Genomic DNA, 144,179 nt, shown 5'->3' with positions numbered 1-144,179 from the left:
CGCAAGGTTTTGCATTCTGAGCCGAGGAAAGCTATAGATATTTTACATGCTTGGCATTTGTGTCATTACGCTATAGAAATGTTTGGTCAGAAAGAGGATTAGAGGATTCTGTTTCTTTCTTATCACCCCCCCCTCTCAACATTCTTCTATTTTGATCTTTCCTCCGTTGTCTGAAAAAGAAATTTCGTTTTTTGATCTTAAGTCTAAGGCTGAAATAACACCTTCTGCTTCTTCTCACATTGTGTTAAAGCCTCTTCCTCCCCCCTCCTATCCCCCCTCCTCTTTCTCTTTCTCCTTTCCCCCTCCTTCTGCTAATATTCTTCCAAAGTCTGCTTTTCAGAAAATGGTAGAAAGTTGTAAATCGGATGTTACTATTTCTGGAGAAGAGTTAGCTGAATTGTTGTGTGTATGTCCAGTGCAGTATCAACCATAGGCTGGACAGCAAATTGCAGAGTAGGCTGGTTTGCCATTTCAGATTTTAAGGGAGCTAAAGAAGGCTATTTCTGATTATGGAATTACTGGAAATTTTACTAGAGGTCTTTTGGAAGGAATTAAGAATGGTTATTCTGTGATACCTCAAGATTGGAAGCAATTCAGAATGGAAAAGAAAGCCTTTAGGGAATTGTTTTTAGGGAATTGTTTCAAATATGGAAAATCAGGTCATTGTCAGAAAGATTGTCGTTCAACGCCATCTAGTGGTATTTGACTACCATTATACAGAATTTCCTAAGTGCAGCCTGTTCTTTCTTATTAAACAGGATGTGTTTGTTTTAATTTTCCTTTACAGTCACAGGATAAAGAAAAAAGAGGTAACATGGTTTCGCTTACTGTTTTGCAAAAGGAATGTCTCCAGGACATTCTAAATAAACTTAAATTGAGATATGTTGATAGAATTGTTTCTATAGCTAAGAAGTTATGGTTAGCAATTCTTCCTACTTCACCTTTACGTACTGGTTGTCTTTATTCTATTTTGGATGAAAAAGTGATTCATATTCATGAATGGTTGAATTTGTCTGCTTCTCCTCCTAGAAATATTTTTCATTATTAACAGGCTTTAGAAGAATTGATTATGAATTGATCACCTACTAGTAGAGTTGTGGTTTGAACGGATGGTCAACAATGGTTTTCTAAATTCACTTCTGTTCAGACATCTGCCCAACGTTCTGAGTTGGCAGCTGTTATCTTGGCTCTGAGATTATTTTCTGATCAATCTATTAACTTGATTGTTGATACCAAATATGTTTTTCTTGCAATGCAATTTCTTCCTTATGCTTATTGTGCTGTTTCTCTTGACGTTAATCTTTTGTCTTTATTTTTATCTTGAAAACATGTTTTGGAAGAATGTGTCTTTCCTTTATATGTTGAGCACATTAGGAGCCATTCTCCTTTTCAAAATCCTTTGACGGAAGGAAATAGACGAGCTGATGAGACTCTCAAAGAAGTCACATCTCTTTTTTCAGATCCTGTTGCTAGTCATTCATATTTTCATCAAAATGCTAAATCTTTGGCTAAACAGTTTTCTGTTCCTATGTCTCATCCTCGTGACATTGTTCGAGGATGTACTTCTTGTCAACAATTTGCTGTTCCTTTTCCTATGGGAGTAAATCCTCGAGGAACAAAAGCTAATCAAATTTGGCAAATGGATGTCACTCAATTTGCTACCTTTAAACCATACACTTATTTACATGCATCCATTGATACATATTCTCACTTTTTATGGGTCACTGCTGCTAGACATAGCACACTTTTGATGCAATGTCTCATTGTCTTTCTGCTTTTTCCGTAATGGGCCAACCAATTCAATTAAAAACTGACAATGGTCCTGCGTATACTAGCAAGGACTTTAATTTTTTTTTTGTCAACAATGGAACATTCAATTGATACATGGAATTCCTTACAATTCTCAAGGGCAAGCTATAATTGAGCGAGCTCATCGTACATTCAAAGCTACATTAACTAAATTAGTAAAAACTGAATCTGGTCCCTTCAATTTGAGAAAGATTTACAATTTGATCTCTAATGCTCTTTATGCATGGAATTACTTAACTTCTTTAGATTCCTTTTCAGACATTCCAGTCAAATTTCATTTTCAGACGTCCCCAGGTTATAAGTTGGTCGTGGTTATAAATTGGACGTGGTTATGCTGCAATTGCAGATTTGCAAACAAAGCAAGCTGTGTTTGTCCTTATCATGGAAAAACAAATGAAAGATCCAAGGATGCAATGTCCTCCAATCTTGCCTTGGAATCACATTGAAGATCAACCTCAATTGAAAAAATCCTTTTTTCTCATGTGTTGTTTTTTCTTTTGCCTTTTCTCTTCGGTTTCTACTAACTCGGAGACAACTCCTGCTTTTCCTCTTAGTCCTAATCTTTGGATTCGTCATGCTCAATATATGTTTTTGATTCATGGTCGTAATATAACTTTATATTATGAACCTCCTATGGCTCTTGGTCAAGTGCTTTTATTCCGAATCTAATTAATTCTTCTGCTTTCATTGTTTCGCAACTTCAACATATTTCTTCTTCTTGGTTATTTTCTACTCCTCCACATGAATTAAATTTAGTTAGATGGAATTATATTCGGATTAACCAATTTACTAGAGGCTTATGTTTTTGTTGTTATGCTCGTCATAATTGGCTTAATCAATGGTCTGATTACCCAAAAGCTAAATGTATATTAGATAAAGTAGGGAATTATAGTTATTGTACTCAGAAATATTGGTTATGGGGTACTATTAAAACATCACAAGGTTATAACACCATACCTGATATGTATCCTGAAAATTTTCCTATTTTTCAAACTGACTCTTCTAATATTGGAACAGCTGGATGGCAATTGAAAGATCCTGCAATGTGGTTTTTCTTTGACAAATATGCAACTAACGTTCACCCTTAGAACTCTCAATGTGCTGCCATTGGATATTTGTCTTTACCTGTATAAGTGGGTGTTTCCGGAAGTTTATCAATTCGAAAAAGACGTGCAGCCTTGGGATCAAAATGTTCTGATGAAGTTATTATTGATACTCAAATTTTATTCATTGCCTACTTTTGGATGTGCATTAGTTGGAGCCATAACTGGAACTATTGGGATCATACCCAGGAATAATAGTTCAAGAAAATAGACATTCTATTCTAGGTCTCACATGTCGATTGGAGAAATCTATTAATGCTACTGCTGCAATTATTAGAGATTTGCAAAATGAAATTGAAGAACTTAATCAAGATTTAATTCAACAACGCTTTGCTATAGACTATTTGCTAGCTCGTCAAGGTGGATTTTGCAGCTTAGTTGGTCAATATGCTTGCGCTGTGCATTTTCATTCACTTAATAAAACTATTGAAGATGAATTAGCTAATTTACAAGCTTCTATAAAAAATAATGTACATGATGAATTTTCTCCTTGTGCTTGGTTAACTAATTGGTTACCTGATATTTCTTGGTTAAAACAATTGTTTTTCTATGGTGTGAACATAATCGCATTACTTATACTTTGCTGTTGCTGTATGCAGTGTGTTCCTTCATTTTTTGCCATGTTTCGTAAGTCTCCTGCACCTACTTTGAATGTGGTTCAAATGCATGCTCTTGAAAAATCTCTTTTTTCATCATTAAAAACAAAAAGCGAGGAAATGTAGGGTTTTTACAGTGAATCATCTGAATGGTCCTTAGAACTGAGGTTACACGTGTAAGTAAAAACTGCAGCAATCTGCAGAAAATATTTGCCTGTCAGCTATTCTTTGCTTGCAGTGTGTTCCCAGGCATGAAGGGCACGGGATGATGAAACAAAGTATAATATACAATTATTCACTCATTTGATAACACTTGATTCATTCAGCTGCAACAACATGCACATTCTCACGAACTCCAATGATGTAAGGACTAACCAATTATTGTGCCTTGGAGACTTGTTAACCAATAATGATATTACATGTAAAGTAGGTAGAGCTAAGAAAGCTGCAAACACTATAAGAATGACGTTTCATGATTAATAATTTTGCTGTTGATTCTGCCATCCATGGCATGATTCTGCTTCATGCTGTTGATTCTGCTATCTATGGAATGCTTTGTTCAATAAACTTTGGTTGGTTTAGCTATCCATGGGTGGATTACTTTCTTTCATCTTGAGAGACTGCCTGCTGCCAATTACCTCCAATTACCTCCAATAGACCGATTAGATCCCACAGATTAGGCCTCCTCCGAATTCCATCCGCCAGCCAATGCCGACTGGCGACTACCCTGAGTCCCCTTCGGGGAAAAGGGCGGCATATAAATGCAATAAATTCAATTCAATTCAATCTTCAGCCTCAGGACCCTAAATGCTACACACTTGAGCTGAACAACTGTCACTCTTTGCCTTCCTTCAATAAACATTATTGCTTTCCAGCAGCTGGCCTCCCAAGATTCTTTTCAGCGTCTGCATAGGGTTTTTTCCCACCCAGAAATGAACCAGGAATTTTCTTCCAACAAACCCAAGTGAGAGGAGACAAAGGCATCAAGCAATTTGAAATAATTAATCATATGAAAGCTGGAGATTTTATCATAGTTCTGTTTTCTTTTTCTCCTTTCAAAAGGTATGTTTGTACCAACTCAGAGAACTGAAGGCATCTCAACTTCAGATATTATCACTAGAATTGTACGTGATTATGATGTTTATGCCCGTCGCAACTTGCAAAGAGGATATACTGCTAAAGAGCTAAATGTCAGCTTTATAAATGTAAGTGCACCAATTATTCCAATTACATTGTACTTGAAAAAATGTGAATTTGATTATGTAATGATTGTGGTATGGTTAGGAATACAGTGAAGTTTGTTTTGCTGTATTTCTCTGAGCATATTTTAAAACATACATTAACATAATCTCTTTACCATAATTAAATTTGAGATTTTTTTTAAATCCTTCAGTTTATGATTATTTCATGTTTGTTGTTTGGAGGTGCACAAATAAGTTTTTATTATTCTTAAGATAATAAAGATGACAAAAATATCTGTAGTTATTTCACATGCAAGATACATATGCAGCCTTTACTACCAAATATTGTTAAGATAATTTGCACATTTCCTTTTTTTAACTTACTTTTATTGAAGTTTTATCTAGCTTTCATTTTAGACTCATATCATAGATCTGATGATTTCTTAGTATGCAAATTTTGAATGGTGAATATTATCTTACCACACCACCCACGAACCCAAATAATTCATTAGATTTTTTAAAATAGTAATGCCTTATCCAACTTCCAAACCTAAGTCAGATGCAAGCAATCAGAACCACTAATAAATAGTTAAAATCACCAACTTTATTGTCTATCACCTGTTCTCACCAGACCACTTACTTTTCCCTGAGAATGACCAGAATGTCAGATCCCTAAAAGTGATACTGCCATTCAATTGGGAGGAGGGGAGCCTCGGAGTACAATCACTAATGTATCTGTAACAACTGAGTTTTACAACTTTACAACTGGTTTCCTGTCACCGGAAGACTGAAGGTCCCGGAGGGATGTTTATGAGAGCCATGTGGGATAACTTACTTTAATCTCTAACTAAAGATAGCCATGGGAACATGTGTTTTATTGATGCTCGGGGCAGAAGAGTTAAGGAAACATCTTCACACTTGTGTATTGGTTAGAATCTGCATTTGGACAAAGGGGAGGGGTCATTATCAGTTTAATCCCATTTGCATTGCCTAAAGGGTTTCAGATGCTGCTTTGCTTCTAATAGTTTCCATCCTGACTGATTAAAGGTTCCTTTTGAAATAATCCGTTTCAAGAGTATTTACTTTCTCAAGTTAGGAGAGGAGCCATTACATAAAGCAGCATCTCTCTGCAAAGTGGTCAACCAGGAGAAAAACATTTTTACTCTACCGAGGGGACCCAGCAAACCATGTCTGAGCATAACAGCAAACAAGGGGGAACTGGCTGCTGGCAGGAGATGGAAACCACAACCAGAGACCTGCTCCTTGTACCCTGGCGGAGAGAATGGGGTGAGCTTGGAGGACCCCAAAAAGCCCCATTGGTCAATCGGAATCAGGATGAAAGACGGCTGGGAAGGGAGAACCAGGGGAGTCACTCTTACTTGAGAAGCCCCCTCTGACCAGGAGGAGCTAAATGAAACCTCGCTGAGAGAGGATCCTCTGAAGAGGCATGTAACCCAGTTGGTGATGGAAATTTTGGAAAATCTCAACATCCAGGAGGAGCCAGACTGGCAACTGAGAACCGTTGGAAGGGCGACAAACAGGGATTATGCCAGGGGAACTAACCCCCCTCTGGTCCTTGCTGATCAAGCTGACAGCACAGAAGCAACAGCTGGGAACCCAGAAAACCCTCACCCCAGTTGGCGCATGGGTTGGGGCCCACTCCTAACCAACCCCGAAACCTGCAGTTAGAAAGGAAAACTCCTTCTCTTGGGGTAAAATTTGATGGGAACCTGAAAAAATTGGAATTTTTTGTGGCACACATGCTCACCTACATGCAAGAATATGAGCGTGATTTTCGAACCCAAGGAGCTAGAGTGTGAGTGGTTACCCTAGCCCTGGAAGGAGCTGCCACCAGATGGATGGTGACTTTACATGTTGCCGATGCACCAGAACTGCAGGACTTTGACCGTTTCATGATGGCTCTGTGACGACGGTTCAAGGACCCCCTCACAGACCGCAAAGCACGTAACCACTTTAAAGTTGTGAAGCAGGGACGCCGGCCAGTGGCAGAGTATACCGAAGAATTCAGAGACATGGCATGTCATGTGAACTAGCCAGATGATGTCCTGGTAAGCTGGTTCAAGGATGGGATGAGTGATTACCTCTACAATGCCTGTGTGGCCCGAGGTGCCCCAAACCACCTACATGAGTGGTATCTCATTGCCGAAGAGGCAGAGATTGACATGGCCAGAAATCAGAACCAAGCAGGACGAATGTGGAAGAAATCCCCACCCCAATGGAAACAAGAACCTTTTAAACCGCAAATGACACCTTCTCCGAAATCCTTAGCCTGTTTCAAAGAAACCAGACTGCGCATTCGGGGGAAAGCCTACCAAACCTGGCCAACACGGAAAGGAGATGGCCCTGAGGAGTAGGGAGACTGTAGTATCTCCACCCCCCTCCTCTTTGAGGAGGAAACCCCGGCTTCGCAGCAGGAGGAACCATACTCATCCGGAAGCGATCCAGAGGTTGAACCACTGTTAAGCAAACCAATTAAACCACTTACCCTTTCCCTAAAACTGTTTATCCCCAACTGGGAGAGGGGGGTGAAAATCTCAGCTTTAGTGGACTCGGGGTACACCCACTGTTTAATCAGCCCAACCCTGGTAAGGATGTTGAGGATTAATATAAGGAAGCTGAAAAGCCCCATATCTTTTTGCCAACTAGATGGGTCAATAGCAAGGGGGGAGCCAGCTTCATTTGCCACTGAGCCTCTACAGATAGGCATCGGAAGCCACGAGGAAATGCTCACATTTATAGTGGCGCCTGGCCACTAGTTCTGGTCTTGCATGGCTGAAAAAATGAAACCACAAAATTAATTTGAAGCAAGGCACCATAGGAGTGCCGATGCACATGACTTTTGCTGAGAATCCAGACAAAGAAACTGAGAGGGCAGCAATGCCTGCTTACACTATGCCAACCCAGGGCATACCCAAAGAATATAAGGACTTGGCTGAGGTTTTTAGCGAAAAAGCATCTGATGAGCTTCCACCTCACCGCTCCACTGACTGTGCGATAGAAATTCTACCCAGAGCCAAACTCCCTAAACCCAAGATGTATAGCATGTCTCCAAAGGAGCTGGAAGAACTGAGGGCATTCATTGAGAAAAACCTAGCAAGGGGTTTCATTGAACCAGCCCGGCCAAAAGTTGCAGCCCCAGTGTTGTTTAGAAAGAAAAAAGATGGCTCTAAACATCTATGTGTCAATTTTTGAAATTTGAATTCTATCAGTATGGAAAATATATATTCCCCTCCCACTCATGAAGGATATGCTAGCACACCTCGCTAAAGGGAGAATTTTTTCAAAGCTGGATTTAAGGGAGGCTTACTACCATATCAGAATTAAGGAGGGAGATGAATGGAAAACGGCATTTAACACCCCTCTTGGATGCTATCAATTCATAGTGCTACCATTTGGGTTACAAGGGGCCCCTGCAGTATTTATGCAATTAATAAATGAAGTATTGCAGGAGCATTTATATAAGGGCTGCATAGTCTATATTGATGACATTTCACTATATTCTGAGACCATGGCAGAACATGTAAAACTAGTCCAGGTGGTTCTGAACAAACTTCGCTCTGCAAAGTTTTATGCTAAACTCTCCAAATGTGAATTCCACTAAGAAAAAAAAAATGATTACTTAGGATACCGGAGAGGGGCCTCAGAGTTAAATCACTAGCTGTACCTGTAACAACTGAGTTTTACAACTTTACAACTGGTTTCCTGTCACTGGAAGACTGAAGGTCCCCAGGGGGAGAGATCAGTTGAGGAGCGAGAGTCTTTGGTGAGGGCTTTTTCTGAGCCTGACAGGGGGTTGGCATGCGAGGTTTGGCAGGGCCAACTCCCTTTTCCTGCTGCCCTGAACATTTTAAAGCTGCAGCTGGGTGCTGCTGGCCCATCCCCCTTTCCAACATTCCCTCTTCCTGGATTCCATTCCATTCCCACCCCACCAGCCCTTGTTGGCATCAGTCCCAGCTGGGCCAGGCCAGTGTCTCTGGGTGGAGAGCACGCTGCATGTAAGGCTCCTCTCCTAACTTAAGAAAGTGAAGACTCTTGAAACGGATTATTTCAAAAGGAACCTTTAATCAAGCAGGATGGAAACCATTAGAGGCAAAGCAGCATCTGAAACCCTTTAGGCAATGCAAGTGAGATTAAACTGATAATGACCCCTCCCCTTTGTCAGAATGCAGATTCTGACCAATACACAAGTGTAAAGATGTTTCCTTAACTCTTATGCCCTGAGAGTCGAATAAAGCACACATTCCCAACAGTCTTAGGGGAAGAGTAAGCAGTTTAATTGGTTTGCTTAACAGTGGTTCAACCTCTGGATCGCTTCCGGATGAGTATGGTTCCCAGCTGTTGCTTCTGTGCCATCAGCTTGATAAGCAAGGACCAGAGGGGGGGTTAGTTCCCCTGGCGTAATCCCCGTTTGCCGCCCTTCCAACGCTTCTCGGTTGCCGGTCTGGCTCCCCCTGGATGTTGAGATTTTCCAAAAATTTCCATCACCAATTGGGTTACATGCCTCTTCAGAGGATCCTCTCTCAGTGAGGCTTCATTTAGCTCCTCCTGGTCAGAGGGGGCTTCTAACTCCAATTTCCACCCTGGTTTTCAACTACCTCGAGTAAGAGTGACTCCCATGGTTCTCCCTTCCCAGCCGTCTTTCGTCCCCATTCCGATTGACCAATGGGGCTTTTGGGGGTCCTCCAGGCTCACCTCATTCTCTCCACTAGGGTACAAGGAGCAGGTCTCTGGTTATGGTTTCCATCTCCTGCCAGCAGTCAGTTCCCCCTTGTTCGCTGTTATGCTCAGACATGGTTTGCTGGGTCCCCTTGGTAGAGTAAAATGTTGTCTCTCCTGGTTGACCACTTTGCAGAGAGATGCTGCTTTATGTAATGGTTCCTCTCCTAATTTAAGAAAGTAGACTCTTGAAACAGATTATTTCAAAAGGAACCTTTAATCAAGCAGAATAGAAACCATTAGAGGCAAAGCAGCATCTGAAACCCTTTAGGCAATGCAAGTGGGATTAAACTGATAATGACCCCTCCCCTTTGTCCAAATGCAGATTCTGACCAATACACAAGTGTGAAGATGTTTCCTTAACTCTTCTGCCCTGAGAGTTGAATAAAACACGTTCCCATGGCTATCTCTAGTTAGACATTAAAGTAAGATATCCCACATGGCCATCATAAACATCCCTCCAGAGGTGCTGGCACCTTCAGTCTTTTGGTGACAGGAAACCAGTTTTAAAGTTATAAAACTCAATTGTTACAGGTACAGCTAGTGTTTTAACTCCGAGGCCCCCCTCCTTCCAATTGAATGGCGGTATCACTTTTAGGGATCTGACACTGCATGTCTTCCCAAATGACCGAGGCATGCCCAGCACAAACAAGGGGCAGAAGAAGCTCCACAAAAGTGAGGCACTGGAGAATCAGCCCTGCCACTTCTCCATCCCCACCGTTGCCTTTACCTTTTCAGGCCGGGCAAGGGAGGGGCGGGGTCAGTCAGTGATGGGATAGGGAGCAGCAGCAGAGGGCCCAAAGAGCCATGGGTTGCTGACACACACCCCCCCCAGCCTAAACATTGGTATCTGAATATAGATCTGTTTAACATTCATATTTTACTGTTTTTTCATGTTAGGTGACACATTAATATACATTAATGTTCATGTATATTATGTCATACACTAAATAAGTAAATAAATGCAGAGAACAATGGCAGGTACCATAAAAACCAGCAGGAGTCTGGTAGCATTTTTTCTCATTAATACAATTTATTAACAGTCATAGGTTTGTGCCTTTTAATAAAATTTGGTTGTCAGAAAAGATGCTAACAGACTCCTCCTGGGGGTCTTTGCCCACCATAGACTAATACAGCTCTCCTTCTACAATGTCTAGAGCAGCTAATATTTTTTTCAAGTGGTCACCTGTATATTCACATGATCTCTAATTCTTCTTTGCTATACATGCCATATTACCAGTGACACAATGGTGGTCTGGGAACTAAGGAATTTAGTGAGTGTGATTGGTATCTTCAGAAGGTAGCCTTTCTGCCCAAAAGCTCAATTTGAGAGGTTCTAGAACTATGATCACACAGATCAATATTCTACTAAATGTCTTGCTTTTTCGGTTGGATGTACATTATAATTCCTTTTACATTAAATACCAAATTAGCAAATCTATTTCGCAATTGGTTTGATCCACAAGAAAAGAAGAAAAGGCACATGCACATATATCAATGATGCAATTCAGCTGGTTCTATCCGGTTCGGGCAAACTGGTAGCGGTGATGGCAAGAGGCTCCGCCCACCCGCCCAGATATCATCACGTCCCATTTTTTACAGTCTGCACATATGTGGACGTTCCTGCGTATTGTAAGTTGATTTCATCTCTGAGAGAGATCCTTTAGTCTGGAGAAAGCATTGCATTTCTCAGACTCCTGAAAAAAGCAGGTTATGTCACACTTAAAGTATCTTGCATGTCCTAAAAATATTCCTTTCAGCAAGTACCTTTATCAGGTACCATCTTTCTGTATAAGTTATGAGCTCCCTGTCTGTCATCCAGTGGTGGGATTCTACCAGTTTGCACCTATTTGTTAGAATCTGTTGTTAACTTTCTAAGCAGTTTAGAAAACCAGTTGTTGGAAGAAATCTTCTTTTGTTTTTTTCCACTTTACAGGGATAAGCTTATAAGGAAGGCAGGAAGGAAGCATTCTGGTGTTGTTTCTAGCCTAATGTTTATTGCCCTGCTTACATAAACTGCCTCTTTATTGACCCTTATTACATTCTTGACAATACACCTAGATTTACTGTCGCTTCTGGAGCTTCTCTAGAGTTTTTTTTCCATTGCTGGTACTTAGCTGGGGCTTGACTTTCTTAAAGGACAAGGCTTGTTTTAGTTTTAAAAGGATTTAATTTTAAACTGTTGTGGTTTAATTATTTGTATTGTTTTTGAATTTTTCTGCTTCATGGTTTCTTTTTCTATCTGGGGAGGGGGTCTACCTTCACTGCTTTAGTGGTTCCTGGCACTGTCCTTTTGGGGTGTACTTCCAAGAGGCAGGATGCAAGCTTGGCACTGATTTTTTATTGTCTTTCTGGATGGGGGGCATGTGATATTTCCTTTAATCTGGATGATCTCCTTAGGATATCTTGTGAGGTGAGTGAGACCAGTTGGTATTTTTAAGTGGTGCAAATGGATCTAAGGATTGCTTCTCCTGGGTGTGCTCTTTCTGGAGAGCTTAAATTACCTCTCTGCTAAAGGGATTCACTATGAGCAAGAGTTGGCTGCTGATAGTTATTGCATTTTAACTATTTTAATTCCTCAAGGTGCTCTGGCACCCTGTCTGATGTGTAACTCTTGCAGGTTTTTTAATCTAATGATTGGTATTTAGGGCAGCTTTTTGCAAGCAAACAAGCTTTTTGTATTTTTGTACAAGTAATCCTTGACTTACAACAGTTCACTTAGTGACCAAAGTTTCAAAGGCACTGAAAAAAGTGATTTATGATCGTTTTTCACACTTATGATTGTTGCAGCATCCCCACAGCCAGAAGAGGCCAGGCAAGGAGAAGCACCCCTCAACATGAGTGATGTTGAGTTGGCCATGCCCACACAGTCACATGACCACCCAATTGGTCATTAGGGCAGAGAACCGGTTGTTAAATTATTTGAATCCCACTGCTGCTGTCATTCCAAAAACCATAAACTATATTGATTTCATCTATTCAATGCTTTTTTCACAAAAACTACATTTTATTTCTATTTCCTAAGCTGTGATTTTTGTTATCTTTAATACTCAAAGATGTTTATGTAAATATTTAATATAACGTTACTTATATGAATGTCAATATATAGTGACCAAATTTCTTCATGTCTCATGTTACCTTTATTTTTTTATTAGGAGAAGAAATACCGTTTTCAAAATCAGGTAGACAAGATGAAAGAAAAAGTGAAGAACGTGGAAGAAAGATCTAAAGAATTTGTCAATAGAGTTGAAGAAAAAAGCCATGATCTCATTCAGAAATGGGAAGAAAAGTCTAGGGAGTTTATTGGCAACTTCTTAGAACTATTTGGACCAGATGGAGCTTGGGTATTTATTTTTTTCACACATACATATAATTTATAAGTTATTAATGAGTCATTTTGTATACCCCCAAATATCTTGAAGAAATAAAGCATGCTTTATCAAAGCAATTAATATAACAAAAATACAATAACATTCAACATTCAAAATCAGGTTGAACAAAGTCTCTTAAACTGCCAGGGACTAAATCTGAGGCCATTCTCATGCAAGATATATTATTAAGTAGTAATGTAAATTTTCTTACCTCAGTTTATAATGAAAAGTATGATACATTCTTTAAAAAAGCACTCTATTATATACAGTAGTAATCAGTAATATTGATTTTAATGCATATAATAGATAATGCATATAATGGATTTGATTTTATAATAACTGTATTAGTAAACCATCCTCAGTGAAAAGATCTTTTGGTTTTTTTCTACAATTCAGAATGACAGTACCTACGGAAATTTAATATTTGCATGAAAGCCTTTGTAGTTAGAGGCCCCATAAAACAATCAGTTTAAGAGTACAACTTGAGATAGCATTGTTCTAGAAAAAGAAATGATATTGCTCTGGGGCAAATTAAATCTATCAATTTTATTAATTTTTCTTTTCAAACATTGCTTTCAATGCTGACATTAAATATAGAAGAGTAATTCATGTCTTAATTCATACATGTGCATGTATTAATATGCTATTATCATAAGTAGATAAAATAATATATTTGAACTCTTATTCACTTTCAAGCAGATAGAAATAGGAATATATAACATATTAAAAATGGAGAAATCAATCCATTAGTTTAATTTTATTTCTTTTCTTAAGGAGTCAAACGTTCAATTGCTCTGCAAAACAGTAATTGGTGCTGGCATGAAAAACATTATGTATCTTCTGTATAAAACAGGCAATGCTCTATGTTGCATTACTTTGGTTGGGTTTATACTTTTTAATTTTTTTAAGTGTTTGAACTTGCATAGGAAGTATGCATAAAATGAACCTTAATTGTGCTTATTCACAATTATGATTCATAAATGTTTGATTAGTTTTTTTACTTTTTTCATTATATTTTTATTTTTAAAAAATCACTGTTTTCCTAACTAAAAATCTTCATTTCCGCAATAATTTAGTAGCATCTAGAAATAATATAAGAGTTAACCTTTGTTAAGCCTCATCACATTGTGATGAAGGAAAATTTTTGCTTGATGTTTTATTTTTCCCCTTCTCAGAAACACTGTAAGGCATTCAAATAATGTAGGAAGAGTGCTCCAAGCTCACTTGTGACCTTTTCTTTCTCCCTGCCACTTCATTGCCCTTTAAAATCCCTCCTACCTTGCATGTACTTTGGCAATATTTTGGGGAAAGACATCTCACTCACCCATAAAAACAGACCTAAAGATAAAAAGATTATTGGGAAAAAACAGAATTAAGAATGTGAGCTGAGGATATATCTATTACTGTATCCATACATGTCCACATTTCTTTGTTTCCAGAAGCAGATGTTTCAAGAGAGGAGTGGGCGCATGCTTCAAGCCTTATCTCCAAGGCAAAGTCCCACAAGCAGTCCAACACGGGGACGTTCCCCATCACGTTCCCCATCTCCTCCTTCCCCTTGGCTCTTCAGAAAAGCTTCACCGCCTTCTTCCCCAAAGGTTGCCTCAGCATCCATTAGCAGTATGAGTGAAGGTGATGAGGATGAGAAGTAAAAAAGAAAAAAAATGTAGTAAAACAAAGAAGAAACATACCAATGGCTCACCATTCAGTTCAAACTAGAAGAAAGAAAATGATGCATGAGATGTTTCTGAAAAAGAAAGTTATTGAGATTATTGGAGCACTGAAGATATCAACTATAAAGTAGTATTTGCCAAAGGACAGCCTGTCAAAAAAGAAACATATGATGACAGAATATGTAACAACTTGACATTATTTCCCAACAGTTATGAATACTTTTTATGCTATTGCAGCTTTTGCTGCCTTAAGCTAATGGACTGTTTTGAGGATTGTTTACTGAAAGGTTAATTTGGCAAATGATGTTATTTTTGGATTCTTTTTGGTTAGAGAAGGCACATTTAAATTTGAATAACACTGCACTCTACTAAAAAGTTGGATCTAACACGAATAAATTGAAGTACTGCCTAGAAACAGCAAAAGCTCCTACGGTGCCAGGAAACACTCAAATAAAATCATGCTATTAGAATTAAGCTCTGTTTTTCACAGTGGACACAATATAGTTCTACTGAATTTAATTAATATTGCCTATTGAGCAGGCTTTTGTACACACCAGAGAAAGTTATTTAATGTGAAAAATTGGTGGGTTCAGTTTTATTACTATATGTCCTCTAAAGCTATTTTTTTTCTTTTTACAATTATTATTCAACATGATTTTATATCTGGTGAATTTGGTAAATTGACTCACAGAGCATGGTTCAATGTTTATATCATACACTATCATTTAAAACAATTTTTCCATATAACGGAGAAGAACCCAAGTGGATAATACATACCATTTATTATTTCAGATAAATAAACCTGGAAGAAGTCAAGGGTAGCATGAGTGCTGTCCCATTTTGATAAAATGTTTGGTAATGAGCATGTAATTCCATTGAGAATCTATGTGTAATTTTTCTATAGAAGCAAAGCATTATATTACAACTGACTTTTTATTGTCAAAATATCATATTAGATTTCAGTGGCCAACTTTTCAGCAATTACAAGAGCAGTTTGTTTTCTGCATATGGACTTAATAAAACATATTTTTTGTTTTATATGCTGTTATGTACTCTAGAACAGAGTTCCCCAACATTTCCAACTTTGTGAACTGATGGGAGGGGGAAGGGATGGCTCCACCCAAGTGGCCGGCAAGCATGTGCAGCTCCATTTGCACAAGCAAGGTGTCAGGGTTCCAAATAGCATCCAAAATTAAATCAGAGTTCAAGGCAAAGTATTGCTCAAAGTTCCAATTTATTAAGAGAACCACGTTGGCACATCTGTGAAAACCTGAATCTGAAGCTTTTTGGTTTTCCCCACCCAGTTGAAAGTTCAAGATCTTGCCTCCACACCCACAAGTCCATCACGTGGTCCAATCTTCCCCTGCCATGCTGGCAATTCCACCCATCCAGTTCCGGTCAAGTGCAGAGGTACCAAGACAAAAGATTACCTTGGCAATCTAAAAGGAATTTTATTTTAGTTATATCACATCCTACTCCTTACTACCCCCTCCCATTTCCCTACTATGGAAACAGCCTCATAGATAGAAGTGTGGCAGGCCAAAGATCTAAAAGGAACCTGACTGCAGGTCTGACAGACATCCTCTCCTCAGAAGAAAAATGTTTCCTGAAAAGAGAATAATGTAGGGGTTAACATAACAGAATTAACCACCTCTTCCCTCCCCCTTAGGGAGACCCTTTGACTTATCAGGAAACTTATCATGGAATTATTTTACTAACTTATCCGCTTTTAGGTTCCAGCTTTTCACCCAAGTAGCTTCGGGCAAAGGGTACCCCTTCCAATGCACTAAATATTGTAAGTGACCCCTATACAGCCTGGGAGTCCGATTTTTTTTCACCTCAGAATGTGTTTCCCCTTCTATCACTACAGGAGGAGGGGGAGGCTGGGTGGATGGTCTTATGCTGGACCCAATTACTGGCTTCATCAAGCTACAATGAAATACTGGGCAAATTTTCCCTAGGATTCTGCATAGACTGAGTTGAACTGTAACTGGGTTAATTATCTTCACTATTGGGAATGAACCTAGAAATTTTGGGCCAAATTTCTTGCTAGGCATTCTTTTATTTTCCTTTTTTTTTTTTTTGACAAATTTTTTTATTGTTTTAGTTAAGCAAAAAAAGATAAGAAAAAAAATCATCTTTCGTTACATCTTGTTGAAAGCGTATCGATTGGTTACAAATATATTCCGTGCGTTTCTTCCACAGTCCTTACATATACTTCATTCAAATCATGTTGTACATTTTAAGTCAAGAAAAAAAAGTTATGTATTTTACTATCCCTATACCATAATTTTCATTAGGTTACCATTGTTTAAACATGTTTTTATCTAGAATCATTTATATTAGAAGACACAACCACCTACTGGCATTCATTTACAATTTCAATAGATCTCCAATACCATTACACCTTTATGACATGTTCTAAAATTAATTCGGTTAAGTAAGATATCTAAGCATCCCCCCCCCCCCCCCGGTAACACACCTGTATGTATCATTGTTATTATTGTAGTTAACTAAAGGTTATTTACTGATTATCTCACCTCTCCTCTCCAGGCCCATACAATATTATAACTTTATAACCATCTTTAAACAATGATTTATTAATAAGATTTATAGGACTTTTCCCTCAATCCCAAATTAGTTAATTACGTGCTAAGAAAATAAACATTAGACATCTAAGACAATCTAAGAAATATTAACATTTCTACTTGACAATCACCCAGAATGTATATTAGCATTTCTACGGCCTGGTTATTGATCCTAACTAGGGTTATCATTTCTCTATTAGTATCATAGTAAATTTATGTTAATGGATAAACATTCAGTGGTAATTTAAAACAGTCTATAAGGTACTAAAATCTCTACTTAATAATCATAAAAAATTAACTAGCTTTTTTCCATCAATTGGCATTATTAACCAGTATCTTTCCAGTAACAAAATGGTCTTTCATCTCTCGCCAGCTGTTGTGTCAATTCTATATCCAGAACTTTTCCAGGGTTTAACCCTGAGCCAAGGTGGCGCAGTGGTTAAATGCAGCACTGCAGGCTACTGCTAGATCAGCAGGTCAGCGGTTCAAATCTCAACGGCTCAGGGTTGACTCAGCCTTCCATCCTTCCGAGGTGGGTAAAATGAGGACCCAGATTGTTGGGGGCAATATGCTGACTCTCTGTAAACTGCTTAGAGAGGCCTGAAAGGCCTATGAAGTGGTATATAAGTCTACTGCTATTTAAGACTTCTCTTCACACATTGAAGCTTAAACTATCTTTTATGTAGTTTTGTTGCCCTTGAGCTGTTATTAATGTAAGCTTAACTTCAGTTGTCAGGTTTGTTTCTGAATAGATTTGTCTTATTAACTCCATCTTTTTCACTCTTTCTTTTTCTCCTACATCTTGGAGTTTGGGGTGGAACACCAAATTATCAAAGTCACTTTTGTGACCTTGGGTCTTTATCAGGTTTTAAAGAGATGTTCCAAACCCTTTTGTTGCACAGTCAGTATAGTCAGATAAGAGTGAACAAAGAAAACATTGCTACAGCAGCAAAGGAAAAAAAGCTTCAGACTTGGGCTTCCAAGTGGCAGATTCGATTCTTTTAAAACCTCTTTCCTTAAGTATCTCCAATATAATATTGCAACAAGTAGAAGAAGAAATTTATTAAAGTAAAAAGAGTTTTAATTTAAGCCAAAAAAGTTAAAGTAGTAAAGGGAAATAGGAAAAAAAAGATCCCTTCACCTCCAGCGGGAAAAAACCAAAGCATTGCAATCACTCAATCTACAAAAGATTACAAGTAAGAGCAAAAAACTTTCTAAGGCAGTCCAATGGGGATTAAATACGCTGCTTTGTTCTTGCTTAATGGACTAATTAAGCTTAAGAAAAGAGTTTCTTAGGGCAATCTTCTAAAAGAAAAGAAAAAAAAATCTCACCAGGTAGAAACACTTTCATTCTCTCTTCCTGGAGCCATCTCCAACTATGTCAGCTGGGGGGGGGGCTGCCTGTTTGCCGCCAGTTGGAAGCACTCCCCTTGGGTCGATCAGGGACTTTGCGATGTCCCTGCGACCAGCAAGGTCTTGTCTTCCCAGTCATTGTCTCTTCGGGACTGTTTAGGTCCTGCCGGACAGTCCAGGGGCAAAAGTGTCATTGGCGGATTCGGACAGCCGAATCCGCACAATGTATTATTGCGACATTGGCTCCTCCCCTCTAGGCATTCTTAATCGTATGTATTTGGTAGATACGAAAACTTTGTCCCCCACATGAAAGCGGGGTTGGAACGAGCAGTGTTTATCAGCTTGCTTCTTGTAGGCTTCTGCTGCTTCTAGAGCTTTTTTCGTATTTTCCCATCCTTTCAGTCAGAGACATGGAGGAGGGAGGTTCTGTAAACAGCTCAGGCATGGGAACACATTCCATGCTGCTGGTAATTTGGAAAGGAGTTAATCCAGTGCTGCTGTGGACTGCGTTGTTGTATGCCACTTCGACAAAGGGTAGCAAGTCCAACCAGTTGTCTTGCTGATAGTCCACATAACACCAGATGTATTGTTCCACCATCGCATTATCCCTCTCCGCTGCTCTGTTTGTGCTTGGATGAAACACTGAACTCAGTCCTTGTGTGGACTCAATGGACCTCAGGAACTCTCTCCAGAACTTGGCAGTGAACTGGATTCCGCGGTCTGAAATGATCCTCCTGGGCACTCCATGCAGGTGATAAATGTGTTTCACAAATATTTTCTCTAATTTCTTTGCAGACAGCAATCCCGAAGAAGCGATGAAATGCGCCTGCTTGGAAAACAAATCAATAACTATCCAGATTACTCTATTCCCGCTGCTGTCTGGGAGCTCAATGATGAAGTCCATTGCAATCTCTTCCCATGGTCAGCTAGGGCTGGAGATCCATTGTAGTAGTTCAGGGGGCTTCCCAGGCCGTATTTTCATCATCGTACAAGTAGCACAGCTTTTTATGTAATCTTCCACTTCCGATTTCATCTTTGGTCACCAAAATTGGCGGCTGGCAAGGAGGAGCATTTTTAGGAATCCAAAGTGGCCTTCTAATTTCACATTACAGCTTTGTTGTAGAACTTTCAGCCTCAACCCCAAAGGGATGTAAAGTTTGGATCCCTTCCAGGCTAAGCCATCTTTCATTGTTAGGATGTCCTTGTTATTGTTGAGCCACTGGTCTGCTGGGAGCACCAATTTCATCACTGTCATCAGCTTATCCTGGCTTTGGGTGGTGACTTCGGCTGCCTTTTGGTGGAAGGAAGAAAGGATGTGTTGAACCACTTCTTCCTTCTTACTGTCATACTGCGGTTTTCTTGACAAGGCATCACCAACAAATTCTTCCCTGCAGGGATGTGTTTCAGTTCGAATATGAATCTTTGGAAGTATTGTGCCCAGCAAACTTGCTTTGGGAACAGTCTTCGATGGGCTTTGAGAGCTTCGAGGTTTTTATGCTCAGTCCAGACCTTGAACAGCACATTCCCCCCTTCCAGGAAGTGTCTCCAAGTGAGCAGGGACCATCTGATCACATACACCTCTTTCTCCCAAATGGCCCACCTCCTTTCAGCAGTGGTGAGTTTTTTGGAGGTGTAAGAGCACAGAAAGAGGTGCTCTTCTTTATTGTTTTACAGTAGCATTGCTGCTACCGCTACATCATTGGCATCTGTCTGGATTATGAATTGTCGTTCTGGGTTGGGGTGTTGCAGTATGGGCTCTTGGGCAAAGAGCCATTTTAATTTCTCAAAGGCTTTTTGACAGTCCATTGTCCACTTTAGGGGTTGGTTTGCTTTTGGCTTTGTCAGGGAAGGCCCCATTTTTAATAGTTCAGTCAATGAAAGCCAGAATAAATTGCATGTGGAAATTGGCAAATCCAAGAAAGCTCTGTAATTGTCTGAGAGTATTTGGAGGTTTCCAGTCTAACACAGCTTTCACTTTTCCTGGATCCATTTCTACCCCCTCATTGGAGATGCAATAACCAAGGTAATCTAGTGACATTTTGTGGAACTCACACTTTGATAATTTTGCGTATAGCTTGGTGGCTAGAAGTTTTTCCAGGACTTGCTGTACCAGCTTCATGTATTCTTCCAGCGTTTCAGAAAAGATCAAGATGTCATTGAGATAAACAAGCACTCTGCAGTACAGGTGCTCATATAGCACCTCATTTATGTACTGCATGAAGGCTGTGGGTGCTCCTTGTAGCCCAAATGGCATGACTTTGAATTGAAAGCTGCCAAAGGGGCAGTTAAAAGCGGTCTTTCATTCATCTCCCTCTCTGATTCATATGTGGTAATACGCTTCTCTCGTCCAGCTTGGTGAACATGTTGCTTTTAATCAAGTGGTTCAACATATCTTTCATGAGGAGGAGGGGATAGGTGTTCTTCACGCATACACCATTCAACCCCCACATATCAATACAAAGACAAACACCACCATCTTTCTTTTCTCTGAAGAGCACTGGGACACTACTTTCGACTTTGCTGGTTCCATAAAGCCCTGCTTCAAATTGATGTCAATGTACTTCCTCAATTCAACCATCTCCTTGGGAGTCATGGAGTACATTTTCAGCTTTGGTAGGGTAGCTCCAGGTTTGAATTCTATTGCGCAATCTATGGGTCGGTGAGGGGGAAGATAGTTGCAATCTTCCACATTGAACACCCCCACCAAGTCCCAGTAGTCTTTTGGTACTTGTTGGATCCCTGGGAATTTTGCGTCTGCAGCAGGTGCTGCAGGTTCTGGGCGGTCTGGGCTATTGGGTCTAATCATCCTTGAGTGGCCCTTTGGCTCCACCGGTGGTAACGGCCCAAAGCCGATAATCAATTTCCTAACATCCTCCCACTTTATTGTAGGTGTCCACTTGTCCAGCCATGCAAGCCCCAAGATAATTAATTCTGGCATCTTTGGAGCCACAATGAATCTGAGGAACTCATAGTGGTGGCTTATCTGTAATTTTACCAGTTCAGTCATTAACATGGCTGGAGTCCCCCAAATTAGCATTCCATCTACCTGCTCAAAACAAATGGGATGGGCTAGAGGTCTTGTGCGTATGCCTAGTTACTCTACAATCAACATGCTGATTAAGCATCGGGTGCAGCCTGTGTCTACGTCTGCTTCAACTTCCCCTTCCACCCCCATTTTGGGTACTTGGAGCTTGGCTTTGATGACGAAGGGACTGACGGGTGCACTTACCATTGGGTCGTCTACACTATTCTCCTCCTCTGAGGTGGAAGGGGTTTCCTCATCAGTTGGACTTTTCGTCACCTTAGGTTGGGGATCAGCTTTCTGAGGTTGTTGGGCCAGATGACTCTTTTCCGATGGCTTCTGGGGTCTTCTCTTTACCCCTCTGGCGGTTGGTGTGCATGTTTGTGAGATTGGGGCTGGGGTCAAGTACTCTGATGCTCTGTGGCCAGATTGACAGCAACGGTAGCATTTTATTGCCCCCCCCCCCCGAGGGAAGGAACCTGGTTGCATCTCTTAACTCAGAAGCCACCTCATCGTGGTGCTTCGCTATTCACCCTGCAGCTTCCCCCTCATTCATCCCTTCTGCCATTGTCGAGATTAATCCACTGTCAGAAAGTGGGGCAAGAGTCTGTTGGGGCATTGCAGGTGGGACTAGAATCGGGTGTGTGTGTCAATCTCTGGGTTTGCCCCTGCCCAGTTATCTGAAATGGTGCCATCTGCTGAGGGAAGGCAGGCACCTACTGGTATCTCTCCCATCCATGACCTGGGGAAAAAGCCCACCATGGTGGTGCTTGATTCAAAGGCTGCAGCCCAAACATTGGTGGCTGCCTATGGGGATATGTGGCTCAATCTCCTTTCTTCTGGCTAGATTGATTTCCCCATATTGGTGGGGGATCCGTCTGCAGCCCAGCTGTAAGGTAATGGGTCATTTCATTTGTCGCTGTGTGGAAGAAATAAAAATCTCCACTCCAGTGCATTGCAGAGCCTCTCCTAGGGAAGGAAAACATGGGCTGAGCCAGAGCCCAACTAGGTGGTCCTGAGCTAAAGCGAGGGTTCATTTCACTCACTTTCTGCTGCACAAGTTGGTCTGGGAGGCCCAAATCATCTGGTCAGCTAGTGGGTAGTTGCTTTGGTCTTCTCCAGCCATGTGTCAAAACAGCCCTTTCAACCCCTTTCGGCTCTAACAACATTTCCCCATATGCCATAAATCTCCGGGTGTCCTCCTCTGCAGCCCCCCTTACAGCTTTGGAATGTCTGCAGATTGTCTTGGCACAGAGAAGCAATCCATCATCTGCTACATTCCCCTCCATCTTCACTGATATTTTACACTGTCCCAGGTCGGATCAATGCTGGGAGTCAGCACCGTGCCCAGCGCCCCAACTGCAGGGGTAGCTGGCGAAGTATTTTAAGGGAGATTTGGGTTAATGTCAGGGTTCCAGATAGCATCCAAAATTAAATCAGAGTCCAAAGTATTGCTCAAAGTTCCAATTTATTAAGAGAGTCATGTTGGCACATCTGTGAAGATCCAAATCTGAAAGCTTCTTGGTTTTCCCCACCCAGTTGAAAGTTCAAGATCTTGCCCCAACACCCACAAGTCCATCACATGGTCCAACCTTCCACTGCCATGCTGGAAGTTCCACTCATCCAGTTCTGGTCAGGTGCAGAGGTACCAAGACAAAGAATGACCTTGGCAATCTAAAAGGAATTTTATTTTGGTTACATCACATCCTACTCCTTACTATCCCACTCCCATTTCCTCACTATAGAAACAGCATAGTAGATAGAAGTGTGGCAGGCCAAAGATCCAAAAGGAACCTGGCTGCAGGCCTGACACAAGGTGCATATGTATTTGCTGCTCACTTAAATGGACTACGCATACTGATCCACTTCTTGTGCAAGTGAGGATGCATGTGCGTGTCTGTGCATTTGCCAGCATTTCTATTGCAAACCCTTTACGGCCCACAGGTTGGGGACCCCTGCTCTAGAACAGCATTTCCCAGCTTAATGTCTTTTAAATATGTTAGACAATTTTCCCTAACCCTTAACATATCTGAGGATGAATTGGGGAAAACATGTCTAGAAACACATGTATATAGCATATAACAAAAAATTATAAGCAAACAGCCTATGTCACTGGCATTCCATCTGTTAATATTCAAAAACAGACATGAGAAATTTACTTTGCAAAAAACACTTAGGATGTGATTGGAACTTCAGAATACTCCTTATGCAGCCTATTGTCTTTTTTGCAAGGGAAGTGGATCTCTTTGATAGCCCTATTGTGTTTTACAATGTTCTTTAAACACCAGTTTTTACTGATCAACTAACAGCTGAAATGTCTCCCATCAGCCTTTCAATTTTTTAAAATGACAATAAAGATTACCAAGTGAAAGAAATGATTTGTGATATTATAGCAGACCTGCCTAATTTATGCCTATCAAGCTTAATGAAGCCCACTAGTTGTGGCTATTAAAGTGCCCTTCAAATCAAACTGATTCCCATGTGTGCATTGAAACATCTTTTTTTTTCAAACCTCTGTCCTCCCCTTCTTCTGAAATATTTGAGTTACAGATATAGATTAACAGAGTTGGAAGGGATCTTGTAAATCATCTAGTCCAGCCTCCCGCCCAGCAGACCCAACCCCATTTTTGACAGATGGCAGTCCAATCTCTTCTTGAAAGCTTCCAATGATGAAGCTGCCACAATTTTCGAAGGCAAGCTTTTCCATTGGTTGGTTATTCTCACTGTCAGAAAATTTCTCCTTATTTCTAATTGAATATATCCTTGCTCAGTTTCCATCTATTATTCCTTGTCTGGCCTTCAGGTGCTTTAGAAAATAGCTTGACCTTCCTATTTGTGGCAGCCCCTCAAATATTGGAACACTGCTATCATGTCTCCCCTGGTTCTTCTCTTCACTAGACTAGCCATGCTCAGTTCCTGTAACCATTCATTGTATGTTTTAGCCTCCAGTCCAGAGATGGGTTCTTACCAGTTCAGACTGGTTTGGCCAAGTGGGTAGTAACTCAGCCTGCCATGCCCCCAAACCAGTTCTATCTTGTTTTTCCTTCTGCGCATGCCCAGAAGCATTTTTTTTATTACTGTGCAGGCGTAGCAGGTATCAAGTGCGCACATGTACAAAGCGTGTCCCTGAGCAAACTGGCAGTAGTAGAAACTGGAAGCCACCCCTGCTCCAGTAATCATCTTGGTTGCTTCCTCTGCACTCTTTCTAGAGTCTCAACTTTTTATAGTGGGTGGCCAAAACTGGATGCAATACTCTAGGTGTGGTCTTACTAAGGCTTTATAGGGTGGTATTAGTACCTCACTTGATTTTGATTGTATCCATCTGTTAATGCAATTTACAGTGGTTATTAGGGAAAGTCTCAGATCTCAGGAGGTCACTGTGCCTCAGATAGGCGGATGTGAGTCCCTTTTTGTGAAATGGGGCCTTGGAGTTCAGGTGGGCCTTTCTGTTATGTACCTCTCTCCCTGCTACATTTCATCGGCCCTGCCGGAGCTGCTGATTATGTTAGCTGGATTGGCAGTTGATTTCCCCAGGCTTATGATCCTGGGGGATTTCAATCTGCCTTCCATTGGCGAGACATCCGAGTCAGCTCAGGAGTTCATGGCTTCCATGACGGCTATGGACCTAACTCAGACCCCACCCATAATGGGGGGACGCACGCTCGACCTGATTTTTGTCTCTGGGCAGTGGATGAATGATCTAGATTTAGGGGATATTTCTATCCAACCCTTGTCATGATCAGATCATTTCCTCCTCAGGCTTGACTTCCATACTGCTACCCCTCACTGCAGGGAGGCGGAACCGACTAGATGGTTCCACCCCAGGTGCCTGATGGACCCTGAAAGGTTCCTGATGGAGCTTGGGACTTTTCCTGAATCCCTTGCTCACAACTCGACCGAAGCCCTAGTGGAAGCCTGGGATAGGGTGGCCACTGGGGCTTTGGATTGTGTTGTGCCTTTGCGGCCTCTGACCTGGTGTCGATCCCGGGTAGCTCCCTGGTTTACCGAGGAGCTCCGGGAGATGAAACACCAGAAAAGATGCCTAGAGAATGGTTGGAGGGCCAGCCAGTCCGAATCTGATCGAACACTAGTAAGGATTCATATTAAATCCTACTTAGTGGCGATAAAAGCGGCAAAGCAGCAACATTTTTCCGCTCTTATCGCATCCGCAGATAACTATCCAGCCGCTCTGTTTAGGGTGACCCGCTCCTTACTTAACCAAAGAGCTGGGAAAGACCACTTGCAGGGTAGGGCTGAAGAATTTGTTCAGTATCTGCAGGATAAAATCGCTCAGATCCGGACGGGCTTGGACTCTGACTGGGTAGATTTGGGCGAGTCGACGGGGATGAATCTTGTGGAGACCATCTGGGATGAGTTTGATCCTGTGACCCCCCGAGGGCATGGACAGGATTATGGGGAGACTCAGTGCTGCCATTTGTATGCTGGACCCGTGTCCCTCTTGGTTAGTTTCGGTTTCCCGGGAAGTGACTCGAGGCTCGCTCCAGGCGATTACCAATGCTTCTTTGAGAGAGGGGTTCTTTCCCACAGCCTTGAAGGAGGCGGTGGTGAGGCCCCTCCTTAAGAAGCCTTCCCTGGACCCAGCTTCTTTAGCCAACTATCGTCCGGTCTCCAACCTTCGCTTTGTAGTGAAGGTTGTTGAGAATGTGGTAGCACGTCAGCTTCCCCAGTCCCTGGATGAAGCTGTCTATCTAGATCCGTTTCAGTTGGGTTTCAGGCCTGGATACAGCACAGAGACGGCATTGGTCGCGTTGGTCGATGATCTCTGGCAGGCCCGGGATAGGGGCTGTTCCTCTGTCCTGGTCCTATTAGACCTCTCAGCGGCTTTCGATACCATCAACCATGGTATCCTACTGCGACGACTCGAAGGGTTGGGAGTGGGGGGCACTGTTTTACGGTGGTTCTCCTCCTACCTGTCGGATCAGTTGCAGTTTGTGTTGACTGGAGAGCAGGGATAGACCCCGAGGCACGTCACTTGTGGGGTGCCCCAGGGGTCAGTTCTCTCACCCCTCCTGTTCAACATATATATGAAACCACTGGGTGAGATCATCCATGGTTTTGGGGTACGGTATCATCAATATGCTGATGATACCCAACTTTTCATCTCTACCCCAAACCACCCAAACAATGCCCTCGACATGATGTCCCGATGCCTGGAGGCTGTGCAGATCTGGATGGGGAGGAACAGGCTCAAACTCAATCCCTCCAAGATGGAGTGGCTGTGGTTTCCGTCATCCCGATTTGTGCATCTTGTTCCATTTTTGATGATAGGGGGAGAAATTTTAGCCCCCTCAGAGAGGGCCCGCAATCTGGGCATCCTCCTGGTTACGCGGCTTAGTCTAGAAGAACACCTGACGGTCGTGACCAGGGGGGCTTTTTACCAGGTTCACCTGGTACATCAGTTGCGCCCCTTTCTGGATCGGGATGCTCTGTGCACAGTCACCCATGCCCTCGTCCTTTCTCGCTTGGACTACTGTAACGCTCTCTACATGGGGCTGCCCTTGAAGAGCACCCGGAAGCTTCAACTGGTCCAGAATGTGGCTGCGCGGGTTGTCATGGGGGCACCCAGGTACTCCCATGTTACATCCCTTTTAGGCAGCCTGCATTGGTTGCTGGTTGTCTTCTGGGTGTGATTCAAGGTACTAATTATGACCTTTAAAGCGCTCCATGGCTTAGGCCCAAGGTACCTGCGAGACCACCTACTGCCACTGGTAGCCTCCCATCGTCCAGTGCGATCCCACAGAGTTGGCCTCTTCAGGGTGCCGTCGGCCAGACAGTGTTGACTGGTGACCCCCAGGGGGAGAGCCTTCTCTGTGGGAGCGCCTTCCTTCTGGAATGAGCTGCCCCCGGAGCTTCGTATAATCCCCGACCTCCGGTCCTTCCAACGCGCCCTAAGAAGTTGGCTTTTCCAGCAAGCCAGCCTGGCCTGAACAAAACAAATCAAAGTATTGATTATTGTTAATTTTAATTTGAATTCTTTTAAAAAAATGTGTCATTGTTAATTTTAATTGGGTTTGGGGATATCCTATTTAATTTCTTTTTTAACTTTTGTAGTATGTGTTTCTTTTAATGTTGTACGCCGCCCTGAGTCCTTGGGAGAAGGGCGGCATATAAATCGAATAAACCTCAAACCTCAATTTAGGATTCCATTGGCTTTTTTGGCTGCCGCCACACACTGTTGGCTTTAATTGGTTGTCCACTAAGACTCCAAGATCCTTCTCACAATTACTGCTATAAGCCTGGTTTCAGTCAGTTTTTTGGTTTTTCTTGCCTATGTAAAACTTTACTTTCTCTTTATTGAATTTCATTTTGTTAGATAGGGCATAGTGTTCAGGTCTGTCAAGATCCATTTGGATCTTGAGCCTATCATCTAGGGAGTTCGCTATTCCTGCCAGTTTAGTATTATCCAATCATCCATGCACCCACACTACAAGCACTGGCATCTCATTGATTATGTCATTGTGTGGAGGAAAGACAGACAGGATGTAAGGGTGACCAAGGCCATGCCGAGTGCTGACTGTTGGACTGACCATAGACTCACCATCTCCAAATTAAGCTTTCACATCAAGCCTAAGAGATGTCTGCATGGAAACAAAGCTGTGATAAAACTGATCAACATCAGTAAACTGAGGAACTCCAACACAGCATCTTCACTAGCAGACAATCTTGACAACCAACTCTCAGAGCTGCAATCAGAGGGAAATGCTGAGAAGGACTGGGAATGCTTTCAGGATATTGTGCACTCTTCTGCACTAAAAGTTATTGAGTCCTCACACAGGAAACAGCAGGACTGGTTTGATGAAAACAATGAAGAGATCAAGGCCCCACTTGCTGAAAAGCATTGCCTTCACCGAGCTTATCAGAATGACCCATCATCAACAGCTAAGAAAAATGCTTTCAACAACACTTGCAGGACCATACAGAGCAAGTTTAGTAAGATGCAGGACTCCTGGTTGAGTACCAAAGTAGATGAAATACAGAAGTTTGTTGATAGAAACTGTCAAAGTTTGTTCCAGCAATCACATCCAGAAAGCAAACACAGGTAACTGATTCAGCAAGATTCATTAACTTCTCTTTATATAACATAACACATGAAATAAGTATACAATACCAAAAGTAGGTTTTCCAATGTGTTAGTAAATGCAAGCAAACTCAGGCAGAAGAGAGAACAGTTTCAGTTTCCGTTCAGAGCAGCAGACTAAATGTCAGCGTTCCAAGTATCATGTAGAATTAAATCAGAGACCAAGGCAAAACTATCCTTAAAGTTCCAATTTAATAAAGCAGACATCTTAGGCACATCTGTGTTAATCCCAATACTGGAAATGACATCAGAATTCCACAGTTAAAAGTTCATGATTTTGTCCCCACACCCACAATCCATCACATGGTCCAATCTTCTTCTTCCATGCTGGCATCCACACCCAGCTTCTTCCAGTCAGGTGTATTGGTGCGGAGACAAAGAATGACCTTGGCTTCTAGTAAAGAATGAAAATAATACATTCCACAATCTCACTCCTGTCTATTTCCCCCTCCCATCAACTATACTAATAAAACAGCACAATGAAATAAGAGAAAGTGTGGCAGGCCAAAATTCTAAAAGGAATAAAATTGCAGATCTGACACTAGTTTAGAGCTCAGCACAGATTCAGAGCTACAGAGCTAAGCCACACCCAGGCTCCTTGTTGTCTCCTTGTTGCTCACACAGCAAATACTATTTCAGTTTCCAAACAGTCCCCATTCCCTGACTTGTTGCCTATTCCAGTCTATGAATATTCATATTCTGACAGAAACAATGCTAAATGGCTCTATAAAGCTCTCATATCCTTGTATAGACCTCAGCCCTCAGGGAGCTCCTCCCTACTGGACTCAGTTGGTGCAACTCATCACTGAGAAGACTCTGATTCTACAGCGATGGGGTGAACACTTCCAATCTGTACTGAACCGCCCATCTTCCATCACTGATGAGATGATTGACAGAAGTAACACACTAGCAAAAAGGCATGGAAATACTTGCATTCTCCTACCACCCCCAATTTCCATTTGATAATAGGAATATTGTTAAATACTTGAAGAGTCTTAATTTATATCATGGATTGTTGAGTAATATTGGCTACTTCACTCAGTAAACACATTCTAAGTTTGCCTTTAAATCAGTGGTCCCCAACCTTTGCAACTTAGCGATGGGGAGGGAGAGGGGCACAGGGCCATGTGAGCAATGGCCCAGTGTGTGCACACACAAGTACAGCTCCACTTACGCAAGATAGAAGAGAAGCCTTTGGGGCGTTGTCTCAGCTCCTTCAGGCTTCTCCACGCCAAAAACTTTTGCAAAGGGACAGAAGGCCTGAAGCACCGTGAGAACGCTCCCCCGAAGCCTTTCTTCCATTTGCAAAAGCTTTTGGTGCAAAGAAGCCTTCTTGTGCTCCTTCAGACTCAACTAGTCTGCAAAAGCAGATTGAGTGATCTGCGCAGGCAGCCTCATTGAGTCAGCAAAGCTGAGCAGGATGTACTTGTGCCAATCAGCCTCTGCTCTCACCGTTCCGTTTTTGTAGTATTGGGAGCAGGCAGCTTGGTGGTCTGGCAGGTGGTGGGGGGAACGGAGATGAGTAAGCAGTAGACCAGCATACACACTCATGCAGCTCCACTCATGCAAGATACAGTAGTGGCCAAAATTGTGGAAACCTTTTGGGAAAAGTGTACAGTATTTTTTAAGTTTGATGGCTAATAACATCACTTTTTTTGGAGTAATACCAAAAAAATTATATATCTTCTGTCCAGATAACATGGATTTTAGCCCAGTTTAGTCTTTTCAACCTTTGTTTGAGAGATAAAAGTGGCTTTTTTGTGGAATATTAGATTTTAGGCCAAATTCCTGCAGTCTGCGCCAAACAGTCCTTGCACTCAACTTCACATTGCATTGAGCCATTTCATCTTGTATACACCCAGATGATTTTCTTCTGTCACATAGGCACAGTCTCTTAATTCTTCTATCATCACTTGCTGTTGTGCACCTTCTCCTGCCTTTATCAGTGTGGTTTTGTAGTGACTGAATCTCCTTATACCTCTTCAAAAACTTAGAAATGCCACCTTTGGTTAAGTTTCCACCAATTTTTCTTCTAATTTCTTTATAATTGTAGCCTTGTTCACTTAATAATACTATTTTACATTGCTTTCTGGGTGACCAGTCAACTCTTTGCACCATTACTTTAATTTTATTACCTTTTACAAGCTCACTAAATGAAAGAACACAAAAAACCCTAACCAACCTGATAGCGATCACATAACACACTGACAAATGTCCTCCTCTCAGCTTCAATAGATGACATCAATAAATTAATCCTACTGTGATCTGATTGGCTCATTACCAAAACAAGATGATGCCTGATTGGCTGTCTAAACACTCATGTTCATTGACTACAATCAGATGAAGGAACGCTACCTGATATCAACCTAGGCAAGTTCTGCTTCCTTTTTCTGGTTATTTGGCTATAAATTTTCATAGAATACAGATAATTGAACAAACTTTGTTGTATTACATTCTTGATTAAATTATCTTTTCATTGATATATAATTTTATGGTACTACTTGGAAAAAAAGTGGTGTTATTAGCCATCAAACCTCAAAAATACATATTTTCCAAAGGTTTCCACAATTTCAGCCACTACTATAGAAGTCTTTGGGGGAGTGAAGCTATGATGTGTAGTAACCATGTTTTAAATAACGTGGTGAATACAACAACAGGTGAATTGCCATTCACTAGGTGGCATGGCAGAAAACCAGATTTGAGTTACCTACATACATTCGGAGCCCCAGCATAGGTGCATATACCATCACAAGTGAGACTGAAAGGGCAGCATAGAGCTCGACAGTTATTTTTTGTAGGCTATGAGGCTAACCATAGATCATTTAGGTTTTGGGAGAAAGGCACAGCTAAGGTTTACTGTAGCGCTAGTACTAGGTTTATGGAACACGTGGGGTGGAATAAATTAGAAACAAATGATAATGTAATTATCGACACCCAAGTAGTCCCTAATGATGAGGTAGTAAAACTAGTAATTAAAGAAATTAAGGAAGAAGTTCAGTTACAGAACGAACCAGAAGAACAAGAGCAGGTTATACAGGAGAATCCACTGGTGAGACCTGAAATACCTAGATGTTCAACCCGTATAACGAGACCACCTGACAGGTATCAGGCGTCTATAGCATGTTAGGCAAATAACGTTCCTGCTAATTACCAAAAATTGACTCTATATCCAACTGAGGAACAGAAAGCTTGGAAAGATGCAATGGAAAAGGAATTGAAATCATTGCAAAAGTTAGAAGTATATGAAAATGTAAAGTTACCACCAGGTAAACATGCCATTGGTTGTAAATGGATTTTCAAAATTAAAAATAAAGCCAGATTAGTTGCATAAGGGTTTGCTCAGTCAGCCAATGACTATGATGAGGACTTTGCACCTAGTTTAAAGGCTACAACATTATGTGCAGCATTAGTGTAGGCAGCTAAGAATGAATATATAGTTAATCATTTAGATGTAGAGATAGCATATCTTCATGGACCGTTGCAACATACTATATATTTACAGAAGCCTGCTGGATACAAAACTGATAGTAAAACTGATTGTTGGAGGTTGAAAAAGAGTGTTTATGGCTTGAAGAAATCAGGATATGAATGGAATCAATGTATAGTTAAAGAGTTAACTAAGATAGGTTTTAAAGCTGGCATGGCTGATCCATGTTTGTTTAAGAAAGAAAGTGATGGTGTGATTTCATTGTTGCTATTGTTCACTTATGACATAGCATTAATCACTAAAACTGAGCAAGAAGCTATGAGGATTATAACACTGTTAAGGACGCAGTACAGTATAAAATATCTCGGTGAGATTAGGCAATATCTTGGTTTACAAATAGATAAAACTAGGGGAGGATACAAAATCTCACAAACTGAGAAGATTATCCAGCTACTCAGAACGTTTAGGATGCAACTGTATAAACCAGCAAAAACTCCAATGGGCCAAGAGTTTAGCCACAATGACGAACAAAGCCCTGTATTTGATAAAGGTGTTTATCAATCATTAATTGGTAGCTTATCGTATCTGAGTAATTGGTCAAGGCCCAACATAGCATATAGTGTAAATCAATTAGCCAGGTTTAATGCTGAACCTACTGAAAGGCACTGGCAAGTTGCTAAGAGGATATTAAGATATCTTAAGCAAATGATGCATTATGCATTGTACTTCGAACCTAAGGATGATCTGAGCTTAACTACATATGCTGATGAAAGTTTTGCTACAGATGTGTCTACACGGAAATCAATATCAGGGTTTGTTGTATTCCTGGAAAAAGCACTAATTGGATGGCAGTCTATTAGACAAAAACATTTAAGTCTATCAACTATGGAGGTTGAATTCTCATGTTTGTCATTATTATGTACAGATTTGGTTTGTTATAAACAGCTCCTACTTGATATGGGGATTGACATACAAGAGCTTATTATTGTTTATGAAGACAATCAAGCAGCAATTCAGATGGCATCCAAAACACACTGATCTAAGATATCTAAATGTAAGGCAAAGTGTGAATGGTAAATTAGTTTCACTGGAGTACTGTATGTCTGAACATAACATTGCAGATCATTTTACTAAGGCCCAAGGTAATATAAAGCATAAACGTTGTTACGAGGAATACGGATTGTAAGATTTATATATTGTCCTAGCCAAAGGGGAGAATGTTAGGAATATAACCTAATGGTTGGGTTGGCAATATATAAATCATGTAACAATGCTGTACCTGTTTCTTTAAATCATACTGTAAATGTGATTGGTTGCTGTTTTCTCAATTGGCCATAAGATGGAACCAGAATCACTGTTAGATGCTGATCTGATCTGAGTGTTTGGAATCTGGCTGTTAGAAGTGCCGTATAGTGATCAGCGTGCGCTATTGTAAGTTTTGCAACTGCTAGCAAACTTTGTGTACCAGACTGTTTGTATGATTATGGACTATGTTATTTGGATTATCCCTTAACAGAAAGACATTGATGACTGACTGTCTTAACCGTGTATAACTTGCACTGTTTGATGGACTCTGATACCTCTATTTCCACGAAAGTAAAAGCCTATTTAAACTGCAGTGTCTCTGTATGCTGGTTTGTGTGTTCTCCAACACCACTCTCACAACGCTTCTCTGAATGCACTCACTCCCCCAACGGGCAGCTTACCTAACAGCTCTGCTCAAGGTTGACTCAGCCTTCCATCCTTCCAAGGTGGGTAAAATGAGGCCTCAAATTGTAGGGGACAATATGCTATGTAAATTGCTTAGAGAGGGCTGTAAAGCACTTTAAAGCGGTATACGTCTAATTGCTATTGCTTATGCAAGTGTGGCTGCAAATGCTGGTGTCTGCCATTGCACGAGTGGGGCTGTGCACACATATGCATATGCCAGCCTGCCTCTCAGGTGGCTCACTTGCAAATAGGAAATGGCCCGATAGTGGGCTGTGGCACATAGGTTGGGGACCCGCTTTAAATTATAGGCACTGTGTTCCAGAAGAATGGAAGACTATATTGTTTTGGCTGTCAGTATGTTTTATAAATGGGGACATGGTGGCTCAGTGGCTAAGACACTGAACTTGTCGATCAGAAAGGTCGGCACTGCATAACGGAGTGAGCTCCCATTACTTCTCCCAGTTTCTGCCAACCTAGCAGTTCGAAAGCATGTAAAAATGCAAGTAGAAAAAATAGGAATCACCTTTGGTGGGAAGGTAACAGTATTCTGTGTGCCTTCAGCTTTTAGTCATGCTGGCCACATGACCACAGCGACATCTTCAGACAGTGCTGGCTCTTCGGCTTTGAAATGGAGATGAGCACCGCCCCCCAGAGTCGGGGACGACTAGCACATATGTGCAAGAGGAACCTTTACCTTTGCCTATGAGCCGAGGTGGTGCAGTGGTTAGGGTGCAGTAGTGCAGGCCACTTCAGCTGACTGTTATCTGCAGTTCAGCGGTTCTAATCTCACCAGCTCAAGGTTGACTCAGCCTTCCATCCTTCCGAAGTGGGTGAAATGAGGACCCAGACTGTGGGGGCAATATGCTGACTCTATAAACCGCTTAGAGAGGGCTGAAAGCCCTATGAAGCGGTATATAAGTCTAACTGCTATTGCTATGTTTTATAAGACCATTAAGACTATCAGACTCATTATTTCTTGCATACCTAATTTCCAATCAAGTAATGGGTTACACTAGGTGAATAGCAACACTTTTTTAAAAAAATGATTCATTATACAGCTGCATATACTTCAAAAGAATTTCTGTATTGGAAATATACTTCAAATTACCACATTAGTAAAATAATATTTATGTGATTTCATATTTTTTTTAAAATGCTTATTGCTTATAATTTGCAAATGAAATTAATTTTCTGCTATTGCCCCTGCTCTGTGGAACATCTTGTTCCCAGAGATGGAGTTGGCCACTGCTCTTCTGATCTTCCAGAAAAGCATTAAGACCCAAGTCTGGCAACTGGGTGGGGATCCAATAATGGTACCAATAGTAGTATTTCTGGTTTCGATTTGTGCATACCGTATCATACCCCTTGAAACCCATCTCTGGTACAAAAGCAGTAGATAATGATCATAGGAGTAGTGCCTGCAGCAATAGTAGTAATGGTACTAGTAGTGTTTGTAGCAGGGAGAGTAGTAATGAACTGATGAACAGTTTACTGTGACTGAGCTCAGAGCATACAGTGTTAGGTATGAACCTCAGAATTACCAGGAAACGTTTGTAATACACAATGTATGTACTATTGATGAAAGCTGTAAATGTTAATGTAATATAATAAAATTCATGAATTTTATACTTATTATAGAACATGCTTCACACCAGAGGTGGGTTGCTGATGGTTAGGCCTGGATTGGCTGAACTGGTAGTAGTGGTGGCGGGAGGCTCCACCCACCCACCTTGGCACTTCTGCACATGTGGAGAAGCTTCTCTGCACGTGCAGAAGTGTCGTGAGCATGCACAGAAGTGTGCCCAAACCGGTAGTAAAGAAATTGGCAACCCACCTCTGCTTCACACATAGAACTTGACTCCTGAACAACTATAGGCTTCTTATATTCTTAAAAAGGCAAGAAATACCACAATATCAAAAAACAGGAAACTGTTCCCATTTTACACCTAACCTTAAAAGAGTCCAATGACCAGGCTCAGGGAAGTGCCAGGTTTCCAAGGCTCATTTAAAAGTATGCAGGGCAGGGGGAGTTTGAAGCTGCTATTCCATAAGGCAGGCACTATGACAGAGAAGTCACATTTCCTGGGACACACTAAATAACCCTGCTTATCAATCTAATTGTCCAAATGACAATGTTTGGGGGAAAAAACTGAATTACCAATTTTTAGAATACATCTATTAACATAGGGATATCTCTCCATATACATTAGAGTTAGTTTGGCTTAGTAGTTAAACCACCAAACTAGAAACCAGGAGACTGTGAGTGTTAGTCCTGCCTTAAACATAAAAAGTCAGCTAGGTGACCTTGGGCCAATCACTCACTCTTAACCCACAATGTCAGGCTTGGCAACAAGCATGCAGTCAATTACTATTACAAGCAATGGATCATTTGGTTGATTCAAATAAAGCGAACCTTGCACTTGTGTGAAAAAAAGGTAACCAAAAAAACACTTTTCTCTACATATATGAATCTCTACTTCTTGAATAGGAGCACATAATTAGCTCTCTCACTAAATGGATATAACTCAATTGCAAAACATCAATTTTTCGGAAAGCAAACTAACGTTCTTATGTTCTGTATTTTTTCCCCTTGATAGATGGCCATTCTTCCAATAAACATGACTTTAGCCAGTCATCTTTTTTTTTTTTTTTAAAGAATGTCTGTGCAGTATATGTGAAAACCATTCATGGAAATACCAAATTATGTCTGAAGCTTGATCTTTGGTGCATGTTTTCTATTTTTGAGAATTGAAATATAATAGGTGAGACATGAAACATGGTACGTGCAAAGTTGTTGGTAGATAAATTAAGATAAATGTTTCACAAATGTACACCATTTAGGGGATATAGATTTTAAGGGATGTGTACAGGTAGTCCTTGAGTTGCAAATGTAATCAAGCCTACGCATTTCATTTGTAACCCAAGGATTCGTGGGAGTCTTTTACCTTGAACTTGATCACTCCCTCCTTTAACCCACACATTTGTTAATGCCATTATTAGCCTAATGGAATGCGAGTGTCATGCCTCGTCAGAGCTTGAATCTGCGGAGGATGATGAGCTGAGCTGGAGCTGCAGGGCAGCATTGTTGGCTTCAGAGGAATGTGGGGAGGAGCAGGATAAGGAAGGCCAGGGCCCCTCAGGATTGAGACGATTTATTAGCAGGGAGGAGCTGTGGCAGGATGACCCAGAGAGGGCAAGGAGTGGACATGATGAGCAATGGAGCTCAAGTGATGAACAAAGACTGCCCCCTCCTGATCCCTGAGCACGGAGAATGGAGAGAAGGTGGGAATAGTGCAGGCTGACCCGATGACTCAGGAAGAGAACACACCTGGGGCCTGAGATTTAAGGAGATGCTGTGGCGAGGGGCATTTGTCAGGAGCAAACACTGAATTTGTAGAGTTTGGGGTGCCAGTACAGACATTTGGAGTTTGCAGGACTGCTTGATTTTTCCTGACTTTCTGGATTCATTGTTTGTTGCTTCGTGAACTCATTTCCCTGTTCCTTTGCTTTGTAAAGGACTGGACTGGGCACAACCAGAGGCTGCCATGTGTGTATGTGTGCACTTTGCTCTGGGATTTGCCAAGAATGTGGGAGCATTTGGGGAGAAATTTAGAGCATTAAAGGGGAGTTTGAACTCTTAGCTGGCTGTGTGATCTTCGTGCCTTGTCCTGGACTATCACAGAGAGGCTCTTTATGTGCACATGAAGTATTTCAGGGTGGTGAAGGCTGGTGGGGGAGCTACTGATGGAAAAAGGCCACCCACTGAAATACTTCATACTCCCCACAATTGCTCCCCCCCTCCAACCTGCTGTGCTGGGTCACTTACCTTGTGAAGAACTAGCAAGCAGTGTCTGCAGTCTCTGCAGGCTTTCCCCGGTAGGTTGTTGGCTGAAATGGAGTCTACAGAGGCGGGATCTGGCTCTCTGACACTCAGTTCAGCCCTCTGTGGGTCTCCCTGGCTCATTGCAGGCCAAGTGAGATCAGCGGAGGGCAGAACAGAGTGTTGAAGGGCTGGATCCAGCCATCAGAAGCTCCACTTTGGCCTGCAATGGACTGGGGGAGGCCTGCAGAGGGCTAAATGGAGCATCGGAGGGCCGAATCCAGACCTTAGAGGCTTCATTTTGGCCTGTAGTGGGCTGGGGGAGGGCCAAACGTCACCTCGGGGAATTGGATCTGAAGCTCCATTTCAGCCTGCATTTCAGCCTGCAACGGGATGGGGGAGGCCTCAGTATGCCCAAACAGGGCTTCTGAGGGATGGATTCGCCGGTCAGAAGCTCCATTTTGGCTGGCAATGCGCAGGATGAATGTTGAAGAGCCTCTGCAGTTGTTCGCAAGGGCAAACAACTACTGTGGTGCTGCAAGATTCATAGTCTCAGGCCTTGTTTGCAAACACTAGAGGGCACCTACTGCGTAAATTTGAACGTTTGCTAAGGGAACGCTCGTAATCCAGGGATTAATTGTACATGATAATGATCCATCAGATTCATAAAATATTTGTAACAAAATGTAGCTCACTTGTTGGATTAGTTTTTAACTTAATATGACATAATGACTGTCTACAATATTTCTGTAGGAGTCTAGGAAAACACATTTCCCAACATTTTTCATTAAAAAATCAATATAACAAATTAAACATGAGCCATGAAAGCCATCAACCACTTATGAAAAGTACATTTATTATCACATCCTTTTTACAATAAAAGACAGATGGTTTGGAATACTAACAAGATAATTAACTTTAACAACTATACTGAGTTCTTATTCACCAAATATTTAACTGAGTTTTTCTTATACTTCAGGATACCTTAATATAAAGATTTTTACAAGCATTTTGTTTTTAAGAATGTTTATTGTCCTTAAACCTGTAAGTCAAGGACTTTGTTTTAAGAGACATTTCAGCAATTAAAAAATGGAATTTATGATTGTTAGTCAAGTGCTGACAAATTCTATTTATGTAAATTGACTGCAAATGTAATTTGATACTTAGATTATTTATGCTGAGTTGACTTTCCTGATTTGAGTTTCTGAATGCCTCAGGTATGCATAACATATTGACAGTACAACCAACAAAAAGGATTTTTAAAAAATATTTGTACTATATATGTGGAAAAAGAATGGCAAAAATATACAAGATGATCAGACTAATCAGGTATTTTGTGAGTCAAATAGATGCAAATCACTGTAAATTGTACTCCAAAAGTTCATGAACAGAAATAATAGCAAGGATTTAAAAGACATTTTGTAGCAGAAAAACTGGCAAAATAAGGTGCAATAAGATCACCTACATTTGATTTACAGGGAATCAAGATTAGGCATCAAGAATATAGACTACGTGCATTTGCGGACAACTTGGTTATAACTTTAATCCAACTAGAGAAATCTATCAAGGTTTTAATGAATATGATTAATCAATATGGCCAAGTATCTGGGTTTAAAATAAACCTAGGAAAAACAAAGATGCTAGTTAAAAATATGAACACTAATCAAAGGGAAGACTTAGAAAAAATAACAGGATGTGAAATAGTTAAAAAGGTTAAATATCTAGGAGTTTACATCTCAACGTCAAACAGGAAACTATATAAGTATAATTATGAGCCACTATGGCATAGTATACAGGCAGAGATAAAAAATTGGGAAAAACTACAATTATCTTTGTTGGGAAGAATAGCAGCAGTGAAAATGAATGTCTTGCCTAAGTTCCTATTTCTTTTTCAAATATACCAATACTTTAAAAAGACGCAAATTTGCTTGAATGGCAGAAGGGTATTAACAAATTTGTATGGGCAGAGAAAAAGCCGAGAATAAAACTTAAAATAATGCAAGATGTACATGAGAGAGGAGGCTTGAAAATGCCAAATTTAAAACTATACTACGAAGCAGTAGTTTTATCAATAATCAGTGACTGGATCAATTCAACAGAGGATAGAATACTTAACATCGAAGGGCATAATTTGGTATACGGTTGGCATGCTTATCTGATATATGACAAGAAGGTGGGTAAGAACTTTAAAAGTCATATTTTAAGGAATGCTCTATTGCGTGTCTGGAAAAAATATCAACATAAACTAAAGGATAAGATACCTATGTGGACAATTCCCAGACATGCAATAGAGAACATAAATATAGCACAAAAACAGGATGTAACTACATATAGACAGCTTCTTACTATAGAAAGAGGTGTATTACAGCTAAAACCCTTGAATGTACTAAAAGAGGAAAAGTTAATTCAAACATTGTTTGAGTATGGACAGTTGCAGGCTAGATGGAAAAAAGATCAGAAAATTGGTATTACGCAAAATGAGGACAATCTACTAAAACAAATTAGGGATCAAAGTCAAATGCATATAAAAAGGTTATATAATGTATTAATAGAAATGGATTCTGAAACAGAATTAGTTAAAGACTGTATGATAAAGTGGGCACAAAATTTTGAAGAACCAATAATGCTGGATACATGGGAAAAGATATGGGTAAGAAATGTAAAATTCACGCAAGCCCAAAATCTGAGAGAGAACTTTTAAATGTTATTCACACGGACAAAGGATAGATTGCTCCAACATCTCCTCTGATCTTCTGCAAGAGGGCTGTAAACCAATTCACTATAATTTGGTTGTTTACAACTTGACACTTTTATTGCTTGGCTGTATTGGTCTAAGATCTGATAAGATTGCACAGCCCCCAGCCTGCTCTTATTTGCAAAATACTTCAGAGCTCTCAAGAAAAAATACTAACTGCGTGTAAACATGGCGTCTATTCAAGCCTCTATTCAAATGATTTTTTCAGTGCTACAGAAATTATCTGCTACACAGGCTAGAATTGAGAGAAAACCTGATTATTTGGTGTTTTTAGCAACAAAATACGAGGGAAAAATTGAGAATGTTCCTCAAATACAAGCTAAGGATGTCAGAGATAAAGATTCTCAACTTGCTGATATTCGGGGCAACTGGTTTACCTTTGAGGGAGAAAAAGATGGAATGTCTGAAGGGGGAGCAGCCACACAGAAGATTTACTTCGAAAGACAGGGCGCAGGAGGAGTGAGAAGCATTAAAGAATTTATACCTTATGAAATACCATCTGCAAAACTTTTGATACCACCACTGAGAATTAAAGACAAGCTGATAAAGGAAATAAAAGGAGGGCGGCAGCATTATATGAGAGGCACCATAAGCAAAAAGGTGTGAAGATTTTTTTGGATGGACTTGATCATAAAGATGTTTGGAGAACTGGACCCACGAATGGCAACAAATTTATGGTGGTTCTGTTACTGGAGAGACACAGGCTGATAGATGGAAGAGTATAATTTAAAACTAGCTAAACCTAGTTAAACTCATTTATAATAGATATAGTTGAATAATAATTGATAATGATAGTAATGTATATAATGTTGAGTTGCTATGATAAATAATAATTGGATATGAGAAGGGAAGGTTAGAAATATCTTTGGATTATATATAAAGGTTATTAATCACAATAATAATTAAAGGAGAATGATAATAAATTATATACATTAGAAATCTTTGGTATTAAATATTATGGATGTTTAGCTAAAACAGGATATGAGGAATTAATGTTAATGGAGGAGTATAACTTAAAATTAGCTAAACTTAGTTGAATTCATTTGCAATAGGTATAGATGAATAAAAATTGATAATGATAGTAATGTATATGATGTTGAGTAATAATTGGATATGAGAAGAGAAGGTTAGAAATGTATTTGGACTATATATAAGATCATTAATAACTAATAATTATTATAAAAAATAAAATAAAACTATATAGAGTTAAATCTTAACTAATATGGGGAAAATGCTATGATATATGATATAATTAAATAAAGAAAGGAGAATGATAATAAATTATATACATGGAGGATGAAATTTTTGGTATTAAATATTATGTTTAGCTAAAACAGGACATGAGGATTTGATGTTAATGGAGGATTTTATAAACAAGTAAATGAAATGCCAGCATGTGGTTATGGATTAAATTTTTGGTATAGTTGGATGCTTAAACAACTGTAGTCAACTAAAAGTGGAGGTATGATGATGTAAATATGGTAAACATTTGAGTTAAGATATTTGAATTAATATGAATTAATGGAAGAGATGCACAAAAACTTGTTGTAACCAGCTGATATACTTTTTTATAACATATACTTGTGTTTTTTCTCTTTGTTTTGTTTTTTGTTCTTTTTGTTTTGACTCCCCCCCCCCACTGTTGTGGGTATGTGTTGTTTATGTAACAAAAAAATAGAAAAAAATTTATTTAAAAAAAGGGAAAAAAAGAACGGACATTAAAAGTAACAAACTTAGCAGAGATGGCTAAAAAAATCACCATATCTTAAGGATCACTCAGATGAGAAATATAAACTGGAGTGGAGAAGATGGATTGACTATATTCAAAATAAATACGGGACTAAGAAATTCCAGATAGTTTATGCCTGAAAAAGCGATATAATATAATATAATCTGTTTAGAGTTAGCCTAACAAAAGAGGAGTTAAAGCAGAAATGAAAGATGATACTAACTTTCTTTTAGTTTATTTTAGAATATGATTGTTAAAGATTTATACCCTGTATTTGCTCTAGGAAGTCGGGGGGGGGGGGAAGGTTGGGGGGTTTGGGTGGGGAGGGTGCGGGAGGGGAGGTAAATATTTGTAAAAGTTTTTTAAAATTTTTCAATAAAAAAGGTCACCTACGTTATTATTATTTCTTCTATGCTGTTCAGGATACAAAGTACAGACATCATAAAAGCAAATAGGAAATTGATTCCAAGTGATTTGCATATACTTTTACTTACCTTGTCTAAAGCTTGCACAGGCATATATTCAAAATGAATATTAACTAGATTAATACCCATTTTAATATGAATCTTCCCTAAAGCAATACATAAAAATTTCAAATTACAAGGTCCTGCTCATGGATGCAGACTCCATTCAGTCCTAAAATTCTTTTTCTGAAACCTGTCACTTCATGCAGATACCCTTTCAAGAAAAACACTGAAGCATTAGATCCGTGATGGCGAACCTATGGCACGCAGAGCCATATTTGCCGGCATGCGAGCGGTCATCACCAGCACTGAAGTTACCCAGTTGATTTTCAGTCTCACAGGCTTCAAGAAAGCCTCCGGAGTCTGGAGTGTGTGTGTGAAAAATAGGCCCAAAGGGCCAACCAGAACTTCGAAAATGAACTTCCAGTTGGCCCATTGGGCCTGTTTTTCACCCCCCCCCCCCCAGGCTCTGGAGGCTTTCCTGGAGCCTGGGGAGGGTGAAAACAACCTCCGCTGACCCCCCTGGAAGCCGGAAATGGAATCAGGAAAGCCTCCGGAGCCTGGGGAGGGCGAAAACTCCCTCCCCGTGCATGGAGAATGTCATGCACGCATGCACAGTTGGGCAGGAGGCATTGAATTGTGGGTGTGGGCACATGCGTGCAATAATGCACATGTGCACAATTTTGGCACACCTTTAAAAAAGGTTAGCCATCTCTGCATTAGATGAACCCATGTGAGGAAGTCCAAATGGTGGCATACAAAGGTAGGAATGCCTGGGTTTGTTGTGTATCACTATGGGAGACATGTTAAATTTAGGCTGAATGTAACTTCTCCAAAACAATCATGACTGTAGGGGGCATAAACTTGGGGCCAGGAAAATGAATCTTTTGATTTTGTAATTTGAATGTCATGCAAAGTAGAAAGTGCTTGGGGAAAGTTATGTTGATACATCAAACATATATTTTTAAAATAACCATAGGTTATCCTTAAAATGCTTTTTGATCACGAACCTGAAGTAGAAACCTATCATTCGAACCATCATTAAAAAGACACAACAAAGAATGTTCTTTCTGCGTCAATTCAGGAACTTCAGACTGCCCCAGGAGTTATTGATACGGTTTTACAAAAGAATTATTGTGTCTGTCATTTGTACTTCAATAACTGTCTGGTTTGGTACAGCAATAAAACAGGACAGGTAGACTCCCAAAGGTTAGTTAATATTGCAGAAAGAACAATTGCAACTAGCCTGCCTTCCATAGACCTGTATTTTGTATGGGTCTGAGGGCTGAGAAAATATCTACACCAGTGGTGGGTCCCGTCACAACTGGTATGCTGCGACGGGGCTGGACGTCCACCTCGGGCATGCATACTGTGCACGCATGTGCATGCAACCGCCCTGCGACGCCCCAGCTGCTTGGCGAGGTTGCGCAGGCACCATATGCTATGCGCACGTGTGCAATAGGCCCTTTTCCCTCAAAAAAACATAAGGAACATGGGTGGGTGGGTAGGCCCACCGAAACACCGTTCTACGGTGGCCACTGTTCCCAGCGGCCACCGGTACACCTGTTCCGGGCCATACCTCCCAGAACCCACCACTGATCCACACCTGTCACATCTTGACCATAAACTGTTTCAACTCCTCCCCTTGGGATAGTGCTATAGGGCACCACATGCCAAAACAACTAAACACTGGATTTTTTCCTCTGTGCCATCATTCTGTGGAACACCTAATTCTACAGTGCTGTCTAATGTTGATGTATATTTATCCAAGTAGTGTGGTTGTAATATTATTTATTATTTTCTTTCATCCACCCTTTTATTGGTATGATGATGATGATGATTCTGTTGCTTTACATGTAGACTGCGTGCTTCTGTACTGGAGACAAATTCCTCGTGTGTCAAATCACTCTTAGTCAAAATAATGTTCAATTTAATGCAAATCAATTTAAACTAAAGATATTTGGGAGGAATTACTTCTTGCCAAAACCACTTAACATCTTCCAAATTACCCATATTATCCTCCAAAATTTATTACCCTCCATGTGCTTCAAGTCTTATCTACAATATCTTGTAAAAATTTTTAATCACGTGAATAATGAGTTGTAGAAAAAAACATTTTCAGTTTTAATCCTTCTCCCACAACCCTCTTTATTGTGTTTTTAGAATGTGTAAAAAGGCAGATACTGCTTCAAGTGGTTAGAATTTGAAAAAAAGTAGCAGTCCCCAATCTACTGTATCATGACAAAACAAACTCTTCCATCTAGATTTCAACAGACCACCTATGCTACATTTCATGTATTTAATATCATGATGATATTATCCATTCAGTGTATAGGATATGAGATTTACAAGCTCAGGAATGTGCTCTGATTAATGTGCAAAATCATTCATGTATTTTTTTGTAAGAATTGACATTCTTTCTCAGATAATCCCCCCCCCCAAAAAAAACCCACACCTGCTCACACATAAGGCTCTATCCAGAGTATCAGTGTGGTATTCTAACTATTGGCAGAGAATATATACATATTTTCTTTTTATAGTAATCTATGTCCTGGGATTGGTTTTCAAGAAAGGAACTGTACCAAAATAGGAATGAATGGGGGAAAAATCCTGTTTTCCTTTGCTAGGCTTTGCTTTTGCAAAAATAAAATGCTGCTAAGGATTCTTGTGCCAGAAGGAACACATAATGCAAAAAGGGGAACATTTCTTAAATGCGAACAGAACTCTGGGAAAAATGAGCATTGCAAGGCCAAATGCAGTTAAGGATAGGGAGAAACTCCCAAGCCTTCTGGGAAAGGGAGTTGAGCTGTGCATGAGATGAGAAAGTCAATGTCTCTCCCAGTTACATGACCCAGTGTATGCAATGTACCCTGGCTTTCCAGAACAAACAGTACACACAGATGCAACATACAGAAATTACAGAAAGATATATAGATAGGTACAGCACACAACAAGGAAAAAAAGGGAGTAAAAGTATGCATCTAGTTTAATGAAACAGCTAGAAAAATCATCCAATGAAAAATAGCTTCTGCCATAGTTGTCTTGAAACATAGACAATAGATTCCATTTATTTATTTCAGAAAATTTATATGGCCCAACTCACTTTCAGTGATAGGTGGCTTATACAAATAAAAACCCAATATAAAAACAATAACAAGCAATAATCCCTCACTTTTCCAGTGACATTTTTTAAAGCAGACTAAGTAATAGAATGTTACAAATGAAACAAAAGCATACCATATGTATGGTAATGACTTCAGACTAAAGAATGCAGTCAAATTTGGGAAGTAAATTTAGCGGACCAAACTCTAGCTATTTTAAGAATACTGTACGTATATGGCTAATATATAACCCCCAAAGAATCAATAATAAACATTTTAGTAGTTTTATTGCACAGTATAAAGGGAAGAAGAGACATATGCAGCATTTACAGTGAAATAACTTTATATATGGCAACTCCAGAATTCTAGAATATGTTATACACTACTATGAAGAGTTCCATGTGTTAACAGTTACTTGAAATTTTAGGATTCTCAATAGAAGCAGCACTCTAATGGAAACCATTAATCTAATTTAAATAAAAAATAACAAAAGAAAAGTTTGTATCAGTTCTTTATCTAAATTATGGAATGGAGAACTGGAATACTCAAATTTTGAAGAATCAAAGGAGTCTAATGTTAAAAAATATAAACTATACCTCCTATGATTAAAAACAAAATTAATTCACCAGAAAGTAAGTCAAGCTTTTGTATCATTCTTAACTATTTTAAAAGGGTTAGGTATTAGATTTTTTTTGCTAATGCTGTAAAAGATTTGAAGATTCCTTAATGCATACGATCTTGTTCAGATACATCATATTGTTTTCAAATTACTACATATGTTAATAAATTCTGAGACCTCCCCTTAAATGGTTAATATTATATTGAATATGGAATCTGTTTTGGCTTTATGAAGCCTGGGCAAGGCTAAGAGATTAATTTTCTCTAAATGCAAATAAACATATCCATCTGTTTTTAAGAATTGGGTTCAGGATATGATTTTCCGTCCTTTTTAGATGTTTATGTATTTTGAAAATAAGTAAATATACTTTCATCTGACATATTTGATATATTTGTTGTTAGTTGCAAAGTCGTGTCTGACCCATTGCGACCTTAAGGACCGGATTAATTTTGTACCAATATCTATGGATATTATAGGAATCTGTTTACATTTATGTTAGTTTTTTCTTTTTTTCTTTTTAATTTAATTGTCACAATATATTTTGGTGTTTTATGTTTTCTTCATTTATAATCATTGTCATTTCTTTCTGCTGGCATTATTCTTATTTTTATTTCATTATTAAAAAATGTTTAAAAAGCATATAAAAGGAGCTATTTCCTCTCATACCAATGAGCTAATATTTGATTATATTCAATAAATATACATTAAGCAGTTTTTCCTTCTCTTAGGAAAGGAAAAGGCTTTCTAATCAAATAAAGCTCTATTCTAACAAAATAAAAATACTACTACCTAACAGTGACATATACTGTAACTTCCATTTAGATTAACAGAATTAATGAAACAGACGAATTTCTGTGGAATGAGTAAAGTACCAATGAAGCACTTGATTGAGGACAATTTCAATTTCAGGAGAGGGAGCAAAGATGCAAAGAATTTTATGCTATTAAATCCTAGGTTTTCAAATTATTTTGAGAGAAGGGAGTACAGTACACTATAAGGGTGGATACATGATGTTCTTACAGCAGGAGGATTCCAAGATAGCTGAAACTTTCCTTTTGCATCAGCCAAGAACTGTCACTGCCGTTATTGCTACCTGTATGAAAGAAATAAAACAACTTAGTGGTTTCCACACATTGTGCTACAATGTGGCTTGGTTGGTTTTGCTTAGTGTGATATGTGAGCTATCAATGGTTAAATAAACTAAAATAGTACATATATGAATCCAGTCATTTTCTTCCTAATGTCTCTACAAGTTTATACTAAAATCACTGCCATCTCTGGTTTTGCCCAAATGAGACTTTTACTGTACAATCCTTCAGCACAAATATACATTTTAAAGCAGGGATGTCAAGCCCACGGACCGGATGAGTCATGTGCTGGCCACACCCACCCCCAGTTTAGTAAAGAGGGGGAAAGTTGCAATGTTATGTGATGATGATGTGACGATGCGAGTTTGACACCTGTTTCAAAGCAACTGAAATTTTTAATATTCCATTTTATGTTTTCTTCTCAATATTTTTTTTACTTTTTTGATACTTAAAAAAGAAAAGAAGAAAACTGCACAATTCTTTTTTATTGAAAACAGTTTATTCATTAGCGAGCACTCTACATTGGTGATTTCTATTCTATATCATAACATACTGATTGCACTGGACATATTTCCCCCCCCCCTTCTCTCCCCAGTCTACCCTTCGTGAGACACTAATATATTCCAAATGTTTTAAAAAATAAATGCCTGATACATCAGTATAGGGCAGTGATGGCTAATCTTTTTGTCGTTGTGTGCTGAAAGCATGTGCCTGCGTGACAGCATGTGCGCCCACACCCATAATGCAATGTCTGTGTGTGACACCTCTCTCATGCCCTGCCCCCTGCGCATGTGTGACCCTCCACACACACACACATGCGGGACCCCCCCATGCTTCCCATGGATGTTCACGTGACCACCCGCACTCTCCCACACATGTTCAACCCCCCATGCCCTGTTTTGGGCCTAGTAGACCTCCCTACAGCCTCCTGGGAGCAAAAACAGGCCTTCCCCCACCCCCCATGCATGCAACCCCACCACGTATGCGTCTCCCACATGCGCCCCTCTCCCCATGCATGCGTGGCACAGACCCGGAAATCAGCTGGCTGGCAGGAGACACACGTGCAGTGGGGTTGAGTTGGGGCAATGGTCGCATGGCCAAAGAGAGGGCTATGCATGCCACCTGTGGCACGCATGCCATAGGTTTGCCATCACAGACCTAACAGCTAGTTGAGCAGTTTTAGCCAATCTCAGTGGGCCCTGAAAAGCACAATAGGGTCATAGCGATTTAGTATCTGGATGGGAAAATATTTCAGGAAATCCCAAGACTGCAGGCTAGCCTGAGGAATAAAAAAGAAATTCCAGAAGGCAACAGCATATCTTTAAAAATAATTCCGCATCAAAATGGCACAGTCATATCTAAGATAGAATGGGCGTTGGTTACTCATCTGATACACCCCTTCTCCAATGGTGGAAACATCATCCAGACATGGATATTCCAGCCAGTATCCAATAGGAGTGGGTCTACCAAATTGACAAGTCCCGTCCTCCGTGCTAGCCTCTCCAGCTTAGACGAAGGAAGAATAATTGTAGACTGCTGTGTCATTTACAGATTAAAATGCGATCTCTCCTTATTGACATAAAAAACAAAGATTAGTCCGAAGAAAATACTCCCCGGGTGGGGCTGGATAATGTCTCCACCATTTGGAGAAGAGGCGTATCAGGTGAGTAAACAACGCCCATTCTCCCAGTAGGTGGACACATCATCCAGACATGGGACATACCAAAGCCTAAACTGTCCCATGGGAGGGAACGGAGTGAGGACTTAAGAATCCTGCTGAGCCACCACCCGCTGCAATACTTGCCATCCGAAAGCTGCATCTGCCGACGCATATTTGTCTATCCTGTAGTGGCGGATGAATGGTGTTGGCATTGTCCACATGGCTGTCCTGCAGATCTCCTCCAAAGGGGCCTGCCACTTCAGGCAGCTGAAGTGGCAGCGCTGCGTGTTGAGTGTGCAGTGATTTGTGGTGGAACCGCAAGAGATAAGGCGATATATGCCCTGGAAATAGCTGAGCGAACCCAACATCCAATGTCTTTAGAAGAAGCCTTGGACCCCTTCTTACCTTCAGGTTGGAAATTTATAAAAAGAGATTCTGACTGTCTGAATTCCGCCGTGCGTTTGATGTACACAAGCAAAGCCCTACGCACATCCAGACTGTGCCATTTGTGTTCCATCCGATGTACTGAATTGGGACAAAAGTCCGGAAGCACCAGTTCTTGTGCCCTATGAAATACGGAATTTACCTTTGGTACGAATGTAGGGTCCAGAGGGAGGACAACCCTGTCCGGATGAAATATGCATAAGTCCTGTCTGGTAGACAATGTAGCAATATCAGAAACCCTTCTGACCGTAGTGACTGCAACAAGAAACACAACCTTGATTGTCAGATGATAGAGAGATGCTGAATGCAGAGGTTCAAACAGAGCCCGTTAATGCCTCCAAGACCTTGTCAATGTCCCAAGAAGGAAACCTATGTATTGTAGGAGGCTTGAGATTGGTAGCGCCTCTTAGAAACCTGCAAATAAGAGGTTGATGCGAAAGCAGCTTGGAAGAATCTATGGACAGGACCGAGACAATGCCACCACATGACGACGTAGCATATTTGGGGACAGTCCCTTGTCAAGTCCAATCTGAAAGAACTGAAGAACAATAGGTATGGAGGCCTGCAGGAAGAGAATTGAGTCAAAGTGGCATCGTAAATTCAATTAGTGGACGCATGCCTGGCCGCCTGTTCTTATTACATCATGGGACAAATTAGCTGCTGTCAAGGCCTCCCGCTCAATCTCCAAGTGGTGAGACGAAGCCAGGCTAGAGCTGGGTGCCGGAGGAAATCTTGTAGAAGAAGATAATGGAACTGAGGAAGCTGCCACTGAGGACCCAGTGCCAGGTTGATCAAGTTTGAGTTTGAGTTTTATTGAGCTTGTATGCCGCCCTACTCCTGGGAGACTCAGGGCGGCTAACAATAAAAAGGGAAGGGGGTACAAAATAAAAACAACAGTTAAAAAATTCAGCAACAGTCATAACAAAGGATGGGGCTGGATAATTCAACAGCCCAGGCCTGCCGGAACAGCCAGGTCTTAGTTGCTTTGCGGAAGGCTGGAAGGGTAGTAAGGGTCTGGATCTCAACGGGGAGATCGTTCCATAGGGCTGGAGCAGCTACAGAGAAGGCCCTTCCCTGGGGGGTCGCCAGCTGACATTGGCCGGCAGATGGAATCTGGAGGCGGCCTAGTCTGTGGGATCTAATAGGTCTTTGGGAGGTGACTGGCAGGAGGCGGTCTCTCAGGTAACCAGGTCCGATACCATGTAGGGCTTTAAAAGTAACGACTAGCACCTTGAAGCATGTCCGGAGACCAATGGGAAGCCAGTGCAGCTCGCGGAGGATAGGTGTAACATGGGTGTACCTAGGTGCATCCACAATTGCTCGCGCGGCTGCATTCTGGACTAGCTGAAGTCTTCGAACACTCTTCAAGGGCAGCCCCATGTAGAGCGCGTTACAGTAATCCAGTCTTGAGGTGACGAGGGCATGAGTGACTATCCGAAGGGCCTCCCGGTCCAGATAAGGTCGCAATTGGTGCACCAAGTGAACCTGGCCAAATCCGCCTTCTGGTTGCTGGTCCCGGAGATGTGGTCTGCCCTGATGGAAAGCAGATGGCGCTCCACCCACCTGCCCAGAGCCTCCACCTCCGTCATGAGTGATCTGGAGTGCGTGCCGCCTTCTCCGTTGACGTGGGCCTTTGTTGCCACATTGTTGAAACCCCCGTCCGTGTTCCGAAAGGGCTGCCTGCAAAAGAAAGAGGAAAAATATTTATTATCAGTCTTACGTGTAGCAGAAGGCAGAACCTTTCGCTTTAGACTCAACCAGCATAGGTTCAAATAGAGGCCCAAATCGACGTTCCGCAGAAAATGGTGCAGAAGCCAGTCTCCACTTAGCTCTGGCTTCTGCCTGCCAATGTTTGAGCCACAAAAGACATTGCGTGGACACCGAAGAAGCTATGGCCTTGGAGCGAAGCGTGCTGCATCCAAAGAGGCATCCGCGGAATACTCCATCACAGCCTTAAGTCTGTTTAAGTCCTTGTGGGTTCTCGTGTCAGAAGGAGGAAGTCTCTCTTGAAGTTGCTTCAGCCAACGCAAAGCTGCCCTGTTAAAGAAAGAGGCAGAAGAAGAAGCCTGCACTGCCCATGTAGAGGCCTGATGCCCCTTGGCCAAAGTCTGATCAAACCTTTTGTCCTCCGGGCGGAGGGCATCCTCAGATGCAGCTGTGGCAGCGTTAGGAGCAGACAACACCATTATCTGGAATACCTCCAGAAAAAGCTTAGGCGAAGGGACCACGTCCTTTTCCACCATAGGCCTGGAAAACAGAGGATTAGTCATGTCAGTCTTGTCCTGCTCCATTGTGACAGATGGCTTGGCTGCAGGAATGCCAGATACCTTCTTCGCCTTAAAGAGAAGGGAGCGAAATAACACAGGTTTAAACAGTCCTTCCAAGGAGGAAGGAGCAGGCATGAGATCCTCATTATCAGAAAGGTCAGAATCCCTGGAGACTTGTTCCTCCACCTCTGAAACCTGAGATAAAGAATCATTAGGTACCCCCTGTGCCCTGGAAGGTTTAGCTTTCTTAGAAGAATGAGCTGCTTGGGAGGTAGAAGGCACAGCAATGTGATGTTGCAAACCAGCAGCAATGCCTCTTTCTATGGCAGCTGCTATATCAGCCATGTCAGCCGGATAACAGAGAATCCCTCTCGGAGGAGGGGAACCACCATTCAGGTCAGGGGTGAGACTCCTTTCCCCTTCAGAATCATACTCATTAGGGACAACCACCCCATCCTCAGGCTGCAAGAGAGATGCGCGGGGAGAATGTTCACCATCTGTGTCAGTGGACAGTTCTTCAGGAGGACTCTGGGCCCTTGGAGAAGGAGTCACTGTGGCCTGAATAGGCTCCTCGCAGTGGTGAGACTTGGCCCTGACCTTGCGGGGTCCTGTGGCAGGGGTACCATCCTGGGCCTTCTTATTTTGCGCCAGAACCTTGGCAGGCTTGGGGGGGGAACCTCCCTTACAGGACCCGCCCTTTTCCTGGTTGCTGCCTCCCCAACCCCCGTAGGTGGTATAGAGGCAGGAGGGCAGCCCTGAGGGGCATCTGCATTCAAATTATCTGAGACCTTGGACGCATTCTACTTACGACTTGTACAGAGCTGTCAAAATGGCGGATGGGACCTTTGGTGGTTCAAAATGGCCACCTGCCCTTTTTCTTGCTGAAACCTCTTCCAAGATGGCCACCTGGAATCTTTGAGTCCTCTGACGGACTGTAAAGGCGAACCGACAACACCGATTATGTCGCCACGACCTCCTGGTCGTCAGAGGCTGCAATCGCTAAGGCGATCAACAACAGCCGTAGCCCTGGGAAGGGAATTCACTGCTTCACAACGACAATCCGGAGTGACACGTCGGGGTGGCGGCTGTGGACGGCTCGGGAAAGGGAGGCTGATGACCGTCAAGTCTGCAGCAGCAGCCCAGAAGCTGCAAGAATCCAAACGGTGAACGGAGCTGGGAAGCCTCTGTGTAACAACCAAGCACCGAAAAGGCAGCAAACAGGCCGGAGAGAAGAACTCATGGGCCCAATTCCCTCAGAAACCGTTAGGACTCGGGAATAAATCCCGAAACCTTTGCACCAAGCACCAAATTTGTCAATTTAAGATTTAGAGTAGCCAATAAATCGACTCACAACTTAACACCAATTAATCCTACTTTTAGCTAATAAATCTGTCGGAGAGATCACCAGACACAGCTTGTCCAATGGAAACAGACTGAATCTAAGCTGGAGGGGCTAGCACAGAGGGCGGGACTTGTCAATTTGGTAGACACAGTCCTATTGGATATTGGCCGGAATACCCATGTCTGGATGATGTCTCCACCTAATGGGAGAAATACAAGTTTTAATCCACGGCTGTAATTTGGGAAGCAGGGATGCTTTTAAGTTAATGTTAAATGTTGGAAACTGTATGAATTAATCCTTACAGTTTTCTTGACAAGATTTTTGGAAGTGGTTTACCACTGCCTTCTTCCTAGTGTCAAAAACTGTGACTGGCCCAAAGTCACCCAGTTGGCTTTGTGTCTTTGTGGGACTAGAATTTGCAATCTCCCAGTTTCTGGCGTGATCCTTTAACTACTACACCAAACTGGCACTCAATCAAATAGTATCTGTTCCAAATCTTCTGGAAGATTTGAATGTATCTTATAGTGACTAAACCATTTTTTCAATATTGTTCTTTTCATTCTTTCCATATGAAAAATAAAGAATTTACTACATCTGTTTTTTAGGTGCCAAGACACTTAACACAGTAAGATTAATAGTTCTACACACAAAATTAGGAGTTCTAAAAGTTGATATATGATAATATTCTGTTGATCACTCTATACCAGGGGTCTGCAAATTTAAATACGCAAAAGAGCCATTTGGACCCGTTTCCCACAGAAAACAAAACACCGGGAGCCACAAAACCTGGGTGGGTGTGGCCAACTCAATGTCACTCACTCCCACTGAGTCACGACACCCCCCCAGCCATGTCTGCCAAGGTTTTGTGGCTGTCTGTGCCTGATTGGATCATGTGATGGACAAGTGGGTACTACACTGGGACTTGAACTTTCTTTTGAACTTTCTTTCTTTCGGTCTTTCTCCCTCCCCATCTCTTTCTCTATCTTCCTCTCTCTCCCCCTCTTTCTGTATACCTCTATCTCCTGCTATATCTCCCACTCTCCCCCCCATCTGTATCTCTCTCTCTCTCTCTCTCTCTCTCTGTTTGTGTGTATGTGTGTGTGTGTCTCAGAAAGAGGCAGCTGGGCCAAGCCAGCAAACTCTCCTTGGGGCTCTTCACTACTCCTTTTATTTCTTCTTTTTTGAAATCTGGGCTGGCTGAGGAACGATCACCAGCTGCAGCAGAGGCTTCCCTTCGGACGACCCTCCTCCTTCTCCCCCCTCTTCCTTCTCTTCTCGTGACCCTCTAGCCAGCTGTGGTGGAGCTGGGAGGGTGTGCACTTGTGGGGAGATCCTCAAGCAAGTGCCAAAGAATAGCAAAGGTGCACGCGGGGCGGGTGCTCACTTAAGGAGGGTCTTAACAGATGCAAAATGTTGTGACTTTTCTCTTGCACTAAGGCTCCGCCCATTGCTTTACTGTGTCATCCTCAACCCTGGCAGCTCTTTGGCCAAGCGTGGAAGGTGCGAGCTCCAGCCTGAAGCACCAGGAAGTGAAGGCTACCTTATACACAAATGTTGTGCGAAGGCAGGTACAGGGCTGCTTCACTCCTGCAATAAGGCTCCGACCCTTGCCATGTCTTCCCCTCCGCAGCTCTTCGGCCGAGTGCAAAATGGCAGGACGCAAAGGCTGTTTTACCCATAAATGTGGCACAAAGGAAGGTACAAGGCTGCTCCACTCCTGCACTGAGGCTTCGGCCCTTGCTGTGTCTTTCCCCCGCAGTTCCCTGCAGCGTGCATGCGTGGGGAGATCCTCAAGCAAGCATCAAAGAGTAGCAAAGGTGCACACGGGTGGGCGGGTGCTTGCTTAAGGAGAATCTTAACAGGACGCAAAAGGTTGCAACTTCTCTCTTGCACTAAGACTCCGGCCATCGCTTTGCCATGTCATCCTCACCCCTGGCAACCTTATGCACAAATGTTGCGCGAAGGCAGATACAGGGCCGCTTCACTGCTGCACTAAGGCTCCGGCCCTTGCCCTGTCTTCTCCCCCGCAGCTCTTTGGATGAGTACGGAGGGCAAGAGCTCCAGTCAAAAATGGCAGAACGCAAAGGCTGTTCTAGTCACAAATGTGGTGCAAAGGCAGGTACAAGGGTCGCTTCACTCCTGCACTAAGGCTCCAGCAACCCTCCTCCTCCCCTTGTGACCTCCTGGCCGGCTGTAGGTGCGCATGGCAAGGCAATGGCCAGAGCCTTAATGCAGGAGATAAGCTGTATCCTGTTGGGCCCTGTTAAGACTCTCCTTAAATGAGCAGCTGCCCACCCCGCACGCACCTTTGTGTGCTTTGGCGCTCGCTTGAAGGTCTTCCCATGCATGCGCACCATCCCGGCCCCAGCACAGCCAGCCATGGGGTGGCGAGAGAAGAAGGAGGGGGGGTCACCCGAAAGAAAGTGGTTTCTCAGCCAGCTTGAATTTCCAAAAAGAAGAAACAGAAGGAGTATTGAAGCGCCCCAAGGAGAGCTTGCTGACTTGGGCCAGCCACAGCTTTCTGAGAAAGAGAAAAGAGACACAAAGACAGAGAACACGACACACATACACATGCGGGGGGATCAGTTGAGGGCATCTTTGAGGAGGGCTTTCTCCAAGCCTGACCCCCGGGGTGGGCGTGCAAGGTTCAGTGGGGCCAGCTTCCTTTTCCCACTGCCCTGAAACTCTTAAAAGCCGTGGCTGGGTGCTGCGGGCCCATCCTCCTTTCCAAAGTCCCCTCCTCCTGGATCCCATTCCCACCCCTCATGTTAACGAGGCTGGTGTCAGTTGCGGCTGGGCCAGGGCAGTGTCTCAGAGTGGAGAGCAGGTTGAGGGTCTTCCCAAGCAACCGAGGCATGCCCAGCATCAACAAGGGCTGGAGGAAGCTCCACAAGAGTGAGGCGCTGTAGAATCAGCTGCGGTCACTTCTCCACCCCCTGCCATTGCCCTTACCGTCTCAGGCCAGCCGAGGGAGGGGTGAGGCCAGCCAGTAATGGAACAGGGAGCTGCAGCTGAGGCCCCCAAGAGCTGCATGTGACTCTGGAGCCATGGGTTGCAGACACTCACTGTATACCTTATTTTCCTTTCAATTAAATTGTGAGCTACTACAAATATACATAGAGCTAATAGGGATATTTTTCAAACTGCAAAGGATTTCTGATGCTCGGAAAGAAGGCAATAGCCTTAAAATTAATAAGCATGATTAAATGCTTGTATATATCAAGACACAAATATATGTATTTAAAAAGTTTCAAAAAAAGCTATGGATGCCTCAATTGCAACTCAGGTACTTCATTTTAATTAGGAATTAAGATTCTTGCTACATCTAAATAAAGATTGCCATAGTAATTTTAACCATCTAGTCAAAAAAATTTAAACTTTCTCCTTATTTTCACTTTAGAACAAACTATATTACAAATTTGTTGATAGCTTCTTGTTGTCAAAACATAAACAAAGTTACAATCTAAAGATAACGAAGAATCTGTGCGTGTTCTGAAGCTATCCTCCCTTTAGTATTGCTTCTATGAAAAAATATTATAAGAATTCTTCCTTGATTTCTTCAAAAATCAAATTCCCTTTCTAGTCATAATATTAAAGGCAGTATCATTCAAATGTGTCCTCTGTTTCACCTTTATTCTTTGTATCCATTAAAAAAAGTTCTTAAACAATTTTTAGATATTGATGTCAGAGTGCTGTTCAATATTTAATTTAACAATATTTGACATTCCTTTTATGATGCTTTTGCTAATTATTTTCATTTTAATATAAATAGGTCTCAAATGACTAAAATATTAAAATTAATACTGTAAATTAAATATTTGATGTTATGAAGCCAACATTTGAAATTATTGTTTTATGATTAGTATAAAATACTTCAATTATAAAACATAATTGTCTTATTTATCAATAGATTTGGCCTAGCAGAAGAGGCAGTTTACACATTTACAATATTGAAGCTATAAACCAAAAGAGGAAAACTTTATCAAGACTATGCCTGCAAAATGAAAGTCTGACTATTTTCCATGAAAACGAAATCAGTATTAAATAAATTTGCTCTTCAAACTGGGAATTAGAAACAAAACATTTAAAGCCCTAAGGACTTTTTTGATAACATAAAAAATCATATACTGATATAAGATCTGACAAACTTCCATAATAATGAGCATTTTTAGATAACAGATTATATAGTGCCATATAAAAATGCAGCAATGAGTTTTCTATGAACACATTCAAGTACACAAGATTTTTTTTGTTGCATTATAATGCGATGTAAGACATTACTGTCAAATAACAAGTCAAAACATTTTGTTCAATTATTACATAGGACTAGAAAGTGATCTTAAAAATAGTACCTTTTTACTGTACAATTTTATAATCTAACTGCAGTCATAGTGCAACCCTCTCTGTAATTTATAACTTAATAATCAAGCATGTTTTGGCAAAGTAATTACAATAACTCACACCAAAAATGCATAATGTCAGTCCTTCAAGCCCTCTGTTCTTGCTATTTCAAATTTCTGAACAGATCTTGCTAAAGAAATCTATATTTAGAGGAGTTTTGAAACTGAAACAAAGCATTGTTGAATGCAAGTATGTATCAAAGTGAAAATGTTGGTAAATTATCTGTTAGCTTTATACTTGGAAGCATCTCTTGGTTCACTGCTAGGGTTACTCCAATCATCTGCTTCTGGAGTGGTTTTGTAATGTCGCCAAGCTGACTTATTAAAAACTGGTAGTCTTTCAAAAGATTCACTTGATAATGCCTAAAGAAAGAAACAGGGAGAAAACATCCAAGTGATTACAAGAAAATTTAATCAAGTGAGACAGATCATTCTAAATGAAGAAAGAGTGTACATGCTCAATACAGATTTAATGGAACATGTATTTTATTTCATATTTATATTTTCAATCTTTATTTCACCTTCTGTATTTTTTTTTACTGCAGCATGTGGATTTGTATCTTCTTACTGCAGATACATAGTCATATTTAGTTAATGAAGCCTTACAATAAAATATATTATAAGAGCCAAGGTGGCGCAGTGGTTAAATGCAGCACTGCAGGCTACTGCTAGATCAGCAGTTCAGCGGTTCAAATCTCACCGGCTCAGGGTTGACTCAGCCTTCCATCCTTCCGAGGTGGGTAAAATGAGGACCCAGATTGTTGGGGGCAATATGCTGACTCTCTGTAAACCGCTTAGAGAGGGCTGAAAGCCCTATGAAGCGGTATATAAGTCCACTGCTATTGCTATTGCTATTCCAACTCAAATTTGGAGTTTGTTTCAATAATGAAACATTCAATTGTCTGTTAGCTGGAATTATGCTTTCTATCTCAATGTTTCCACTTAGGAGCAGCTTTATTGGAAAGAATAAACAGAGAAAAGTTTAGTAATGTTACAACTGAACTTTGTTACCAATCTGGTTCCGAAGGACATTTTATTATCTATGAATGTTCAAGAAAATGTTCTCAGAATGTGGAAAAATATTATCTTCAGTAAATCAGAATGACTTCTGGTACAAATGCATAGCAATAAAGCTCTTGCCTTGACAACAAAATATAATCAGCTATACAATCTCAAGAGTTAGTAGAGTACATTCATAGTGTTCTCTTATAATAATCCATTATTACCTTCAAATAGATTACTGCATCTGTACCAACTCCTTCCATAGAATATAATTTGAGGTCACCTTGAAAATATCGAGCATAAAGACGAGATATTGGCAGACCATACCCATATCCAGCCTAAGGGGAAAAAATCATTAATAGAAAAATTAAAAAACTTGAAATGTTAACAGTGACAGAAGCAGAAATCGTCACAGAGATTCCTCTGTGTTTTATAATTAAAAATACCTTCCACTATGAGAACAAAAAGCATGCTATGCATCTATTCCTTTTTACATAAAAATGAAAATTACATGCATAAAATGGCAATTGCTTTTTTAATATATGTACCATATAGAATTCCAGGAACATTTAAGGTGCTGTATATATCAGGTCTAATAGACACTCATTTCCTCCTATAAGTCTGTTAAATTGGGGCTTTATTATGTATATGGAATTGACAAGTAATGGCTTTCAAATACCTTTTTAATTCTCAGAACATTATTAAGCTATTTTCTAGTCTCAAATTCTGAATTTCATCCATGTGTTATCTTATCTATATTAACATCATTCTTATTGTCATTACAAGAAGTGCTCTCCCATACCCAACAATCACAAAGTGGATCACTCAGATCCCAGCTAAGATTCATGATTCAGAGACATTTTGAAACTGGGACTCTTCTTTCTAAATAATACACCAATGGTTGTTCATTTTTAACACTGTAAAAGTCAGGTTTGTTTTTAGGGGGGAAAAAATATTTTATTTCTATGCCATTCAATTCCTAAAGGTTGCTAACAATCTCAACATAATATTTTTCCAAGACTTTCTAAGTAGCCTTTAAAAAAAGAAAGAAAGAAAGAAAGAAAATTGCATTTTTCTGTCATTTTCTCCAAATCACTTGTTCTACTTATTGCTGCCTGTTCTCTTTTATACTGTATGGTATGAATCGAGTGCCATCTAGAGATGCAAGAAAAACTATTTTACATGATTGTATTTTATTTTGAACCATTTCTACAAACTATTATGTAATCTATAAAATGAACATTCCTCATAGCACAGAGTCTATATTAAACTTTCAAACATATGTAGCAAAGAACAAATCTCAGCAATTTAAGTTCTGGTCCAGATTCTGTTTCTTACTGCAATTTTTCACATGAATAACCCAATCCTCTTTCATGGCTTCTGCATTAATCATTGTGCAATGTTACATCTGCATCTATTAAACCAGTGTTTTTCAACCTTTTTTGTGCAAAGGCACACTTTTTTCATGAAAAAAATCACGAGGCACACCACCATTAGAAAATGTTAAAAAAATTTAACTCTGTGCCTATATTGACTATATATAAAGTGTTTTTCCCACGGCACACCTTACACTATGTCACGGCACACTAGTGTGCCGCGGCACAGTGGTTGAAAAACACTGTATTAAACAACCTAATAGAAAAGAAATGCAGAAAGGATAGGTTCCAGTGTAATTAGATTACCATTTATTATGGTCAGTAATACTGCAGCTATGCTGATATATTTTTCCAATATTTTTCACAGCAGCTGCAAATGCAATTATATTTTAACTTCTCTCTCTAAAGTTATATCATAATTTTCTACAGGTAGTTCCCAACTTACAACCACAGAGGAGCCCAAAATTTCTGATGGTAAGCAAGCAGTTGGTTAAAGTCATGGTATGACATTTTTGCTGCAGTTATTAAGCAAATCATTGCACTTCTTAAGTGTATCATGCAGTTGTTAAGTGAAGGCTTCACTCATTATCTTTGCTTGTTGGAAGCCATCTGGGAAGTTACGAATGGTAATCAGATGACCTTGAGATAGTACAATTGTCAAACACATGCCAGTTGCAAAGCACCTAAATTTTTTTATTTTATTTTAATTGAACAAAAACACAAAAAAAGAATCATCCTTCACTACATCTTGTAGAAAGTGTGTCGATTGGTTACAGATAACTTTTGGGCATTTCTTCCACAGTCATTACTTGTAGTACATATTAGATTATACACTTTAAGTCAAAAATCTTTGTATATCTTACAAATACATTGATATATCTTTGTATATCAATGAACCACAATTCTCATTTTACTACAATTATTTGAACATGTCTTTACCTCAAATCATTCATATTTAAAAACACAACCACATAATGGCATTTATTAGCCATTTCAAAAAATCCTCCAATAACATTACACCTTTATAACATCTTTTAAGTAAAAGTCAATTAATAAAGTTTCTAAGCCTTTCCCCCCCATTTTTCCAACTCACTGATTAAAATTTACATCCAAGTTACTTTTGCCAATACCATAGCATGTGTATATTGTTAAACAATGGCCATTAACATTTCCTCGTTATTATTATAATTGGCTAAAAATCATTTACTATTTATGTCCCACCTCCTGTCAGACCCCCAAAAAAGAAAAAACCTTACGCCTTTATAACAATATCTAAATAAAAAATTGTTAAAAAATTTTTATAGGTCTTTTTCCCAAGTCACAATTTGCAATTTATATCCAATTTTTTTTTGCTAGATTAGCATACATGTATATATTAGTTTATATCCATTATCGTTTCCTTATTGTTATTGTAGTTATTTAATTGTAGCGAATAAACATTTGATAACAATCTAAAACAATCCAAGAGTTACAGAATTCCTACTTATTAATCACCAAAATCAACTGATTTTTTATTATCAACTTTCATTATCCACCTATATCTTTCCAGTAACAAAAAATCTTATCTCTCTTGCCAATTGTGGTGTAAGTCTTCTTTTTATCTCCTTTATAAGGTTTTTATAGACTTCTCCCCGCACTTTGAACTCACTGCTTAGGATTTATATCCAAGTTACTTTTGTCGATACCATAGCATGAATATATTGTTAAACAATGTCCATTAACATTTCCTTGTTGTTATTATAATTGGCTAAAAATCATTTACTATTTATGCCCCATCTCCTCTCATCACCCCCCCCCCAAAAAAACTGTACACCTTTATAACAAGATCTAAATGAAAATTTGTTAATAAAATTTATATGTCTTTTTCCCAAGTCACAATTTACAATTTATGTCCAAATTTCTTTTACTAAAATTGCCAATACATGTATATATCATTATGCTGTATCCATTATCATTTCATTATTATTATTTATGGTTAATTAATTGTTAGCGAGTAAACATTTAATAACAATCTAAAACAATCTAAGAGTTACAAAATTCCTACTTATTAATCACCAACAATAAAAAACTATTTTTTATTATCAACTTTCATTGTTAACCTATATCTTTCCAATAACAAAACAGTCTTATCTCTCTTGCCAATCGTGGAGTCAGTCTTCTTTTTATCTCCTTTATAGGGTTTTTATAGGCTTCTCTTCACACTTTGTTGCTTGAAGGGTCTCTCAGATAATCTCCTTGCCCATCAGTTGCTACTAAAGTTAACTTGTCTTTGTTTGTCAATTTTGCTTCTGAAAAAGTTTCTCTTCTTATGTCTATCATCATTAGTATTTTTTCTTCTTCTGTGTCCTGGAATCTGGGGTAGAGCTCCAATTCGTTGAATTCCCTTTTCCATATTTCCTTCTTTCCATTTCCATCCACATTTGCTCCATTAATAAATTCATCTATTGTCTTATCTTTATTTTCAATATCTTCATTCTCTCCTTTAATTTTTGGGGCTCCAACCTCATCATATTTTGCTGTGAGGAAGACTAGTCTTTCCAACTTCTTCTCAATTCTCCCATATCCTTCCAATTGATTTTGAATTCCAGTGAAGATATTTTGGAATTTTAAGGTTTCCTCATCTAAGTATTGATCCATGTTTCCAAAACAGAAGCGAGAGAAAAAAGAAAAAAAAATGAATAGTGACTGCCACTCTAGTCTTCCAGGCCTCTCTTACTTTTTAAATTGACTTGAACACAAGTTCTTTTATGCTCTTCAAAGGGGAAGGATTCTGTTTCCCCCTCCCTCCCTCCCTCCCTCCCTTCCTTTCTTTCCCTGCCAAAATAATTGTCAGAGGCACCCGTGAAAACAGTCCGTGCCCTTGGTTCTTTATCAGTTTCTCTAAACAAGTTGCAAACCCTTCAGCTGCAAAGAGTGAAGTCAAATAAGAAGAGAGATACGTTGTTTCAAAACCCCCAGCTTCTGACCTCCGAGTGGCAGTTAATTTTCACTTTCTATAGGAAACAAAGTTCTTTAGATTGCTTTTAGTGTGGTTTAATAACCAGTAGTAGGAAGAATTGTTAAAATAAAAAGGAAGGTTTTAATCCAGAAGTCAAAAAATAAAGCAACAAGAAGCAGAAGGAAAAAAACCCCAATTCGTTCACTTTAAGAGGAGAGATGAAGAACGTTACGAGTATTTCAATCCACAAAAAATAGTTACAAAGAAAAAAAAACTTTCCACAGTGATCCCATTAGGATTATTTTCGCCGCTCAGCTCTTTTGTTTTAGGATCTAATTTGGCTTTAAAGAAGTATTTCTTTGGGCAGTTTTGGCAAAATAGAAAAAATACCTCACCAGATGGACTCACTTTCTCTTTTCACTTCCTTCCTTCCGAAATGTCCCAATTTCATCAGCCTAGGGGCTGCCTGTTTACCACCGGCTTGAAGAACTTCCCTTGGGTCTATCAGGGATTTTGCGATATCCCTGAGACCAGCAAGGCTTTGTCTTCCTGATCACCATCTCTACGGGATAGTTTAGGTCTCAATGGACCCTCCAGCGGCAAAAGTGCCAACAGTGGTCTCAGAGTATCGAGACCACTCATTGTAACATCACGACGTGGCTTCTCCTTCTCCCACGAAGCACCTAAATTTTGATCATATGAACATAGGGAGGCCACAACTGTCAAAGTATGAAAAAGGGTCAGAAGTAGCTTTTTGCAGTACTATTATAACTCCAAAAGGTCACTAAATGGATGGTTGTAAGTTGAGGATTATTTGTACAATCTATCCTATCTAATCATCAAAGCCATAAGTCATAAGCTCATTTTTTTTTCATTTTCAATGAAACCATTACAGGTTTTTAGTTACCAATATACATAATTCTACATTATATATTTATTTTCTCTAATAAACATCAATCAGAATAGAACTGGAATGGAGCTTGGAGGTCTTCAAGTCCAACACACTGTTCGAACACTATACCAGTGATGGTGAACCTTTTTTCCCTCAGGTGCCAAAAGCACACTCATAATGCAATGCCCCTTTCACCATGCCCTGTGCACGTGTGCATGACTCCCGCTGCCCTGAGCATGCATACACAGCTTTTTTGAAGCCTGGGGAGGGCAAAAAGAGCCTCCCCTGCCCCCCCCAAGGCCCTCTGGAGGCTGAAAACGCCTTCCCAGAACCTCTGTGTGAGACCTGTACTTACCTGGCATCATGTGAAGACTCCTGGGAAGGGAAGGGCAACATGGGCGGGCCAGCCGAAAATCAGCTGACCAGCGTGTGCATGTGCACTGGAGCCAAGCTAGGGCAACGGCTCATGTGCTTGCTGATATGACTCCGTGGGCCACCTGTGCCACATGTGACATAGATTCACTATCATGGCCCTATACCATTTCAGATAGGTGACTGTCCAACCTTTTCTTAAAAACGCCAGTGATAAAGCACCTACAACTTCTGAAGGCTAAGCTGTTCCACTAGTTAATTGTCTTCACTGTTAGGAAGTTTCTGTCATGGCGGCCTCCCTCAATAATCAAGAAAGAAACCACTCAACTCCATTTTGCAGAATTAAGAGTACTTTTACTGGTCATGAGTAGATAGCAGCTAGGCAAAGCAAGATCTGAGGCAAAAGCGCGCGTAATCATAGATATTAATATGTGACCCAACCCCCTCCCCTTGGTAACCCCATCCCATAGTCCAATCCGTACACCCTACAGGTGTCATGTGAGAGACATCTTCAAAAAGCATCATCAGGCTGGTATACCAGTTAGTTGGCCTTGGTGGCAAATCCTCTATCTGCAACATGCGCAGTAGATGGTGAGAACAACTCCCTTTTTTACAGTCACTCCTGCACTGAACACTTCCCTACCCAAATACCATGCCCCCCCTTCCCCGTTTCAATGGCAGCCGAAAGCAAACAGCAAAACAGAGGCTGACAGTTTCTTTTTTATTCCAGGTTGCTTCTCTTCTTGATTAGTTTCCATTCATTGTTTCTTGCCTTTCCTTCTGGTGCTTTGGAAAAAAAGCTGACCCTCTTTTCTTTGTGGCAGCCCCTCAAATACTGGAATACTGCTATCATGTCACCCCCTACTCCTTTTCTCTAGGCGGCCATATACAATTCCAGCAATCGTTCTTCATATGTTTTGTCTCCAGGCTCTTAACCATCTTTGTTGCTCCTCTTTGCACTCTTTTCAGAGTCTCAACATCTTTTTTGTAATGTTATGACCAAAACTGGATGCAGTATTCCAGGTGTGGTTTTGCTAAGGATTTATAAAGTGGTACTAATACTTCACATGATTTTGATTGTATGTCACTGTTTATACAATCAAGGATTGTATTACATTTTTTGGCTGCTGCCAGAGACTGTTGGCTCATGTTTAAGTGATTGTCCACTAGGACTCCAAGTTCCTTTCACAATTACTCTTTTTGAGCCAGGTTTCACCTAATATAGTTTACATTTGAGACATACATACCGTATTTTTCGGAGTATAAGATGCACCTTTCCCCCCCAAAAAAGAGGGTGAAAATCTGGGTACGTCTTTTTTTTTAAAATAGTTTTTATTGAACATTTTAATCTTTAAAAACAGAAAGAAAAACACAAGAAAAAAAAAAACCAAACACAAAACATATATAATAATGTAAAGCAATTATATAGCCTTCAGTATCGGCTTTCATATTTAGCCTTTCAAGTTTTCAATTTTGCATTGCCTTCCTATTGCTTTTACTTTGCCCTATAACAATAGTAGTAGTAACACTTATAATAATATTAATTATTTATATCACCTTTATATTTACATTCTCTATTTTCTGTTTAGGCTTCTGTTTTCTAGCCACTTATAAATTCTATTCCAAATTTTATAGAAATCCGATTCTTCTCTTTCTTTTAGTTCTATTGTCATTTTGTCCGTCTCTGCACATTCAAGTACTTTTTTAATTATTGTTTAATCTATGGGTATATTGATTTTTTTTCCAGTTTTGTGCAAAAGCGGTCCTAGCTGCAGTGAGTATATGTATTATTATATATTGAAATTGTTTATCCATTTTTTGATCTAATAATCCGAATAAGAATGCTTCCGGTTTTAGTTCTATTTTTTGCTCTGCAATTTCTTCCAAACATTTCCGAATTTTGCACCAGTAGTTCCTTGTGATGGGGCATGTCCATCACATATGGTAGAATGTTCCAGACTTGTGACTACGTCTCCAACAATTGGGGAATAAATTTGGGTACATTTTGGCCAATCTCGCTGGGGGCAAATGCCATTATAAAACATTTTATAGAGGTTTTCGTTATAAGCTACTGCCGTCGTAAATGTATAATTTCTTTCTCATAGTTTATCCCATTTTTCTAACTCTATATTATGGCCAAAATTTCTTCTCTGGGGGATTCCCGGAAGCAGCCAGGAGAATTGTGTTCAAAGCCTTTTCAATGAAAGCATTTTGGGTGACAGCACCACAATCCCCTCCCCAATTCCAAAAAGGGCCGTGCAGGGGCCAAAAAAGTGCATCGTATTTCAGTTGGCAGGTGGCTCCAGCACAAGCTGCCACCTGAAAATGCTTTCCTTCCCAGTTCTTCGGTGCATATCGCAGAGCCATGCGCCCTCCTCTACAGACTCACCTTCTGTTTTCTCCTGGCCAGCATCATCAGCCAGGGGTGTGGGGGGGGGGCAGGGAGAAAAGTGAGAGAGCAGCGCAGTGAGGCGAGGCAGCCAGCCAATTGCTGGCTTACCAGCTCGGCTGCTGGCCAACCGGAATGCGCAGGCAGCAAAGGAAACCTGCGTCATGGCCTCTGCTGCCTCCTGCCTATGTGCACTGAGGAGGCCGAGCAGCAGTACCAACGAGGAGAGCACAGACCTCCTGGGCTGTGGGAAGTAGCTGCCAGCGATGCTCTCAGGGCGAAGACATTGTGAGTGGGGAGGACTTGGCCCCCTCAGGAGCTGCCAAGCGTTCGCTGCCCCTCTGACACCTGTCAAGCCTCCTCCCACCATGGACTCGCATTCTGTTTTCAGCTGACCAGATCTGCCACCTGAAACGGATCTACTGAAAAGAGAGTGTGAGTTTGTGGAAGACGAAAGAGCCATGTGACCTTCTCCTCCTTCTTTCTATCACTTTAAGGGACTCCGTGGGCAGAGATCAAGCGGGGGCAGCCAAAGTATCCCAGCTTGGTTTTCCGGGATGATCCAAGGTGTGGAGAGATGGCCTGGAGACCAGGGTCTTTTCCCAAAGACCTCATCGCTCACGTCTTTCAGACCCTTCCTCTGCTCTGGTCCCCGGAGAAAGCAGTGATGCAGGCGTGGGCCCCACTCGGGGTAGTAAGCCCCAAACCCGACTCGCCTCCCTGAAAGATCACGGTCACCTGGGATGGCTCACTAATTTGGCATGCCCATTCAGGCACTGCAGGCCCAAAGTGAGTTCAGCAGCACCTGGTCCACATGCTGGTCCTTCCTGCCGGAGAAGAGACGTGTCAGAACTCGGCTGTCAATGTGGGGCTGGGAGGGTCTCAGGCAGCCGCTTCTTGGAGCCCACTGCCCACACCTCTAATTGTCACTGCCAGCAACCATGGTTTCGCGCCCCCTCTCCCTAATAACAGCCGACAGGAGAGCAGCACACCGGGCGAAGTTTCTGCTGCTGGGTCCCAGGTCTGCAAGGCGCCTTCATCACTCCTGCCCCAACAAGTGAGGGGATGGTAGAGTCCGGCAGCGCCCCGGGCCCTTCTTCGCAGCTGGCAGGGATGCCAGGCACTCCAGCCCTTGCCCCACCTGCCACCCCCAAATTGTGCCCCACCACAAAATGCGCATCTTAATAGAGTCTGGCAGCTCCATTGCATCTCTCGGCCAGTCTTTGCAGGGAAAACCTTGCACAGTAAAGAAAAACTTCATGAGAAGTTTTACTTTAGTGTGCAAGGTGTTTCCCTGCACGGAGCGGCCGAGAGAGAGAAGCGGTAAAACTGCCAGACTCGAGTAAGATGCGGTTTTCATCGCAGTTCCCCAGGCCACTTCGGGAATCAGGCTCCGACTAAGGCAGCAAAGATGTTAGCCAGATGAATACTGATGGATGCTGGTGGGAAAGAAGCAGAAAGGTTATTTTCCTGATTTCTTCCCCAAAAATTAAGGTGAGTCTTACACTCCGAAAATACGGTAGTTTGTTTCCTCTGTGGGCATAAGCTGAAACATATGACACATTTTGCAAGTCACTATATTGTTAGTCTCTATTTCTATGACTTTCTTTGGTTGTTTGTTAAAAAACTACAAATTACTAAAAAATAAATATTTCCCTGTTATAAAGTGCCAGTTTACAATCATTTACAAGAGTTATTGGCCTTTTGTTCTCTATCTTGAAAAATTCATCACTATCTTCCCTGACGTGTGTGTCTCTTTTTCCATGTTTATTTTTTTTCTCTTAGATTCAGAATTTAAAAAATTCTACAGAATTAAACTATTTTTAATTTTTAATTGAAAAAATAAATTAAATAAAAATAAAAATTGAAAATATTTTTTATAAAAAAAGGAATTCAGAGATTTTAAAAATTTAAGAATTTACAAAGGTTCTTGGCCATTTATGAAATAATATGCATATGCAAAAAATAATATTTTTTGTTGGAAATGAAAAAAATCAAGTTTATTCATCTCAGCAAGATCTGTCAATTCAACCGTTTTTCCATAGTAAATAGTGTAGATATGTGCTATATAAAGGTGATTGCATTTATTTGACAACTCAACTAGAATTATGAATAATTTAAGTTAAAGAACTTAATTGCCACTAAAAAGATGGTTTTGAAGGTCAACAATCTAAGACTGATGGTACGAATGGGCTCGAAAGGCTCAGCCGTGAGAGCTCTAAGTACTAGGGGCAAATCCCATGTAGGGTAGTGGTGAACTACCGGTGGTTTGAGGTTGGATGCGCCCTTTAAGAAGGACCGGACCCTCGGATGGCGAGCGAGCGAATGGCCTTGGGCTCCTCCCACCACAGTCAATAATGCCGCAATCTGTCTATGTAAGGTGCTAGGCGTTAGACCTTTGTCCAAACCCAATTGTAAAAAGTCTAGAACCCGTGGGATGGAAGACTTAAGTGGATCCATGGATACTGTCCAGCACCACCTGCAAAAGGCCTGCCAGGTGGCCTCATAAATTTGCGTTGTGGATGGACGGCGAGCAGCTTGGATCGTGGCGATGACCTTGTGAGCAAAGAGGTCCACCTGGGGCTGGTCGAAGCGGTGAGCCAGTTCCTGGAATAGAGTCAGATGGAGTTGCCACTCTGTCTGGTCTACTGTGGTTCTGCTCTGCCAATCCGCCTGTACATTGGCTGTGCCCGAAACGTGCTCTGCCTGAAGTGATAACAGGTGAATCTCTGCCCAATAGTGAAGACGTTCCGCTTCCAGCATCAAGGCCTGGGACCTGGTGCCTCCCTGGCAGTTGACACGCGCCTTGGAAGATACATTGTCCGTGAGAATCAACACGTGATTGGTCGTCACCAGGTCTTGAAAGTCACGGAGAGCTAGGCGGATTGCTCGAAGCTCTAGCCAGTTGATACTGTTCCGCAATTCCTGGGCGCTCCAGCGACCCTACGTCACTCGGCCCAAGGCATGGGCTCCCTATCCAAATAGACTCGTGTCTGTTGTTACTACAATGTGGTCCGGCTCCTTGAAAAGGCACTTCTTGAGGATCTTTGAAGAAGTCCACCAGCAGAGCAAACGCAGCACCTTGAGAGACAAACGGACCCTGGTCTGTGAGTGGCTGGTGTGAGCCCTCTGAAATGGGAGCAAAAACCACTGGAGAGGATGTGCGTGAAACCTCAACCACAGAACAACATCTATACACGAGATCATCTTCCCCAGCAGTTGGGAGAGGACCACGAGGGGAAGAGATCGCTGCGTTTGCACCTGATTCACCAGGGTCTGAAGGCTTCGGCACCTTTCCTGGGAAAGCGACACCACGCACCATTCGGAGTCGATGACGGTGCCGAGATGGAGGAGGGATGTGGTCAGGTGCAAGTGAAAAATTCAAGAAGCCGTGGAGTTGCAATGCTTCGATCATGAGCTGCAAATCCTGTCTTGCCATATCTGGGGAAGACGATAGGATCAAGATGTCATCTAGATAACAGTTGACCCTTATTGGAAATGACCGGAGGGATGCTGCTATCACCGCCAACAACTTCGTGAAAGTTTGCAGGGCCGATGAAAGGCCGAATGGCAGGGTGCGGTATTGGAAATGCCCGAAAGGACTGCCTTCTGTAATATGGTTGTTGTCTCCTGTCCCCACGCCTAGTGTTTTGAAGGAAACACTTTGCGTTTGTCTCTATTTTCAATCAAAATAGGATCCAACGCAGCTCCAAACAGAGGGCCTCCCGTGAACAGGGTAGAGGCAAGACGCCATTTGGAACGTAGAGGCAAGACGCCATTTGGAACGTAAATCAGCCTGCCAATGGCAAAGCCAGAGGAGCCGGTGGGATGCCACGTTGGATGCTACCGCACGGGACACGAACTTGGCCACATTGAGTGTAGCATCTGAAGAGAACTCCAGCGCTGCCACCAGTTTATTTACATCCTGATGTAGTCGGAGGTCTTTGGGAGGAAGCCTAGACTGCAGCTGTTGCAACCAAACCAGCAGTTCTATTAAGGAAAGAAGTTGCTGTGGCTGCACCTAACGCCCAGGCAACCGCCTGGTGCATTTTGCGGATGACCAGTTCGACCTTGCGATCCTCGGCCTTAAGACCTTCCAAAATCTCAGAAGGGATCAAGGCGGGGAGGCCAACGGCGTTACAGGGGGATACACAGTAGGGAACTGAAGGAGTTCATCCAATTCAGGCGTGGAAGCGTAGAACTTCCTGTACCTGTTACTAGGAGGGGGAACAGCCATCGGTTGGGACAACTGTTTCTAAACAACATCCAGAAACAGCTTCGGGATGGATATGACATCTTCCTCCTGCACCTGTTCTGCAAAAAAACGGTCAGTGGAATCAAGGCCCACGGCTGTACTAGCTTGCTTTAGCTTTGTATAAAAGCGATTTGAATAAGGTGGGCTGAAATAAACCGGAGAAGGCCGGTGTATCTTGCACCAGACCATCGTCATCTGACAATTCTAGGGCAGCTACGTCCTCCTCCCCCCCCAAGAATAGAGCCTTCACTGTAAGCTGAAGGTGGTGGTGAAGGAGGATCAGCCTGAGAAATAGAAGGCAATGCTGAGAGGAACAGGGCGCTGGGCCCTGCACTGCAACTCTACATCCACCCCTTGGGAAATGGCTGCAGAAATCATGTTATGGAGTTCTGGGGCAAATTAAATTCGGGCCTATCCCTGGCCCCGAGGCCTGCAGCCATGGGTGTAAACGTGGCCGCGGATTCTGATTGCGGGGATGCTTGACATGTGGTTGGGCCCACCACAGACAGATCTGGGGTAGATTGGGGCCCCAAATCCCCTTCGTCTGCACCCCTCCCCAGTGGTGTGGGAAGATCAGGGGACCAGCCCTGGATTCCTGCTGGAGGAGTCAAGGGAACAGGGGAATGGTGCTCAGCCACTAACGTTGGAGGGGACCTAGTGATAGGCCCAGGAGCTGAGGCCGATGACTTGGCCTTCTCATTGCACTTGGCAGCTCTGTCCAGGGCTGCAGATGGTGCGTGTGATTTATGTTTAGAGGCCCTAGTGGTGGACCTACCCACCCTGATACTGGGCCCAGCGGTCTCAGAGTGCAGCGAGAAAGAGCTGGGAGTTCCATCGCTGCCTCCGGAGATAGAATAATCGGCCATAGTAATTCACAGGGGAGCGGGAGAGATTTGAAAGGCTCAAGCTCACTTCTGAAACCAGGGCAAACCTCTGATAATTGGAGAGCTGACTTGTTACAGTGCTAAATGATGGCGGCGGACTGACTTCTGCAGCACAATGACTTACTCCTCAATCACAATTGAGTGTTCAAGGCAAGCTCCACCCCTTCCTGCTGTTGATTTGGTGCAAAGACACTAATGGCTCAAATAGCCGGCGCCAGTACCTGCGTCGGTGCAAAATTCAAAAGTGCATCCAAAAAGATAGCCGCCGTCCTTCCCTGTCCGGAGTGGGGGGACAGAACGGCAGCATCCGAAATGGCGCGGCTGAGTGATGTCAAGTTGGCCATGCCCACCCAGTCATATGACCACCAAGCCATGCCCACATGGCCACCAAGCCATGTCCACTCAGTCACATGATCACCAAGCCATGGCCCCAGTAGCATGACCACCAAACCATGCCCACCCAGTTACATGACCACCAAGCCATGATCACCAAGCAAGTCATGCCCATAGAACCAGTAGTAAAAAAATTTGAATCTCACCACTGCTTAATGTGCTTTATGCTGAAAAAACAATCTGGGGAACATTTTAGCTTGCAGAAAAGAACTTACCAAAGGCACAGCTCTTGATGGCTCCAAACTAGGCCTGGGAGCAGTTGAATACATATAATTAAAAAGGCGATCTATTTTTCTCAGAGGTACACCACCACCTTTATCACTTATCTATAGGATAAAACCAGAAATTGATATAACACAATGTCCTCCAAGGAATTAAAAGAATATACCATATCTGTCTACAATTTTCAATGGTTACATTTACAGATCTAGAGTAGAAAGACTGAGACGCAGCAATTCCAAAACATAAAATAAATTCATCATTCTTGAAGTAAGTCCAATATCCAGCCTCCCAATATTGATAAACATAATCCTAACTATAATGTACTGAAAAGCAGGTGGCCCATGTTAGAAAAGCCTGCTCAATTCATGAAGTCGCTATAAACTAAAATGAATGTGTAAATATATATTCAGAGAGCCAAATAATCATAATAATTTCAAAATTTTACCTAAAAGTAATTAATACCTATATCTTGTCATAAAAATTTCTCACTCTGTTCCCTTTTATGTTAACTACCGTACATTATTCACAAAGGTACTCAACATATACAGTTTTTTTCTATCTCGGTTAACAAATAAAACAAGATTTTTTACATTTTAGTTTATTACTTACCTTTATTGATAGGTCTTCTTTTCCCAAAGTGACTAATGTTTTAATTGATGGATAGCTTTTGCATTTACCTTCATATAGCTCCACTGTAGCTCGCATTGAATTCTGCAATTTGAAGCAAAACTTTTCACTTCTTAAAGATCCTTAATTTATGTTAATAATCACACCAGAAAATTTTACAAATTCTGGTCATCTTTTAATTTAACACTATGAACTTCTCTATCATTTATATAAAATTTAACATTTTTTAACATTTTTATAACATTTTTTCTTGTCATGCAAAAGTATGTATTAGAGAAAAGCCTATTTCTTTGTTCAAAAATTATTGCAATTATAATAAAGCCTATTCTTATTAATGTAATTGTATTTTTAAATTGGAACTCAATCAGTCAGTCTGCTTGGTAGATAGCTGTAGGCATATAATCCACATGTTCGTGAGAGATATCCTTTGTCATGTCCCTAGAAAAACACCCCACCCCATTTTTCTATTTAAAGTACAGTATATAAAATATTGCTCTAAGTTGCTCTATTTTTAAAATCAGGACAAAATTTGCTGGACCAAAGCTGAGAAAAGAGAAAAAATATTTCCAAGAGCTTCAATTTTAAGTGTCAGATTTCATGGGAATAAAGAACTGTAAAATTTTGAAAAGGTACTTTCAGTATTAATTTTAAGGGAATAATTAACAAATCTCCTAAGGAATTTTCATTGAAAGGTTGAAAGGTTCACCTTTCAAGAAAGAATGCTGTCCCTCTTCACTCACAACAGGATAAATTTATAACTGCTCTAATCTAGGCACTACTCATTTCCCGGGGTTTTCACCACTTAAAAATGACAAAAATTCAGACTCCATGTGGAAGAGCTGATGCTGCAGAAAAATGTATTCATTTCTTTTGTGTCACATGATCGATCTGATATAATTTGGCATATTAACTTTTAATGTTAAACAATATTTCTGTATCTAAAATTATATATTCCAAGTTATCATTATTTTTAAATTTAATGTTGACATCATTTTTCTTTCTTCATATAATTTTATAAACTTTATTAGTTTATATCCCATGGGTAGGCTGATACATCTAACTACACCTTGATGCTATGTGAGCAGGAGATTGTACTATGGAAATTAATTTAGATTTGCCTTTTAATCATCAGAAAAGCAAAATAAGGTATGAGAGCCATACGCTTTTTATAAACCAGGATTTAAAAAGTGAATGTCAGGATGGGGCACAACCTGAAAATTAGGTGAGGCAGCAGGAAATACCAAATCACTATTCCAAAGCAGAAAGTAGGGCCAAGATATGAAGACTCAAATAATTCCTTGGAGGTGAGGTTCCACAACCTTCATCCATCCATTCCATGGGCTATCTGATATTAACTATTTTTATGAAATAATAAATGAAACAGGACAGGTGATTTTCCAATTTCAGACGGCAAAACATTTAGCATCTAAAAACTTCCCCATGTTGTCAAAATCTATTGCTGAAGTCTGACTTTTAATTAGCATGCACAATTTGCCATCAAAGACAATATTGTATTCAAAGGTGTACCTATGGCTATATTCAGGGTGAAGCATGATAACCTTATTTCTGGCAAACTCAAAAATAAGCCAAATAATATCTATCCCCTTCCCTTGATGTTAATTTACTCACCTTAAACAATTCGAAAAGCATATGAAACAAATGCGAGGGTACATAGACAACCTGAATGGGCCTGCCGGGTGCTTTAGCTAAAAAGCAAATAAAACTTTTAACTGAGAATTAAAGTTAAAGTTAACACAAACAACTATAAATTCTATGATTTATATTATTTACTAGAAATGTACAACAGCTAAAAATTAAATTAGCTCCTTAAAGAAGGTTATAATACTAGGAAATATTCAAGGAAAGAGAAATGGACAACTTGCAACAAGGGAATGGATTTAATTACAGCAGTAATAGCTGTACAATCATAGGAGTTAATGGACCAAGCCGAGGACATGATTCTCCTGGAGAAAATGCATGTGGCTGCTAAGTTGTTACCAACTGGATGACACATAAGCAATCAATCAATCAAATCAAATCCAAAAAAAAGAAATGGTAGAATGGAAAGAAAAATATTTTCTGCACAATAGAAAACTCTGACACGGTTCTCAGCTAAAAATGAATCCAGCTATTAAATTTAACAATTTCTTGCAATTTCTGACAGATACTTAATATTAAAAAGCAATCATATCTATATTTGTACCATTGAATTCTTCAATTTCCAAATCAGGTGCTACTTGATAATATTGCTCGCACAACATCTTGGCTGTTGCAAAGGCATCTGTTAGGGAATAATAATAATATATATCATGTGACTGTGAGAAGATAACAGTATATTATATACTGCAAAATTTAGAAGCTGCAAATTATTCTCTTTAAATAAAACCTGTAAGATTCGAAATAATGTGAGAAGTGCATAATTGAATCTCCTAATACATTTACTTTAAATCTGCTAATAATACATACATATGTACGTACATACGTACATGCATATGTACATGAATGAAAGAATGAATGGAATTCCTTTTTCATTCCAGTTTTTAATGCTGATTTTAAAACTGCATTTGTTCGTCTGGCATTAAAAAAATATATGCCTCATACAAGAAAGCAAAACTTTTATCACATTCAAAAAATTTAACATACAGTATTAACTCAGATTTACCTGAAAAATAAATTCTATTAAAATCACTGGGAACAATTCTTTCCTAGGCATACAGTATATCACAGAAGTACATCTCCTCACATTTTGTAAACATTAAAGTATATCTTTTCATGTGACAACACTTGGCTACAATGTAAAGTAGTGAGTATACAGCTTTATAACAGTGTAAATGTGCTGTCCCCCCTGATAATGTCCAAATGGGGCCCAAACTGTCAATATTTTGTGTGGCCACCATTATTTTCCAGCACTTCCTCAACCCTCTTGGGTATAGAGTCCCGAAGGATGGCATATAAATTTTATTAATAAATAAATAAATAAATTATTAAATAGAGTTCACCAGAGCTTCACAGGTTGCCACTGGACTCCTCTTCCACTCCTTCACGACATCACGGAGCTGGTGGATGTTAAGAGACCTTGTGCACCTCCATCTTTCGTTTCAGGATGCCACACAGAACCTCAATAGGGTTTAGATCTGGAGTCATGCTTGGCCAGTCCATCATTTTTACCTTCAGCTTCTTAGCAAGGCAGTGGTTGTTTTGGAGGCGTGTTTGCGATCGTTATCATTTTTGAATACTGCCCTGTGGCCCAGTCTCTAAAGGGAGGGGATCATGCTTCGGTATGTCACAGTACATGTTGGCATTCATGGTTCCCTCAATGAACTGTGGCTCCCCAGTGTCGGCAGCACTCATGCAGCCCCAGACTATGACATTCCCACCACGCTTGAATGTAGGCAAGACACACTTGTCTTTGTACTCCTCACCTGGTTGCTGCCACACATGCTTAATACCATCTGAACCAAATAAGTTTATCTTGGTCTAATTGGACCACAGGACATGGTTCCAGAAATCCATGTCCTTAGTCTGCTTCTCTGCAGCAAATTGTTTGTGGGCTTTCTTGTGCATCTTTCTTTAGAAGAGGCTTCCTTCTGGGACGACAGCCCTGAAGACCAATTTGATGCAGTGTGTGGTGTATGGTCTGAGCATTGACAGGCTGACCTCCCCACCCCTTTAAGCTCTGCAGCAATGTTGGCAGCACTCATACATCTATTTCTCAAAGCTAATGTCAGCCTCTGTTTTGGTTATTTGCTTACGGCTGCATGGTATTGGGGAAGGGAATAATATTGTACTGGAGGAGTTTTGTTCTCACCATTTCTGCGCATGCTGGTGTTTCATGCTGATGTTTGGCCTTGGTCAAGGCCAACCGTCTCACATACCAATTTGATGAGGTTGTTTGAAGATGCACCCCACATGACACCTTAGGGAGTTGCAGATTGGACACTGGATTGGGGAATTGAGGGGAGGGATGTTTGGTATGTATGATTTTGCATGTTTCTGCTTCAGATCTTGCTTTACTTCGCTGCTATCTTTTATAACCAGTAAAAGTACTCTTAATTCTACAAATGGAGTTAAGTGGTTTCTTTCTTGGTTGCTGAAGGAGGCATGCCTGACAATAAGCAAGGTCTCGCTTTCGCACTTATCCCGGAGCTAACACCTTCCGAGGGGAGTGTAATAAAAACAAAACCTTCAAAGAAATGTCCAACTCGGGCAGCGACCAGGATGACAACATGGGGGCTGCCGGATCATCATGTCTCTTAGAGACAGAGTGGATAGTGGAACTGAATTTGGAGGAAAGATCTGTTCGCCCCAGGTGGTTGTTGGGAGTGGGACAGAAGTATGATCTTGAGGACATTCTGGCTGGAATTACAACAACCCGACGTCAGCGACCAGCAGCTTCCTGGCAGGAAGCCGAAGAAGAAGCTCTCATGATGTCCCACGCTATGAAACTCTTCCAGGAGGCTTGGGAGAAATGTCATTTTCGCGAGAGCAGGTCTGGAAGAGAAGCTGATTTCCCTGATCAAGAAGAGAGACCTGTGTCACCCGGGGAGCCCTTGGGGCAGACAGCGGAGCTGATCAGGATGGGAGAGCCCCAGCAGCAGCAGACGCAAGAACCCTTCCAAGGGGGGGAGGGCCCCCCCCCCCACAGATGCCGGATGGCAAATGTTCTTCCTCTTGGAGTGAAATTTAGAGGGGACCCAAAGGAGCTAAGATTTTTCCTGGTGCAGGTCTGGAATTTCATGCAACAGTTTGGGGAGGATCTCCCAAATGAGGAAGCCAAGGTAAGAGTTGTTACCATGGCGTTGGAGAACAAAGCGGCAGCCTGGATGGTCAGTCTGCATAACGATGACTCCCCCTTGCTGAGGAACTATAATAGGTTTATGGCTGCCCTGACCCACTCACCAAGCGAAAGGCCAGAACCAATATGAAAACCCTTAGTCAGGGAAAAAATCCAGTGGCTGAATACATCCAAGAGTTTCGTGAACTGTCGGTGTGTATGCGGAGTTATTCGGAGGAAGCTTTGATGGACACTTTTATGGATGGCATGAACCAAGATATAGACCAGAACTGTGTTAACAGCCTCCCCCCCCCCCAACCCAGTGTTGCAGGTACGAATTGGCAGCAGATGTGGAGATCAACCTAGCCAGGGATAAATACTGGGAAGACAGTGAGCAACAATTTGTTTATTCAGATCCTCCGAGTTCATTGTCATGAGGTGCCATGTTGAACTTCCAGTGACCAGTATGAGAGAGTGAGAGCGATATCGCCAAATTTAACACACCCGCTCCGCCTTCACATCTGAGACCTTGTAACACTAATGAGTTACATGATACCAGGGAGGAAAACGGCTACATGGGCCCCATTTGGACAGTATCACTTAGGAGTGTACTCACTTTTGTTGCCAACAGTTTAGTCATGGCTGTGTGTTGCATTATTTTGAGGGGACAGCACATTTACACTGTTATACAAGCTGTATACTCACTATTTTACATTATAGTCAAGTGTCATTTCTTCAGTGTTCACGTGAAAAGATATACTTAAATGTGAGGGGTTGTATGTAAGATTGCACAGCCCAATTTAAAAACCAAAAATGCATGTTAATAAAATCTTCAAATTTCAAAGTTATTCCTGCACCTTTTATGAAAACTACCTGTGTTTCTCTGAAAATAAGACCCATTCTGAAAATAAGCCCTAGCATGGGGTTTTTGGGTGCGCCTAATATAAGCCCTACTCCAAAAATAAGCCTGGGGAATGGGTGTGGTCAGCACAAGAGGCAGAGAGTGTGTCTGGCAGCAGCTGCAGCCTGCTGGCCCCTTGGCACAGCACAGAAGTCTGAACGCGGAGGCAGAGGGGGGAGACAGGTGATCTGGACGTGCTGTGCGGCTTCCTGGCTCTATGGGAGGCTCACATGGCAGCATCAACAGAAGACAGAGGCACGGGGAAGAGGCAGGCGATCCCGCCGCCCTGCATGAGCTCCTGCTGTGGCGCAGGCAAGCCAAGGCACAGCGGGATGGAGTGGGTGGGTGGCGCGTTAGGATCACCTGCCTCTTTTCCCCTGTGTCACTGCCTCCGCCTGGCTCCACTGTGCACTTTTCACCCAGAGGAAGACTGCAAGCCATCTGCTTGCAAATGGGGCACTTTGAAATGAAGCTAATTGTTCTGTTTCAAAGTGCTCCATTTGCAAGCAGATGAAGCTTCCAGTCTCCCTCATTTCTCCATACAGGCAAAAAGTGTGTCTGCTCTGGGAAGCCCTGTAAGCTGTTGGCCACGGGCAAGCAAATGATAGGAGCGAGTGGGCGACTGCAAAATAAGACAAAATAAGGGATGTGTTTCTTATTTTCAAGGAAAATGGGTATCTTAAAAATTGTAGACAAAGGCATTATTTACATCTCACTCATAATGAAGATATACAATACAGCCCAAGGGAATAGTTATTTCAATAACCATATGCTATTATAGATGTTTCAATGCAACTTCATAGCTGACAAACCTATTTGAATAAGGAAATGGGTATTCAAACCCATTAATTTATTTCCAATATTCAATGAATGTAACAAGCACAAAAATGTAAACAACAGGTCTCTAGATCCTACCAATGTATTTCATTTAGACATTTAAAAAATATTGAAATATTTTTATGAGTATTTTTACTACTATATTTTACTAAAAAGAATATACACTTGATTATATTAAGTATGCTGCACCTTAATATAGTGATAAAAAAGTCTGTTCGTTCCTGAATCAATTTTGTGCATAATCAAGCTAAGCAATTTTATTTATTTAAACCGAGGAAACTATTATTTCATCTCTAAATAAACACCATCACAAATAAAATACAACTTGCAATTATTTTATATAATAGCAATGAGTGTAATGCAAACGATAACATATGGTGTTAGCCGTGGTGGCACAGTGGTTATGTAGTATAGCCAGCTAATTCTGCTGGTTGCCGTGGGTTTGATCCTGACCATTTCAAAGTTAACTCAGTCTTCTATCGTTCTAAGACTGATAAAAGGACCCAGATTATTGAGGGCAATATGCTGACTCTGTAAAACCGCTTAGAGAGGGCTGTAAAGCACTATGAAGATATAAAAGTCTTTGTACTATTCTTATGTGAAATAAATACATTAAGGATTAAAAAGAATTTTGAAGACAGAAAATTAGGAATAATATAATCTCATCAACTATGAGCCATTAATGGAAAAAAGTGGTAGATCAAATCCAAAGTGATGATTAATTATAAACAGGGCAACAATATGTAGAGCTCACTGCAAAACAGTTAGCAAAGTTAAAGGCAGACATGATATTGCTTCTGAAGCTACTTTACTTGTGTCTTGGTTTAATCATTCAAATTTAATCTGAAGTGGGTATGGAAATTTTGGGCTGAAAGAAAATGACTGATTTTTAACTATGGTTAACATCAATAATGAAAAGATCAAGCTATTAAACTACAGAAAGGAACACATTTGTTTTGATGAAAACTAATATAGCTACTGACTTTATGATCAGAAACAGATGCAATCAACTTTTGAAATGCAAAGCAAAATTATTTTTACTTTTACCTTCCACTACATCAGCCACATTACAAGTAGGATCAATGCTCCCAATATGTTTTGGATGAGCAGGATTGGTGACTCCACCAAAAAGGAGTGCTATAAAGATTAAAAGGCAGAATCAATTGAAATATTATTATTTATTAAAGAATATAAAATTATAGGTTTTTATTCCATGCAAAGGAAAAACAACCCTTGTTAAAATCTTTCATAAAGAAAATATTACCATTAATAAATTATTAACATTAAAAAATGTGTTTCCAATGTTTGCAAAGAAATCCTTGTACAGACAAAATGTACACTGGTAACAACTACTATATTGAAGTGTTTGTTTATCAGGGCAAACTGGTCTACCCAAATATGGGACAGCAAATACTGCTTCCACTTCTGCCTTTCAGCCCCAATCCAGGAGCCTTCGCAGGCAGTCGCTTTTGCGTCAAACTATTTTTCTGTTAAATTTATATTTATCGACAAAGAAAGAAAGGGAGATCTATTTCAAGCTATTTAGCTCTTATCACCTTCTGGGATTCAAACTTGGGCTACTTACATATTAGGTAGATGTATTAACCACTAAGCCAAGGGCTCTCCTCACTTTGTCGGCTATACCATGGGAGAGACTGACCAGGGGTCTGCAAATTTAAACACTCAAAAAGCCATTTGGATCTCTGTCCCTCTCCCTATTTCCCCCTCTCTTCTCTTTCCCTCCCTCTATATCTCTCTATATTTCTCTCCCCCTTTATGTATCACTCTATGTGTGTCTCTCTATGTCTCTCTCTCTCACCATCTGTGTATGTGTGTATGTCTCCCTCTCTCTCAGAAAACCATGGCTAGGCAAAACCAGCAAGCTCTCCTTGGAGCTCTTCACTACTCCTCTTATTTCTTTTTTTGGTAATCCGGGCTAGCTGAGGAATGATCACCAGCCACGGTGGAGGCTTCTCTTTGGGTGACCATCCTCCCCCCTCCTTCTCATCTTGCGCCCCCGTGGCCAGTTGTAGTGGGGTCAGGAGGGTGCGCATGAGCAGGGAGATACTCAAGTGAGCATCAAAGTGCAACAAAGGTGCACGCGGGGCAAGTGGCTGCTCGCTTAAGGAGGGTCTTAACAGGATACAACAGCATGCGCTTCTCTCCTGCACTAAGGTTCTGGCCATTGCCTTGCCCTCATCTCCCGCTTGGCAGCTCTTTGGCCGAGCGTGGAGGGCGTGGGCTCCAGCCCAAATGGCAGGAGGCGAAGGTTGCCTAACATGCAAATGTGCCGTGAAGGCAGGCACAGGGCTGCTTTGCTCCTGCACTAAGGCTCTGACAACGCTCCTCTGACTGACCCTCCTTCTCTCATGACCCCCTGGCCGGCTGTGGCAGGCGAGGAGTATGCACATGTGCAGAGAGACCCTCAAGCGAGTGCCTGCCCACCATAGGGGGGGGCTTTGCTGCTTGCTTGAGGGTCCTCCAGCATGTGTGCACCCTCCCGGTCGAACCACAGCGGGCCAGGGGATCACGAGAGGAGGAGGAGGAGGAGGCTCACCTGAAGGAAGCCTCCGCCGAGGCCGGCGAACTTTCTTCAGCCAGCTTGGATTTCTGAAAAGAAGAAATAAAAGGAGTAGCGAAGCGCCCCAAGGAGAGCTTGCTGATTTGGCTTTCCAAGAGAGAGAGAAGAGATGCAGAGATAGAGAAACAGCATGAGATACACACACACACACACACACACGGGAGGGGGGGAGATCGGCTGATGGGCAAGCATCTTTGGCGAGGGCTTTTTCAAAGCTTGACCCCTGGGGTGAGTGGGTGAGGTTCAGCCAGGCCAGCCTCCTTTTCCCACTGCTGTGAGCTTCTTAAAGCTGCGGCTGAACGCTGCTGGCCCATCCCCCTTTCCAACGTCTCCTCCTCCTGGATCAGTGGTGGGTTGCTGCTGGTCCACCCCGGTTCTCGTGAACCAGTTGGTCACCGGACCTGGAAGTAAGTTCCAGAATGCCTGCCCCGGCCCTGTATACCTGGACGGTATTTTGTCCCTTCTGTCTCCCTGTGCGTGCTCAGAAAAGCAACTCCAGGAAGTTCCTTTGCTAGCAGGCAGGTTCTAGGACACCTACCGCCACCAAAGGATCTTCCCGGAGTTGCTTTTCTGAACGGTATTTTGTCCCTTCTGTCTCCCCATGTGTGCTCAAAAAAGCAACTCTGGGAAGGTCCTTTGCTAGCAGGCAGATTCTAGGACACTTGCCGCCACCAAAAGACCTTCCCGGAGTTGCTTTTCTGAACATGGGGAAACGGACGGTATTTTGTCCCTTCTGTCTCCCCGTGCCACCCGCTCGTCTGCATTACAACCAGCCCACCCCCTTTTGTCTCCTGGCATGGGCTCTCTGGAGGTGGAGGTTCTTTCCAAAGACCAGCTTCTTTCCGGCGCGGTGATGGCCAGCGAAGCTCTTACCGAAGGCAAGAATCCCACCACTGCGCCAGATTCAGCAAACCATGAGGCTGTCAGAGAGAAGAGGGCAGCGCATGCCCATGGGCTTGTGCAACAGCCGAATTCTCGCCTCCTATTTTTCAGCTGCTGCACAAGCCCACATGGTGTGCGCTGAACTCTTCTCTCTTGACAGCAGACTGGTTAAAAAGAAGGACGAGGCTCTGCTGGTCTGAAGCCCATCCAGCAGTAGCAGTAGTTTCCCCCTTCCTCTGCCCAGCTCACCGCCCCCTTTGCTTAGGCTCCCCGCTGGGTTTGGGGACTTATGCCCCTTCCTGACGTGCTTTGCAATGTCGTGCCCACATGGACCTCTTCATGGTGCTGGCTGGGCAACCTGGTTCTGGGGATCCCCTCCCCCCCGTCTGCCCGTCTCTCCAGATTTTGTGGCTTTTCAGGATTTTCTTTTTAAAAAACGCCTCTCTGGGTGATCTTGAAAACCTGCGAGGTTGCTTTGGAAGGGGACAGATGGGCTGCGAGCAGGTGCCTGAAGCTGCTGCTTGCAGTCATTTATGGCTGCAGATAGATTGCGCCTGTAGCGGGAAGCTCCTCACCCTGTGAGAGCTCCTCTCCAGCACTCCTAGTTTGGTAACATCATCAGTGTTAGAAGGGAGTGGGGTTGGGGGGGAAGGAGGAGAAAGGACAAAAAGGAGAAAGAGAGGGAGAAAGAGGAGGTGGGGGATAATGGGAGCCTTGCTGCTTTCTGAGCTTGGTGGTTTTCTTACAGACATTTCATTACCAAACTAGGTAACATCATCAGTGCTAGAAGAAAGTGGGGTTGGGGGGGGGAAGGAGGAGAAAGTTAGGACAAAAAGGAAAAAGATAAGGAGGGAGAGGACTATGGGGTCCTTTGGTGTTCTCTGAACGTGGTGGTTTTTAATTATTTTTAGGGAAATTTTATTTATTTATTGTTTATAGAATGTTTGTTACAAGAAATGTCATTCCTTTTTGCAAATGTTTTATTTGTGATGCAATATGTTGCTTTTATGTGTACAGGTTGGTGCATGGTTTATGTGTCTCAAGGTGGCTGCTTTTCTATGGGCAGGCCAAGTTGGTGCAAGGCAGCTTTGCCAGATTTTGTGGGTTTCTGTGAGATACCTGGTTCGTTGTTTAGGTAATTGTGAGGTGGTTGCTGGTTCTGTGAGCTTCCTGGCACTGTCCTTTATAATTTCCCACAATGCCTTGATGGTTTTTATTCCAGTGGCTTTGTTTTTCCTGTTCTTGGGATTAGGGAAAAAAACTGGTCTTTGCAAGGTCCCCCACCCGGTCACATGGCCGGCAAGCCACTCCCCTCCCACCTGGTCACATGGCCGGCAAGCCACTCCCACAAAGGAGGCCACACCCACAGAGTAGGTTCCAAAATTTTTTGAAACCCACCACTGTCCTGGATCCCATTCCCACCCCACTTCATGTTCACGAGGCTGGCATCGATTGTGGCCAGGCTACGCCAGTGACTCAAAGCAAAGAGCAGGTTGCGCATCTCCCCAAGTGACCGAGGCATGCCCAACACCAACAAAGGATGGAAAAAGCTCCACAAGAGTGAGGCGCTGGAGAATCAGCCCCAGCTGCTTCTCCATCCCCCGCCGTCACCCTTGCCTTCTCAGACCAGGCAAGGGAGAGGAGGGCAAAGGAAGGGGCCAGCCAGTGATGGGAGCTGCAGCAGAGGGGCCAAGAGCACTGACAACCAATCTATACCAATCTCCTTTTATTTCCTTTTTGGTAAATATAAATTTAACACGAAAATAGTTTGTCACGAAAGTGACTGCCTGCGAAGGCTCCTGAATTGGAACTGAAAAGCGAAAGCGGTATGCTTTGTCCTATATTTGGATAGACCAAGTGTTAAAAAAAACACTTAATCTATCCTCTGGTATAGTTGACAAAGTGAGGAGAGCCCTTGGTTTAGAGGTTAATACATCTACCTAATATGTAAGTAGCCCAAGTTTGAATCCCAGAAGGATATGGCTAACTGACGAGAGCTAAATAGCTTGAAATAGATCTATACTAGTCTCCCTTTATTGTTGGTAAATATAAATTTAACTACCATGCTTCTTTCTTCAGTAGTACTACTTAGATTTTTAATTTCTGCATACAATGTACTACAATACAGATTAGCCTAATTGCAGCTTGAATTGAGTGGATCCCCTTTACTCAATCTTTTAAACATGTCATGAAAAATCATATGAAATGCTCCTCAAAAACATTCACAATCTCATGGTTTTAAGATTTAGCATAAGGAAAGACTTAGAGAAAGCTTCTGTGGATCTTGTTTTTTAGTAGACCTGTACAGAATTGCTCTGTAATCTGTACAGTGCCCAAGACTTCTTGATAAATTTTAAAAGCATTAAATGATATCAATAAAACTACAGATAGAATAGTATTTAATATTAAACATAGAGTACATAATTACAATAAACGCACACCTTTTTAAAGTTGTATCTGTTACCTATCTCTGTGATTTAATTCATACAGGTAGTCAACCTAACATCTGGAAAAATTAAGATTGGCTTTATGCAAACAATGAAAAATTCTGAAAACATTATTTTATGTCAAACTGCACAAGTCTCACATGTCTTTGCCAATGCTGTGTTTTATTAAATACCATTTAACCCTTATATTTCTGTTTTTAAAATAATATGGTCCAACAAAACATCTTAATAAGCAGCCTTCAGATCAAACCTACTTAAGTTCATAAAATTGGTATAGTTATGACCTATTTAATTTCCACTTGGGAGGACAACCTACAATTACCTGAGTACATACATACATACCGATCATGCTATTCCCTTTGGGGGGTAAGCAAGAGTACAGAAAAAAGAGTAAGAAATAGTAAGACAAAGAAATTAAAGCATGAGAAAAGGAAATAGCTTTCCTCTCAGTTATATACAGCATCACACACTGCTTTTTTGTTCAACTTTTTTGTGCTTCCACACCACTATTTCCACATGAGCCCTTCATAGAGGCAATAAAACCAAGGCCCTCTAGCTAACGTTCATTGTAAATCATTCCGATTCGCAGCCAAAAATGGTATCTTCCACATAGACTTCTAATGTCACCCCAAGCTTCCTTATTCATTTATACATAAACATGGAGATACCACTAATTCTTGCCTTATTCTCTGCAGACTGTTGACCATTCCATTTATTTTATGTGTTTTATTCCATTATCACTCTTATTGCATTCAGCAACCAACTTTCATATTTATTGCAGAAATAAAAAATAATTTATCAAATGCTTTCTCTAAGTAAACAAACATATGGCAAACCATATACTGTAGTCTATTATATGCTGGCAGAAAATATTATTATAATTTGCTAAAAACAAAACCTGATTTGCATGGCCCCTGTCCAGAATAATGCTACACTTCACATACATATCTCTGCATCATCTCTAAAACTTTTTCAATCAAAATATTGCAAACACCTTACTGGCCACCCTCCACAAACGAATTCTTTTGTAGATTTTGCATGCATACTTGCTACTTTTCTCCTTGGGAAATAACTTTTATATATGGGCACATATATAACTGCATAACCACTCTTTAAGCAAACCTGTCCCAAGTCTCGCCCTTTATATCCTCCAACTGTGAATCCATTGTAATTAAGTCCATCTATCTCGCTCCTGGTTATCCTGTGAACTGATTTGTCCTAAGATTTATTTGTTTATTTTTGTATATTTTATTTTATTATTCAGAGTATTTTCAAGAATCATCACAAAAAGCAAGTTCAAAAATGCCAATACTTTTTCTATTCGTTTTTTTTTTTAAGTTCAACTTTCATATCAATAAGAGTGTCACAGGGAAATCTACTTCTTTCTCTGTTCTGATCTTTGTAGAAAAAGATACATTGGGGCATCTAATCATTTCCATAATCTTCACTGCTATCCCGATTTAGGAAAACTCATCCCAGCTGACTTGCCCTGGCTATCTCGGCCCAGCCAACTTGCTATAGGACAACTCACCGTGGGATAACTCAATGCAAGATAACTGTATTGTTTTATATATATATATTTATTTATATATTTATATATTTATATATTTATATATTATATATATATATATATATATATATATATATATATATATATATATATATATATATATATATATATATATATATATATATATATATCTTGATAACATTGATATTAATTAAATATACATAATATGCTTTCAGCTTCTCAGATTTACATATTCATTGTAATTATAATGTATTCTATTTTGTGGCAGTACATAAAATAGTTTTTTTTCTACTTTCTATGTCTTATTACTAGCTCCCAATACAATTCCCATACTAAGAGGTATTATGTATTTATCCATCATCCCTTATTTTTTTATTTTTTAAGCCTCCATAATAATAATCTTGACTTCTAACATTTACTTATACATATTAACTATAATAGCTTCTATCATATAATAGTATGCGTAACAACATTTTCCAAATATTTAATTTCTAGCTCTATTTTTAAGTCTTTACTAAAACAAATCCCATATTAAGATATATTCTATATCTATCCATCATCTCTTTCCCTTTTTAATATTTCAATTCTTATTGACTTTTTAATTAGTCTCCTTGCTCCTCCCTTGGGATCTTGTATCCCTCTACATCACTCATGTTTAATCAAATGTCTTCTCTGCCTCCACATCAGTCTCTTGCTGTCTGCTCTCTAAGATACCCATTAGAACCTCTTTAGTCTCTGCTAAGGAATCTTTCTTTTTGCTCTTAATTTTTGCCTCTTAAAAAAATCATTTACTGGATGTGTGGCCAGTGTCATGGCAAGACAACACTTTCTTTGGAGGTTCCCAAGGGATCATCGATATCACAGCCATCAGAGGATCCTTTTGGACCAAAGCCATTCTGTAGGAACGCTGAAAAAGAGGAGCGCATTCCAATGAGCTCAGGGAAACCACAAATTCCCTGGCCATTTCGGAGGAAGCTCCTCAAGCTGACGGCAGAGGAAGTAGCCATTGCAAGCCATTACAAAGCTGGAGCAGCCTCAGTGGGAGAGTGGAGACAAAAGGAAGGTGTGGACAGTCTGGGTGAGATACCTTTTTTTAATACATACAAGTTTTTTTTTACAACCTCTTTGGAAAAGCAGAGAGTAGAGTATGGCATAAACAGAAGAGGTGAAACTGCCCCCCCCCTCACCTCTGATTGAAGAGTGGTGAGGAAGGCAGGTGGGGCCAAAGAACAAAAGAAGAAAAAATTGAACTGACTAAGCAAGATTGATTTCAAGAATATAAGTAGAAAGTCAGACTGAATATTTTCAAACCTCTTTATTTTTCAAAATGGGGATTAATAATCAAAACTAAACTGACTATATGAAGGTTTTTTTCCTTTTTTTTCTTTTCCTTTATAAAACTTTTTTTCCTTGGAATTGAGTTATAGTGCCATCTAGAGGCACCAGTACAAATTGGTTATAAGAACAAGGATCAGAAGTGGTCTTGGCAATTGGTGAACCGAAGTGATAAGAAATTGTTTTGATTACTAGAGAGTTGTACACTGGGAACTTTGTTTTTGTTATTTGCTGGAACAGTACTGCTCTTGAAACTTGAAAAAGAAATAACAGAAAATATTTTTTTCTCTATTTGTCTTTTGAACACTGATATAAGATTTCCCTTTTTTAGTGGTTGGTAATACTGTGACTCTCTTTTGGATTACAAAAAACGAGACAATTGCAATTTTAGGGCCTGGTGGATTGATTTGGATTATAAACTTTATTGCTATTTTTTCTTCTTCTTTCCTCTTCTGAGATAATGTGGATTAAGGTAAGAACCACCCGAAGAAAAGAAGCTATCACAATATTTGAATTTGGATTAAAAAGGTTCACTTTTCTTTTTTTCCTCTCGGGTTTTTAAAAAAAAATAAAAAAAAATGTCTCTTTCTTTTTTGGATGTTTTTCTCCTTTTTCTCCTTTTGCTTTTTCTCACTGTCCTCCCTTGGGGTGGATTTATATTTGGATTACAAATTGAATTGCAACTATAACAACTTAAATCTGGGGGATTATAAATATCAAGAAACTATCAAGATACAACAAGATGAAGAAAACAACAACACAACTGTTTTCAGCATCCTCTTCAACAACCTCTTATCCAGCTGGTCAGAGAACATTGGATAACATGGCACAAGAGAAAACCACCACTATGCAACTAGAACTAAAAAATATGATACAGACTCTACATGAAGACTTAAAGGAAAGGATAGGCAAATTAGATAAGAGAATGGAGAAAGTAGAAAGGGAATTAAAAGATTTTAAAGGGATTATGGAGAAAAATGTACAATGAATACAAAAAGTGGGGGACTCCTCACCTCGATCTCTACCTCAGTGGCCACACAGTACCACCCTTACACATTGTGCCCTGGGTAGGCAATTCTGATACAGTTCTTTATTCTGTCACTTTTGGAAATGGTAGACCAATAAGTATTCAGGCCCAATCTCCTAAGTGGGTGGCCAGGCGGTAGCAATCTTGAATTTACAAGCTAGGTATCCAGACTGACCCCGGTAGAGAAATCTGTGCAGAGCTATTATACTGTAATAATATGTGTTTGTTTGTTTCCTTGTAGGATTAATCTTCCTTCTGGAGGGCAGCATATAATGGTTGACTTGCTACACAGCTTTTCTTGCAATCAAACAGCTGTTAACAGGAGAGGAAGGGAAGGCATTGGAATGTAAGGGAGGTTTGGGAGGAAAATGAGGAATGCAAGTAAGTCAGCTGAAAGGCTGAGACAGACCTAACACTATAAAGTCATTCAGCTAGAACAGTCTGAGGCAGTCAGATCGTTCCCAAAACAAAGTGAATGCAAATGATTAGTGAACAAGGGACAAAGGTCCAGGTACAAGTTAACCTAAGTTGTTTTCACAGGAAAATTAGTACTGGCTTTTCTACTTCTGTAACCACATGGAATCTTCAGTAAAGTTATACCAGAGGTGGGTTTCTTTTTTTTTTTACTACTGTGGGTGTGGCTTGTTGATGTGATGGTGGGCGTGGATTGTTGGTCATGTGACTGGGTGGGTGTGGCTTCATGGTCATGTGACTGGGTGGGCACAGCTGGTTGGTCATGTGACTGGGTGGGCATGGCCAACTTGACGTCACTCACATCAAGGGGCACCTTGCCTGGCCTCTCCTCGCCTCAAAGAGATACAATTTCTCTGTCTATTTACTACTTCTTAACAACCAAAATATACTATTTAATCCTATGTATATATGCCATAAGTGTACATACATATTACAGTGTAGTATGTGTATAGGCACACAAAAAGATACATTATCTACTATATATACTGTATGTGTATGTACACACACACACCCCTCTTCTAAAACTATACACGTTCAACTTCACTTACTGCATTTGAAAAAACACACCCAGAGTCCACTTTCTGCCACACATTTAACTATACCTTCTGTACATTAGAACATTACACATGTCTTCAGATGTTATTCCCTAGCTTGCACATGACAGTTAGACCCAGGAGATGTCATGGATTGAATAAAATGTGATAAAGCTCACTTAACAACGCTCTTGCTTAGCAACCAAAATTTTGGGCTTAATTGTAGTCATAAGTCAAAGAGTATCTCTGCCTTCCTTTACATGGCAGCCTTGTCCTAGTAAATTACTTCTTCTTTCTGACAGTTTTCCTTTCAGAGGCATCAAAATAATCCAGACAATGTAAGGTTTCCTGCTGTAGCAGGGAGTTGGATTAGATGACCTCCAAGATGCCTTCCAGCCCTAAATTGTTGTGCTGTTTCAAAGCGTCTTCTGAAGCCATGTCTAGTGTCAGGGTTTGTGGTGCTTCCTTTCTCTTCTTTCTCTCCCTCTTTTTTCTCCTTCTTTTTCTTTCTTTCTTGTCTCTTCCTTCCTTTCTTTCTCTTTCTTTCTGTCTCTTTCTTGTCTTTCTTTTCCCTCTCTCCCTTCCTATCTTTTTCTTTTTTTCTCTTTTTCTTTCTTTCTTTGTCTCTTCCTTCTCTCTCTCTTCCATTCTATTTTCTTTCTTTGTCTCTTTCTTTCTTTTCTCTCTTTCTTTCTCTGTCTCTCTCTCACCCCCCTTCAAGTGGAAAGGGAAAGAAGTAGCACACAGAAAAAGAATATGTCGGGGCGGGGGGGGGGGGGAAATCTATCTCATTGCTAATAGCCAACCAAAAACTTGAATCATTCAGCAATAGGTGAACTGACTCATGCACCGGTTGCTTCCACCAGCAATTGCAATTTCAATTAAAGCAAACTCAAAGTAACTTGGTATGACCTGGTCAGTGGTGAAAGCCAAAAATGTTCCCTACCAGTACTGTGGGTGTAGGTTGGGGTCATGGCTTGATGATCATGTGACCGGGTGGGTATGGCCAACTTGTAAAATGTGGTGAAATTCACTTAATAAAGCTTTTGCTTAGCAACCAACATTTTGGGCACAATTGTGGTCATAAGTTCTCTCTCTCTCTCTCTTTCTTTCATTCTTTCTTTAGTTCTTTCTTTTTTCTTTCTTTGTCTCTCTCTCTCCCTTGCTCTTTCTTTCTTTCTCTTTCTTTGTCTCTATCTTTTCTTTTCTCTCTCTCCCTTCCTTCCTTTCTTTTTCTTCCTTTCTTTATTGACTCTCTCTCGTCTGCCTTCCACGCTGCCTTCCCAGTGGTCCCCCCACGCCCACTTGCCTTCTGAGGTCAGTGTCCAGCCTGGCCCAGCAAGTGGGTGGCCAGGCGGTCCTTGGTGGAGATGCAGCCACAGCTCTGGGACTAAGAGGGACAGTGTTGTGGTGGTGGTGCTCTGGGACAGCAGGCGCTAGGCTGCTGTCCAAGGTTACTGCACATAAGCACTGCCTGCCCTCCTGAAGCATCCCTGCTGGCATCGCCCCTCTCAGCCTCAGAGTAGTGGCTGCGTCTCCACCAAGGGCCGCCCGCTTACTCACTAGCCAGGCCGGGCTGGACGCTGACCTCAGAAGGCAAGCAGGCATGGGGGACTGCTGGGAAGGCAGTGTGGCAGACAGACAAGCATTGCAAGTGTGTGGAGAAGGGAGTAGGCTGCTAGCTCCCTTCCCCGTGGCTGGCCAGCCCCAACATGCTTGCCTGCCTTCCATGAAGTCCTTGCCTGGCCAGCCGCTCATGCCAAGAATACCCGAGAGCTGCTGCCTCAGTCTAAGCCGAGCAAGCCACTAGCTCGGAGGGGCTCTTACCTCAAAGAGGGGCCCAACCTTGTTCCTTTCCAGGTAGGTTTGAATTCTGTTTTGCTGATGCCAAGGAATGAAGACGGTTGTTCACATGCTGCATCTCTGGCAACTCCTGCTATCCTTTTCCAAGCTCGCTCCACAAAACAGGCAGGCTGAGAACAGCAGGGCAGGGCTCTCCACTACCCCAGAGCTGTGCCGTGCCAGGGAGTATTCCTGGGCACCCGACGCGGCTAGTAGCAGTAGCAGTGGTGACGGCGGCAGCAGAGTATGCCAGAGCCCTCTGCCACCCTGGAACTGCACCGCACTGGGGAGTTTTCCTGGGCACCCGGCACAGGCAGTAATAACAGGTACCCCTGCAATGTCGATGACTTTGGGAGACGCTAGTCTGCAGGGACAAGGGCCCAAGAAGCTTTGCAGCCATTGCGAAGCTGGTCAGGTCGCCCCCCCCTCCCCGCCAGGCTAACATCTTCCAAAGCTGGCAGATGTGAAACTTGCCAGCCCCGCCCCTCCCACCTCACATTAGCAACACCAGCAGCTTCGGGAGACGCCAGCCCAGTGGGGAGAGGAGCAGCGGCCTGGCATAGTGTTCACAAGTAAACTGCATATTAGAGGCAGCCAGTATGGCCTCTGCTCCTGAAGGGCAGGCAGCCATTGGCAGAGGCGGTGCCGACTCTGCTCTGTGGCACTGGGGACCCTGCCAACTTTTGGAGCTGCTGCTCACCATATCCTGGCTAAAGCCGCAGGGGAAAACTCCCCGGGAATTCCGGGATGCGCCACCATCACCATCCTCGCCGCAATCCTTACCTGTGTGTAGGCAGGAGTCAGCAGTGGATGCACGTGGTGAAGGGGAAGCAGGGCGAGGGTCCGAGCAGGCGGACCAGTTTGGGGGTGTGGCCAGCCAGCAGTCACTACCGGTTCTGCGACCCAGGCCGGTATACCACTACTAGTTCAGCTGAACCGTTAGGAACCCATCTGTGAGTTATACTATTGGTAAAAGAATATCTCAGGAGTTTCTTTTGTTGTCTAGCCTAGTGGGATGGTTTCTATCAATTTTAAATCTATGGTTAGATGTCATTATGCTGGTTTTGATTTGTTATGTTTATTTTTTTAAATTTAATTTTAATTGTACACTGCCATGAGTCCTTTAAAAATATGACACTATAGAAATACACTTAAGTAATATCCTTCCATTTATTTCAACAGTCTTGGTAATTTAAATATTAGCTGCTTCTTGAGAAGCGTATTCAAATATACTGCACTTATACAAATTTGCAAACTTTATGCAATGGAATGGTATGTACATTCTTTACACATGTATACAAAGGAAAAACACCTTGAAAATAACTGAGCAAGAAACACATTTTTCTGTAACTTATTTATAATTAAATTAGTTTAAAATATGCCATCATCAAAGCAAACCTGACCAAGTGGATAATTAGTGCAGAATAATATCACTACTAATTTTAAAAATAAATCTGTGAAATAGCATCATGTTAAATGAATCATATTTTTACTGTAGTTTTAAAAATGGTTCCACTGGTATGTTTTTAAACTGGGCTGGGGGGGGGGGAAACTAGCACTAGCATAATCACAATGACAAATACTGCAAATCTGATTTCCTTAAATGATAAATAGTATGCAATTCAAATGAGCCTTGCTTAATTTTTTTAAAATAAACCTCCTTAGCACTGAGCCTTAGCAATTAATATGACACCATACATGACAGCACTTTCTGCCTAATATACAACTATTCCTTGCCAAACAAGCAAGGACATTAATTATACAACCCCTTTTTTTTAAAGTTTTCCTGGCAATAGGTCTTGAAAACAATATATCTTTGACAATTTTTCTATATACTGTCTATTGCTCGGGTATTTTGTAAGGTTATTTTCTAGATTTCTCACCAGTTTCATTTGTCCTAAGAAGTTGGAGGAGAAAAAAAATCAGGAAAAGCTGTTGGGATGTTTCCTATTAATTTTGACTGATATGCCTTTCTCTTTCTGCCAAATAAAATCCAAAATCCCCTCCCTCTCCCAATGGCTTTTTGTTCATTAAACATTCATAGTTTTTCATCTCTAATGATAAATTGTGCAGTACTGCAGTAAGCCTAGGAAAAAGACACAAATTCAATAAATAATTCCAAGTGCTAATTACTCATGACCTGTCAAATGCACGCCTGACAAAAGCGCGCCAACAAAACCGCGGTGAGAAAATCGCAAGGTCGAAAGCGCTCCCACAAGAGCGCCGACAAAACCGTGCACACAAAAGCGCGATTAGGGTTAAGGTAAGAGTCAGGGTTAAGGTTATTATGTTGTTATTACGTTGTTTTCGTGTTGTTTCTTGATGGCGCGCTTCTGTGGGCGTGATTTCGACCTCGAGATTTTCTCGGCGCGGTTTTGTCGGCGTGGTTTTGTCGGGTGCGCAGCATTTGTCGGTGAACCCTAATTACTTTGTTAGCCTGTATTAAACGAAGTCAGGGCAGGATAGTTTGCAGCATGTTCAATTAGAATGTGGGATATCCAGGTCTAAACACCCAATTGCTTCTTATACTCTGTATAGTCTTTAGCCAATTATCCTCCCCATCTCTAGTACTAAACTATTTCACAAATTTTAAATGAGAATAAAGGCGAGGAGGAAAGGCAACTATACAGTGAAATGAAATTTTGAGAAACAAAAATATAAATAATGAATGTTAAAAATCAGATTCTTTAAAATATGTTTTCACTACATGCATATATCCTTTTTTTGCTGTAAAAAACCAATTTATTTTCTTACAATTAAATAAAGAGATACTTACTGTGCTGATTAATAAGCATACGAAATGAGATGCGATTGGTATAGAATCTATCTAAAAAATATTGAATATTACTGCTCACAAAAGGATCAAATCCATACTTTTCTTTGTATTCAATAACTCCTTGGGCCATGGTAGGAACAACATCATTGTGTCGATTCCTGACTTTAATTAAGATATCTAAAAAGCTGCAGAGAAAAGAAATAGAAACAAAAGTATTACATTTACTGTTATGTTCACATTTTAGATAGCGGTAATAGCTTCAAAACATTAATTTACAATTCAGAATCATAAAGTTTGTTGAAAGAAAAGTTTGAACAATGTTGTCCAGTATGTTAATGAAAACTTCTATTGTGCAATAGTTGTAGAATTATTTTTTTTTAGCAACATGCTAACATATGGCGTCACTGAAGTACTTACATCACATTTAACCGCTGTTATAAGTGTTGGAGCACCACTAGTAGACTAACAGTTTCATATAGTATGCAAGAAATGAATTACACACTTTAAATTCCAGCATAAATGAAATGACAACAGCACAATATAAAAGAATGCACATTGACGCATATGATGTCGCCATAGCAACATCAACTTTGTCCCAACATCTTTCAATCTATTTCTATTAATAAATTTTCATAAATCTGTATTATTATACTTTATTTTCACTTTTGATGGATTGTATTTGTCAATTCTGCTATCCATAACCATATTATAATCACCTGCCATTATCACATAACCTTTTTTGACTTCTATTTCTTTATATACCCTATTATAAAACTCTCTTTAATTTATATTAGGTGCACACAAGATTGCTAAGGTAACATCTTGTCCATAAATCAGTCATTGAATTATAAATCTTCCCAAAACATCCCTTTTTATAGTCTTTATCATAAATTCACATCTTTTAGCTACAATGATTGGTACCCCTCTTACTTTTGATGTACCAAATGCCTTTTCATATAGATCAGCCCAGTATAACTTACGTTCATTCACCCCTTCTTTCTTTTGATGCGTTTCTTGTAAGAATACAATATCTATTTTCTCTTTGTTAATTGATTTTTCAATTCTTGCTTGTTTATATTCTCCCCCCCACAAGCCATGTATATTCCATGTACGTCAACAATTTCCCCATCTATTCCTCATATTACATATCCCTTTGGTCTTCATTTGTGCTTTAACATAAATCTTACAAAACTAAAACTACATAGTGTTGTGACTCAGCAGAAGTCTTCTGTGAGTCTTTTCGGAATGCAAGATTAACGATGCAGCTGGGGCTCGTTAGTGGGGTTTTGGAGATAAAAGGACGGATGCTGCCACGCCCTGATTGCAGGAGTCAACGTTCCTTGGTTCGTTCAACATTGATTGATCATCAGTTGTTGTTTATGTAAGATATACTTGGAAAAGTGCTTGGTTTTCTGTAACCCTGATTCAAGGATACACTTGGAGAAGTGCATTGCCATAAGAGAGATTTGATTTGTATTCTGTTATCTCGTTAGAGACTTTATTTATGTTATTTTTGGGCTCGCAGCCAGTCTGAGCCGAGAACTGATAAAGAAAGTTCCTTTTAAGTTGTTTGCCTGTCGTCTGTTTAACGAGCGGAGAAGGGGGGACAGAACAACATAGTATACATATTACCTCAAAACGTAAATAACCTCTTACACACCCATAAATATTTATAATGTCCTTTTTCTTCTTCAGATCTTTCTCTCCACTGCATAGGGCCTCTGGGGGAGAGAAGAGGGGCCAGCCACACATGGACTTCAGTCGCTCATTCCACCTACCTTAACCATCTTTATTTCTACACCCAAACATGTTATAACCCATATCCCTTGATATATAACTATTACAAATATTTATATGCTATCTCTACAATGAACTTGTAATTCCTGTTGCTTCATTCAGCCTCCTTTTCTCCCGTAGATCTTCTTTCTTCTTCTCCATCTCCTTTCTTGAAAATTTTGACATCTCGTTCAATTTCTGCCTCTGCTCCGTGAACTCGGAATTGATGATTCCGAGCTCGCTTAATTTCTCCATCGCCTCTTCCTTTGTTTCAACTCTATAAAATCTTCCACCGTATGGAAATCTCAAAAAAACTGGAAAGCTCCAACTATAAATAATATTGTTTTTCTTCATAATTTGACAAACATGACACATCTCTCTCCCCCATTGTAAAGTCTCGCTACTTAAGTCTGGAGAAACTTGTATCTGATGACCCCCAAACACTATCATCACCATATTTCATAATTTACGCATCAGTTGTTCTTTTTTTTTTTTTGGCGTAAGACCAAAATCTTATTACAATGTCTCTCGGATATTTTCTTCCTGACCTTTTTGGGCTGACTCTATGTATATTGCATCAATATCATATCTTGTAAAGGGAACATCTGGGAGGATTGAGGTAGCCCAGTCTAATACTCCTTGGATCAACTTTGCTTCATTTCTTTCACTTTTCTCTGGATATCCACGTATCCTTAAATTTGAGCGGCGCTGACAGTCCTGTATCTTGATCAAAACCTTTTTTGCCTGATGCATCATAATCACCTGGTTTTCTAACACCCTATCATGTTCTCCAATCTGAGTCTTTACTTCTATAATATTTTGTGTCATATCCTGACTTTGTTTCACCAAATATGTTCTTATATCCTTACTGTTCATTTTATCATTTATTTGTTTCAAATCCTCCTTCACATTTTTCTTTATTTCTTTTAATTCTTGTAAGAGAATATCAATTTTGTCTGATTGGGTCAGTGATTTCGCAGGTGATTTTTTTTCTCGCTTCCATTTCTAAATCTTTTTCAACACGAATCAGGTGTAATTCTGAAGGCCCATTCTGGGTCTTTGCCAAACACTTTCCATACTTTTGGTACGTTTTGACATCCGACTATCCCAAAAGAGCTCTTGACCTATTAAGAGTTTTACAGTCTACAGTCCATAAACATCACTTCCACCTTTGTCTTTGTCTCATCCTTATCAGCTTATCTCCAAGAATTCAACTTAATAAAAGTAAATAAATCCAATGGCAGCAGTTAACTTTATTATACACACCTTATCCAATCTGTGTATTAAAAGTATTTAGTTTCTCCAAGCCTCAACACTTCGACTGGAAAAGGGGAGTAATGGGCCTTCACACTTTAAACTCCTAAATCAGCTATTATCTTCTCAGCTGTCCTTTTAAATGCTTTCCAAATTCTTTCTTCCTCAGACTTCAATCAAAGGGACCTTCCTTTCCTGCCTGCCTTCAAAGGCATCTCAAGTCTCTTTAAACAAACAGAGACTCAAAGCTCCTCTGAAAAATTGTCCAATTCTAAATCAAATACAGTCCAATCTTCAGAAGAAAAGCAAGGGAAATAACACATTTCATAATCTCTAAAATTTCATCATCGTTAAGTAGGTGTTATATTTTTTTAGAACCATTCTCCTGCTATAATCCGGAGGAGGCAGAAATTCAGCATCATCCATCCATTCTGGCAAGCTCCGCCCCCAAACATGCTCTTTCTAATGAGAATGATTTAACAGTGTTTCCAGGGGGTCTTTTTTTGTAAAAGTGGGCTGAAAATACCCTATTTTTGGCATTTTTACAAAAAGTGGCAACTATACACTCAATTTGTAAACTGTAGGGGAATGAAAGCAGTAGGGGAATGAAATTTTATATTCAAAAACCTTGTATTGCTAAGTTACTACAGACAAAGGTTCAAATTTATCATACCTTTCCTTCCAGGGATATAAAAAGCCAAACTTTAACCTTTTTTCGAGCCACAATATTTTTGGCCGTTTACTCCAAATTATCTAGATGAAGATCGCCGTGACCTGACAAATGCACGCACGACAAAAGCGCACTGATGAAACCGCGGTGATATACGGCAATGTCATAAATGCGCCCACAACAACGCACCGATAAAACCGCGCCCACAAAAGCGCGATTTCAGTTAAGGTAAGGGTTACGTTCAGGGTTGGGTTTAGGGATTTCAGTTAACATAAGGGTTAGGTTTAGGGATTTCAGTTAATGTAACGGTTAGGTTTAGGGTTAGGGTTAGGGTTAGAACTCGCGGTTATTACTTGTTTGTTGAAGGCGCGCTTTTTTATTTTTTATTAAAGGTTGTAAAAAAGGCAAGGTTTACAAAATACAAAAAAAAGAAATAGAACTCATTACATGTTTACAATGCAAATGACAAAAATTCATACATATATATATATACATAGTTCATCTCACCTTGCCTATCTACATATCTACCTAAGGTAAGTAAGTAAAGTAAAGGGAAAGTAAGTAAGTAAAGTAAGTAAGTAAAGGAAAGGGAAAAGAAAAAAGGGAAGAAAAAAAGGAAAAAAAAGAAACAGTATGAAGCTAGATTACTAATTCTATGCAGATATTCATAACGGATTTTTTCTATCAGATCGTCAAAGTTTTTTCAACACTGTAGGCTATTGATATTACTTGTAGGTGAATTCTCACCTCTAATATATATCTTATCTCATTTGTTACTTAGTCTTTGTACCTCATAATCTCTTTTAAATTGTTCCCTAAGTCATTTTAAGTCCCCTGTCCCCTGTCGCTGGACTCTGCCCCCTGTCGCTGGACTCTACAGAGGAGAAGTTCGAAATATTAAGCTCCCCTCTCTTGCGCAATTTTTAAATTGGTATGATGAGTGCATGAGATTGTATGTGATTGAGTGAATGTCCCACTTTTATTATTTGTTACCATTGTATTTTATATGTTTTAACTTTTATGTGGGGACTGCTTGGGTGAGTGAATGAGTATGTCTGATTCGGAGGACCTGGCGGGGAAAGTGGGGGCCATTGGGGTGGTTGGGGGGACTATGCCCACGGGTGAGGGTCGGAGCATTGCGGTCATGACAGGGAGAGGCAGATATGGCGGGGACTTTAGGGCAGGCCATCATCGGGGAAGGAGGGCTCGCTGTGTCATAGAGATCCCTCCTTCCGGCCCTAGGAGTCCCACTCCAAGGTCAGATGGCGCGGGTGTTCAGGACCCTGGTCTCAGGCTGCTGTCGCTAAATGCCAGGTCTGTTGTTCATAAGGCCCCCCTCATCCGGGACTTGATAACTGATGAGGGCGCAGACCTGGCATGTATTACTGAAACATGGCTGGGCCCTGAGGGAGGAGTCCCCCTCGTCGAGATGTGCCCAGCCGGATTTCAGGTGCTACACCAGCCGAGAGCCCAGGGAAGGGGTGGCGGTGTGGCTATTGTAGTCCGGGAGTCTTTAGTACCTCGTAGGATCCCTGCTCCGGAGCTTGTCGGGTGTGAGTCCCTGCTAGTGAAGCTGGACCTCAAGGGTCAAGTGGGGTTGCTGCTTACGTACCTGCCTCCCAACTACGTTGCAGCAGCCCTCCCCTCGCTCCTCGAGTCAGTAGCCGAGCTAGCGGTTGAGTTCCCTAGACTTATAGTTCTGGGGGACTTTAACTTGCCTTCGCTCGGTGAACACTCTGATGGAGCGCAGGAGTTCATGGCTTCCATGACAGCCATGGGCTTGACTCAAGTAATTCGAGGCCCAACTCACTTAGCGGGTCACACGCTTGACCTCGTATTCCTCTCGGAGCAGTGGAGTTACGATCTTGGTCTGAGGGGTAATGAGATCATACCCCTGTCGTGGTCAGACCACTACCTACTGAGGCTAGACTTCCGGAGGCCAAACCCCCACCGTAGGGAGGAGGAACCGACCAGCTGGTTCCGCCCCAGGCGACTGATGGATCCTGTTAGGTTCCAGACGGAGCTTGGGGTTATTCCTGATACCCTCGCCCACAGTTCGGCGGAGACCCTCGTCGCTGCCTGGCACTCGGCAGCTTCGGAATCTCTTGACCGGATTGCGCCGCTACGGCCCCTCCGGGTCAGCGGCCCCCGGAGGCCTCCTTGGTTTACTGAGGAGCTCCGGGAGGTAAAGCGCCGGAGGAGACGCCTAGAGCACTCGTGGAGGTCTGATAGGTCCGAGTCGAAACGGGCACTTTTGACAGCATGCACCAAGGAGTATATTCGGACTTTAAGAACAACAAAAAGAACATATATTGCCTCCTTGGTAGCGTCCGCCGAGTCACGCCCAGCTGCCCTGTTTAGGATAACCCGCTCCCTCCTAAATAGGAGGGAGACGGGGGACTCCCTACAGGGTAAGGCTGAGGAGTATGTCCAGTTCTTGGCGGACAAAGTTGCCCGGTTTCGAGCGGACCTAGACTCCACTCCAGTAGATCCGGCCGAGACACAGGGAGAAAACTTGGCAAACCATCTCTGGGTTGAGTTTCAGGAAGTTGCCTCTGGGGATGTGGACAAGGCTATGCGAGCTGTGAGTGCCTCCACCTGCATACTGGACCCGTGTCCCTCCTGGCTGGTTGCCAACAGCAGTGAGGTGACACGAGGCTGGATCCAGGCGGTTGTTACTGCATCTCTTCGGGAGGGGTGCTTTCCCACCGCGCTTAAGACAGCGGTGGTAAGACCCCTCCTGAAGAAGCCGTCTTTGGATCCAGCTGTTTTAAACAACTATCGTCCAGTCTCCAACCTCCCCTTTGTAGGGAAGGTTGTTGAGAAGGTGGTGGCTCTCCAGCTTCAGCGTACCTTGGAGGAAGCTAACTATCTTGACCCCTTCCAGTCTGGCTTCAGACCCGGTTACAGCACAGAAACCGCTTTGGTCGCATTGACTGATGATCTCTGGAGGGCTAGGGATGGAGGCCATGCTTCCATCCTGGTTCTCCTGGACCTCTCAGCGGCTTTCGATACCATCGACCATGGTATCCTTCTGCGACGACTGCGGGAGATAGGGGTGGGCGGCACTGTTTTGCAGTGGTTCTCCTCCTATCTCTCGGACAGGTCGCAGTCGGTGTTAGTGGGGGGGCAGAGATCGTCCCTGAGGCCCCTAACTTATGGGGTGCCGCAGGGGTCGGTCCTATCCCCCCTACTATTTAACATTTACATGAAACCGCTGGGCGAGATCATCCGAAGGCACGGGATAAAATATCATCAATATGCGGACGATACTCAGTTGTATCTGTCCGCCCCGTGCCAACTCAATGAAGCGGTGGACGTGATGAGCCGGGGACTGGATGCCGTTAAAGACTGGATGAGAGCAAACAAGCTGATACTCAACCCAGACAAGACCGAGTGGCTGTTGTGTTTCCCTCCCAAAAATTTGACCACCATACCATCACTCAGGCTGGGGGGACAAAATTTAAACCCCTCAGAAAGGGCCCGCAACTTGGGAGTCCTCCTGGATTCACAGCTAACTTTTGACCACCATCTTTCAGCTGTGACCAGGGGGGCATTTGCCCAGGTTCGCCTGGTGCACCAGTTGCGGCCCTACCTGAATCGGGAGGCCCTCACAACAGTCACTCGAGCCCTTGTGATCTCTAGGCTGGAATACTGTAATGTGCTCTACATGGGGCTGCCCTTGAAGAGCATCCGAAGACTACAGCTAGTCCAGAACGCGGCCGCGCGAGTGATCGTGGGCGCACCACGGTTCGCCCATATAACACCGATCCTCCGTGAGCTGCACTGGCTACCTGTTGGTCTCCGGGTGCACTTCAAGGTCTTACTCACCACCTATAAAGCGCTCCATGGTAGTGGATCTGGCTATTTGAGAGACCGCCTTCTGCCGATTACCTCCCTGCGCCCCATCAGATCGCATAGAGTTGGCCTCCTCCGTATCCCATCCGCCAGTCAGTGCCGACTGGCGACTACTCGGAGGAGAGCCTTCTCTGTTGCGGCTCCGACACTATGGAACAATCTCCCCGTGGAGATTCGTACCCTCACCACCGTCCAGGCCTTCCGCACAGCCCTCAAGAACTGGCTAGCCCGTCAGGCCTGGGGATAATTTGATTTTGCCCCCCCCGAATGCTGAGTGAATGTTGAGTTTTATTATCTAATCTTTACTTTGTGCACATTTCTTTTTTGTTATTGTCCCACACTTCCTTTCCCTTTGTGACTGTAAGCCGCCCTGAGTCCCCTCAGGGAAAAGGGCGGCCTATAAATAAACAAATTCAAATTCAAATAAAATATCTCATTTATATATCTTAATTCTCATTGTCTTTCTTATCAAACCATTTGTATAGTTTCTCCCAGACTTTATAGAAGTCTGTGTCTTCTTTTTCATTAATCAGCATTGTTAGTCTATTAATTTCCGCTATTTCTAAAATTTTATTCATAACCATTGTACTAGTGGGGGCATTTTCTTTCTTCCAGCACTGCGCATATGAGATTCTTGCCGCCATCAGGATATGAACGAGTAAATATTGATTGGTTTTAATTATTTTTGGATCTATTATCCCTAGTAGAAACATTTCCGGATTGAAGTTTAATTTAGTTGACATAATTTTGTTTAACCACCTTAGTATTTGCTTCTAATATGTCTTAGCCACCGGACACGTCCACCACATGTGGTAGTATGTGCCCAGTGTTATTTTACATTTCCAGCATTTGGCCGATAATTTTGTGGAAATTTTTGCCAGTCTTGTCGGAGAGACATGCCAGCGGTAAAACATTTTATACACGTTTTCTTTGTAGGCACGCTTTTGTCGGCGCGCTGTTGTCGGCAAGCTTCTGCGCTCATTCGTCGGCGCGATTTAGAACTCGTGGTTTTCTCGCCGCGGTTTTGTCGGTCGCGCTTTTGTCGAGCGCGCATTTGTCAGTGAACTGGAGATTGCTCGTGAGAATGTTTTTATTATTTTGTTTAATACAGCACAAAAAGTTGTACAAAACGGCCAAGTTTTGTTTCTCTCAACAAAATATTGCTGGAGATATTATGTCTTAAAGTTGCTGGAACTTCAGTCATACTGTAGAAGGCTGCGGTATGGGGTCAAACAAGTGACTATGTCTCTGCAAGTATTGCATCGCCACACATGTAATACTTTACCAATGTTCATTGGAGAAAGGTGTGCATGTTCACACAAAATTTCATCAAAATCTGTGATGGTCAAGGGGGACATTTTCTGAAATCAGACCACTTGACATGGAATGACCTTCTGGTTGCACTTTAGTTCTAAAATGAAAATGATGTACCATATATGCTTTTTTCAGGAAGCAACTTGTTTTTTTCTTTGAAGATGTTCGCTTTTTATGCAAGAAGCTTTTTCAGCTCTGATGGGATAGTGGGGTGTTCTGACCCCCAGGCTTGTGAATAAACGAGAACACATGCTTGGCTGTTTGCCACTGTTCAATTACTGAGATAACAAATCCTTTGGCTGAGAGCCCAGGCAACTCACGTTCAATAGAGTAGCTCTGCAGTAACCCAGATAGTTCAAACCCAGCAATGCAGATAGTCCAAATGAACAGACACGGCTAGAATACACAGATAGATTTTCTTAACTACTACTAATTCGAACGGTTGTTTCCTGCAAATGTCCCCTCCCAACGCCTCACCTATAATCTCTCTTGGGAGGGGCCAATCAACCACCATTGGTGCTTAATCATCTTCTGTGACTCTGCCTATGGAGTTGCTGCTTCTGTTTCTCAGCCCTTCTCAATCTACCATCAGGGACAAACTGCCTTTGATCCTCCCCACTGCTCTATGCCTCAAGTGCCTCCTGGTGGCCAACCAGCCTCTCTGGTCCCTGCTCTGAGTCTGAATCCTGCCTAGGGTCGTCCTCCACATCATCCAGGGCAGACTCATATGGTTCCTCGCTATCCGAGTCCATCAGCAGCTCAACCGGATCCTGCTGGGCCACAACAGTGGGGAATGGAAGGATTTATATTCCTTGCAGGCAGCTGATCATTTGCATTCTTCTAGAGAGTCCACAAACTTTTAGTTTTGCACTTTGGGATGAATAGTATAAACAGATATTATTTTTTTACAGATTACAGGAATTATTTGCACTTCAGTTTGAAATGTAGACAACACAGATTCATCCCCAACAGCCTGCACCTATCTTCAACAGGGAAGGGACACAGGGCAGAAAACATCCTGCACCCAAGAAGACTCCACACCCATTTATACTATTTAGGTGACCCTAGGACACAGATAAACCTTCAAGTGGCATTAAAGACTCTATAAAAAATGCAAACGATCAGCTGTCTGCAAGGAATATAGATCCTTCCATTCACCACCATCCAGGCAGAACTGAAGAAGTTTCTTGCATGAGAAGCAAAATGTCTTCAAAGAAAAAACAAGAAAGTATAGTTGTCTCCAACAAAAAGCACCTTTGGGACAGCAATGACCGGGATGATTGAGAATCTCCATAGATATACCTTATACCATATTTTTCGCTCCATAACAAGTACTGGACAATAAGACAAACCTAGGATTCAAGGAGGAAATGAAGAAAAAATATATGAATCTGGAGTGTGGTCTCAGTGTGCATATGGAGCGCCAAATATGGAGCAGCAGTGTAGTGAGGACAGGAGGGGGAGCCTGAGAGGACCAGAGATAGGTGTCCTTTCATGTGCCAGCTCTACCTATTGACCCCTGCACTCTGGCAGGGTTCAGCACTGTAAAAGGACCCCGCTGCGATATTTGCTCCATAACATGCAGACACATTTCTACCCACTTTTGGGAGAAAAGAAGTGCGTCATATGGAGCAAAATATACAGTAGTTTGCATGGCGATTTTGGGGTAGCTGTTAGGTAATTATTGAATATTTTCAGACTTAATACATTATTAGTATAAGATTTATTTTAGTAATTTTGGCCCAACCACTATTAGTTTAAACTAGTTTTGAATTTTGAAAATTTGGATCATTGTTAATAATATATACAAATTGTAGATGGAAACTAAAAATATTTCAGGCAATTAAAAAAGAAGAATTGTAGAGGAATGGGTGTTGGCTTATCTGAGACGCCTGTTCTCTGGTAAGGTGGAGATAGCATCCAGGAATGGGTTAACCTCATCTCTTATCCAATCGGACTGAGTCCGCAAATGTTGATGTCCCTCCTGCTCTGGTAGCTCCTCCCAGCTTTATTACGAAGGCAATCTGCAGACTGACATGTGATGAATGAAAAAAATCTCTCCTTGGTGACGCCGGACCAGAACTCTTTCAGGGCGGGACTGGATGCTATCTCCACCTTCCTAGAGAACAGGCATCTCAGGTAAGCCAACACCCATTCTCCAATGTTGGTGGAGATAGCATCCAGGAATGGGACATACCAAACCTGGACTGTCCTTATGGGTGGGTCATTGTCCGGGCCAAAGTCCCCTGGGTCTCATGAACTCATTGCAAAATCCGCCTGCCAAATGCTGCATCTGCAAACGCATAACTGTCAATCTTGTGGCAGATAAAAGGCAACGGAGAGGCCCAGGTGGCGGCTCGACAGACTCGAAGCCTGCATAGTCCAAGCTGCCGAAGTGGTGCACTCCTCATGGAGTGAGCTGAGATACAACCTGGAAGAGGCAGAGACTGTTAAGTCATAGGCCTTAGCAATGTAGGGACATATGCAACGACCCAAAGATGAAGGAGTTGCTTTGTGCCCCATGGAGGTTGGCTGATAGGAGACAAAGAACGCTTCCGTGCATCTCAGTAAAGGTATCTGACTGAGGTAAATGCGAAGCGCCCTCCTAATGTCAAGTTTGTGCCACTGTCTTTCTAGTCAGTGAACTGGTGACTGGCAAAAGTTTGGTAGGACCAACTCCTAAGCCCGGTGGAACTTTGTGTTAACTTTGGGAATAAAAGAAGGGCCGAGTCTCAAAATTATCCTGTCAGAATCGAAAATGCAAGTCTTTCCTCACCAACAAGGCTGCCAGTTCTGAGATTCTCCTGGCAGAGATGATAGCCATCAGGAAGACACCTTGGGAGAAAGGTAATGAAGACAGGTGTTCCTCAAGGGCTTGAATAGGGGGGGCCTTGCGGGCAAGCAGCACTTTGGTCAAGTCCCATGTCGGATATCGATGTACGACTGGAGGGCGAAGGTTAGTAGCTCCTTGTAGAAAACGATGAACCAAAGGTTGGTGAGCTAAGGATGTGAATTCTCCACAGTGAAGAACAGAAGAAAGGACAGCTATCTGTTGCTGGAGAATATTAGATGACAGGCCACTGTCCAAGCCCTCCTGAAGAAAGTCTAGCACCCAATGGATTGGTGCTTGCAATTGAATGATGTCCTTGCTGGAACACCAGTGACAAAAAACCTTCCAAGTGGTGTTGTAGATGCGGTTGGTCGACAGACGTCTTGATGCTTGGATCATATCGATGACGTGAGAGGACAGACTGACCATGATCAGGGCCCTCCACTCAATTTCCAGGCAGTCAAACTGAGCCACTGGAATTAGTCCTAAAAAACCAGAAAAATAATAAAACCCCAGGACCAGACAGAATACCGGTGGAGCTATACAAATATAATAAAATAATATTGGAAGAGCTGGGAGTGGAAATATTTAACGAAGTTTTAGGAAAAGCCAAGATACCTGAATCATGGACAGAAGCAATAATATCGCTAATACCAAAAGAAGAAACCAACCTACAAGAAATTCTAAATTACAGGCCAATTTTATTACTAAACTCCGATTATAAAATATTTGCAGCAATTATGGCAGGAAGAATTAAGCAGGTTTTAAATGAACGAATACACCCGGACCAAAACAGATTTTTACCTCACAGAGACATTAAAAATAATACGAGAGTCATCCTAGACATAATAGAGTATTACGAGGCGCATCCAGAAAAACAAATGGTACTGGTTTTCCTTGATGCACAAAAAGCATTTGACAACGTAATCTGGAAATTTATAATAACTATTGGCCGAGATGAAATTCGGAGAAAAATTTATAAAAATGATAGAAGGATTTTATAACAGTCAGACAGACAAAGTTCTGATGAATGGAGATCTAACAGAGAAAATTGAAATAAAAAAAGGAGTCAGACAGGGATGCCCCCTCTCTCCTTTGCTGTTTATATTAACTTTGGAAATTTTATTAAATGAAATTCGGAAGGACCAGGGAATAAAAGGTTTAAGACTAAAAAATAAAGAATATAAGGCCCAAGCCTATGCCGATGACTTAGTATTTGTTCTAGAGGAGCCATTAGAATCCAGCCTGAAATTAATTCAAAAATTAGAAGAATATGGCGAAGTGGCAGGACTAAAGATCAATAAAGACAAAACAAAAATGATAACCAAAAATATGACAAAAAAAGAAAGAAGAGGAACTGGAAGTAGCAACCAGAATGCAAATAATTAAGAAAGTGAAATACTTGGGAATCTGGGTGTCGGCAAAATGTTCCACAATTAAAGATGATAATTATAATAAATTAGTGATACAAATAAAGAAAGATTTAGAAAATTTGAAAAATATTCATGGGACGTATAGCGACAATTAAAATGAACATTTTACCAAGAATCTTATTCCTGTTGCAAACTGCACCTATTAATCCGGGTAAAGAATTCTTTCAAGAATTAAACAAAATAACTACTAGGTTCATTTGGCAGGGACGAAAAGCAAGGATTAAACTAAAGTCAATGCAAGACAGCAAGGAGAGGGGAGGTTTAGCATTACCAAATTGCGATTTATACGCATCAGCAGTAACAATAACATGGGTGAAGGATTGGATAGAGCTAAAGAATAAAAGAATTTTGACCTTAGAAGGCCATGATTTGCAAGCAGGCTGGCATACATTCATGGGATGATAAAAATAAAACGCACAAATACTTTCAAAGTCATTTAATTAGAAGAGCGTTATTGAAAAATGGCTCAAAATAAAAAAAATCCACTATGTGAAAATCCCGAATTGGCTATCACCGACAAAAAGGACAACCCATCCAAATTTTGTAGATTTGAACAAAATGCTAAGATACAGAGATTTAATTGATAGACAGGGAAATTTAAAAACAATTGAAGAATTGGCAGAACAGAACATGAAAGTTGACTAGCTAACTTACCTCCAAATCAAAACTACCGTATTTTCACCCATATAACCCGCCCACGCAAATAACCCGCACACGCATATAACCCGCGGGTTTTCCGAATCGTGTAAAATATTTCCCGTATAACCCGCCCACGCATATAACCCGCCCACGCATATAACCCGCCCACGCATATAACCCGCCCACGCATATAACCCGCGACGAGTAAAAGAGAAGGGAAACAGCTGAGATGGGGGGGGAAGAAACGGAGAAAGAAGCCTGCGCACGCTGGGGAAGAGGAAAGGAACGGAGGAGAAGGAAACAGCTGAGATCGGGGTGGGGGAAGGAACGGAGAAAGAAGCCTGCGCACGCTGGGGAAGAGGAAAGGAACGGAGGAGAAGGAAACAGCTGAGATCGGGGTGGGGGAAGGAACGGAGAAAGAAGCCTGCGCACGCTGGGGAAGAGGAAAGGAACGGAGGAGAAGGAAACAGCTGAGATCGGGGTGGGGGAAGGAACGGAGAAAGAAGCCTGCGCACGCTGGGGAAGAGGAAAGGAACGGAGGAGAAGGAAACAGCTGAGATCGGGGTGGGGGAAGGAACGGAGAAAGAAGCCTGCGCACGCTGGGGAAGAGGAAAGGAACGGAGGAGAAGGAAACAGCTGAGATCGGGGTGGGGGAAGAAACGGAGAAAGAAGCAAGCCTCCGATCGTGTAAGCCTCCGATCGTGTAAAATATTTTCTGTATACCCCGCCCACGCATATAACCCGCAGGGGGGCGCTGTGCATGTAAAAACCGCATATAACCCGCGGGTTATATGGGTGAAAATACGGTAAATACAATAATGATACTAAATTATATGACATCGAAACAAAACCACACGAATTGGATAAAATTATTCAAAGCTCAGATGGATGATAGGGAGAATATATAAATTTCTCCTGAAATATAAAATGGAAGAGGAAATTGTGAAAGAACAAATGATAAAATGGGCGCAGAACTTTGGCTATAATATTGAATTAGACAAATGGGAAAAATTTGGGGGAACAAACTTAAAAATGACACTATCAGTTGCATACAAGGAAAACCAGTACAAAATGTTTTACAGATGGCACCTGGCACCAACAAGGTTAGCTAAAATCTTAACAAATATCTCCCCAAAATGTTGGAAATGCGAATCAATACACAGAACATATTACCATTTATGGTGGACCTGTGAGGAGACTTAAAATTTTTGGAAAGGATCAAAAATTGCCTGGAGGCAATAACAGGGGTTAAAATAGAATGGAAACCTGAAGTTTTTTTATTAGGAATAATGTCTGTGAAATACAAAAAAGAAATCCAGTATTTAATACTACATATAATTACAGCAGCAAGGATTGCCTTTGCCAGAAATGGAAAAAACAAATTAACTCCAAGCAAAGATGAAATAATAAGAAAGGTGATGGATTGTGCTGAAATGGACAAACTAACTAAAGAAATCCAGGGAAAAGAAGACTCAGAATTCTACCAGATATGGGATAAATGGTATAGGTGGATGGAGGAAAGAAACAAGAAAATGAAGGAATATAACAAAACTCAAAAATAATAGTTATGAGTAAAATAAGAGGGTTTTAAGAATGGTGAAATCCAAATGAAATACAATAGAAGGGGAAATAAAATAAGGTAAGCAGTATCGATTGATAATTGCTATTAGAAATAACAGGAAGTTCCTGTTCATATTATATTGTGTAAATGTGGTGTACGTCTAAGTTGTGTGTGTGTGTATTTTACATGTTGTTAATAAAATAATAATAAAAAAAATTGAGCCACTGCGGGTCCGGGTGGACAAGGGTCCCTTGCTGAGCGAGACCCTGGAGGCAAGGAGCCTCCAGGGGGGCGCCACTGACAAGAGACATCAGGTCCGCAAACCAAGGTTGACATGGCAAAAATGGGGCCAGAAGTAGAAGCTCCGCATCCTCCTCCAGCATCTTCTGGATGACTTGCTGAAGGAGGTGCAGAGGGGGCAAAGCCTAGGAGCCCATCTGGCTACGGGCATCGAAGAGTGTCTGTGCCTTTCGCTCCCAGAGTTGTGTATCGTGAAAGGAATCATGGCACCTGCTTGTTGTCCTTGGTCGCAAAGAGGTAGATTGTCAGCATCCCGTACTGGGTGGTCAGGTCCTAGAAGACGTCTGGATGTGGTTTCCATTCAGCCTGGTCTATTTGGGAACGGCTGAGGCAATCTGCTTGAACGTTTGATACCTGGGATATATGCTCGGCTCTTATGGATAGGAGGAGGTGGGCTTCTGCCCAGACTCCAAGCCATGCCACCTCCTGCATCCGCCCAGATCCCAAGCCATGTCGCCTCATTGAGTGGATCCAACCCTGTCAATTTATGTGTGCCTTGGCTGTCATGTTGTCCGTGAGGACCAGGATGTGCTTGTCTACCCGCTGAAATTGAATCAAAGCCAGCCAAACAGCTTGCAGTTCCAGCCAGTTTATGTTGTGCTGGAGGTCCGACTAGAAACACTGACCCTGGACCATCCCCAACTGCAGATGGGTGCCCCAACCGGACAGGCTGGCATCTGTGGTCAATGTGATGCGGTTTGGTTCCCTGAACAGGGATCCCTTGGAAATGGCTGGGGACAACCACCACCCCAGGAGGGATCTGGTCACCTCTGGAGGTACCTGCACAGTGATCAATGAGCTGCCATTGCCTGCCTTCTGGTGCGGCAGGAGGAACCACTGAAGCACTCTGCTGTGTAGTTGGGCCACGGAATGATTGCAAAGCAGGACACCATCTTCCCCAGCAACTGGGAGAGGACGAGCAGTTGAACTCTGTGGTGAGATCTGTTGGCCAAGGCTCGAACGCTGTCCTGCTACTCCTGGGAAAGATAAACCCTGCCCTCTGAGGTGACTCTTGCCTAGGTTTATTGAAAACCCATGAGCCCTCAGAACCTGAAGGGAGACCTCTAGATCCCTTTCTGCCTGACTTGGGTACCTGGACAGGAGAAGGATATTGTCCAGGTAGCACTGGATCCTGATTGGCAAGGCCCTGAAGTGGGCTGCCAGGATCTTTGTGAACATCCTGGAGGCTGAAGAGAACTGAAGGGAAGAGCCCTGTATTGAAAATGCCTCCCCTGATAGCAGACTGCGGAGAAGGCCACTGTTGCAGCCTGGATGTTATTCCTTGGCAAATGGCCTCCGTAATGATGGCGGCAATATTGGCCTGTTGAGGATCAGCCACTAGCAGGGGTGTTGTGGAAGGCGAAACCAGGGACCCAGGCCTAGGGCTGAGATGAGCTGACTGTGGTTCTCTGGGTACAGGAGAATCTAGAGTCAAACCTCCTTCCTCCTGCTTGGACAAAGAGAACTCTTCCTCACTGTCCAGGGACATATCCTGTGGTGGAAAAGGGGTGAGGGCTGACCTGCGCCTGCCTAGCCTCTTCAGCTGGCCTAGCCGCCTCCCTTTGGGCCTTGGCAAACTCTCTGTCTAGGGCCCTCTGGCACCTGCTTTCGGCCTTTTCTGTGGAGGACTTCTTAGAATGTCCCTGTCTCTAGAGTGGGAGGCCACCCTTTTCCATGCAGGCCTCGATCCCAAGGGGCCTGTGATAACTTCCTGCTGAGCATTGGGGGTCGCCAGCCCGATTAAACCTCAATTGAGTCAGCCATGTCCAGATCTCACCTCAGCCTGTACGATGGTTGCAGTGGTTACTCTGCTTGACTGGTATGACCTGGGCCTGCACAGTGGTGGCGTAGTGGTTGCTCTGCCTGGCTGAAGGAATGAGCGGGAGGCTCGCCTGGGCCTTCGCAGTGGTGGCATAGTGGCTGTGCTGCTGGGCAGTGAGGCTGTATGGTTTAGGGCTCACCTGGGCCAGCGCCGCTATCCTGGGGAGTCTCCGGCCCTCAGGACTGACAAAATGGTGCCCATTCCTCTTGGCACCAAAACACAATGGCGCCCATCATTCTGATTACCTCCAAAATGCCCCCCTTGTGAAATGGCTTCGAAGAAGCCGCGGGAGTATTGCCACCATCCTCTGGATCCCTCGTAGCTTACCCTGATGATCTGCCTTGGATCCTTGCCAGATAGGGACAGTGAACCAGGGAAACACCCATGTTGCTGCCCCAGTGGTAAAAATTGCAGCCACACAGTTTGCATGACACCGGGAAAACCCCAGTCACTGCAAGAGAGGCTGCTCAACCTGAGTTGAAAAAGATAGCCAGCCTCTAAAGAACTAAATTGATTGAGGTTCGAATTTTACTTTCTAGCCAGTTTTTTTTTTAAACAGGAGAGACAAAGAAACACGTCCAGTCCTTAAAGTAGACTGAGTCTGGGAAGTAGACTGGGAGAAGCTACCAGAGGAGGTGGGACATCAACATTTGCAGACTCAGTCCTATTGGATAACAGACGAGGTTAACCCATTCCTGGATGCCATCTCCACCAACGTTGGAGAAAAAACTATGCAAAAGGAAAAAATGATCAGAGTCTATAGTTAGCAGTTCAGGTTTACATTTTCACTAAACGAAGCTGGATAAGTTCATTGTTGGAAACATGATGGCTAGAGAATAATGGACAAATGATGACATTATCTACTCATATTGCATGAAAAAATGACAATTTCCATATACAGATAGCTATAATCCTAGGCAATTACTGTATTTTTCGAGTATAAGACGCACCTTTTTTCCTTAAAAAAGAAGCTGAAAATCTGGGTGCTCCTTATACACTGAATACAGCATTTTTTAAAATTTGCCTCTTCAAAACCTTATACTCTGGTGTGTCTTATACTCCGAAAAATATGGTATTAGCTGTTACTGGTATAATTCATAAATACATAGTCAAGAGTACAAAGATGGCTTTCTATGAGCATTCTGATTAGTATTAGTAACTTTGTTTTCTCAAATTATCTTAACATCGAAGGAACAGTAAATGTTAATACCTACAACAGCCCTCTCTAAGCGGTTTAGAGAGTTAGCATATTGCCCCCAACGATCTGGGTCCTCATTTTACCCACCTTGGACTAATGGAAGGCTGAGTCAACCTTGAACCTGGTGAGATTCGATCTGCCAAACTGCAGAAATAGCCTGCAATACTGCACTCTAAACTACTGCGCCACCGCGGCTCTTAGTATTGGACCCAGCAGCAATTATTCATGAAACTCTAAGCTTTCTTTTTAAAAAAACGCATACATTTGACTTCACTTCTCCCATCAGAAATTTCTTTTTGTCTGGAGGAGTGAAGAAATGTAAATATAACCTTTTCTATCCAGTAATAAAATCATATCAATTTTCCTTGCAGGTAATTTTCTAACATATATTTCTGATTGCAAGAGAGAATCACTTTCTAAGATTCCTTACTTGCCTTTTTCTTCATCTAATCAGAGCAGTTTAAGTAAGGTTGAAAATTCCTCAAGCAGTTTTCAAATGATTTATTACTCTAATAATAATAACTGAAAAATCTGAGCAGTAATACTAAATCCCAAAACTTTATATTGACCAAGGAGTATTTAAATACTCATTTGGCTTGCTGATTGGAAAAGCACCCCTTCTTGGAAATTATTTAATGCTTAAAAATTTAAGTTAGATTAGAACCTGCTAATTCCATGAGGATTTGATAATGCCAAAAAGGTCAATTTTCTACTTTGATGCTTCAAATTAAGAAAATAGAAGTATACAGAAAACATGAATTTAAAAGATATTTTTTCTAAAAAAAACCAGAAATATGACAAATAGGAATATGATACATGGCAATAAAACTGGAGCACCTGATTTTTATAACATACTTTCAAAGGCAAAGTACGGAAAACCCACTTAGTAGATTAATGTTTTTCACAAAGACATTTGGCTTGCAGCAGTTTGTGCTTATGATTAGTCTTTATCTATGCTCTGAATTAAACTTATCCAAAACATGTAATGTTATGCTCAATGAAAGCTTTAGCTCAAGAAGGAAAAACAAATAGTTTCAAGATATTCTTATATTTATTTGTTCAATTTTTATTTATCAAACTCAATCTAGTTCTTATATCTTTCTGAGGTAATTTCACCTGAAGCTGCAATATTGATTTCTCCATTTTAAACAAGATCAAGCTCCTAATTAGAAACACACCAGTATTGCATAATTTGTTCTAATACAATAATTAAAAAATATCACAATTAAAAAATTTATTAATTAAAAAAATTCAAAAGTACTAATTGAAGTATTGCAAGCTTTCTGAATTACAAACTAAACTCAGCAAGTTCAACATATTGATTCATGTTTAAACACTTTACTTACTTATCTAACACATGTGGATCTTCAGGACTTTTATTTTCATACTGTAAAAGCTCAAGAAAGCTCTGCATATACCTGAAACATAGAAAAATAAGGTATTTGATATTTGCACATTAAATATGTGGACACCAACATGGAGGGAAATTGCTAACACTCTAGCAGGTAGACTCAAGATTTAGAAGAGTCTTGACAGACTTGAACATTGGATTCTATCCAACAAGATATAGTTCAGCAGTGAGAATGGTCCTGCACTTAGGAAGGAAAATTCAAATGCACAGGTATAGGTCAGTGATGGCTAACCTTTTTCCCATCGCGTGCCAAAAGCAGGGGGAGCGCAGGGAGGTCATGTGCAATGTTCCCTCTATTTTTCTTTTCAGTGTGCGTGGAAAAGTATAGTGTTTGAGTGGCACATTTTCATGCCTGAGCGCCTGAATTTTTTTCACAGATGTCACCCAAGACAACAACAAAATCAGTGTTATTTGAAACTCAAAGTTATGTTTATTCAAGGTACCCGCTTAATTAAAAGTGTTATATAATATCAGTATCACTTATAATAATGCAGGTCTGCAATATTAAAATATTTCACATCTACATATTGTAGGTAAAACACATAATAGAGCGAATGTGTTCTGTTCTTGCAGAGAAGGGAATATTTACCCATCCAGTCTGCCTTCAGGTGTGTTTATGTATGTTATCACACCTGTACTCAATTCCTGAGTCCCCACATCTTCTCTTTGTGGTGCACATTACAGGACATTTTACACAAGAAAATGATGGCGACAGTACTTAGAAATTCCAGGTTTCAAGTTCTTACTATTAATCACCACAGCTTAAACACAATAACAACTAAGCCAGACTTTTTAAAAAATTTCTCCTCCACCCACTTTCTGCCATATTTCGTTTGATCTCTCCGAGGCTCCAGGTTAATTTAGGAGGGGAGGGGGAGTAATCCCTTTAAAGGTGGAGGAGGGGATTATTCTACCGTAATTAAAAATAATCAAAGGGGGAAGGAGGAAGAGTGGTGAATGAGCTCAGTTAATTAAGGAGGAGGTCCGAATCCTGCCAACTTCAAATAGAGCCTTCTTTTGTATCCAGCGCTTCTGTCTTATCAAAAGAGGGAAGGGGCTTCGGGTCTCCTAGAACCCGGGGGAAACCGCGATTCAGGTTAAAAAAATGGGAAAGTCCTTCAGATTGGGCACTTCTAGACAAGCAGGGAGGAAGAAGCGAGTAACCCCATGAGTTTGCGAGGGGTGGCGGAAATCCGAATCAAACCTGGCCTGCTCAGGCTGCGAAAGCCTCCTGAAGCTCTGGAGGGCAAAAAATAAAAAAGGCCCTAAGACCGTTTTTTACCCTCCAGAGGCTTCGAAACCCCTGGAGGGTGAAAAACAGCCGAAAATGAAGGCCGAAGTTAGCTGGCCAGTATGCACATGCATGCTGGAGGTAACAGGCAACACCTTGCATGCCCTATCAAATGGCTCTGTGTGCCACCTGTGGCACGCGTACCCTAGGTTTGCCATCACAGGAATAGGTTGTACCTGGCTCAATATTAGAGAGATTTAGGTGTCCTAGTGCAGAGTCCCCAACCCCTGGGCTGTGGCTTATTCACAACTGGCAGTCACATGTGCACACATGTACAGCTCAACTTGTGCAAGTTGAGCTGTGAATGCATGTGCCCCAGTCCAACACTCGCATGGTGCAGTTCCCCTCTCTCTCCTGCCAGGCCGCTAAGCCATAACCACCATTTAAATATCAGTCAGTAGTATGATGCAGCTGTCAAAAAGTCAATGCAGTATTAGGCTGCATCAACAGAGAGTTAACATCAAGATGACAAGAAGTGACAGTAAGTGTTATATACTGCACTACTAAGGCCACACTTGCCATACTGCATTCAGTTCTGGATTTCACAATACAAAAAGTACTAGAAATACTAGAAAGAGTGAAGAGATAAGGGGTCTGAAGGCTAAACTGCGTGATGAACAGTTAAGGAAACTAGGTATGTCTACGGATGACACAATAGCTGTCTTTCAGTACTTGAGGGGTTGTCACAGGAAAGAGAGGGTTGACTCATTCTCCAAAGCACCCGAGGACAGGACAAGAAGTAATAGGCGTAAGTTCATAAAAGACATATCCAACCTGGGACTAACAAGAAATTTCCTGACAGTGAGAATAATCATTCAATGGAACAGCTTGTCTCCTGGAATTGTAATAGGTGTTTGACTAGAAGCCCTCCAAGGTCCCTCTTAGCCCTGATTCTATGATTTTATAAAATTATTTTGGGAAATGAAATAAAAAATTCAGCTTCCCCCAGAAGTTAGTAAAGCTGTACATGTACACCCTAAGGATGAACAACTTTTTGCTGAGAAAAATAATCAACATGGAGTAGGAGAAATGGAAGGTTCTGATGGATAGAACAATTTTTCAATGCAAAAAAGGCATAACACATATCCAGATTGGGCTGATTTTTTTTACACAGAAGTTAACTAAGATAACAATCATAGCTATCATAATTTTGCCATATGAGAGACCAATATTTCCAATATTATGTTACATTATACATTATATTATAATATTATGTAATAGAGAGAGCTATATGAGTGTTATCACATAATATGAATGTTGGTAATGCCCATAACTATGAAGAGGTTGTCAAGCATCCACATCACACTCACATGATGTGTTGTGTGCATGTGCATGCTTTGTGATGGTGGGAAGTGCTTTATAGAGCCAAGGTGGCGCAGTGGTTAAATGCAGCACTGCAGGCTACTGCTAGATCAGCAGGTCAGCGGTTCAAATCTCACCGGCTCAGGGTTGACTCAGCCTTCCATCCTTCCGAGGTGGGTAAAATGAGGACCCAGATTGTTGGGGGCAATATGCTGACTCTCTGTAAACCGCTTAGAGAGGCCTGAAAGGCCTATGAAGCGGTATATAAGTCTACTGCTATTTATAGGCCTTAAGCAACCTTTCCAAGGATATTAAGCTGGACAATTATTAAGTTGCCAGCCATTAAGCAAGGACTTATATAGAAAAATATTTTTTTTTAAAGAAAGGTCAACTTAACATAATATAAATTATATTCAATGGCAAAGGATAACCTTAGTTTTATACTATAAAATTACATAATTAATACATCCATGCATCCATGTTGATAGATATATACAAAATTATTTTAAATGTGTTGTAGCAGATTTTAAAAAGTTAGAAAATGAGGGGAACAGTAAAAACAAGGAATAGTTTCTACAAACAAGGCCAGGAAAAAAGGGAATTGAGCTTTCCTAAAAGGAAAGAAAGAAACATGCATGTGAGAAGATCTAGTTAAGGCAAGTACAGCAGAAACACAGTTACTGAATCAATTATAAGTAAATACAGTATGCTATAACTAATTTTTGTGGTGCAACTCATGTTAATTTGATTGCACTTATCTTAATGAGCACTTACCAACTTTGTACTAGCTTAACAGAAGGCCTATTCAACAAGTTCTCAGGCAACAAATTTACTTCTCTCATTGTATTAGCAAGTCGCACAGGAAGCTCTTTTCTCAGGAACATGTATGATGTTTTCTCACATGCATTATCACGCCCTGTGGAAAGAAAAGAATTTGTTTTCATGTCCTTGAAACATTCTAAGATAATAAAAATAAGATATTAAAATATGATTTATCAGCACTTTATGATTATAAGTTTTCTTCTTGGTTACTAAATATGATTTAAATCTGATAATAAGAATTCTATATCACGCTTAACATCATTCATGGCTATGGCTCTTTTATTACAGCTTCTTTTGTTACACTAATTATGCCATTTTGTAAAGGATGAAGATCTGGAAAATATAATGAACTTCAGTGATTAAAATCTGATATGTAAAATATAAACATACATTGCAATTCCATCCAAATTATGAACTACAACAAAATCATCAGCTGTAAGAATTTCTTACCATATATCACATATCATAATTATTAAAGGTTTAAAGGCTTCACCTCTCCAGCAATGACCAACTCAAGAAGTGGGGTGCTCAGCTCTGATTCTCAGCCAAGGAATCTATGTTGCCTGATAATAGCAATAGTGCTTTACAGCCCTCTCTAAGCTGTGCACAGTCAGCATATTGCCCCCAACAATCTGGGTCTTCATTTTACCAACCTCAGAAGGATGGAAGGTGGAGTCAACCTTCAGTTTGTGAGATTCAAACTGCTGAACTACTGGTAGAATTAGCCTGTGGTTAGAATGCAGTATTGCAGGCTAAGATGAGGCATTGTGCCACTTAATGCAATGATTAAGACAACCGAGTGCAATAACACAGCCACAATGCTCTGAAATTCTAATCCTGTGAATAAAAAATTTTAATAGACTATTTCCTATTTAATGTACAAATGGGATCACAAGAAGGTCTTCTCTTGAAATTCTCAAAATCTAGATAAACTCACTTAGGATAATGCAATCTTTAATTAGCTTCCATTTGCTTCTAATGAAGATTAGATCCAACATCATATATTGTTTATATACTTTCATCTATGTTAATTCACATTCAGGATATCACTCTAATACTTAATAATAAATCTATGGTTCAAATTATTTTTTCCAAAACAAATATTAAAAGATTTTAAAAGTACAGTATTTGATTTTGTGTCTATGCAGATGGTTTTGTATGTGGATAGTTTTAGAAATGGACAGATGGGTTAATTCATTATTCAATTTCTCTACAATGATAGTTAGACTAGTATCACAGTACAAACACTCATATAATCAACAAACTCCATGTACTTCCGCATGTTTGCTCTAGGATAAACCAATGGTTCTGGGTTGGAAAAGAATGTGAGAAAAGAAAATCTGCTTTCTGAAAAAAAAGTAGTCTTAAAATGCTAGGGACACTTCAGAAAGTTAGATTTCCTAAATTATTTCCACTGAAATTAATGATAATTTATTAATTAAGAAGGGACGTGGTAGCTCAGTGACTAAGACACTGAGCTTGTCGATCAGAAGGTCAGCAGTTCAGTGGTTCAAATCCCTAGTGCTAATGGAGTGAGCTCCTGTTACTTGTCCCAGCTTCTGCCAACCTAGCAGTTCAAAAGCATGTAAAAATGCAAGTAGAAAAATAGGGACCACCTTTGCTGGCAAGGTAACAGCACTCTGTGCGCCTTTGACATTTAGTCACGCCCACGGAGACATCTTCAGACAGCGCTGGCTCTTTAGCTTTGAAACAGAGATGAGCACCACCCCCTAGAGTCTGGAACGATTGCACATATTGCACATATGTGCAAGGGAAACCTTTACCTTTACCTATGGTGCCTCATCCACATGAAATTTAATGAGCCTTTAGCTTTAACTTGGTTATGACTTTAAAGTATAATCTTATGTACTCAGCTAAGCATAATAGGGCTTGTTCCCAGTCAAGTGGATATTGGATTGTAACGCTATCTTCAAATTATCAAAAATCCCTTAAAATGTATTCACTGTTCCTATAAGGAAACTTAAGCATGCAATACAGAATAAAGTCAGACATTTAAATTTCATATTAGAGACTATACCCACTTTCATTCCTCTTACCCACCTCTTTAATAGCAGACACCACCACAGTAATATTGAAAAAAGCCATGTGAACTCAGACCTAAGTTTTACCTTAAAGAGCTTGTCGGTATTCCATTTTATGGAAAAGAAAGATTGCAAATGCATTAGTCATAGTCACAAGGTACTGATTAACTTATGTTCTTGCAGCCCAAGAAATAATGTTAAAAGCATTGCTATGCATATAATAACTACGATTTGCAATTTGAAAAATCCTTAAGTCTAGTACAACTGGTACAATCAAGATCACACTTTTTAAGGCAGTCCCATTATAATCAGTCCAATAGTACATCGTTCAGCGTCTGTTCACAGATAAATGCACAATGACAGGATATAACCCAGTTAGTTATTTCTTAGATATACATTTTCCCTTGTACTTTTAAGTTATGGCTAATATGAACCTAAAATATTAATATATTTTTGGTGCTTGTCCATAATTGAGGGATTTTTTCCTTTCAACTGGAAACCTTTCAGTTAAAATTAAAATGTGATATTAAAATACATATCAAGTTCTTCCATGTAATTAGCTGTATAAAGATTGGGAAAATATGCAGATCACAAGTTCTAGAATTCTTCCTAATCACTTAGCAACAATGGCTCAACTTTTTCTGCATAATAAAGTCACATGTTGTCTTTTTACGCGTGCATATGCATTACCTCCTCAAATATGAATCAGTGTCAGTACCAGTGGTGGGTTCCGGAACGAGCTCGGCATCGTACACATGGATGTGCGCAGCGCATGCATGCGTCTTACCGCTTCCACGAGCCTCCATAATGCTCCAGCTGCTCAGCGGAGCATTGCGCAGGAGCTGTATGCACCCTGCACATAAGTGCCGAAAACTTAAAAGAGCGATAAGGAGCTCAGGCGGGCAGGTGGACCCTCCAGAGCACCGTACCGGAATGGTACCCGGTGCTCCGGGCAGGCTCCAGTACACCCCTACTGGGGCGTACTGCCTGCAACCCACCACTGGTCAGTACATACTGTATTTTTCAGACTATAAGACACTCCAGACTATAAGACATACCTAGCTATTGGGAGAAAAACAAGAAAAAACATCTGCCTCTGCCTCCCATCAATTTGCCTCCTTGAAGCAAATAGCAAACAACCTGGTCAGCTTCAGCACAGCCAGATTTAGCATGAGCAGCTGATTGGCGGTCGGATCTGCCTCCTGGAATACTACCTATTAGCTGTTCCAGGCTGCGGGAATTGCCACTGCCATTGCTGCCTATTGCCAGCTCTGCACATCCCATTTTTAGCCTTTCAGACCAAAAATGAGGCATGCTGAGGCAGGATAGGCAGCAGCCGCAATGGTGGGGATAGGCGGTGGCGATCCTGGCAGCCTGGAACAGCTGATAGGCGGTATTCCAGGAAGACAATCCAACCGCCAATCAGCTGCTTGTGCTAAATCAGGCTGTACAGAAGCTGACCAAACTGTTTGCTGTAAGGAGGCAAATTGCTGGGGGGCAGAGGCCAAAGAGTGGGGTTGGCAGGTGGGCGGGGCTTCAGCAACATTAGCTGTATAAGACAGACATTTCCACCCACTTTTGGGGGGGGGGGAGTGCATCTTATACACCGAAAAATACGGTATATATTATTTGTGTAATCATGTTTCTGCTTTCCCTTCCTGTATCTCTTCTCTTTGGGGGTATGTGTGCGCAATGGAAGCACAGGGCTGCTTGATATGCTCTAATCTGCATCAAATGACCAGGAGGGAGAAGGGAGGGAGGAAGAATAGAAGAGTCAGCAACATACCAAAGTACAGACCAAATGCAGTTCCTGGAATTTTTTTTCTTCACAGTCCTTACATGGATCTTGGCCATTTTTGAATTTAAGCTTTCTTTTACCAATTTCTCTTACCATATCAAATTTGACCCCATTCTTTTTTACTTTTCTAAAGTTATCCTATTGATTGAGTTCTGAGCCATTGCACATTTTTTCCAACATTGAGTTGTGTTGGAAAGAATAAAAATGATTTAATATATTATGATCTGTCTGAAATTAATAGTTCTGCTGAAAAGAATAAGGACCTATTCTTCTAATTAAGCATGTCAGTCCTCTCATCACAAGGAGTCAAACTTTATAATTACAATACTCTACTATTCTCTTCCATAAAATTTCAAGCTTTTCATATTGCAGGAAATTTTTGCCACAATACAGTGTTAAGAATCTCTTACAGATAAATTGATACATACGATGCATACAAACCTATTAATAATCTTTTTTTGTCTTTCTTTTTTGTATTCAGTTGTATATGTACTGTTTGTATTATTTATATTTTTTTTAAAATTAAAACAAACAAACCTATCAATAATTACCACTTTCTCAAGCCCAATTTAAACTGCTAACTTAATTCTATAAAGATGTTAATGGCTGATATCTTTTCAGAACTATCTCCCTGAACCAGAATTGATGCATCCCTGATGCAATGCTTCAGGAAAATTTGTTAATAATTTTCAAGTACTGTAAAATTGAGGAAATGAGGAAATGCTTCTAAGGCGGGGCTGACGTTGTGACGATACGACATGCGGTCTTGCAGCTCCAAGATCGCTGTTGATATCTCTGCCACTGGACGATCCTTTTGGACCTAAACCGTCCCGTAGAGACGGTGACAGAGAAGGGCACATCCTACTGATCCAAGGGACATCACAAAGTCCCTGGTTGATCCAGGAGGAGCCTTTTTTTCTGGCGGCTGTGAGGAAATCATCAAAGCTGCTGAAGTTGGGGACAGCTCTGGTGCGGAAGAAAGAGCAGGAGAGAAAGCGTGTCGATCTGGTGAGAGGACTTTTCATCATTATTATTTGAGAGAACACCCTAAAAGATTAAAAGTTAAATTAAAGCTGTAGACTGAAGAGGCTAAGCGGTGAGATTAAGCCAGAATCCAGTTGAGTTGGGTTTTTCCTTCCTTTTTATTGTTGGAATTTGGCTGGATTTTTGCAAATTCCTTTTACTTTTTAAACTGGACTGTTTTTTTCCCTTTTGTCTTTTCTTTATTAAATATTTACATAACAATTTTTATTGTCTAAGACTTCTTTCCCCCTAACTTTTTCTTTTCTTTTCAATGCTTTAATGGTATTTTCTTTTTAAATCTCTTTCTCTCTTTTATTTGAGCATAAGAAAAGTAAGGGAAAGTGGAAGAGAATAAATAACACTGCCACCTAGAGGCCTGGGAACATTGTTTTCTTTTTCTTGTATGAGTGTTCAGAGAAAAGACATTTCAAGGTCTTTGAACCTGTTTATGAAATGATAGTGAGATGAGCATGAAGGATTGTTTATACAGGTGCTCTTCTGGGATACTATCAGTGCATGGAGTTTGGGCTTGAAAGAGAATTTGGAGTTCAAAGAAAGAAGATTGTTGTGACCTTGCAAAGATAACTTGCTAATTTTGTTTGAAACTTAACATAAGAGCCTTGGATTTTACAGTGGCAGTGCCCCTCCCCCCATTTTTTTCTTTTTACTCCCTTACTCTCCTTCTCATTTAGCCATTGCCAGCTGGTCGGAGGCAGAAGATGTCTGGTTTTCTTTTTCTTTTCCCTTTTCTTAAAGGTGTGCTTTTTTATTTTTCTTGTCTATTTTTGGGGATGCATACATAGACACATTTTTCCATTTTCTCTGCTGGATTCTGTTATTTTAGTCCACTGAACTGGATTAAGATAAAGAAGAACCTGAAGACTTTAATTTTTGTTCCTTTTTGTGATTGATGTTTTTTCTTTTAAACAACTGAAACCAATTGGATTAGGACAAACAAGAGCATCAAGGTTTTTTTCTTTTTCCCCTTTTCTTCTTTTTTCCATTCCTTTTTCCCCCTCCTCTTATTTTAGGGCCACTTGGGATTATAACTGTCCTCCATGTAAATCGATTAAAGTATAGAAGAATCTTAAGACTTTGTATTTTCAACTACCATATAGTTTTGAAATGAGTAAAAAGATAACGACCGTTGGTTCTGCAATACCAACTTCCTCTTCACCATCTGGAGGACAAAGATCAATACACATGATGTTGCAACAGGAAAAAGACAAGGAAGTGACACTACAGATGATTATGCAAGGAATACAAAAATACAAGTAAGAACAGAGAATATAGAAAAGCAGAGTGCATTGAAAAGAGAATAAAAATATAGAACAGAGAACAAAAAACAGGGAAAACATGAAAAAAATGAGAACATTCACCAAATGATGATGAAATATAAGAAAATTTGAGTTATTGATAGCAGATTGAGTGTGGTTGAAAAGATAACAGTGGAATACTGGGATTGGAGATCGATAAATCAGAATTCTACCTTAGATTTCAAAACGTAGAAGAAAAGGAGAAAATTTGGCAGAAATAATAATAGAAATTCTGGCAGACATCTTGGAGATAACCAAAGAGAAGATGATGGATGGTATAGATGAGGTGTTTCAAGTCTATACAAGATATGCAGTGAGAAACAAATTCCCAAGAGAAGTTTATATAAGATTTACTAAGAAAGCAATTGAGACACAAATATTACAGAAGGCAAGAGACAAAAAACTGGAATATAAAGATAAGGAGATTGTGGTTTTGAAGCAAGTACCAAGAAGAGTGAGAGATGAGAAGAGAATACCAATTTTTGACTAAAATCTTACTTAAAAAGGTGTTATATATGGCTGATACCAGAAGGTTTCCTGTTTGTATGGCAAAGACAAAGATACAGAATAGATTAAACTGAGAAAGCAGAACTATTCTATTCAGAACATCTGAGGGGGAAGGATGAGGAGACAAGAAAAGAATCACGACTAATGGAACTCCAAGAGGAGTGCATAGTTGTGACTGAGAAAGAAGAAGGTGCGGTAGGCAGCATTGACCTAAGAGAACAATGGGAACCGAGATCTAGTAGAGCAATAAATCTTTTTATAAAGTATAAATATGGAAGAGAAAAAAATGATTACAATCAATATAAATGGATTCAATTCAGCTATTAAAAGAAGGAAAACATTTTATAAATTAGAGAAATTAAAATTGGATATAATCTACCTACAAGAAGTACATATTAAAAAGCAGCATGAACAAATATTGGTGCAGACAGAATTAGGGAAAATATTTACTCCATTGCCAAGATGTAAGAAAAGAGGAGTGGTTTTGTATATTAAGGATACAATTCCAGCGGAACAAATCTACACAGATGATGATAAAAGAATCTTGACGGTGGAAATTATGGAAATAAGAAAATACTTTTAATAGCAATTTATGCTCCTAATGACAACCAAGATGAATTTTATAGAAAATTACACATGACAACAATTGAGCTTGACTATGTTAACATTTGTATGATGGGAGATTTTAATGAAATTGTAGATCAGAATATGGACTATAAAACATAAAAAACAACAAAACTGAATAGAAAGACTCTTCCAAAATCTTTTTTTAAAATGACTGATGAAATAGATTTAAAAGATGGAGAGAAAGAAATCCCACAAAGAGACAATATACCTTCTACTCAAATAAACATTCATCATGGTCCAGAATAGATATGATATGGATTTCAACGGAATTGATTTGTAATATACAGGAAATTGACATAGAAACAAGTACTTGGGCAGACCACAATCCAATGACAATTAAATGGAAAGGACAAAGGAGAAGATTTAGATCGATGCTAAACAACACTATATTAAAAGAAAAGTACTTTGTACAGAAAATGGAGAAAGAACTGGCATTTTTCTCTAAAGAAAACAGAAAAGAAGAAACATCAATGCAGAATCTTTGGGATACAATGAAGGTCTACTCCAGAGGCTTGATAATAGACTATACAAGGAAAAGAAATACAAACAAAAGACAAGCCTTTAAAATACTAGATGACGACTACAAGAGATTTGAAAAAGAGTTACAGAAATCTCCACAAAAAAGGACATTAAAATAAAAATGGACACAATGAAACATAAAATGGGGTTAATGGAAAAGGAGGAATTAGCCCAAAAAATTAGAGGTGCTAAACAGTATTACTTTGAAAATGCAAATAAACCAGGCAGGTGGTTAGTGTATAAATTGAAAAAAGAGAATCAAGAAAAATAATGCAATTAATAGATGATCAAGGGCAAATTTGTTATGGAAATGAAGAGAAGAAAAAAATTGTACAAGATTATTATGGAAAATTGTATGAACAAGAGAATATAGAAGAGGGAGGAGCCAAACAATATTTGCAGAAAGTGAACTTACCCCAGATACCTAAAGAAACTGAAACGATGCTAGAAGGCAATATAACGATGATGGAGTTAACTGAAGTACTTAAAAAACAAAACAATGGAAAGGCTCCAGGTCAGGATGAACTACCAGTGGAATTTTATAAGACATTGCAGGAATCGTTGTGTCTTCCATTACTAGAAGTTATGAATGAGGTTATATCGAAGATGAGGATACCCAAATCGTGGTCAGAAGCATATATTATGCTTGTGCCAAAAGAGGAGGCTGACCCACTTCAAATTAATTATTATAGACCTATTTCTCTGCTAAACTCAGACTGTAAGATATTTGCTTCAATATTGGCAGAACGACTCAAAAATATTTAAACAATTTTATTCACCCTGATCATAATGGGTTTTTACCAAAGAGACAAATTAAGGATAATATGAGAATAATTCTGGACACTTTGGAATATTATGAGGCACATCCTGAAAAACAAATGGCATTGATGTTCTTAGATGCACAGAAAGCCTTTGACAATGTGAACTGGCGATTTATGTTGCTACAGCTGGAACGGATAGGCTTTGGTAAGAAATTCACCCAAACCATACAAACTATATAATACAAACAAACAGCAAAGATAATGATAAATAGAGAACTGACAGACTCCATTGAAATAAAGAAAGGGACAAGACAAGGTTGTCCACTATCGCCTCTGTAGTTCGCTTTAATATTAGAAGTCCTAAATAGAAACATTAGAGAAGAAAAAGACATAAAAGGAATGAAAATTAAAAAGGAAGAATATAAATTGCAGGCATTTGCAGATGACCTGGTCTTCATATTAGGGGATCCACTAGAAACTGCACCAAAATTGATAGAAAAAAATGAGGAATATGGAAAAGTAGCAGGTTTAAAAATAAATAAAGACAAAATGAAGATTTTGACAAAGAGCATATTATTAAGACAAAAGGTAGAATAGGCGGAAGCTTTGAAGATCCAAGTCACGAATAAGGTCTATATATTTGACAGCAAGATGTAGTACATGTAAAGAGAACAATTACCATAAACTCAAACAACAGATTGCAACAGATTTGGCAAAATGGAAAAATTTACAACTATCAATATTAGGGAGAATATCAACAATCCAGATGAACATGCTACCCAGGATTTTATATTTGTTCCAGACAATTCCAATTAGATTAGGGAAAGATTACTTTGACGATTTAAACAATATAGTGTTGAAGTATATTTGGCAGGGAAAAAAGCGAGAATAAAATTAAAATTGTTGCAAGATGCTAGAACAAGAGGAGGATTTGGTCTACCTAACTGGGAATTATATTATCAGGTAACAAATTTGATGTGGGTTAAGGAATGGATAACATTAAGAAATTCTAGACTACTGACTGTAGAAGGACATGGTTTGCTGTTGGGATGGCACACTTTGTTATGGTACAAGGGAACTAAAATACATGGGTATTTTAGAAAAAATTATATACGTGAGGCTTTGCTATTAAATTGGAAAAGATTAAAAGGCAGCATTATCTAAAAAATTCCAGTCTGGTTACCAACTATTGAAGCATTTTCATATCCAATAACATACAAAAACTAACAAACAGATATGGTGAAATACTGAATACAAAGGGTGAACTTAAATCTATGCAAGAACTGGAACAGCAAGGTATAAAGATGAACTGGTTTTCATACACGCAAATACATTCTAGATATGATAAAGATCTTAAAATGGAAGGTTTCTATGATAAAATGACTGATAAAATTTTGATAGGTACTGATGAAAAGGTTATTAAAAAACTGTATGGATACTTACTAGAGGTTAAGTTAGAAGAACAAGTTAAAGAATCTATGATTGCTTGGGGGGGGGGGATTTTGGACATGGGATTGACTTAGAGAATTGGCAGAAATTGTGGTCTCAAAATTATAAAATGACAATGTCAACTGCATATAAAGAAAAATTGTATAAGATGTTCTACAGGTGGCACCTATCCCCAATGAGAATAGCAAGAATGTTCAAGAATAAAGCAGAAAAATGTTGGAAATGTCATCAGATACCGGGTTCATATTACGTGGTGGACATGCATAGAAGCTAAAAGATATTGGACTAAAATCCACACTTGGTTGGAAAAAATGATAAAAAAACATATAGACTTTAAACCAGAGATCTTTTTATTGGGAATCATATCGGAAACATACCATAGAGAATTGAAATATTTGATTGTAAATGTGTTAACAGCAGCTAGAATTGTATTTGCAAAAAATTGGAAAAATGAGAAAATACCAACGCAGGAGGAAGCTATTCACAAAATAATAGAATGTGCTGAAATGTCTAAATTGACATTTGAAATTAGAGAACAGGAAGATAAACAATTTTATAAGATATGGGATTTATTTTATCAGTGGTTAGACAAAAAAACATGGGAATGAAAAACACTAGAGAATTTTATAAATACAAGAATAATAGAATGATACAGAATATAACATAAAGATATATTATTATTGGATAGATTTAAGATGATGTAATGAATTGTTATAATACAAATGAATTCAATACTAGAATATCTCGTTTAAAATGAAGGAATAATAGTGAGTCAAATAAATGATGTACAATAATAATAATGTATGCAAATATATTTGATTTGATAATATGAGATTTCATATAAATTGTAAGTGATGACTATGGAAAGGATGCACAAAAACCATGTAACCAATTGACACACTGTATGTAATTGAAGATGGCTTTATGTTTTAGGTTTTGTTTGTCTATGTCTGTCTAAAAACAAAAACTTTCTTAAAAAAAAAAAAAGGAGATGCTTCTCCATTATGGCCCTCATGCCTAGTGTAGTCTTCTACTGAAAATCAGACTTGCCCTAAAGTACTGACATTCCGGAAGAGGCTAAAATAGTTCATTCTCTTCCAGAGGGCTTTTTAAAATTTAGTTAAGATAGCACTGTGGGAACTGATCACATAGTGTTCTGATTTTACTTAATTGATAAATGAATCTTGGCATTAATGCCTATTGGCATTAATTCTGACAGTGTATTTAGGAACTGTTGATCTATTCAAACAAGAATGCTTCTACTAAAAGTCCCCAAAGTATATCTTGCAATCCGCAGGTCGATTTGTTAATAATTATATCTCTGCAACTTTTAAAGAATTGAAATCAACAATCCAGATTAGATATTAGTGGAACTCAGCTATTTATTTATAAGGAATTAAAATCTTATTATGAGATTAATATTCAACTCTTAATGCTCTAATACAAGTAGAATTAGATTGATTTTCTCTTGAGTCCAATTAAATTTTTGCTGCCTTAAGATTTTGACTGAAACAAGTGTACTGGAAAACTTCCTTAATCCATCTCACTTTGCTAGATAGGTTCTTTTCCACCTTAAGCAGAGATGGTGATTATTTGGCATACTTAACTTGTCAACACTAATTGTTTTGTAACTTAATAAAGCCATAACTGAATTGAAGCAGATGATTTGGGTTTTGGATTTCCAATGATAGAGCCAATGTTCTTCTTTTATGACATGCTTGCACACCTGTTTCCTTAGACTATCCCTAATTATTTCTTCAGCATTTTATATGTTCTTCATATAATTAGCCTAGTATGAATAAGGGCACTGCCTACAGCTAGTCCTTGTCTTACAATCACAATAGAGCCTGGAATTTTGGATGTAAGCTGTTGCAGTTATTAAGCAGATCACCATGTGACATGACATGATTTTGCATCCATTTTACAATGGTTGTTAAGCAAGTCACTTTGGCTGTTAAGTGAATCATATCATTGTTAAATGAAGAAAAAAAAGCAAACAGCCCCACTCACCCCATTGCAAATCATGATCATGTGACCACAGGATACTGCAACTGGTCATAAATGTGAGCCTGCTGTCAAGTACCTGAAATGCAATCCCATGAGTGTGGGAGTGATGGTGCAGCAATAGCAACTTCAAGGAGAGATCATAAATACACAGTACACAGACTTTTTTGAAGTCTGTTGTAACTTCAAACAGTCATTAAGTTACCAGTTGTTAAGCAAGGAATAACTTATTAGGGCAACAAATGGTAGATACATATGTCTGTCCCATGAAAATAATAGGGATGCTGCGACAGGCAGAATTCTGAGGACCATTCATAAGTCCCCTTGTTCAGTGCTGCCATACATTTGAACAGTAACTGAAAAAGTACCAGTAGCCATAACCTGAGATGCCCTGTAACATACTGTCAATAAGCAAGATAATAAAAGCATAACGTTGTTACTCTGATCAAAAATAGAACTACAACCCAAGTCTGCCATCCATATCAAAGCACGAAAGGAATAGAACATTCTTAATCAACTTACAAAATATGGATCAAATGGATATCTCATAGAGATGGTTCCATAAGATGTGGGCTGTTAATAAAGAGGCAGTCTCCTACTTTCATCATGGGATAAATGGGACCTTAGGATAAATACACAGAACAGGCAAAAACCGTACAGGATAGATTAGCATGTAAACTCAGAGCTGCTATCTTGTGTGTTGGCCATCATAGAAAGCCAGACAAATATCAGGTTTGAAAGGTTTTCTTGCTGTTTTGTAAACTTTCTAATAATAGCGGAGCTTTCAATGAATAATTAGCTACAGAGCACTTAAGACTTAAAACACGGGTGTAGAACTCAATCACATCATGGGCTGTATTGTGACATATCACTTTGCCTTTGCGGATCCGGGGTGGGCGTTGCCTGCATATGACACATCTGGCCCCTGGACCACCAGTTTTGACAGGCTTGATTTAGAAAATAGAAGTAGTCTGTATTTCTTTTTATAATATGGATTGTACAGCTATTGAGTTGAGTATAGTTTTATATATTAATACTGATATCTTCAGTTCTGGAACTGTAATAGCTAATACAATGATCAAAGCACAAGTGAAAAATAGCTATTAGTTAATAATCAAGGTGATATATTTTGCATCAATTGGAGTTTCCAGGTCATTTTGAAGGACAGGCCTATGTCAAGCATTTGCAGTAGCCTAAATGTGAACTGAAGACTCACTATCATGAGGGTATCCAAGTCCAGGAATGTTCACAACTGCCATGTATACCAGAAATGGGCAAAGGCACCTTAGGTTATGGCTTCCACAAATTGCTTAGCAGAGGCCATGACTCCAAGATGATCCCTGTGAATGAACTAAAATAATGCTCTTTTAGAAGTACAATCCCATCTAGTATTAACTTCAGGATTTGAATTCAATCAGATCAATTACCTAAAACAGAAACTATTTCTGGGATTTAATTTTAGCTTGTCAGGCTCTATTAACTGCTATATCAAATTTATTTAAAATTTACACAAAAGCTAGTAGTCACCAACCAGATGATTATGAATTTATCTATATGCTACTGAAACTGTCTGTTTCTAATCTTCAATTTAGCAAAATAATGCATCACACAGCAACAGTTTTCCAATAAGATACTTCAAATAGGCTAATGTACTAGACAAGAATTTGGTGGTAAACTAGAATTATTTTGACACACAAAAAATTGTACTTCGATGTCTTACTGATTGAGGAATGATGAAATGTTTGTTTTAAAAGAAATAAAACTTTTGAACCTAAAAAAATATATATAGGCTAATGTAAATACTGTATCTGAAATCCAGGCTCCATCACTGCTGTGGGGCTGAAATTTGGCAAAATTTGTGGCAGCTTCAGGGCTGTTATGATCAGCCATAGTTATGTGATCATTTCTAATGCTTCTTGTCAGTTTCCCACAAGGAAAGTCAATGGAAGTTGGAAGTCCCAGGCCAAGTAGGCAGGTTAGATGTATGATAGTACAAAGGAGGCACAGGGAGGATAAGAGCTCATAAGTGGCAGGTAAGTAAATAGTTCTGAAAGGATGACCCAATGGATCATGTGTTACCTAGTATTCTCTAACAAATGAAAGAGCTGGGAATTTTTCTAAGTGCCTCATTTGACAACCGAGATTGTTTCTTACCAATTGTGATCATAAAACCAATAGGCAAGAGCAATAAACTGACATATATAATTTGTTCATTATTTATCATTCAGAAGGACTAGTGGCATTTTGATTCCAAAGCAAAAAGATAACTTTGAAGCACATAATGGATGCTTATGTAGCACTTATTTGCAACTCCTTGAAACAGCAGCTTCTTTTCCAAGTTTCCATGAAACTGCCCTCAGCACCAGCAAGCTATTCCAGGAAGTCAAAGAGTTGTAGACAGGTGCTGCACACATTTTTGACTTTGAATCCTGCACAACCTTATCACTAAAGGGTTTTTTTAAAACTCAATGAAAATTAGGCTTCAATTCTGATCATGTGATATTTGTACACATATAATATACTGAGTAGCTGCAGGCATTTACTAAATATCTATGCCATTCATTATTTTCAACTACTTCTGTTCCCCAGATTATTTCAGCAGCTGAAGTTTTTACTAATGTAAGCTTAGCTTTCAGAATTTTCTACTTTTTATATTGCAATAATCACAAATCAAATTGGGATGTATTGTACAACTGAAGATCATTTTTCAATCCAAGGACAAAGAATTCAACATAGGAACAACCTGGTTCCTGTTATAAAACGGGATCTGCTCTGGAAAAGATTTATGAATGATTATACTAATGTCTCCTTTGTCACACTTCTTTTGCAAATCAGAAAAAATGTGAGTTTTTTAAATATATTTTATTTCATAAAATTAAAGAAGACAAGTTTTTCAGTATAAGAAATATGAACTGAATACTTTTAAGAACTTTTCATTAGTTCTGACTGGTACTTTTTGCAGAGGTTTCATTGTTGATGGCACTACTAAATACGAAAATATTTTTAAAATAAATGTACAAAAAATAATACTTATTTTAGCCAATTTAGTACCTTTTCATCCTTTACAACAACAAAAAACCCTTCACATTCACTAGAATGTGGCTGGTTAATAATTAATGTAATCTTTACATTTGGATTAAATCAGTGCTAGATACTTGGAGTTTGAAGCCTTTCCAAATAGCTCTACTTTTACTTGTATGCACTCAATTTAGATAATAAAAGTGTTAGTTTCTGATTTGCAAGAATTCTGAATACAGAAATGAATATTAATGTATTATATGATTTAGCTATTTTGTTATTTCTATCACAAAAGTATTGTAACCTCTTAAAAGATTTTCTTATTGCTCAACGTTTTGCATAAAATATATTTATGTGCTGCCTTTATTATTTTTATAAATAACCTAAGACAGTGAACATACCTAATGCTCCTTCTTCCTATTTTCCACAAAACCACCTTGTGAGGTGAGTTGGGCTGGGAGAGTGATTAGCCTAAGGTCACCCAGCTGGTTTTAATGCATAATGCAGGAATACATACAATACTCTGGTATGTAGCCTAGTACTTTAACCACTAGACTAAACTGATGCTGACAAAAACTATGGAACAAAATATGTAAGAATTATATTTAAGCCAAGGGTTTCCAATGTTTTTGTGCAAAGGATGTTTAAGAATCTGGTGATCCCCTTCTGAGAAAGATGTATTTTAAATTTATAAAATAAAATAGTGAAAATAAAGTTGTAAATATTGTTATCATCTAAATTCTTGGTCCACTGATCAGTCCATATTATAGTGACTCTGGGACATGGACATTCTTAAATCAATATATAGGAAATATTAATATAGACATAAAATATGATTCTTTATAAATTAACACAGTGACACTGTAAATTATAGAGAAACATACATTTATGAAATAACATCACTTGTGTATTTTAAGGCAAAACAAATTATTTCCATTTTTGTTCTGTTTAAAACATCTGAATGGTAATCAATACAAGTAATTCTTGAATTGTACTTCACAGATATAAATCAATTTAATGTTCTGTTTTAAATATCCAGTGCAAATAATTATCCTTAATCATTTCAGTCATACTTCAATAAGGGTATTTCAATTCTAAGGCTGCAAAGGTGAATGTAAATGTGCAAAACTCCAATCAACTCTTCAGCTTCAAAGCTGGTAAAAGACTGAGGACTTTTTTGCAGTGTGAAAGAAATGCAACAAGAAGCCAGAATGGCCAAGGAACTGATATTTGAAAAAGACATATAGCATTGCACAAAGCAAATTCATTTCTGCACATTATATCAAAATACAAATAATGTAATCTTCATGTAAGTCAACTAGGTTCAAATTAGTTGAAATCAGGCTGCTATGTTCTCACTTTGAAACCACAAATAAAGGATTCAAATAATTCTTCAAATAAGAATTTTCCTGAAAGCCAATCCATTTTTGTTTCTCCTGAATTCTGTTCTTCTTGTACTCCAATTTCCTTTGATTTACACATTTCCTCAAATGAACTGCTATAGTGCAACTCAAGTACTGTAGGGTGAGAACACAAATGTAACATTGCATACACTGAATCACCAAACTCATATATAAGATTCATGATTGAAGACTCTTCCATAACTAGCACAATATTGAAAATACAAGTAGCACTAACTGTAATCCGGGCTTTGCAGGCCTGAGTAAAAGTATGATTGATTGCCTACTTTGGACAGTGTAGCACTAAACTTGAAAAAGCTGTTCCACACTGGAAGAAAAAAAGATTTAAGAAACTAAAATTCAATAACAAATAGGCTCATGAAATAGTTTGAAGATGCATAGTGCTGGCTAAGTAAAGCAATATTTGCTTTTATTTTCAGTTCACTCTCTGGACAAGAGACCTATGGAGAACATTGAAACAGTTTTTGACGTATAAGATCTGGGAGTTCTTCGGCACTCTTTGTCGAAGAAAAAAATACAATTTGTTGAGTTTCTGTTTTCCTGTAGCAGGTTTCAAACTACCTTCTAAATTCCCAAACTAATATTCTACTCATTCAGTTATGTCTCCTTAGACCCTACCCACGCTAGATGCCAAGCTACACTGCCTTGTCTCTAGCCCCTACCTAACATTGATTACGTCACACACAGGAGAGTGGGAGTACCCTAGAGATCTTTCTCCCACGTCAGACTGAAACAAAAATCTTAGTTGGGCGGAGAGAAGATGGTAGAATGTACGCAGCACTGCGACCGCACAGGTGCCGTTTAATAACTCACCGAAGTCCAGGAACTGCTTAATAGAGAGCGGCGACGGGGAAAAGCGAGAGTAGTATTCGATTTGTTTGGGAATGGGGCTTTTTAGAAGCGCCCCACATAGCCGCATGATTTCTTACTGGAGTTGAGGAAGCGCGTAAGGTTCGCGGTTATGCCAGGCCGCCACCACGACGGACGTCGACAGGGCCCTGGTCCAACCGGCGACCCGCGCGGGGAGGCTCACGCACATAAACAGCGCGAGGAGACGGCGGGAAGACGCTCGCAACTGTCACAACGGCTTAATAGCTCCCCAGGGCCACTCGAACGCGCTGAAGAAGCATCAGCAACAGTTCCTATTGTCGCCGCCGCTACGCTCTCCGCGCCAAATCGTAATCTACAAGAGAAAGCGAGAGGACGTATTATCCTCCCCACCTTCACGCCCCATTCCCTAGCTGCTCAGCCCGCCCCGTCATCGCCGGCTGTTTAAGAAACGCCCGCCCTCTATGCTTACCCAGTCTTCTGACTGGATAATAAAAAACCAACATCCTCCGGCCCTCTTGCTTTCTTGAATGCCCACCCACCTACCTAAGCACCGCCTACTATCACCATGACACCCAAAAGAAAGCGCAAGCGCATACGCAAATGATAGTGCATTGGACCTCTAACCGGATTTGAAGGTGAAGATGAGATATTCGTATGCTCGGAACTGACATGCAAATAAACCCATGTTCTTTTGATTCTTAATTGAAGCCCTTCTCCCGTTTTCTCTGTCTTCAGAAGCCTCTCCTTGGGAAACAAGAGGTACTAAGTTCAACTGTATCCTTAGAAGAAAAATAATGCACAAGTTAATTGCGGAGTTCATTGAAAATCTTTGAAACACAAATTCGTTTAGTAATTTTTATTACCCAAATCAGCAGTGATAATGACTGAATATATGTGTGTGTAAGCACACATGCAACCGCTAGCTATTTTTAATATCTAAGAATGCAAGGAAAGGAGAATTTTAGTAACGGTAACAGAAACATACATAAGCACTAGTGCAGTTTAAGACCGGTCTCTAGGATTACCATATTTGTACTCCAGAAGACAGATAGTATAGATTTCTGACCTCTTATACTGTCTAACTCTCATCCTGATCACTAGATTGATTGATCGTCTATCAAAAAGTATGGAGTTAGTTCAACCAATTGGCAAACTTTCAAGTTAAGCAATTCAAAATTTTAATTTATTTAATATTTGCCTGTGGAAGACTAATATTATAAAATCTCATTTTTGAAGTACATTTTGCAACAATTCCTGTGTTCCAGGAAATCACTTAAGACATGAATATAAAAACTTTAAAAAGAGAAACTATATCGATAGAGTAAAAACAGGTGATTTTTGTGTCATACACTCACAGAAAAAACTTGCTCAGCAATAAAAAGTGGACAGCATCAACAACAATACAGTAAATATAAAGGGAAATCAAATATAATTTACCTGAACAATTTGTTTGACAATATCTATATAGTCTTGTATCTGTAACCTTTAACTGGGTGAAACTGCATCATGTGCAAGAGTTTTTCAACCAAGATAGCCCAAACAAATCAATTTACTGAATGTATTAAAGTCTGGGACTCATGCCATCTGTGGAACTGAAAATTGGCAAATTTTATAAACAATTACTTTATAAACAATTTTATAAATATTATCATAAAGCCATTTTATGACATAATAGTAAGATGCCATAATGTCACAAAACATTTTCTGTGGTCAACTCCTTATGTGTGGCTGTACTATGCAGATACATCTCTGAATATCTCCCTGGATTTTAAATAACTTTTCAAGTGAATTAGAAGCTCTGCATTGTTGAAGGCATTGAGAAAATCTGGTAAAGAAATATCTCTAAAACAATGGCTCATAGGTTGTCTAGTGTACTATTAAAATATGTATTGTTAAAACAACATGACCTTTATGAATGTAGGCGAATATACATGTCCCAGGATATGGTTGCAGGATCTAATTTGGATAAGTCACTGGGACCAGAGGTTTTGTCTTCCAAAATTTTGTACTCATGCTGGAACCTATCTTCAGTGAACTTCTCTCTAGCAGAGTGTGTGCTGTTCTGTCTGTGGTATATATAGTGCCTGTTATAACGGCCTTTTTAGATGTTGATTGGGGGGGGGCGTTGGCTGGCTTTTAAATCATTAGCTGTCATTTGCTTGTGCTGCCCAGCCCTCCTTTTCTAAGTACTTGATAGGCTGGTGGTAAATCAGCACACATGTTGACTGACAAGGGGCCTGTTTCCCAGTCTTCAATCATTTTCCTTGCTGTTTTTGTGCCTGCTCATCCAAGAATCTTGGTAGCTGCAAAATTGAATATGTGTCCTTGTTCACTGCAGTGTGAGGCTACCAATGTGTTCAAGTCTCCTCAGCTGACCACTCACTTGTGTTCTTGCAATCTAGTAATTAGCTTCCTCCTTGTCAGTCCTACATAGTCACAGGGGCAATCCATACAGGGGATTCAGTAAATTACATTGGAAGTATCTCCCACCTCCAAATAATCTTTAGGATGCATAATTTGTCCTCATATGGTAGCTTCTGTGTGGTGTACGATACCCACTTGCAGATCTCACAAGCTGTATTCTACAGCTTCCTAAATGTTTTTGACGTATGGCAGCTTGTGCTATGTGATTGGTCTTGTACCTTGTGTCTTTGTTTCTCTCCCTACGATGTTGCACAGACATCTTGTGACATATGATTATGGGTACCCATTCTGCTTGAATTGTTCACATAGGTAGCTGATCTCCATTTGGCTTGCTAGGTACTACAGTGAGTTTTCACCCTGCCATATAGTGTTCTGATGCAACTCTTTTTTGTGTGACAATGGATGGTTACTGTTGAAATTCAGAATGCATGATATATATTCTATATATTTCATTGAGCTGTGGGTTGATTGCTATTGTTACAAAAATAGGGTGTTGAAGGAGGTATACCAAGGGTTGTTTGGAAAAAAATCCTTAGCAGTGTAAAATAATTACTGTATTTGTCATTTCAGAGAAATACTTTTTGACTACTAGAGATGTCAAGCACTTCAAATATATCAAAAATAGGAAAGAAGGCCTCATTGACGCCCTCATCAGCAACATCATCCCCATCGAATCAACGATCGATAGAAAACATGCCAGGCTTGGAGAAGTTAATCTCTATGCAGAATATGCAAGTGATGCTACTATCAATCCAAGAAGTCATGTCAAAAACCACAATGAGATTAAAAGCGAAATGGGGGAGATGAAGGGGGACATAAAAAAGATTGATGAAAAAATAGGGAACATCCAGCAAATGATAACAAAGAGTAAGCAGAGAATACAGAAAGTAGAAATGCTAAACAAACAGAAAAAAAATGGAAGAAATGGATCAAAAACTATCCTTGGCTAACAAAGAATAAGAAGAGACAATTTTTCTTGAAATGGAAAAGGCGGCTTTCTATCTGAGATGTCAGAATATTGTTGAAGAGAAAGAGGAAGACTGGTTGAGGTGATGATGGACTTGTTGGCGGAAGTATTGCAGAAAAACAAGCACAATGTACAAAGTGACATAAATGAAACATTCAGAATCCACACAAATTATGCAAGAAGGCACAAACTACTGAAAGAGGTGTACGTAAGGTTCACCAAAAAGACAATAAGAGATGAAGTATACAAATGAACGAGAGATGAACCCATGATGTACAGAGGGAGATAAATCCAGACATTAAAAGAGTTACCCAGGAGAGTCAGAACAGAGAAGACAGTTTCAATTTTTGACCGCACAATTTATTAAGTACAATGTAATGTTCAGATGGTTGATACCAGAAAAAATTCTGATCTTCTGGCAAAATAAGAAATTCACGGTGGATACCTTAGATAAAGCACGTGAATATTTTGAACACCATTTCAGGACAGATGAAGATTAGGAAAGTAGAGAGGAGATATAAAGTAAAAGCCAAGATGAACTGCAAACAGAAGTAAAAGCTTTAGAACAAGAAGAAAGAGTGAGGGTGGAAAATGACCAGGTGGAATGAGAAGGCACCAAAACAAAAGGATAGAGAGAGACAAGAACAACTAGAAAGACAAGACCCGTATATAAGTGAAAAGATAGATGAGGAAATTAAGATGCTATCTGTTAATATAAATAGATTGAACCTCCCCCCAAAAAGAAAACAAATCCTTACAAAACTGCAAAGATTAAAATTGAATATAATCTGCTTCCAAGAAGTGCACATCAAAAAACAACATGGCAATCTATTAGAATACTCCAAAATTGGGAAGTTGTACTCGTCTTGAGTATATCAAAAGAAGAGAGGAGTAGCATTATACATTAAATCTAAACAAATATATGCAGTGATTATCTGGGATATCTTTTTAATCTCTTTTCTCGCTTTTTTCTTTCCCCTTTCTTTTTTCCTTATAGTCAACATTAATTGGACGAGCTATGAAAAGAAAAAGAGAGAATAAAATCAGGAAGATGAGCAGAAAGACAACACCAGTGGGCTCAGCAACAATGACTCCTGACTGCTCCCCGGCAGGAGGTCAAAGGTCAATACAGATGATGATTCAACAGGAAAAAGAGAAGGCTACATCATTAGAGGCAATTATGCAAGCAATACAAAAATTACAAACAAGCACCGATGAAAAACTAGATACGCTTGTAAAGAGGTCTGAAAATATGGAAAAGAGGATGAAGACAATGGATCAGCGAATTGGGAACATAGAACAAAAAATAGGCTAGACAGAGGGAAAAATTGAAATTATACAAAATTGGATAGTGAAACAAGAAGACAGAATGCAAAAAATTGCTGAAAGAGAAGAACAAAGAGAGAAGAAGGATGAAGAACTCAACAGTAGATTGAGCGAAATGGAAACAGAAAGCAGTGCAATAATAGGATGGGAGCGCTCTGAATATTTTTTAAGATTTCAAAATATAATAGGGGAAAAGGGAGGGAATCTGACACAAATAATATCTGAAATACTGATAGATGTGTTAGAGATACCCCAAGAGAAGATGATGCATGGCATAGATGAGACATTTCGGGTAAATACAAGATATGCAACGAGAAACTCTCTTCCAAGGGAAGTGCATGTAAGATTTACTTTAAAAAGCATTGAAATTACAAATATTGCAGAAAACAAGAGACAGAAAATTGGAATAGAAAGGCAAGGAGATTGTAGTCTTAAAGCAAATTCCAAGAAGAGTGAGAGAGAAGAGAAGAAAATATCAATTCCTGACTACAATTTTACTTAAGATAGGAGTTAACTATAGATGGCTGATACCAGAAGGTTTAATATTTCTATGGAAAAGGACAAAGGCACAGAATTGACACAATTGAAAAAGCAGAAGCCTTCTATACAGAACATTTGAGAGGAAAGGCCGAGAAGACTGGAAAAGAAAAACTAATGGTGCAACTGTTAGATACATCCATGACTGAAACTGAGAAGTTGGAGGGCACCGTAGGTGGGATTGATATTGAAGAAGGTGCCATAGGGGGTGTAGATATTAGAGAATGATGGGAACCAAGATCAACTAGAGCCATAAATCCTATATATAAAGCATAATGATGGAAGGAAAAAATGCTCACAATTAATATAAATGGACTTAATTCGGCAATCAAAAGAAGGAAAATATTTCACAAATTAGAAAAGTTTAAATTAGACATAATTTGCTTACAAGAAGTACATATTCAACAAAGATATGGTCACATATTAGTTCAACCAAAACTTGGAAAAAAATTTACCTCCTTGGCGGACTGCAAGAAAAGAGGAGTGATCCTTTATATTAAAGACAAAATTCCAGCAAAACAAATTTATACAGATGAAGACGGAAGAATCTTGATGGTGGAAATTATGGACAATACTAGGAAAATACTTTTAATTGAAATTTACGCACCTAATGAAAAACAAGATGAATTCTATAAAAAACTCCACAAGAAAATTTGCGACCTAGACTATGTTAACATCTGTATGATGGGAGATTTCAATGGCATTACAAATCAGAACATGGATTATAAAACACATAAAACAACAAAACCAAATAGAAAAACACTCACAAAGTCCTTCTTCGGGATGATGGATGAAATAAACTTAAAAGATGTTTGGAGAGAAAGAAATCCTACAAAAAACAATATACTTTCTATTCAAACAGACACTTATCATTCTCTAGAATAGATATGATTTGGGCCTCAATGGAATTATTTGGTGATGTACAAGAAATTGAATTAAGTACTTGGATAACCCAATTATAATCAAATTGAGAGGTCAAAGAACAAGATCTAGATGGACATTAAACAATATGATATTGAAAGAGAAATACTTTGTACAGAAAATGGAAAAAGATTTGGCTTTCTTCTTCAAAGAAAATAAAAAAGAAGATACATCCATGCAGAATCTTTGGGACACAATGAAGGCCTTTTCTAGAGGCCTGATAATAGACTACACAAGAATGAGAAACTTAAAGAAAAGACAAACATGTAAAGATTTAGAAAACAACTATATGACACTGGAAAAAGAGCTACAGAAATCTCCACAAAAGAAGGATATTAAAATAAAAATAGATATAATTAAACACAAAATTGATTTATTGGAAAAGGAGGAATTGGCACAAAAAATTAGAGGCACTAAATAGAATTACTTTGAAAATGCAAATAAGCCAGGCAGATGGTTGGCATATAAACTGAGAAAGGAGAGAGAGATAAAGAAAATACAACAACTAAAAAGATGAACAAGGACAAATGCACTATGAAAATGCTGAAAAGAAGTAAATCATACAAGACTATTATGCCAAGTTGTATGAACAAGAGAATATAGAAAAGGGAGGAGTCAAGCAATACTTACAGGATGCCAATCTGCCCCAGATACCAAACGATACTAGAATTATACTAGAAGGTAAAATAGCAATGATGGAGCTAACTGAAGCTCTTAAAAGACAAAATAATGGGAAGGCCCTGGGACTGGATGGCCTACCAATGGAATTTTACAGAACACTAGAGGGATCCTTGTCTCTTCCTCTTCTGTGAATGAAGCAATGGCTGAAAATAAAAGACCAAATTCATGGTAAGAAGCATATATTACATTGCTACCTAAAGAGGAGGCAGACCTTATGCAAATTAAGAACTATAGACCAATCTCCTTGCTAAACTCAGACTATAAGTTATTTGCATATATACTGGCAGAAAGACTTAAAATATATTTAAATGGGTTTATCCACCCAGATCAAAATGGTTTTTTACCAAAGAGTCAAATTAAGGATAATATAAGAATAATTTTGGACACCTTGGAATAATAAGATGCTCATTCTGAAAAGCAAATGGTCTTGGTGTTTCTTGATGCACAGAGGGATTTTGATAATGTGAACTGGCGATTCATGATACAACAAATGGAACAAATGAACTTTGGTAAGAATTTTATTCAAACTATACAAACGGTATATCACAAGCAAACAGCTAAGATAATGATAAATGGGGAATTGACAGGCCCTATTGAAATAAAGAGAGGTATGAGACAAGGAAAAATGAGAAAACACCAACACAGGAGGAAACTATTCGGAAAATAATAGAATGTGCTGAAATGAGTAAACTTACATTTGAGATTAGAGAACAGGAGGATGAGCAATTTTATAAGGTTTGGGATTTGTTTTACCAATGGTTAGATAAAAAAAACCTGGAAGTGAAATTGTTTATTTATGTACTACCAGAAAGTTATAGTCATTATTATGAAAGTTTTTTGCTATGAAATAGTGTTTGATCATATGATATATAAAGGACAATAATGTATTTAATGTATAAGAGTGGGATGATTTGAACCCTATGTATAATTGTAAGTATTGACCATGTTATACTGGAAAGATTTTTATATGTTAAATGGACTAATGATGATGTAATGAATAATTGATACATATATGAATTGAAATGTTCAATAACTACTTGGATTAACAATGGAAAACTATTTCTGGAGTTGAATATGCCACATTATAATTATTGTATACTCTATGGATGATTAATATTAGTGGTAACCTGAACACATAATGCTCAATGATAATGATGTATTTCGTTATGTTTGATGGATAACTAGTGATCTTATTTTTAATTGTAAAAACTGATGTACAAAAGTTTGTAACAAAATCAAATTGCTTGACGAAATTGAGGAAAGTTTTTCTATATGTTGTTTTGTTTTTGTTTGTTTTAAAAATAAAAAAATATTTTTAAAAAAACAATCGGTAGGTGGTTGACGTCTGGCATAGTCCTAGCCTGTGAACAGTAATCTAGAGCTGTACCTCACCGCATCATGGTGCATTCCACCTGTAGTGCTTCCACTACCACCACCTGGGCAACTCAGGCATCTGTAGAAGACATCTGCAGAGCCGCGTCCTGGACCTCATCATCGCCGTTTATCAGACATTATCGGCTGGACTCCTTTGCTTCGGCAGAGACGGCGTTTGGATGATGCATGCTGCGAAGAGTTCTCTCTACGGAAGGGACCCTGGACCAGCCTGTTGCCCGCCCTTGTTCATCTATGCTTGGGTATATCCCATGCATGGAGTCTCCAAGAAATGCACAGAGAATGATGGTTGGTCTTACCTGAACGGCAGTTCTCTGTGCACTGCAAAGGAGGCTCCATTCCCTTCCTGAGGAGCCGGTCCAGGACCCATCTCGAACTCTGCATTTCTAACCATGACTCTTTTTATGACTTTCTTTAATCTATGCCTTCGTTAAGAACTGGCCTACAGTAAGCGTGTCCAAATATTCAAACTCGGTCTCGGGGCTA

The 144,179-nt window shown here is 40.4% G+C and overlaps 2 protein-coding genes and 1 long non-coding RNA gene across 6 annotated transcripts in view; 2 read left to right on the top strand and 1 right to left on the bottom strand.

The window, feature by feature from the left end:
* PCYT1B (phosphate cytidylyltransferase 1B, choline) overlaps nucleotides 1–15,508 on the top strand; it is a 61,841-nt gene extending 46,333 nt beyond the window's left edge. The window contains exons 6-8 of the mRNA XM_087726528.1: nucleotides 4,571–4,713; nucleotides 12,582–12,770; nucleotides 14,237–15,508. Coding sequence (XP_087582654.1) covers nucleotides 4,571–4,713; nucleotides 12,582–12,770; nucleotides 14,237–14,449 — 545 coding nt within the window. The 3' untranslated portion in view covers nucleotides 14,450–15,508. The remainder of the gene's footprint in view (nucleotides 1–4,570; nucleotides 4,714–12,581; nucleotides 12,771–14,236) is intronic.
* Nucleotides 15,509–47,076: 31,568 nt separating this feature from the next.
* PDK3 (pyruvate dehydrogenase kinase 3) lies at nucleotides 47,077–135,990 on the bottom strand. Of its 4 annotated transcripts, none has more exons than XM_087726527.1 (13): nucleotides 135,428–135,877; nucleotides 118,082–118,223; nucleotides 114,650–114,721; nucleotides 94,649–94,833; nucleotides 85,473–85,487; nucleotides 80,268–80,357; nucleotides 74,912–74,989; nucleotides 74,338–74,414; nucleotides 72,691–72,792; nucleotides 72,075–72,185; nucleotides 58,585–58,698; nucleotides 57,597–57,721; nucleotides 47,077–47,250 (listed from the first exon to the last, which is right to left on the bottom strand). In XM_087726527.1, the coding sequence occupies exons 1-13, from the start codon at nucleotides 135,531–135,533 to the stop codon at nucleotides 47,247–47,249; spliced, it is 1,221 nt and encodes a 406-aa protein (XP_087582653.1). In that variant the 5' UTR covers nucleotides 135,534–135,877; the 3' UTR covers nucleotides 47,077–47,246. The 4 variants fall into 4 exon arrangements, with proteins under 4 accessions (XP_087582653.1, XP_087582651.1, XP_087582650.1 ...); XM_087726525.1 differs by lacking the exon at nucleotides 47,077–47,250 and adding an exon at nucleotides 135,915–135,990 and having other exon boundaries at nucleotides 56,234–57,721; nucleotides 135,428–135,797; XM_087726524.1 differs by lacking the exon at nucleotides 47,077–47,250 and having other exon boundaries at nucleotides 56,234–57,721; nucleotides 135,428–135,876.
* Nucleotides 135,991–136,068: 78 nt separating this feature from the next.
* On the top strand, nucleotides 136,069–139,757 carry LOC148043335 (uncharacterized). Its single transcript, XR_015698220.1, has 2 exons — nucleotides 136,069–136,204; nucleotides 138,440–139,757. It is a non-coding gene; the product is annotated as an uncharacterized LOC148043335 (long non-coding RNA).
* Nucleotides 139,758–144,179: the final 4,422 nt, after the last annotated feature.

Source organism: Thamnophis sirtalis, unplaced genomic scaffold, assembly GCF_051295495.1.
Source record: "Thamnophis sirtalis isolate CommonGarterSnake01/CBP01778 unplaced genomic scaffold, rThaSir2_p1.2 scaffold_12, whole genome shotgun sequence".
Classification (NCBI taxonomy): domain Eukaryota; kingdom Metazoa; phylum Chordata; class Lepidosauria; order Squamata; family Natricidae; genus Thamnophis; species Thamnophis sirtalis.
This window is presented reverse-complemented; position numbering and strand designations above follow the sequence as displayed.

What these genes read in the sequence shown, in the direction of transcription:
- PDK3 (XM_087726525.1), bottom strand. Translation starts at nt 135,533, where the DNA reads ATGCGGCTATGTGGGGCGCTTCTAAAAAGCCCCATTCCCAAACAAATC. An exon ending in GTTAAGCTAGTACAAAGTTG is followed by an intron (nt 114,722 to 118,081) that starts GTAAGTGCTCAT and finishes TCTATGTTTCAG; the next exon opens with GTATATGCAGAGCTTTCTTG. An exon ending in AAGAAGACCTATCAATAAAG is followed by an intron (nt 72,186 to 72,690) that starts GTAAGTAATAAA and finishes TTTATCCTATAG; the next exon opens with ATAAGTGATAAAGGTGGTGG.